Genomic DNA, 141,033 nt, shown 5'->3' on the forward strand with positions numbered 1-141,033 from the left:
TTTCGCGGGCTCTGGATGGGTTTACTGGCAGCACAAGTTTGCTGTGCTGGTTTAATGTTATATGTTGTTGCAAGTACAGATTGGATAGCTCAAGCTCATCGAGCTCAGGTTCTCACCTCTGTCGGGACCGTGATAAAGGACATAGAAGAAGGGAAAGTAGGGAAGGAAATTGAGAATGATGAGTCTGAGAAGAGAGAAGAGTGTTATGAGCCGTTGATCGCTGTCTCAACGACTCAGATTGAACAATAATTGTGGAGGAAAATATTGGTTTATAAGGATTCATATGATTTTTTTTTTTTTTTGAATTGCAGTATTAAGAAATTGAGCAAAGCATTTTGCCCTTCCAATTTTGGGTTATATCTTACTAGTCTTAATTTGTATGATTGATTCAGTAGATATAGAAGTATTGTAATTTAATTAGGAAAGATTTTTTTTAAAATATTGCTCCGTCCTTCTTTCACTTGTATACTGTATAGTTACATGCATGTTAGCGTTACATATCATTTTACTAACTTAGCTAAATTTAACAAAGTGATGAGATACACTGCATCTACAATAGTTATTTTCCTGTTCATGTCACAGTCCAAATTTTGGGGGGAAAACAACAAGCATATCATTATTATTCTTTGAGATTTGCATATGAAAGATATATTATATGTTGGTGGATGAGGGGCACAGAAAGGACTTGATCTAGACGGGGAAAAAAACAATGCACCCATGTCACAGTCTCACAGACAGAAAGTTAAAATCATAAGAAATATATTTTTCTTTCATTTCATTGAGAGATATTTTTTTTTGCCAACTTTTTCATTTTTTTCATTTTCTTGAGAAAATTGGATTTCAATGTGGTAAGTAGGACTGGCAAAAAAGCTCGTGGCTCATAGCTCGCTTGGTATTCGTCCGTGACTCGATCGGTAACAGCTCGTTTGTTAGTGGATCGAGTTAAAATTAGCTCGCTCGCTACATACTCGAGCCAGAATTAATGAGTTTGAGTTTGGCCTAGCTCGGTCGGTAACGAGCTATTTAATGTACATAGTTTAATAGTTTAATCAGATCCGTTCACTTCAGATTGAGGATATTATGGTCTATGAATGTTATAGCCAGTGTTATGACAATTGCACTTTGGACTGTGTTTAAGTTGATTAGTAATTTTATATGGAATATGTGTGAATTAATTATAAGCAATTAAGTTAATTTGTATGAATTTGTTTGATTTGGTATGCATGAATTTATTATGTGAATATATTTGTATGAATTTAGGATTTTGATATATTTGTATGTATGAATTTAGATGTAAACTTAATTTATAGTAGTTGATTTACTTAATTACAATTGAATTAAGAGCATTCCTCAGTAATTAGTCATATAAATATTATTTTGTTTTAGCCATAATTAAGAAGATGTGTTATGAAAATTTAAGACATAGCAGGAAATAAAATATATACATTTATAAATCTGCCAAGCTAATAACGAGCTAGCTCGGCTCGCTCGGACAAGTCACGAGTCGGTCTTGAGCAATAGTTTTAGCTCGGGACCTAAAATCTAAACTCGCTCGCTCAGCTTGATACACTAACAAGCCGAGTATGAGTGTGGCCTAGCTCGCTCTTTAACAGCTCGTTGCCACCCCTAGTGGCAAGCAGTGTTTTTAAATACAATTTTATTCATGTTTCTCTGTATACTGCAAATATTTTGCATTTGCAGTATGCAACCGTATATGCAGATTTTAATGCAAAAGTACATATACAGTTTTACAATGAGTTGTAAAAAGAATAATATATAATAAAACTAATTTATAACACAAGTGTGTTCTAATTTAGTAGTTAATTTGGATTATTTGCTACAATCTTATAGGTAATGATTCAATTTGCATTCAACGCAAGAAACTTCATGACATTGAATATGTGGCAGCTACTACAACAAAGTAGACACTTTTTGCGAGGGAAAAAACGCATTTATGACAGTCGTCCGTCGCAAAAAGAAAAAACTGAACAATGAGAGTAGTTCATCGCAAAAAGTCATTTTTTTATCCTCGCCAAAGGTGTCTCATTCTTGTTGTGAGCCGACTGCATATGCATATGCGCATTTAAAAACACGGGTGATAAGTGATGGTTCAACTTTTTTTTCAAAAAAAAAATCATAATTTTTTTACAAACTAATTAATTACTACATCTTTTTTTTCAGCGAACAAATAAATTGTAAGCAGTTGCTAAAGTTAAAACAAAATAACTTCTACCATACAAATAAAGTGTAAGCAATTGCTAAAGTTAAAAACAAAACAACTTCTACCATTGATTTTTGCTTTTAAAATTGAAGAAAATCAGTGCATGCACTGACAACATGACCATGGATATGGAGTCATGGAGATCATATTGTAGAGCATATATGGGGCATCAGTTTGGGTGCAATAGTAACCCTTCTCAATGAGGAAACGGAATTTTGATTCTTTATTTTTTTGTTTGTGGAGGAAATGGATTTATTGACGCAAGGCGAGGTAGGCCATGTTACAATTGAAACCAAAAGCATCCAAAATGAAAAACGATAGAGAGAGGGATAGTATATTGTGTCAGTGCCAACCCATATCCCACCCCAGCCCTCAGGAGCAACAGTGAACCGCTGGTACCGTTTTATTTTGTGCAGTACTCTCTTTCGGCCTATTCACCGTGGACCATTAACCATTTCCATAAACAGGGGCCGATCTCCTGTAGCACATGGGGGCAGCTGCTCCCTCTGGATTTCGAGTTTTAGTGGTGATTTATTGGTACCAATCGATTTTGTTTCTTCTTGAAATTTTTTTTGTCCCCCTCTGAATGTTTGACTTGTAATTCGGATTAAATTTAGTGTTAAAATCAAAAATAAATTTCTTAAATTATAATTGGTAATATTAATTATAAGTTATAGAAATTATAAGTCAGGGTATTGAAAAATATAAGTCAAAACATTGTTTTTTAATCAAGTACCTAATTAATTAGTTAATAAGTTTAAATCCGATAAGCTATTTAAATCCAATTCGATATTTTTTTGCCTCCCCTGACAAAAATCTTGGGTCCATCCATGTCCATAAAGGTCCAAATAGCCTTAATTTTTTAATCATTTTGTATATACACCCAATATTAGTACAGAATTATCAGAATAAGATTTGTTTTCTGCTACTTTTTTTATCAAACAAGAGTTTGTAAAACCCACAATTTCATTAGAAATCAGCACTGTTTTATGGTACTAATACAAAAGTGGATTACAAAGCGCAACATGAAAAATCAGAAATTGCATACCAGCAACAAAGTATCTATGTAACAGATCAAATAAAATAAACTAATTAACTAGTAAACCAGTTTCATTGACCAGACTCATGCGTTGGTAAATTCAATTTTCAGAAAAATAAAGGCGTACTTTGTGAAACGTGAAAATACCCATGATGTGAACATATGAAATGCATGCCATGGGATTTGCTTCACAATTTATGTACATTCTGAACTTAAAGAGTGTAATATCGAGAAAAAATAACATCGATTTTTTCTATTTAAGAAAGTAGTTCATAATTAATTTGTTAGTGAATATTGGTTATGAGCTTCGAATAAATTCTTTCCTGTTCCCATTAGAATAAACTTTTGAGCGTGAAAGTTATATGACAAATTTTATATAACAATAACAATGACAATTGATTAAACAATAATTAAAAGAGACAAATTAATCATATACATAGCCTCATTATCAAAAGAGAAAGTTATATATATGACAACAAATTTTGTATAACAATAACGATGATAATTGATTAAAGAATTATTACAAAGATAACATTAGATAATCTTATAGGATTTCAATAAACCACGTTCTATTTGACACACATTGAAAATCAATCGGATATCTATTGAGCGGTTTGAAAAATTATTGACTTGTGTTTATCAACACACTCATCAGTGACTAGGCACAACACACTCATCAGTGACTAGGCACATTTAAATTATATTAAAAAGTTAGCACAACATATCTATTCTATATGAAACTATAAACCACGCATGTTGCTTATTTTTATATTTATTGTCAGTATATCAGTTGTCGTTGACTCCGAATTATACCACACAATTTTAAATTGAAAACAGCGGTGGATTATTCAATTTTAAGAGAGTCAAAACAATAATTAATTCTTACCAAACATTGGGTAGTACTATTTATATCACAATTGAGGAATATTGACTCTTATTTCTTTTCTTAGATTAGCACAAAATTCTAGAGAGATGTGTTTTGCTGCAAGCAGAATTGGCAACATGAATTCAATCCTAATTCTTCTTTAGAGATCAATATGAGTATTGTGAGAAAGGTTTATTAACCAGTCTATATGGCTAGCTAGGTAAATGTGTGAAAAATATACGGGTAACGGTTGTTTTTAATTTGTAAATGGATCAAGATGCAGCGAGGGATTAATATGGGAGAGGAGAACATTGAAATAATGCAGCTACATTGATTGTATTAATTTAGATAAGAAGGTTCAGAACGAAAATTTGTTCAAACTATAAATACGATTGAGCATTATCTTATGATGAAAAGAAATGAAAGCTATAAATATACTGGTAATAAAGAAAGAGGCCTATTAATACATGTACAACTGGATCATATATGCCTGTTCCCTGATGTAGATTTAATGTAAGGGCTTAATGGGCCGAGCCTTTTTCTTGTACTTTTTTCCCTTTTTATATTAACATATATATAGTCCATAACTATAAACTAAGGCCATGAAACCATCCTGTATATGTCAAATTATTTCTCAAATCACATTTGTAGGTCCTCCTTTATCTACTTGCATGATATATAAAACATGCAAAAGAACCCTATTATTAGGTAAGTGCAAACAATATGCATTCAAACAAACTTCGCTAATTGGAACATATTGACATGACGTGAACCTCTTGATTATACTGATAATCAAGAGGGTCTTGTTGTAATATTAAACTCAATATTGAAGCTTATTATACTGATAACCTAACTGGTCTTCTTGTAATTAACCTAAACTCAGTGAAGCTTATTGTAGTGTACTGCAAAACCGAATTAGTCTTATTTTGTAGGCTCCTTTTTTAGACAAATTTATGTCTGGTACGTGAACCTCTTTGATTTGGACCACTAACAAACAACCTACTTTGCCTAGCTAACAATGCCATCAATTTCTTTTTATCCTATAGACTTACAAGTTGATTAATTAAATATCACTTTTTCATTTTGCACCAGTTAGTTAAATATTGGCCACGGGCATTTCAAACAAAAATAAAATAAAAAGTTCTTCAATTTTTAAAATTACAGTCTTCTATACTGCACAGCTATATATAACTCTGTGTATATATAGAATTTTTGTTAAAATCTTTCTTTCCTTATTTTTTTTTCTTTTTCTTTCTAGTTTCAATATTACTATTTTTTTCATTTTTTTGTTTTTTTTTTCTGAAAAAGGACTATTTTTTTGTCAAGGCTGGAGCATGCAAACGCAGCTATTTTTTTCTTTTTCTTTTGAGTAATTGGAGGGCAAAAGCAGCTACTATTGATATATAGCTAACTTGGTGTGTTTGGATGAAGGCTTGGGTTAGTGAGAATAGTGAGCTAACCCAAATTTGAGATAGCGAGCTAATTCAACTTTTAGTTGAGTTAATAGAATAGCATACTAACCCACTAAAGACAAACAAAGAATAGTTCCTTTTTGCTAACTCAAACACATCCAAACATAAAATTATAGTTCAGAATAGTAGCTAATCCGGATTAGCACTATTCTTTGCCTCATCCAAACGCAACTGTAAAAACATCCAAACCCTACATGAGCCAACTTGATGTTTTCATGCATGAATATTACCGATCTCTCGTGGTTCCCTCAAACTTAAACAGTACTTTTGAGTAAAAAGTCCATTGAAATCCGTGCTCAACTTGAACTAATCAATTAGAAACAGTTGCTAAGAAAAAAGCTGTGGCCTAGAACTAGCTAGCTAGAAGTATAGACTATAGACTAGCAGATACATATATATATATATATATATATATAGCTAATTAAGGTCATTATCTCTCTCAAATCGGCATGGACTGGATGCACATTTCTTCTCAGTTCTCACTAATTAAGAGCTTGTCTCTATAGAAACTGCCAATAACAAAAATGGAGAAAAATACACACACGCACTTGTGTTTACAGAGAGGAATGAATATGTTTATATGGTCATGCGCACAGGGAGAATACAAAACAAAATCCACTTATAATTGGGTCCCATATACACCCTGGCGAATGATAAAATTGATGTACCCTGAAACGCACAATTAATCTATATATATCAATATAGGTTTATAATAAGCTGCTTAGGTGCATATGGTTTCCATCCTTTGATGTTGGCTAAGATAAATTAATTAATTTGTTATTTGCATTTTGGAGGATAAATTATAAATATTAGGACACGTACTTTGTTCCCCGCAACCCATTATGATTCTCACATGCATGCTACCATGACTTGATCTGTCTTGTTACATATATTGTGACTGTCCAAAATCCTCATTTTAAAAAATCAATCTAGATCAAATTTTAAATTAAATCGAGTACCATATGAATCAATGAAGAGTTTGGCTAGTATTACGTCAGTGTCATTTCAGTTTATATAACACCAACTTCAAAATCTATCAAATCGATTTCAAACAATGAATCCAAACTGTTCAAACCGATCCACTTCATTAGTTGTGCGTTTACATGTAAAATTTATAACTTTTTGAATTTATTTGGTATCAAGTCAAGCGGTCAAATGTATGAGTTTTTAAGTTAATTTTAATACATTCATTTTTCAATATTTCTACTGCTTGATTTCATACTAAAATAACTCGAAAATATAAAAAATTTGCATGTAAACGCATCACTCGTAAAGTAAATTGGTTTGAACGGTTTGGATTAGTCATTTGTGTTGTTCGTACAATAATCATTTTCGTCTATTTGACTAATTTGCAAAAACATACAATTATTGAATTTTACGATTTCTTTTATTTTAAGATTATGAAGGTTCAAGAAGAGTTGGAATTGCAATGTAATATCCTTGGACAGAAGAAATCATGAAGACCTTTATCAAGAATATAAATTGTAAAATCAAAAGCTTGGTAAAGTAAGTTTGAGGCTGTTTTTACAGAGGAAAAACGTTGGTAACGTTTATAAAACGTTATAACGTTTTAAACCTGTCAAAAATCTGAAGAAAGATGTTGATCAAACTCAGAAATAACATAAAACGTTATAACGTTTTCATAAAACGTTGTAACGTTTCAGGAATGAAAAATATGCTAACATACAGGACTACTGAACGACCTAAAACGTTATAACGTTTTGTGAAAACGTTGTAACGATTTATGATTGTTTGTGCCAATGTAAAAGCCAAGTATAAAACGTTGTAACGTTTAATTAAATCTGAGCTTCAAACAATTTCTGTTTTTTATCAAGATTTTATAGAACAAAACGTTGTAACGTTTTTGAATGCTTTTGCTGAGCTGTCAGAAAATTAAAACCCTAAATCGCACTTTGAACTAAAACGTTGTAACGTTTTAGTCCAAACAGCTCATTTTTGAGCTGACACTATAAATAGATTAGTGAGGTTCCTCTCTCACTCATCTCAGCCGACCCTAATTAATTCAAAAACGATTTTCTGAGAGCTTAGCCTACTCCATTGTTGTGAGAGCTTAAAACTTCAAAATCCCTCAAGCAACCTCAAACCTACTTCACTAATCTTGATATAGATTAGGTTAGAGTGATCTATTGAGTGTTTCTCTTGTGTTTCTAGACAATCGAGACCTTGTTCTCATTTCTTTGAGTTGGCCATTTGACTTCCCGCTTGGTGTGTAAGGGCTCAACGGTTCACAAGTTGTAATCCTTTCGTATTGGGTAATAGAAAGGCGCACCTCACAAGGTTGCGAAGCCCCGGAGACGTAGGCCTTTGTTTTGCCGAACTCCGTTATCACCCCGCGTGTCAAATTTCTCTAAACTCATCTCTTTACTTTCAATTGCAATTTAATTTCAGTTTTTGAGCAATTAGAGGTGTACTTTTAATTTTCAAGAAATTATTGAATTCTTAAAATCTTCAATTGAAAATTTAACTATAATTTTAAATATTATGCAGTATATATATACAAAAACTTAGATTACTGAAAATGCATTACAAATAATTGCTCCTTATAGTGTGTACTTTTATTTTTATTTATCTAAGCCACTGTGCAAAAAAGTTTGTCAAAATTAACGGTGTACTATAAAATTCATTGGTGTTCAAATTAAAGAACTAATTGCACCAAATCACACTGAGAAAAATCTTGTGAAATTTAGTTTTTCTTTTTAGAGTCTTAAGAGTTTCCAATCAGAATTTTAACTACACAAAAAAAAAAAAAAAAAAAAACCAAACAAGTAGCAGCGTGCAGAGAAAAATTAGGAAGTAGACGGTACCTGCACCGGATTATCACTTTTTATCTTGAGTTAGGCTGGGGTGCTATGGATAGCATAGAGGCCTCTATGCTACGGCTCAATATTTGAGTTTTCAAAATCCAAACGGTCGATCCGAACCGTTCATCTTATTCTCCATATTAATATCTGCTTGGAGACCAAATTTTACATTTTTCTGAATTTTTTTACTATTTGTTAAGTATTTTACAAAATTGTTGATCCAACGGTGGCTGCACAAAACAGTAAAACCGTTGGATTAGCGATTTTCAAAGTGGCTTAATAAATAGTAAAAAAATTCAGAAAATTATAAAATTTGGTCTCCGAGCAGATATTAATATGGAGAATAAGATGAACGGTTCGGATCAACCGTTTGGATTTTGAAAACTTGAATATTGAGCCGTAGCACGGGAGGCCACTATGCTATCCATAGCACCCCAGCCTAACTCTTTTATCTTTGTATATCTTAATAGAATAGAGCCTAGAGGTGCATATAAACCTCAATTTTTTAATATATTTTCTTATTAAAAAACAGAAAGAAAAGATATACCAGCTATGGACTAGTACAGAGCTAGGTGGGCCAGTCCGAACCAGTGAGCCCAAAAGCCCAAAATGTGGTACAACTTTTAGTTGTCCAGAATTAAATTTGCCCATTAATATGTATTGCAAGTTGATATATACTTTCAGAAAAGTCTGTACAAAAGGGAAAACAAAATGATGGCCACAACATGTCTGTGAAACTGGCAAACTGCCATTGTATTGGCACGTTTCCATCTCTGGATTAATTATTTATACAAATTGGAGATGCTCAAATCAAGTTTCAACCAAGGAAAACTAAATTGGATTTTTCTTCGTCTTGTTAACATTATGACAGAAATCAACCCAATGTAAAGTGCATGTGTGCGATTTGCATTGCATGTGACTATCAACCGTGGATCTTACACAGTTCTGTTTGTTTGCTCTAATTAGGCATAGACATGTCTCCCCACCCGGCCACCCACATTCACATGGCCACCAATTAGTGGTGCCTTTGTGTACCGTTCGTGCCTAGCATTTATTTTACCCCCTTTTAGGTTAGCACATGGGCCATAGTTTAAATTGTCCTTCTTAGGTTGTAACTTGTAAGTGGGTGTAGGGCTGTAGGCGCAAGTGCACCTAGTTATTACATTTGACAAAAAAAAAAAAAAATGACAACATTGTTTATTATTCCTCTGTATATATATTAAGTAAAAGCGTCTGAAACTAAATCTCTGTAGCGAGTATATCTGCACATGTACATTTGCATAATTACAGTAGGGATAAACCAACTTTATGTGCACTTTGTGCTGTGCAAAAGGAATAATGCCGGACTTAATCACATGTCCAAATGATGAGAATATGATTCCTTGGAACTTGGAGTATGCGTGTTGTAATTAATTAATTAATTAGCTTAATAGGAATAATGAAAAGAATGTCTCCAATTGAGCAGCACAAATTACTGAAGGATAAATGGGCTACCCAGAAACAAAAGCCCATTATACAATATGATTTATGAAGTCGAATGAAAACAAATAGAGAAGCCCGGTCTATCATTCAAAGGCCTTTGAATAAGAAAATAATATACGGGCTAATTGTTTGAATTTAAAAAACTCAATAGAGAGACATAATTCCTCACACTATGTTATTCTAATGACAGCCGTTCAGATTTTTCATACGCGAATCTCAACGAAGTTGAACAGTTGCCATTGAAATAATACGGTCAAGTTATTTTAATGAAATACCAGCCGATTTGTTTGTCTAATAAGAGGATCATTTTATTGCTGATTAAGTAATACCAGATAGCATAAATGTTTACATTAGTTATCAGTTGAGCGCAAGAGTAGACAATTTAATTACATAATGCTACTGTTAAAGTATTTATTGTATACCTCAATTAGCAATTTGGAGAATCTGGTTGCAAAGTACCAATCAAATCCTTCATAAAGTAAACCATGTGACTCCCAAAATTACAAAATATACTCGAAAATATTAATAAAATAGTAACGACATAGCTAGTATATTTGAAGGCTCTACGTTGCCATTTGTGTCTCTATCCAAAAGAAATGACATTAAGTAAATCTAATTTAGGTTAAATTAAACTTCTATTTTACAATTAGTCATTACTCAACTTTTGAAATAATTACAAAATTTAAGATTGATTGAGACTCACAACTCATTAAAGCTCACACTAAATCAAGACTTTTTTTCTTTTTTAAAACTTGGTAGTAGCTAAATCAGAACTTAAATGTAGAATCAATATACACAACCTCAGCTAATTTGTTAACTTGGTATATGAAGCACAAATTAATCCCACTTAGTTCCACATCTTTGAAGGTTATTGATTTAAATTTCCATAACATTTGCAAAATGTAGAGGTTAAAAGGGACAAAACTCAGTTAATTTGAGTTTTAGTTGCTAACTCAACCTTAATGCAATTGAATTGAGATAATTTGAATTAATTTAAAATTATAAACTTGTACTTGTCAAAGTAAATATGTAAAAGTGTTTAATTGAAGCATAATAAGAAACTCTTTGTAATTTCTGATTTATTATGTATAACTATCAAAATAACTCTAAAGTGGTTGGAAATTGTATTTGTTGGATACATGCACAAGCAAAAATACATGAATTTTGAAAAATTTTGTGTCTCAAATTTAAAAATCTACTTGTAAAAACCGATCAATTAAGTCACAACAAAAAATAAGAAATAAATTTTAACTCTCCATCTAAAAAGGGTGTTTAAGAGTTATTTAATTATTTGTGAAAGTTACTGATAATGAGTTTCATAGCCTTGTGAAGTTGTGATACATAATTCATGATTTGTAGAGTTGTCAGATAGTGGGTTGAGTCAACCGAGTTTATTAGAGGACATTAATTATTATTTTTAAGAATTCTTGTGGCTATACGGATGTAAATTTCTTTTTCAGAATTAATATATTTTGTTTTACATTTGAGATTGTTCTATGTTATATGTGTTTGTAAACATTGTTATTGATTTTAATTCAAGAATATACTGTTAACATTTGATTTATTCTGATATCTAAAATAAAAAATATATAAATTATATTAAATGTATTTTGTTTAACATATAATATATCAGTAGTGGCTAACAATTTTAAATGAATAATGTGAATTATAAAATACAACTAAAAGATATAAATAGTATTTTATTTCACGCACAATTCATTTTTATTCATAACTTAGAAGTATGTATTGGTTTTAAAAGTCACATCAAAATTATGAGAAGAATTTAACACATTGAAGAATAGTACTGTAAAAAAGAATAACCACTTATGTCTAAAAGTCCAGTTTTTAATTGGTCAAATTTACATCTTTATTTCTTATCTTTTTGGTTCCTCATCGGTCATTAATTCATCTCATGAAATAGAAATGAACGAACAATTTAAATTAATGAGAAAATTTCGAGATGTGATAAATTAAATTAATAAGCAGATTAAGATTTAGGGAAAATTGTGAGATTGCCACTGCAAAACCTTCAAAATATGAAAATGCCACTACAAATTTCAAAATGGTGAGAATGCCACTGTAAAACTTCATTAATTATGAAAATACCATTTATACTCTATTAAGCCTTTTTTTTTTTTTAAAAATTAATACCTAAAACACCCTTAATTAAAATACACGAACCTCCTCCTTTTTTCCCTTGCTCCGTTCTTTCTTCCCCTGGCTCCCTTCCGCCTGGAGACAAACCCCTCCGCCTGGAAACGCTCCTCCGCATTTCTTCCCCGACTGTATGTAAGAGAGATTAAGAGAGCAAACTCCTCCGCCTGGAGACGCTCCCTTCCGCTCTCCCCGACTGAAGACAAAGCTTACTCCCTTCCGCTCCCTTCCTCCTTCGGTAATTTCTTCACCGACTGGAGAAATCAGTAGATTTTTAAGTTTTAAGAAATACTTTTGCTTAGAAAAGCTTACTTTTGTAAATTCTTACATTTTTGATGTCACAACAGAGAAAAAGGAAGATGAGGAGTGCAACGAGCTTCAATGCTCAATTGCTAGAAACAAGCAAGAAAATAGAGAACTTTGAACTAAAGAAGAATCAATTTGGGATAATAGCGAGGTTCTGACAAGAAACCATCGCGTCGAATGCTCAAAGCAATTCGCCTATTTTATTCATCAAAAACTGGATACAACTCCACAGGAGCATTTGCCTTATATAGGTGATGTATTGTGTAAAAGAAAGTAATAGAATTAAGTGTAAACTCAGCTAGATTATTCTACGGTTGCCATGTCAGCTACAAGCGCTGAGCTGGCCTAACTGATTCTAACAGCTTCTAACAGCTTCTGAACCCTGTCTCTTGAACGGTTCACTTCATCACGCCTCCTATCTCATCTCCAGTTCCCCTCTTGTTCTGCATCAGTGGGGCCCGAGTATCAGCTACATTTGTTTGGGTCCCCTTGTCAGTCACATCCTTATTATTAATGAACTGCCCCATTTCGCTGCCCTTGTTGCCCTTCATCACTTCTTCTTCATTTGAACTGGTTATGCCAATGGTCACCCCCAAATTCAATTGCTCTCGTTGCATTCCCCCCGTCTTAACAAAATTCGTGTCCTCACGAATGAATTCTGGGAATCTCTGAGCTATGATTTCATAGTCCTCCCAAGTAGCATCATCTGGGGTTTGATTTTTCCATTGAATCAAGAGTTGGGCTGCCGCCGTGTTACGCCGTTTCACTACCCTTCTATCCAGTACCAAATGTGGTAATGGGGAAAGATCAATGTTTGGTCCGAGTACCGGTAAGGTAGGAGAGGGTACCTGTGAATTGCCCAATTTTGCTTTGAGCTGTGAAACATGAAATACTGGGTGGATCAAAGAATCAGGCGGCAAGTTCAATCGGTAAGCTACTGTTCCCACCTTCTTAATTATCTCAAAAGGACCGTAGTATTTAGAACTTAGTTTCTGATTGCGCATGCCCCCTACTGAGATTTGCCGATACGGCTGTAATTTTAAGTATACCCAATCACCTCTTTCAAACTTCCTCTCACTCCTATGTTTATCCTCGTTTCTCTTCATCCTCTCTTGTGCTTTTCGCAAATTCTTCTTCAATTGAATCATGGCAGTCTGCCTATCCTTCAAAAAGGTGTTGACTGATTCTACTTGACTCCTGGGGGCACTGCCTAAACCTAGCTGGGGAGGGGGATACCCATACAATGCCTCAAACGGCGAAATTTTGGTAGCACTGTGCCAATTGGTGTTGTACCACCACTCTGCCAAGGGTAGGTACTGAGCCCATTTATTTTGCTTATCAAACACCATGCTCCTCAGGTATTGTTCCAAGCATTGGTTAACCTTTTCCGTTTGACCGTCAGACTGGAGATGGTATGCTGTCCCCATATTCAATTTGACCTCCAATTTCAGCATTAACTCTTGCCAAAAACGACTGGTAAACACTGGGTCTCTGTCAGACACAATTGAGAGGGGTAATCCATGTAACTTGTAAATCGATTCTACAAATGCTTGTGCTACAGTGGATGCTGTGAAAGGATGTGTTAGGCCAATGAAGTGTGCATACTTGGTCAGTCTGTCAACCACTACCAGTATCACCTCATAGCCCTTGGATTTAGGTAGTCCAGTAACAAAGTCCATACCTATGCTGTGCCAAGCTTCACCTGGAATTGGTAATGGCTGCAATAGACCTGGAGAGGCTACATGTTCAGCTTTGTTGATGTGACAGTTTACACAGCCTTGAATATGGGAGTGTACTGACTGCTTCAAATGAGGCCAATAGAACTGTTTCTTGACTCTTTGATAGGTGGCTGCTATACCAGAATGACCCCCTAAACTGGAATCATGTAGTTCCTTCAAGATTTTCTGTCTCCATTCTCCTTGAGCACCAATGCAGATTCTCTCCTTGTACTTAATTACCCCTTGATACTCAGTTAAATGATGTGGTAGGAGTTTAGTACTGCCATCCCTCAATTTGGCCTTCAATTCAGCTATCCATTTGTCATTCTCATAACTACTTTTCACCTCTTCTACCCATTTGGGTACTAATTCACTTACTGCATGAATCTCAGCTGGACCTTCGATTGCAATTCCTTCTGTCAGGTCATTCTCCTCATGGCCCTTACTTCCTAAACTGTCAGTTTTCTCCCTATGCTCTTCTCCAACACTGCCCTCTTGCTGCTGACTTTTATGAGCCCCATTTTGCCCTTCTAATATCCTTTCTTCTTGTCTTTCTTGCCTTGAAAGTGCATCAGCTGCTCTATTTTCTAAACCCCTTTTATATTCTATCTTGTAATTCAAGCCAAGCAATTTGCTCAAGCCTTTGTGCTGCATAGGGGTGTTGACTCGTTGCTCCAACAAATACTTCAGACTGATCTGGTCAGTTCTGATGATAAATTCTCCTCCTAGCAAATAATGTTTCTATTTAGTGACGGCTGTAAACAGTGCAAGTAGTTCCTTCTCGTAAGTGGAAAGAGATTGGTTTTTCACCCCTAGTTTCTTGCTCATGAATGCAATAGGTCTCCTGCCTTGCATCAGAACTGCACCCAATCCATCTTGACTAGCATCAGTCTCTATCACAAAGGGTTGCTGAAAATCTGGGAGTTTGAGCACTGGAGCTGTGGTCATGGCCTTCTTCAATGTCTCAAAAGCTTGTTGTGCTTGTGAACTCCATCTAAAACAATTCTTTTTCAAAAGGTCAGTCAAGGTCTTTGAAATGACCCCATACCCTTTAATAAACTTCCTATAGTACCCAGTCAAACCTAAAAACCCCCTTAAACCCTTTACTGTTTTTGGTGTTGGCCAATCTACCATTGCTTGTATTTTTTTTGGATCTGTGGATACTCCCTCCCTTGATATGATATGACCTAAATACTCAATCTTAGGAACACCAAACTCACACTTTGATCTTTTACAAAATAACTGATGTTCTTGCAATTTTTCCAACACCATTTCAAGATGCATGACATGGGACTCTAGATCCTTACTATAGACTAGAATGTCATCAAAAAACACCAATACAAACTTTCTCAAAAAAGGTTTAAAAGTGTTGTTCATGAGGGCTTGAAATGTGGCAGGTGCATTGGTCAACCCAAAGGGCATGACCTTGAATTCATAGAGACCCTCATGAGTTTGAAACGCTGTTTTAGATATGTCTTTTTCAGCCATTCGAATCTGATGATACCCAGCCCTTAAATCCAATTTTGAAAAGAAATGAACACCATTGAGCTCATCCAATAGGTCATCAATGAGAGGGATAGGGAATTTGTTTTTGATTGTTTCTTCATTCAATTTCCTGTAGTCTATGCACATTCTCCATGTGGCATCTTTTTTCTTGACTAACAGTACAGGTGCTGAGTAAGGACTGGTGCTAGGTTGGATGAAGGAGTGTTGTAAAAGCTCTTGAATGATTTTCTCAATTTCAGTTTTTTGAAAATAGGAGAACCTATAAGGTCTAATGTTGATGGGTTGAGAACCAGGCTTGAGAGTGATTTGGTGGTCAATAGGTCTGTGGGGAGGTAGGGTTGTTGGTTCTGAGAAAACAGAAGGAAACTGGTCAATGACTGCTGCTAGCTTTGGGTGCACTTCTACTTCTTTCTCTTTGCTTTTCTCTTCAATTTTGCACAACTGAGCCAAGTACACCTGATTCCCTTCCTTCAATTCTCTTAGTACATTTATGGTGCCCTCCAAAACTTGCATCTCAGCAGCAACCTTTTCAGCTACCAGATTTACTCTTTTACCCTTGTTCTCCACTACTACCAAACCCTTCTTCAATATGAGTTCAATTTTGTCCATTTCAGCTATCCAATCCACTCCCAACACTATGTCATATCCAAGCACTTCCATCACCCTCAAGTCAGCTTCAAATGGAAACCCTTGTATACTGAATTGGACATGTTTACACAAATTCCTAGACACCAATTTCTCCCCTCCTGCGCTCCTGACTTGGAGAGTAGTGGTTTGTGTTGGCATCAGCTGAAGGAACTGCACTAATTGAGGTTTTATGAAGGAATGAGATGCTCCTGTATCCATCAACAAACAAATCGGACTCCCTCCAATTTCTGCTTGGTACTGCAAAGTTTTGTGTCTCCCCTCTCTACTGGTATCACTCAGAGTACCAATTATGACTTCCTCTTCTTCCTTCTCTAAAATCTCCTCTTCTGCACCACTTTGAGCCAATACCTCCTGCACATATTGTGCATCCAAATCTATTTCCTCCTCACCCTCCATGGTGTGTAACCCTTTAGTGCACCTGTGCCCCTGACTCCACTTGTCGTTGCACCTGAAACAAAGTCCAAGTGCCCTTTTTTGGTCAATGGTTAGGTTGGAATTGGGCTTGGTGTGTAGGAGAGGTTTAGTAGTGTGTGGTGGTTCAATAGATCTCCTATACCCTCCTTCAGGTGGTTTATTGATGGGAGGCTTGTAGGTGAAAGGGGTTTGAATTTTGGGAGTGTATGTAGGCGAAGATCTCATGAAGTTGGGTTTCTTGTCATGAGATCCAAAGGCAGTTTCAATCTCTAAAGCTGTATTAAAGGCATCATTAAGAGTCTGAGGTTTAAAAAGGTGTATAGAATTTTGGATATCGTCTTTCAAACCACACACAAAACTCCACACGAAGAAATATTCGTGTTTAATACCAGTTTCAGCCAATAATCTGGCTTTGGCTCTCTGAAACTCCCTAACATACTCCTCAACACTGCCTTCTTGTCTCACCTTTTTAAATTGTATCACTGGATTCACATTATTCCGCAATTTGAATCTTTCAAATACTGCTTCTACCAAAACTGGCCACGTCGGGTTAGGATGTTCTTCCCTATAACATTCCCACCATTCAGCAGCATCACCAGTGAAGCTTAAGGTTGTTAAACGGGTTTTGTAATTTTCAGGAGTTTGGTTAACCTCAAAATAGAGCTTGCAATGCTCTAACCAAGTAGCTGCTTTGTTCCCGTCAAAAACAGGCAAATCCACTCTTGGCATGTACACCCGCTGATTATTCGGGTCATGGTGGTCAGTAGAGTCGCGCTGGTCCTTGAAGGAATGGCGATGGCCTTCACCCCCCCCTGACCGATGGAAGGAATGCGTAGATTAGCCAGTACTCATCTCACTTACTGCTTTGTCTGGCAACCGTGCCGAGATCTCCTGGAGCAACGTATGGATGCCATGGACAGAATCACGAAGCTCAGTAATACTGACTTCAGCTCCCTGAAAGCGATGTTCAAGAGCTATGATGTGTTCATCTCGTGTCTGGGAGTGCACATGGGAGTCACGAGCGAGCTGATCGATCCTTTCAGCGAGGGCCGACAGATCGAGAGCTCCATCATCAGGGTGTTCAGTAGTGCGTTTAGGCGGCATGGCGTGCTAATCGGAATGCCCAGATGTGAATCGCTGGCTCTGATACCAATTGCAACGAGCTTCAATGCTCAATTGCTAGAAACAAGCAAGAAAAGAGAGAACTTTGAACTAAAGAAGAATCAATTTGGGATAATAGCGAGGTTCTGACAAGAAACCATCGCGTCGAATGCTCAAAGCAATTCGCCTATTTTATTCATCAAAAACTGGATACAACTCCACAGGAGCATTTGCCTTATATAGGTGATGTATTGTGTAAAAGAAAGTAATAGAATTAAGTGTAAACTCAGCTAGATTATTCTATGGTTGCCATGTCAGCTACAAGCGCTGAGCTGGCCTAACTGATTCTAACAGCTTCTAACAGCTTCTGAACCCTGTCTCTTGAACGGTTCACTTCATCACGCCTCCTATCTCATCTCCAGTTCCCCTCTTGTTCTGCATCAGTGGGGCCCGAGTATCAGCTACATTTGTTTGGGTCCCCTTGTCAGTCACATCCTTATTATTAATGAACTGCCCCATTTCGCTGCCCTTGTTGCCCTTCATCACTTCTTCTTCATTTGAACTGGTTATGCCAATGGTCACCCCCAAATTCAATTGCTCTCGTTGCAAGGAGCTTCTTTAAGAGCTGGGAATGAATGAAGACAAGAAAACTGCTTATGAGTTTCAACAAAGGTACTTCAATTTGAATAATACATAATCCACTATACAAGTTTTGGTAATAATTTTTGGTTTTTCAATTCTGAACTTCAGTCCTTTGCCAGTAAAAGTTGGTACTGTACCAGTAGCTGGTACCAGTAGCTGTACCAGTAAAACAGTGCCAGTAATACTCTGGTACCAAGGCTTGTTACTATTTTTAGGCATTATTCTAAAATAATGCTAGTAATACCCAAAGCCTATTAATTTGAGGGTATTTGACATTGTACTCAATAATTAGTTAATTTAAATACAAAATTCATTGCCTTCTTGATTTTGCCATTCTTGCACATCCCATCTATAAGAGTGCTATAGGTCACAACATTAGGCTCATGCCCTTTAAAAACTTTCTGTGATTCGATATTCCTTTAGCAATCATCTTTTTAATCATTTTTCCCTTTGTCCTTCAAATTTCAAAATTGCGACAAGAAAGGAACTTCTGAAATGGACAAGTCATGGATTGAGAGAACTCAGATTGCCCTCTTTTGAATACATGCTGATGGGCTTTAGTTATATGTAAATTTATAAGTCAAAGTTATCACTGCTTTCATGAAATCAAATTTCACAATTTTTTGTTTATGTATTAATATTGTGTGTGTTTTTATTGGTACACGTGAATTAGGGTGTGCTTTCATGTATGCCAAAGTAACAAATTCATTTTGCTTGTTTCTTCTAATTTGTTCTTTGATTCAATTGTGTTATTTTTTGGTACACTTCCATTAGCATTGTGTGTTTTTGTTTCTATATATGACCGGTACCAAAACTAGTACCAAAACTTAGAACTTCTTTTAAGACCCATACCAATTATACTGGCAGTATTGCAAATATCTCAACTAATTAAAGAACAGGAATAAGAGCTATAATTGAAACACACTTGAACTGAAAATAGCTTTATCAAAGGGCAATGTTACAATAAAATAATAGTAACATACACAAGCACCACAAATTAATTGAAATTATAATTCCATGCATCAACAACTATTGAAACTTGTACATGAACAAAAATACAATGATATAAACAAAAATAATCTACTATCTTCCATCGCAGCCCTTCTTGTATTGCTTCGAGTTCCAGATCTCCCAGCAAGCAGATAACATGCAATACAAACAAAAGCAAATTAGTTTTTATTTGCAAGTTAGAACTAAGAACTTCTATTAGTTCCTTACTGACATTATTAGTCCCACATGAAAGACACATGGTTTGAGAGATCGAGTCAGCAATATAATTTCTATCAATGATTTTTTTTCTTGTAGAAGGTGGTACCAGTTGCCTACGGGCATGTTTGAAAAAAAAGAAAAGAAAAGGTGGTACCAGAAGTCAACTCTACTAGTTAAAATACAGTACTTCAGATCAGATATGTTCTGATTTCTTAAATGCTCAGTACAAAACCTAAGAACCAAAATGCCCAGTTCCAAACTTGTTCTGAATTCTGATTTTGAATTCATATTTGGGAAGCAAGTTTAGTGGTGCAGAATAGAAGTGTGGAGTGTGGGGAGTAAAAAATATTTAATTGTTCTTTGCTCCTTGTTCTAGAACTTGTATTAATTTAACAGTGATAATCTCTATCTTGATTGAAATAAATATATAACATGTCTTCTGGACGGTAATCCTCATCTCCTCTTTGACCTGTCACTGCCAGGTCATTTCCCAAAAGGAACATTTTTCCCCAAATTTGTATAGAGTGTGATTCTTATTCTATATATTAACTTGGCAAAATTGACACAGCCCCGAACAAAATTGACACAGTATAAGGACAAGAGAATAGATGACTGTTTAATTTTGGGGAAATTTTCATACACAAAATCACAAAAATATATTAATAGCAGATTGCTTGATACCTTTTATGGTGAGCTGCGAGACTAATTTTCAGGTTGCCTCGGATTCAAATCTCGGGAGGCGATTAGGGTTACTGCTGGGTAGGAGGAGGAGGACGAGGACAAGGCGGCAATTGGGAGGAGGCGGCGATTAGGAGGAGGCGATGGCGATTAGGGAGGAGGAATCGCCTGGAGAGGTTCGCGTGTTCTTAGGTTCGCCGTTCGCGTGAGGAGCATGAGGAATGGCATGAACTGGAGGGTACAGTGGCAAATAATGGCATTTTCATAATTGTATGGAGGGCAAAATTGGAAATACATAAATACATATACTAAAACAGTATTTTTTCAATTAATTCTTAATAAAAATAGTATTAGAATACAGCAATAATGGCATTTTCACAATTATGAAAGTTTGGAGTGGCATTTTTTCAATTTCAAAGTTTGGAGTGGCATTTTCACATTTCCACGGTTTTGGAGTGGCATTTTCACAATTTTCCCTAAGATTTATTACGCCTTATGAGTAGGACCCTTAATCACCGTGATTTATTGTCTTTGTATGTGGTCCTAAAAATTAATTTAGACTATAATAAAATAAATTCAATCGGAGTTATCATTCAAAATTTTAATATTTACATCATAATTATATTAGAAACTTGACTTGTAAATATGGATGGTCTATAATAAAATAAATTTAGACTTATGAGATCAAATCTAAACATTTCTTGAAAGAGTACTTTTATGACATTTAAATTATCACAAATAATATTGCAAATTTTTTTTTTTTTATCACACTACCATTTCAATCAGAAAAAAAATAATGTGAATTATTAACCTCGTTCTCTACGTTAAATATGTTGAATAATTAAAATTATTTGACTCGAATAATTTGTTTTGATTTGAAACCATCGGTGTGAGGAAATAAATCTGCTGCGATTTCAACCACAACCGTTCATATGTTTTGAGATTCGCACAAAAACTATCTCCTTTTGAGATTCCAGAATTTCAATAAATGAAGGATTGTGATTAAAATTGCAGAAAGCCTGCAAGCCTTTGAAATCACAGCAGATTTATTTCCATCGGCGTGGTCCTTTAGAGTGTGCTCCGCAATTGAGAGTGAAAATCTTCATTAATGGAAGGGGAAGGAAGACGCTCACCCCCGAACAGTAATCTTTACACCCCGATTTGAGGGTGAAGATTGTCGCTAAAAATCACTACGCGTTCACCTCCGCACAGTACGCGTTCACCTCCGCTTCCTCTCCGCTTCTTCAGTTTTGGAGCAGGTGAAACCTTCGGGCAGCTGCGATCTGAAGCACTGTTCACCTCCACACAATGTATTTTCCTTTCTCTCCCTCCGCGTAACCTCAATTGAAGCACACCCTTAGATGATCCGGTTTAATCATCTGCAGTGTCACCGAAAATCAAAACCGGACAAGGTCACCTCCTAAGAAAAAACCCATCCAGTATTGTTATGTTGTGTTCTCCCCATTTCAAGACAAGCGGTAAGATTAAGAACGAAGAGTCCGGATCTCTAAAGTAACTCAATCATTGAGTTTTCATCGTCACCGTCCGATTACAATCTGATTCAAAATAAAATACTTTAATATTTGTGCCAACTACAGATTGGACAGTCTGGATCCAAACTCAATGATTGATTTACTTTAGGGGATCCGAATTCAAAACTGAAGGGAGTCTGACGGCTATCTTTAGAGAAAGATTTGAATCGTTAATCCGATAATTTTGTTGAACTAGTATTATGTTTTACAAAATATTACGCCAGCTTGTAGATAATAATTCCAATAAAGATGTAAAATTTGAAATCGTACTAATAATAACTAAACAAAGTATCTTCTCCGTACATTACAACAGATACAATTATTTTGTTATAGAAAAAGACATAATAACTTTTTTTTTTTTTTATCTTTTTGACATATTTTCATTAAAAATTTCGTACAAAATGACATATTGAATGACAAATAATATTTTTTAAATGATATAAAAAATAAAAAGACACGAAAACATTACCAATCAATTCAAAATAAATTTCAATAACATTTAAAAAAAATAGAAAGAAATCAGAACCAATATGAAAGATGATACCATTTGCATGTGGTAAGTACGTATGGCGAATACATGTTTAAATATCTTTAGACTTCTACACGTAGAAGAACATAAAAAAAAATGCATATAATTAGAATATTTTATAGAAGGACTGATATTTGATATTTAATATGAAATTTTATCTTTTAATCAAAGTCGCTGGTTTATTTTTAATCAAAGTCGTTAATGAATCAGAACATTTACATGATTAATATAAGAAAACGGAGATTGTTATAGTCTTTCTAGTAAATTCAATTGTATAGTATTCCATCTATTTTCAAAGTAATATAAAAAAATTTCTAATATTTTAATAAAAAAAATCTAATTAAATAGAAAAAAAATACAAATACGAGAATTTCGGCTGCTGTTTCCAATGTAAAATTAAAGGAAAAACGGATTTTATGTGCTAACCGTTGAGAATTTTGGCGGTTTATTTTTTTTTTTTTGGACCGTTGATTATTCTGACAGTTCAGAAAAAAAGATGGACCGATGATAATTTCGGCAGTCTAGACTTTTAAATAATTTCCACAAAATCTTGGACAAATTTATTAATTTTTATTTAATATTGGATATTAATAAAAATCTCGGAACGACTCTCTAAGTTCGATGACAAATTTTAAGATGCTTCATTTCGTTTTTGACCACTTATAGGTTTTATATATTCGTTTCTACGATCGAGGTGTTTCTTATATTTAACTGTGAAGAACCATCGAGGTGTTTCTTATATTAAACTATAGATGCTTCACTTTACAGATACCAAGACATCTTTATTATAATATTTATATGTTTGTTGGTCAACTTTCTGAGATTTGTATGTGAATTAACGGTACGCTACTAGATTACAACTTTACAAGCAATGGGTATTATTTTACGTTATGATCCTGTAATATTTTAGATTTTTCAACTCCTTTGAATTTTAGATAATGATATATGATGAGAGTGCAAATGCTTTCATATTTTGTACTTTCGTTGCACCTTTATTTTTAAAATGCCAATAACTCCATATTTAAAATATAAATATTTAAATAAAACAGTTAAATGTGATTTATGTTATTTTTTCTACGTGTTCATAAAAAATATTAAATTTTGATTTTAGAGGAGGGATCTAATTACACCCTTTTTGGTGACACCGAATTACACTCTCCATTTTCAAAGTTTTCAAATTCCAAACAGTCGATCCAAACCGTTCAACATATATAATGGATATGTTAAAATGTGCTTGCAGATCAAATTTTACATTTTTTGAAATTTTTTTACTATTTATTAAGTATTTAACAAAATCGATATATTCAGACCGTTGAATTTTTGTACCCATCTTAATAAATAGTAAAAAAATTCAGAAAAGTGTAAAATTTGATTTGCAAGCACATTTTAACATATCTATCAAGTTGAACGGTTTGGATCGAGTGTTTGGACTTTGTAAACATAGGGTGTAATTGGATCTCTCTTGATTTTATTTATATGTGAATCAATAAGTTGAAAAATCAACGTCTATAACTAATGAGTATATTTTTTTACAAAAATCATAATGACAACTAAAATAAAATTGAAATGCCATATTTTTTTTTTTACAATTTCATAGATAAAATGATATAAATCATATTCAACAATTTTATTTTGATTTTTAACTTTTAAATTTGAAATTTAAAAAAAAAAAAAACAAATATGATAGAGATACAAAAAATAGAGGCATTTGAAACCTCCTCTAATTTATAATAATTAGCAACTCGTTACTCGTACAACTGTCCAAAATAACCTTCAGACGTTTCAGTTGTCCAATTGTCAAACATATCACTGTCAAGACAGAAAAAAATTAAGCATCTAGTAAGATATAACTATCATCAAGACCTTACGAGTCTGTCGGTAATCATAAAGCTACATACTTCAATTCACATCCATTTTAGATTCTGATCTACATGCACTTGGCAGAATTCTAACCATTAAATTTAAAATAAATCAATGATGACATTATATTGTTATTATTATTATACAATACTATAGGTCATATACCTTAGATAATACGAATTTGTTTTCAAAGAAAGAAAACCTGCTGCCAAATTTTCATTGATTTCCTTTTTCAAATATTGGTTACAATTGCTTTGCATAATAAATTTTAGGGCAATTTCATGTGCACCCCTCAAATTTTTTTGAAATTATCGTATTTTCTCTCTAAAATTTAAATATTATATTTACCTTTCTAAATTTAAAAACTCATAAATTTATCTAATTACTTGACTTTTCTATCCAAACTCATTTCAAATATATAAAGTACCCAATTAATCATGTATTAAAGAAATAATAAAAAAATATGTAGTCAATTTAAGACAATGTTAAGTTTTTGTATTGATGTGTGAAGGCAGCTGGTTCATTACTTTGTGATGTGCTTATGTATGTCTTATTGTCATAATATATGCATCACAAGTAAATAAATAAATTATTTTTCTTAAAAAACCGACTAATTAGAAGACTAGATATTTTTTACAGGAATTACATATTTATTTTAAGAAAGGTTAAACTGAGAACTCCATGAGACACCCCCTTATTAAGAGAATATTGAGAGGGCTAATATATTATTGATTTGTCATAACCGTTTCAAGGCTCTCTAGTATTATTTAATTTGGTTTTTTTGACTCATTCACTGTTAATTTTCGGGATATAGCGTTAGTCTAAGAATCATACTCAATTAAATACTTTACTTATTTTAACTGAATTTCAATTTTAAAAACAATAACAGTGATAACAACAATCATACTATTAATCTATGGGTTCCTATATGAAAAAAAAAACAGAGAGAGAACCGACGGCCGTAATCAATATTTCAATTGAGCAAGCAAATATAAAATGTACAAGTTTTTTCAACTCACAATTATAAATGGACCATGTTAATTGCTTGTTTCAACAAAAAAAAAAAAAATTGTGAAATGCATTTTAAAAGATATTCCAAAATTGAGGGTGATGCGGTAGGCCAGGAAGCAACGGGATTGATGCCGACTCCATTGACCCCAAAAGCAAGTCATCAGTCAATGCCACTCATTAAATGTGATTCACAATTAAAGTGGGTCAAACGAGGAGTCTTCCCAAAATTAAATGTCATTAATCTTCTTTCACATCTGTTATTTATCTATTTACAATTGAACACTTTTTTTCTTCCAAAATGATAGTAAAAATTATATAAACTATGTACAAGTATGTACAATTATATACAGACAGACCTTGTGATTGGAGGAAAAAAAATAAAAACCATAAAAAAGAAAACTGATTATAAGCAATTAAGCATCACTGATTAAGATATATGCACTACAAAACTGCCACTACTATCATCATTATCTTTGTCATCAAAATCATCCGAGAAATCTTTTCTCCTGCTGCTTTTCTTGGAAAGGATCAAAGGACCTTCCTCAGTTTGATCATAACTGAAACCATTACGAGTAGTGTTGACAGTCCGATCATACTGACTCAGGCGTTGAAGGACCATTCTCATTGTGGGTCTTGCGATCGGATCCTTTGAGGTGCAGCTCAAACCTAATTCAAAAACTGCAGCGATGTCAGGTAAATACTCATCATCATTTCGAATGCCCTCGTCGATCATGCCAACAAGCATGCCATGCTGTAGGTACAATCGCAATGCCCAGTCTGCCAAGGCTTCGTATTCATCTCCTTCGTTAGCTCTTTTCCCTGTTGTTAACTCTAAAAGAATGACTCCGAAGCTGTACACGTCTACCTTCTCATTGATCTTCCTCTTCTTTCCACATTCTTCAAAATGAGAAAAATGCAAATTCAAGATTAAACTTTTTTAAATTCATGCTTACACTTAACAATCGGAAAATCAAAGTAAGATTTTGAGTGTTTTACCATTTCATAGAAAATAATAATGTAACAAAATGAAATTAAATGAAATGAAATAAAAGAGAACCTGGTGCGATATATCCAAAAGATCCTTGAATAGAAGAAACAGTCTCAGGTTCACCAGATTTCTCCAATACTCGAGCAAGGCCAAAATCAGCAACTTTTGCCCTGAATTTCATGTCAAGCAAAATGTTACTTGATTTGATATCCCGGTGCATTATCGGTTGAGAGCAACTATGGTGCATGTAGCAAAGGCCTTTTGCAGAATCAATTGCAATGCCTAGCCTTGTTGGCCAATCCAATGATCGAGTTCCATCCATCCTCTCTTTACCATAAAGCCACCGATCCAAACTACTATTCTCCATGTATTCATAAACTAGTAGCTTTGAATCAATACTCGATATGCAACAAAGGAGCTTGACAATATTGGCATGACGAATTTGGCCAAGTATATCGACTTCTGCATTGAAATTCTTTTCCAAGTTACTATCCATTTTGGCGCGACCAACAAAAATTCTTTTAACAGCCACAATTTGATCTCCATCATTGTTTAGAATGATCTTGTAAACTTTACCAGAACCGCCACTACCAATGATATTCTCCTCTTTTAGCCCCTGAGTTATCTGGTACTCTGTAAAATCAAACTTGTGGAAGGAAGTTAGCTTCCATGCAGTCTCATCATAACCAGCCGTTTTTCGCTTGATTTGTGCTCTAAGTAGCAAAATCCCAACCACCCCAATACCAACAAGTACAGCAAACCCAAGGGTTGCAAATATAGCAATGAGTTCCCTTGAGAGTTTATTTGAGCTGCTCGTGGTAATAGGGCACCGAGGTAAATTCAAATTGGAGCTGAAATTAGAGTCTGAGCACAGACCGGGATTGGATAGAAAACTATGGTCGAATACTTGGTTCTCGAGTGAATGTGGTATGCTACCCGACAAATGGTTTGCTGATAGATTTAGAGAAATGAGTTTTAGGTTGCTTATATTCACTGGAATTGGACCTGAAAGTTCATTATTGGATAAATCGAGAGTTGTTAGAACTGAGAGTGACCCAATTGAATCGGGTATTGAGCCTGTTAACTTATTGTTACTAAGATTTAGAGTGGAAAGAGACTTCCAAACCTGGATGCTTTGGGGAATTGATCCATGAATTTGGTTTGAATCTAGTGATAGTTCTTGCAAACTTGATAGTCCGGTTAAATTACTGGGGAGCTCTCCATAAAAGGAGTTGTTTGATGCCTTAAAAACTTGAAGTTGGTCAGAAAAGGCTGGAATTTCACCTGTAAAATTATTGCTATATATTTCAAGTCTAGTGAGGTTCCAGGGTAGTTTTTTGGGGAGTCTACCAGTTAACTCATTGTCATGGATAATTATCTCAGTAAGATTAGGAATTGACCAAATTTTTGATGGTAACTCTCCAGAAAATCTATTTTTGTACAATTGGATACTCTTTAGTGTGTAGCAATCTGCCAGAGATGACGGTATCTCACCAGTAAAATTGTTATCAAATACGATAATTGACATAAGTTTATTCCCTGAGCAAAGATGAGGTGGTAATTGACCCGATAGTCTGTTATCATCTACTTCAAAATTCCAAAGACTCGAATAGTTCCCTAAACTTTCGGGTAATACCCCAGTAAGGTTGTTATTAAACAAGCGAATGTCAATTAGCTTTGGCAGAATCCCAATGCGTGTTGGTATTTCGCCGCTAAGAAAATTATAGTACAAGAAAAGTTTCGACAGGTTTTTGAAATCACCAAACTTATCGGGTATTGAACCTGTCAGTTTGTTTTCTGACAAATCTAGTTCAGATAAACCAAGGCAAAGAATAGGACCAGTGAAACTGATCTCACCCATGAGATTATTTGAGTACAGGTATAGTTTCTGCAGTTTCTCTAGGGACCAAATCCAACCGGGTAAAGTACCATTTATTTGGTTATATGCCAAATCCAAGTGCACAAGCTCATTAAGTTTCAACAGGGCAATCGGAATTTCACCAATTGTGTTTGTTTGTGTCATCCAAAGAAATTTGAGTCTAGCCATGTTGCCAAACTCAGGTGGTATCTGGGCCGGTTTAAGCAAACTATTCCAAGCAAGAGAGAAGTGCTCTAAATTTATCAAATTTGCAATCTCTCGAGGATAGGTGCCATTAAAAAGATTCCCTTCTAGGTGGAGTTCTTTTAATCCCACTAAACTACCAATGGAAGCCGGTATATCTCCCGAGAAATTATTTCCCGACAGATCAAGATAAGTAAGAGAAGAAGGCAATAACTTATCTATGTCTGTTGGAAGAGCACCGATAAAGTAGTTCTGGGATATATTCAAGAATTGTAGGGAAGAGCAATTGTAGAGGTACTCAGGGAAGGTGCCAGGGAGTTCGTTGTCAGAGAGGTCAAGGCGAGAGAGGTTCTTCAAGCGGCATATGGAATCAGGGATTGATTGGTTTAGGTTTTGGTTTACGATATTGATTTCTGAAACGAAGCCGTTGGTGCAGTAAATGCCATTCCAGCTGCAGTGGTCGCCTGAAGTCGAGTTCCAGGTGATGAGAGCTGGAGGGTTGCCCCAAGTAGCCTTGATTTTGAGTAGGATTTGGGCTTCTGATACTTCCTGGCAGTAGGAACAGAGGAGGAAAGAAGTGGATATGAGGAGGAAGAGGAGACTGATGAAGTGAGGTTTCATTGTAATAGAAGAAGGATTAGAGAGGATTAATGATTGCTTCAAGTTCGTTGGCTTTTTAATTTAACAACTCTCTAACTAGTTTGCATTTTATAGTCGTCGGCCTGTGTGAATCAATGTGTCATGAACTCTTCGGTCTTTCCAAGGAGCCGGATCCAATGTATCAACTTCAATATGACGAGAAGTGAAAAGGTTCACTTATTCTCCCTATTCTGTAATCTGTATTGTATAATGTAAATTTGTATTGCGCGCGAACATGTCCAAAAAGTTGCAAAATTTATCATACTCATAGGGAAAGATACGCAGAAAAGTCTTCAAATCTTGACCGGGAAAAATAAGAACTTCTAGATATGAAACTTAAGAATAACAACTTATCAATAGAAGTGGAGAGTAGTGCGTGCAGAATTATTTCAGTGCCCACTTGATTGTTTAGTTAAGCGTAGTGTATTAACAAAATCCGAGGCGGGCAGCCCGTGCCCGGTCCGCCCGTGTCCTATGCCCGGGGTACATGTGCCCGAGTCCGGATATAGGACGAGTAAACGGGTACAATAAGGGCATTAAACGGTCCGGACCCAGTTTTTCGGTAAAATAACCGGGCATACCCGGACCGTAGTACCCGTTTACCCATACCCGTGAGCCCGTGCCCGTGAACCCGTACACCCGTTTCCGTGCCCTTGTACCCTATATCCGTGTACCCGTTTATATTCAAAATTTCAAAAAATTTCAAATTCCCCCACCCGTTTATATTGTTTTAATATATATTTTTTTCATATTTTATTTAACCTATTAAAAAGAAATGAAAGTTTAAAAAATATATTATCAATTTAAAATGTAAACTAAAAATTTCGATATATAAATAAATTATAAACACGTGTAAAGAAATAAATAAATAGATTTGTAATTAGCCTAATAAATATACAAATTTTTCGCACGAATAATTTTTATATATAAGTTACAAATTTTATTTATTTATATACACTATTTGATATTGAACTATTCAGATTTTAAAAGTCGAATTATAAACACGTAATAATATTTGTACAACACCGTATAAAAAAAAGAGAGAAAAAAAAACCGGACCGCCCGGCCCCCCACGGGTACAACGGGCACGGGTATAAGACGGGCAGGGCAGGATTTTTGAAAAAAAAACCCGTGATGCCCGGCCCGTGGTACCCGTATACCCACTGTACCCGTGCCCGTCTCCGGATATGCCCGCCCCGCCCGTGCCCTGCCCGTGATCCAAACCCTAGTTAGGCGTTTGTGCATCTTTTTCTGCTAAAAATTAATATTAGTACAAATATTAGAGTGATAACTGAACTTCTTATTGACACTTCTTCGTGAACTTAAATGTGTTGTATTTTTCTCAAAAAAAAATTTTGGAAGCTATATCTTTATTTATTTAACAAAGTTTTAAACATAATTCAGTTGACCGAAGTTTAGTCATGTATTGACCACCTGAAGACCAAAGTCATTCACTTGATCCTTGACTGGTAGATACATTTTTTTTTCTTTTCTGTGGGGGTCTTTACTCCTAATTGAATGAATAAGCAAAAAGAAGAAAACAAAACTTAATACACAATTCATTTACAATTTACAAAAAAAAAAAAAAAAATTAAGTCGTGAGTGCCGTTCTAATTTTTATAAATTTATTAAAAGTATCTATAAATTGGATGCATGGTTCATAAATGAAATATACAGTTTACTTTCTAATGAAAGATGATTTGGCAAATGAAAACCTGGATATATAGGATTTGTTAATCTTCCACTGGAGATAAATATATATATATATATATATAGAGTTGGGCTACGGTGCTATGCATATATAGTGTCATGCTGTGCTATGCATTTTCTAATCGTCAGATGATCTTTAAGATCTGTGCAAATAATTCAGCGCTGATTTATATTGACAGAATCAAACGGAGACAGGAATCGATTTAACTGCTCTCCCGATGAATCTCACCATGCCCCCTCCCCCCAAGGGCTCTCTTTTGCGTTCCTCGCCCCCAGCCGCTCTCATGCATCTCCCCCTTCGCGGCTCTCTGCTGCCATTGCTCTCCTCCTTAATTCTCTTTCGGTAATACTTGTCCTTCCCTTACGACCATAAGTCACCACACGTCAAGTTCAGACAGCGAGTATTAATTATGAGGGCTAGACTCTTAAGGCAATGAGTAAAAACCTAAATAGGTGAATCTGTGCCAGTGATATAATAAAACTTGCATCTGCACTATTACAACATGAGGGACTAGAGTCTTAAGGCTAGAGGGGACTAGAGGGGCGGGGGAGACTGGCGGATTGAGGCGCAAGGTGGCTTGAGACTGGAGGCGCGAGGGACTAATCTCTCATCTTCCTTTTTCATTTGGGGAAAAATACGAAGAGAAAAGGACACGGGTAAGGGGAGGTGACGGAGAAGAAAAGTGAAATTAATTTGTTTTGTCGCTTAACACTAACGAAGGCTCTGTTCATTTTAATTTTTCCGTCCATTCCTTCAGGCAGCGAAATTTTCGTGCACGAATCTTAAACTCATCTAACGATTAGAAAGCGCATAGCACGGCATGACACTATATATGCATAGCACGGCTCATTTTACAAATAGGTCCTTGTATGCACAGAAGCATTTGCCTATATATATATATATATAGACATAGCCGCATAGGCTGGAAGCTAATTCCTTCTTTAGGCAGAAAAATCGACTGAGTGAAGTAAGTCTTACTCCACAAACAAGCAAGAACATATTCCTTCTACTGCCTAATTCATATAAATGAGATGCTACATCTTATAGGAGTTGGCACGTTTCAATGTTCCATCAATCTTTAATTTCTTTAATTTTGTATTTTTCCCTAGCTAGGTGGACCATCTCAATAATCATCTACCAAAGCTTGATAATATTAATATATAATAACATGCAAAATAACAAAACTAATATGAGGATGTGCTTCATCTGGGACATGACTAAAACTGAAAAATAGGTAAAAGATATCTTAATTAAATTAGGTTTAAAAAAGTTAAATAGGAGAATTAATCATTCATCTAGTAATTAAAAAAATATATTTGAGAGGTCACATGTTAAAAATGCAATTAGGAGTTTTGATTTTCATATTTATTTAAAAAAATAGCATTTAGTAAAAAAAAAATATAATTTAACCTACAAATTAAGTTGTAACTGTAATGTTAGATAATATATTAAATGGAACAAAGTATTTATTCTACTACCCGAGACTAAAATATAACATGTTTGAATTTTGGTTGATGTTATACAGTTGATTTCAAATGTTGTCTAATTCTCTGTTCAACAAAAATTGGAAGAGGGATGAATGTCACAATCTGATATTAATTTTTTTTTGAAGAAAATGTGAAGGTCTAGCCTCCAGATTTCATACAATCTGATATTAATATCAAGCAGATTCTTTGTTTCTTTTCAAATTTTACATATCTAGAGAATCAGATTCATTAATTATAAATTAATATATGCAGTTATAGCTTGAAAACTCAGCGGCTTTCCTTAATCACTAAAATCATATTCCTTAGCAAGCCGGTTGGAAGTAAGTAATTATCCAGTATATTATATACTTATATGCGCATCCATCTATGTGAGTTTTTTGTTGTTGTATATATCCATCAATAACAGAATATATGCAACGATTAAATTTAAAACGAGATATGTAGTACACTTCAAAGCAATTGCGCGCTGATCTTTTGCCACTGATATCATTTCGTTATGGCAACATCGCGGGACCAACCGGCTAGTGGAGATTACCAAATCATCTGCTTGACTCGGCCGGGATTTTTTTTTTTTTTTTTTAAAAAAAACATCACAAAAAAATAAAAATCGGGAACCAATTTAATTACAAAATTTTCTAGATAAACTATCATTACCAAAAATGAAGTTTGATAAGAAATTTTGAAAACTGATATTGAAGTTCAATGTAGATTTTGAAAATATCTGTAATGAAGTTAGTTTCGATTTTTTTTTTTTTTTAGTGATGGTTTAAAAAAAAATTCCTCGGCCCGGGACCCGGGTTGAATTGATTGCCCCTCCAATTGAAACCAAGTGCCAATTAATGATGATGACAGAGAAAATCAAGTTTATTGCAGAAGACGACCAGTCAAGTCAAATAAAGAATATTTTGAAAAAAAATGTTCGCCAATAAGAATTTTCAAGTATTTTCATTCTACTTTTTCCATCACATACTACACTCACATCCGGATGAAATAATGAAGGCTTGATGGATACTTAGGATGACTCTTTTGAGGTTCGAAAATTACCTTCTAGAACCACGAATCATAGATTTTTTATTTTTTCAGTACAATGATTAAAATTAATATTTTGCAAATCATATAAACTTCATTTTGCTCAATCAAAAATTAGGGGTTTTTAATATCTCATATTTTTCATACTTTATTATGCATCATATTTAATATTTTTATTTTTAAATGTCAAATTATCAAATCCGAACCACTCTAAAATTATGTTTGGTACCAAAAGAGCAAAATTAGGGTGTGATGTGTTCACTAAGAGGGGTTAGTGAACACATTTTCAAAAGATTATCGGATTGATTTCGAACTACGAATCCAAACCGTTGAAATTCAAGTACTTCGTGGATGATGCATGTATATATAAAAAATTTAAAGTTTCGAATTCATTCCGTACATGGTCAAGCGGTAAAAATAATAATGAAAAATTAATATATGAAACAATTAAAAAAATAACTTGTAAAATGTTCATTGTTTTGACCGCTTGACCATATGCTAAATAAATTCAAAATTTTAAAAATTTTACATGTACATACATCATTCATGAAATATATGAATTTCAACGGCTTAGATTTGTAGTTCAAAGTCATTATAATAGTATTTTAAATATGTGCTCACCAACCTCTTTTGATGAACATATCATACCCTAGTTTTGCTCTCATGCAGTGCAACTAATATAGAATCAGAATAGTACTGCATGGAGCTATTAAACTGATATGTTAAAATATGTACCTCAGATTTAGTTTTTTTTTTAATGCAAATTAAATAGACAGATAGATCTTAAAACTGGTCTTAATATTCATTGAAATTTATTTAATTTCGGTCTATATACACTGACTTCAAAATTTATTGAATCGACTTCAAACGGTGAATCTGAACTGTTCAAACTGATCTACTTCAAATGTGGAAATTTTTAAGTTAATTTTAATACATTTATTTTTCAACACTTTGGACCGCTTGATATAATACTAAATAACTCGAAAAAATAAAAAATTTATATGTAAACGCACCACTCATAAAGTAAATCAGTTTGAATGGTTTAGATTAGTCGTTTAAAGACGATCCAATATGTTTTGAAGTTAGTGTCATATGTAGGGGTGAAAACGGAGCGGATAATGCTGATACCATATCCGCATCCGTCAGATAATGAGCAGATACGAATAAGGATACGGATAGTAAACAGATATCAAAATTCAAAATCAAATCCGCCTTAAACGGATACATATACGGATACGGAATGGATAGTCCACGAATATGGATTCAAATACGGATATAAAACGAATAATGATCGGATAATTCATTCATATGAATAATCCACTCAAATGATCCACTTGTATAATATAATCCAAGTATTATAATCAAAACCGACTTTTTTGTAATGCAAAAACAGAAAAAAAAAAAAATGAAAAGAAAATAGGAACTAACGTTAGAAAAATCACAAAAATGAAATAAGAAAAAAAGAAGAGGGGTCCATTCATATGAGAATGGAGAAGAAGAGGAAATATTATTTTTTGTAATGGCATTGATATTTGACAGGTACATGCTGCAGAAGTTAAAACATAAAAGGAGTAACAAAATTCATGCGCTGCGTGGAAATCAAACCCCAGACCTTGTGTGTGTCAATCAATAGACCACTTGTTGAATTTTATAGTCTTCCGATACTTTCTGAATAATATTAACTGTAACAATTGGAGCAGTTTCACCACACCGATAGTATACTGGTATCTGTTTTCACCCCTAGTTATATGACACCGATAGTATACTAGCTGGATTTAGATTATAAGTGGATTTGGAGCGGATATTCGTCAGATAATCCGGTTCCGTTTTCACTCCTATTTATATAACACCGATAGTATATACTAGCCGGGCTCTTTTATAGTATTATCACATACTACCTTAAAATATTTAAAAATATTTTTGTTTGAGGCCTTGAAAGAGTTTAAATAGTAAAACCATAGCTAAAACATTTGCAAAATGCACATGATTCGTTAGAATAATTTTAGCATTCTACAAGTGTGCAAATAATCAATATTTTTTCCACAGAAAGTGCAATTGTTTCTTTGAACATATTCCAACTATTAAAATGATTACTTAATAACTGTGCGCTTCAGCTCAGGGGTGAAATCAGAATGTTATTATTAGAGTCCGACAAAAATTTATATAAGTATTCTTAACTACCAATTGAATTTAAGTTGTAGCTAGAAGTATAATAACATTTAGTTTTAAAAAAAAGTTTTAATGCTGATAATAATAATAAAGAATAGCCAAAATATAATATTGAATAACTTGTCATTAATTAAGGAGAATTGAGAACCATCTATATTTATGATATGAATGAGAAGGAATAGTAAAAAATAATAATATTACTGTTATTTGGCATGATCAATCCTGATTTTGATGGAAGTTGTCAAAATCTTCTTCCATACTTCACTCGGACAATAAGAAAGAACTATCTATTCTTGGAAAATGTATATACATTGGGAAAATAAGAAAGATTGCCTGATTTTATGCATCTACTAAATTACCCAATCAGGCCCTACAGACTGGAATAAATGTGGAAATGTTGAAATTGCGTGCAGTTTGGTTTGGAAGTTTCTTCGAATGATTCATATTGGTCTGGTAAAACCAACGGAAAGACTCAGAAAAAACCAAAAAAGTTCTATTCTTCCAATTAATTTCATCAACAACAATACAAATGACAGCTTCCTCGCTTATATTCTGCAAGTTAATCACTGGTCTAATAAAATATATAGAACAATTAACAAGTAATTAAAAGATGTTTGGAGAACTGCCTAACTACAGCCTCAGATGCCAGATTCAGTGCCGTTCTTCGCATCAATTGATTTGTTTTTCCCGTTCTTTCTTCACTCTGCTCTACTTGATATATCCATCACTGAAGATGAACTCTTGGAGGCTGTTCGGCAACAAGGGATTAAGTCTCCTACTTCCTTTAGTTTCTTTAACTGCTTAATCCTGTCGAACACCGATTCCTTAGTGCAGATTAAGAATACCTCCTTTAACCTCTTTTTGCCCGAATCTTAATCCTCTGCCCCAATTTTAAGGCATTTTTACCCCTTCCTTTTTAGCTTCCTTGACTTCTATCCATATATTAAGGCAACCGAACATTGATTTTTTAGCGCTTCTTAAACTCTAAACACCCCCTTGTGGTCCCCACTGTCAGTTGCGCCTAAGCAGGGGCAGAATCATAAATTTGATCAGGGCAGGCAAAAAATTAGGACTTATTAGTAACTTACCGAGGTTGCAGTCACTGAGTCCAAACCGATTTTCGTTCCACTGTCGTCCACATGAACCGATTTACTGCTTCGGCTGCCACGTTACTGACTGCTTGACTGATTAAGTCGCCGCGTCTCCTCATCATGTTTTTGTTATTTATTTTTCAAATCGTTGTTTGCTTCTCCTCCTGAATTTTCAATTGCTTTTTACTTTTTATTTCACTAATTGTTCAATTTTTCTTTTAGACCTTTTAGCCTTCAGCGAAAAAAAAAGTAGTCAAACTTGAGGTGTGTGAAAAAAAAAAAATTAGATCAGGTGGGGGAGAAATGAGTTGGCTTGAGAAGAAATGTTGCCCTACAAATTTGTTCACCACATAGACAATAGTCCAGAAAACAACGAACTAAATTTTTTTTTCAATTTTTTTGAGTAGACAATTACCTCTGAATCTATTTGGGTCCACATCCGAAACTAAGGAGTAAGAAATTCAAGCCCTTCTAAGGTCTTAGTCACAAGGGTTCTCCAGTCGGATGCGTTTCGATGAGTCAAAAAATAGTGTTAATTCGAGTTAGTGACTATTTCGAATTATTATTTTATATTTAGATGTGTTAGGTTAGCAACTAGAAACTATTCTTATTTGTTTTTGTAGATTAATATTCTATTCTATTAGCCCAACTAAAATTAAATTAGTGATTATTCTCAATTTTGAATTAGCTCACTATTTTTGTTAACTAAAACTTTCATCCAAACATCCAATAACACAAGCTTTAACAATCTCTGATTCTTACACAGAGTTATATATTGGCCTTATCCAACATCTCTCTCAAGTAAGGAACCAAATCTAATTTGAGAAGAGAGAAAGAAGAGTGAAGAGAGAGATAGAGAGAGGATGGGGATTACATGGTTCTGAAATTTTGAATGGATATTTCAGCGGATCTGAATTCCTCAAGGAATATGCCTATCGAGATGAGCTTGCTTATCAGCTTTCCAATACTTGCTCTGCGTAACCTGCAATTGGTTAAAAGTGGAACCAAGTGCAATAGTTCAGGGTACAGATTAATATAACAAATAAGTCTGCTCAGATAACTTTCAACCTAGGATCCATTGTTTTTGCAATAGTAATCTTCTAGAAAAGAAATAAGATGTAACTCGAACAAATAAGAAAGGCAAACTAGAACGCTGGTAAGCTAATAGCTATATAGAAATAGCTAAAACCTCCCTTGATGTGAAAACAAAATTCGATTGAGAATTATTAATGGAGGTATGTAAATGAGAAAGAAAAGGAGAGAGAAAGGATATATTTATCAATTTTAATTTTAAAATACCTTACTAAAATATTAAATAAATAAAAGAGGATAAAAGAAACAATGTTAAGTTTTTATGAAGATATCAACTATTATGATGTATTTACAAAGAAATTGATTTTTATGAAAGTTTGTATGGATACAGTAAAATTTTTCTCTATTTTTTAATTAATTCGAGTTAGATCAAAATAAATAACTCAAATTTTAATAGGGTAGCTCTTATACGAAATTCCTCCCTTCTGTTGCGTTTGGTTGTGGTTCTTAAGAGGTGAGTAGTTATGTTTTATTATGGTTTTTTTAGTAAAGATTGGACGTTAAGTCACTCAACTATTTAATATTTATAAATGATTTTTTTTTAGTTTCAAACTTGCGACTTTCTACACATACAATATTATTTTTGTCACTAGATCAAATACTAGTTCTCTATTTTATTATATATGTTTGTTAAATTACCACCTTTCTTTCAGAAAAGTTGTGTTACATATGAAAATTTTCCAAACTATAGATTTAATTTCATATTTTTAAGGTTATAATGAAAACGGTAAAAGAAATTATGATGAGTATCTTAAAAGAGTACTTTTTTTAATTAATAAAAAGATACGTAGCATGTTTTATTTACATATAATAGATAAACAGTTATGTCTTTACGTGGCAGGACATATTTAAGTAGATGAAATGAAGATTACTTGACCTTTATTTTTTAAAATTTATGTATAATTTTTTATATAATTTAGAATAAAATATTATGATACTGTAAAATTGATCTTATTTTTTGTAAGCAAATTTTATATGATTGACATTCAATATATATTTGATATCTATAGTTCGAAAATCTAGCTATGCTCATGTTATATATACATAATATAAAGTTGTTGGCGTTTGTTGAAGAGTCACCAAATTTGCTGAGTTGTGCTAACAAGGCTGCCATATTTACAGCCTCCTCAGGTTGAGATTTCTTTAGAGGTGTGTTTGCCATTTTTTTTTTAATCGAGGATGGATAGCTCCTTGGAGTGATATAATACAAAAAAATTGAAGTTAAAGACAAAGAAGGACAATAATTTCTTTAGCTATACCACCAGGCAATAATGTTCTAATACCATGTTAATTTTAATGAAATAAAACTAAAGAACATGTACAATACTCCCATGAAGCTCCCTTCCCTCCAATTTTGTTTAATGGAAAATATTATGTACATCATACAATTCCCAATTACTTAGTTTTATAGAATAGATGCAGCCTTTATCAATAGGTACATTATATGGCGGGAAAATATCTCTAGCCAGTGTTTTAAAATGTGATTTTGTTCATGCATGCAAAAGATCACTGCATACCGCATATGCGGCATGCCGCTGCATATGCGGATTTGTATGGGGAAGTACATATGCAGTTTTACTATGCTTTGTTAAAGAAATATAAATAAAATAAAACTAATTTATATCTAAAGACTTGTTTAATTAGTCTAGTAGTTTGTGCTCTTTACCATATTAAAAATGTTATAGATTCTAATTTTCTCCACCACAAAATATTTTTCGACTTTTTTCAAGTCCACATGGACTGTATATGTGCCCGTATATTCAAAATCGCATGAACTGGACTGCATGAGAATCTATATGCAGAAGACCACTACACAAGCATATGCGGTCCATGCGACCGCATTGTAAAACATTGTCTTCAGCCACACTTTCCTTCTAGACAAACAAAATAAACTTAACTTAAAAACAAGGATATGTATTAATTTTTTGCAAAAAACTTCTTCTTTCTAAGTTCAATGTTAACTGGATTATGTGTGACGCTATCGTGTGCACTTGTTTTCGTCAACAAATATCTCTTTAGATTTTGAACTTGCAACTTTCTACACAGAGATTATTATCTTTGCCACTAGATCAAATATTGGTTCTCTGTTTTATTACGGTTGTTGAATTTCCATCTTTTTTTCGCGATAGTTGTATTACATGTAGGGCTGCACAAAATATTCGTAGTTTGTGATTTGATTTGAGTTTGAATCAAAAAAATTCGTAATAAATTCAATTCAAAATAGTTCAAAATTAATTCAAACTAGACTTGGTTTATTCGAAATAGATTCGCGAACTATTCTAGTTCGAATCTTAAAGTAACGTGAACCGTTGATTTTCATTAATGACTTATATTCGCTGATAACTTAAAAGATAAAACATAAGACCGCTCAGCTATAAGTCATAACTAGTAAGTCGTAAACCTCGCTCTCAGTTCTAAAACTCTAGACGACTTTCACCTCTTGCTTTCGGCGACTATGATCACTCTTCCTTGTCGCAAAAAAGTTCGTAAAAGATTCAAAATTGAGTTTGTAAAAAATTCGATTCGAAATTAACTCAAATTAGAGTAAGTTCGATTCATTTGCAGCCCTAGTTACATATGAAAATTTTCCGAACTTAATTTTATAGATTTAATTTCATATTTTTAAGATTATAAATGAAAAATTAAAAAAAAAATTATGATGATAAATGGTTACGTTTTTTAATTATTAATAAAACGACATGTAGCATGTTTCATTTACATGTAATAGATAAACAGTTACATTTTTATGTGGCAGACAGTCTTAAGTAGATGAAATGAAGATCAATTCATCTTTATTTTTTTTGTATTTATGTATGTTTTTTATATAATTTAGAATAAAATATTATGATAATTAATGATTATGAAATTGATCTCATTTTCTGTAAAAAAAATTATATGATTGATTTTTAATATATATTATTTTTTTGAGAAATTAAACGGGGTCTAGCCCTCATTTTCATTAACCATAATCGGTTACATTGGTTGGGTTTCTGAGAAGAAACCCTGTGAAAACACAAGAAAAGAAATAATTGCGTGGAGGCAATGAAGACCCAAAAGGGCAAAAACGGAAAAGAAAGTAAAAAATGATGAAATTAAAAACAGTTTAGTTTTATGATTATCTAACTTCTCGCAGCATGTTTGTTCTGTCTTGGTGAGTATTTGTTGAAGCTTTCCATTGCTCTACTGCCTCTTGTACCAGCTGTTGCGTTTCTTTCGTCTCATTTCTGAAAATTCTGGTACAACGTTCTCTCCAAACCGTGAAGTTTGTTATAAGCAGCAACTCTCTATCCTTCCTTCTAACACTTGTTGCTGTTAACATAGCTATGTTATCTTGTCCTGGCGTGTAGCCACTTCCCTCTTGCAATACTCCTTCATAGATTGGCTTCGTTTGCCGGCACTCATTAAATAAATGCCTTGTTGTCTCATCGTTTTGCCAGCACATGTAACAGATCCCTGCTATGTTGTATCCTCTTACTTTCAAATTTTCAGTTGTCAGAATTTTATTGTGTATTAACAGCCAAGTGAAAACCTTGTATCTTGGTGGTGCCGTAAGCTTCCATATTGTCTGAACTTGTGATTTTATCCTCGGACCATCCTGCATTACAAAGTAAGCTGATTTGACTTTGAAAATGCCATTTTCTTTCATCTTCCATATCACACTATCTGCACCTTGATCTATGAATCGTTGCTCCCTTCTTTTTGTGCTGTATAGGTTGACTTCGGATAGCATCAGTTGGAGCTGTTGCACTGCTTCAATTGACAGTATCGGCCTAAACATTTGCACTGCACTGTTTGATTGCGTCGCTTGTTGCAAGGTCATAGCCGGTATCACAGTAAAGGTATATAGGATATCAAATTTATTTTTTAATACCCCTATTCCCCAATCTTGATCCCAAAAACGCACAGTATCTCCTCTTCCCTGTACTCTTAAGAAAAAGCACTGACAAAATTGTGTGATTTCTTTCAAATGTGCTCTGAACAGGTATGAGTTGTCCACTCCATTAGTGTTGTCTGTACAGTATAATGTTTGGAAGAGCCCCTTCCACAGCCTTTGTTCAGCCGATTGCCATTGCCAATGCCATTTGACTAGTAGTGCTTGATTGAAAGCCGATAATTCTATAATTCCTAAACCCCCTATCTTCTTTGGTTTACATATCATTTCCCAGTTTGCTAAGTGTATTTTCCTCTCAGTTTGTGTTGCCCCTTGCCACAAAAAATTCCTTCTTGTTTTTTCTAGTTCCTGTAATACCCATTTTGGCAAACTGAAAACCGACATGAAATAGATCGGTATGGCTGATAGCACAGAATTAATAAGTACTATTCTTCCGGCTATAGATAGTAGCTTGGAGGTCCAGCCGCTGAGCCTTGCATTGATCTTTTGTATAAGTGGAATGAAATCTTGTCTTTGCAGCCTTGAATCCGACAAAGGCAATCCGAGGTATTTGAATGGGAATGGGGTCTGTTTGCATCCCAAGTGTGCTGCTAGTTGTCTTGTCTCTTGCGGGTCTGTCCTTGTAGCAAGCAACTCTGATTTGTCCAGGTTTATTTTGAGGCCCGATACATCTCCAAATGCTATAAGTACAATTTTAAGAACTTGGAGTTGTTGTATGTCCGGCTTAATGAAGAACAGTGCATCGTCAGCGTAAAGGAGTGATGGTTGCATCCTTTCTATTGGCATCTGTATAGCTCCTATATTCATTAATTTTTGCATCCATCTCGGAATAAAATCCATCGCAATGATGAATAATAATGGAGATATCGGATCACCTTGGCGTACTCCTCTCTTTAATATGATTTTCCTTCCAATTAGGCCATTGATCATGATTTGTGACGAACCTTGGAGCACCAGGCGCATTATCCATGAGACCCATGCTTGTGGAAAGCCGAGATTGGTCATTACCTCTGATAAAAACCACCAACTAAGTGTGTCGAATGCCTTGTGCACGTCTGCTTTGAAGATGCCTAAGGGTATGTTATTTTCCTTTGCATAGTGTAGTATTTCTTGCGCGTAGATGAAACCTTCCGTAATTTGTCGACCTTTCATGAAACCGGTCTGTGATTGATGTAGTAGGTTATTCATGTGCCCTTGCACTCGATTGGCCAAGGTTTTAGATAGAATTCTTTGCATGGAATGTACTAAGCTTATCGGTCTAAAATCCCTTGGGTTCGTTGGGTTTTCTGTCTTTGGCAGCAAGGTCATGATTGAAGAGTTCAATGGGTATAAGGTGCAGTTTTGGTTCATAGCATATGTGAATGTTGCTGTGATATCTGGGATTAAGAGATCTATGAACCTTTTGTAGAATTCTCCACAGAACCCGTCGGGTCCAGGAGCTTTATTGTTGGGCCATGACATGATTGCTTCTCTTACTTCTTCTTCTGTTATTTTCCTTGCCAAGTTTGATAAATCTGTTTTCGTTGGATACAAATGTTCCCATTGTACCGTGCACTCTTGCTCATGGGTCGTGCCCATTAGTTGAATATAAAAATCTCTGAATACATCAGCCTTATCCCTTTGATCTGTGTATGTCTGTCCATCTATTTGTATTTTCCCAATGGTATTCCTTGTTTTTGAATTGGAGGCAAAAGCATGAAAATACCTTGTGTTTTGCATAGTGTAGTATTCATATCCAGCTATACTGCAGAGAATATTCAATTATTCACTCGTAGTTTAATTTGCCATCTTAAAAGATTATCATATATATTGCGAAAGATATTTCATTTGTTTTCCATGAAGCTATGAGAATAAAAAGTTTTCCATGAAAATTCCTTGTTCAAAAATCTAACTCTCCTTTGTTATGTGGAATAAAAAGTTGTCGGCGTTTCAAATTTTCAGTTATCTCATAGCTTCATGGAAAACAAATGAAATATCTTTCGCAATATATATGATAATCTTTTAAGATGGCAAATTAAACTACGAGTGAATAATTGAATATTCTCTGCAGTATAGCTGGATATGAATACTCGCAGTCAGATCAAATCAATTTAGTAGCCTACTTGTTTTGTAAATATAAATTTATAAGTAGCCAACTTGTTTCGTAAATATAAGTATGTATTTGTCGGACAGACTTGTCGTTAAGTTATAAATTGATATGCAGCTGATTAGTTGAAACTTTGTAGATACTTTTATATTTTTATTAAAAGTTATACTCATAATTTATTAAAAATAATTAATTGAACTTATCAAATAAAGTTACGTTGTTTTGACATAGTTTTCTTGTTAGTTAATAAAGTTTCATGAAATTGTCATTTTGAACGAATTCAGATAAAACAAGACAGTATAATGTATATAACGGATAAATATATTAAAAAAATAATAATAAAAATGACTGACTAATCGATCATATAAATGAAAAACGGACAATTAATCAGGTCGTTTTAACATAAAATGGGCGATATATTAATCGGCTAATCAATCGGTCTCATCGGCAAACAACATTCTGACAAGTCTATTGGTAATCATTGGTCCCTATCGTAGTCGCTTTCAAGCGACGTTTGTGGCCCCCCAAAGTCAGTAGTGATCTCCCAGGTAGTTAATGCCAAAGACACATCTGTGAGTTTCTCAGAAATAATTTACAACATAAATATTCACACTTTACTGAGTAAGTATGAATACTCGACATTTTAGAGAAGAATACTTGACAAGGTATGAATATTTTTACACTAAGGTATGAATACTTGAATGACGAAGAATCCGAAAGTACTTCATCATGGATCTCATTTGAAAGAGAAAATTATGTAGAAGATGTTTGTGGTTTTAAATTCGCAAAATTTCTCACAAATCGTTAGAAATATTGACAATATTAAACTGACAAAAAAATCCGCTTCTAAAAACATGTAAAAGATGGGTGTACAAAAGAAAATTGATGTCCAGTTTTTATTTTTAATACTTAATGTCTTAGGTATGAATACTTAATATATTATATGATAATACTTGCACATATAAGTATACATACATGCACATACCAGTTGTAAATTTTTCCAAATATAAGTGGTACCCTAAGTAATTAGTAGTCTCCTATATAGTTAGTGATCTCTATCGTGCTTTATATATCAGTTAGTTAGGAGGATATTTAGAAGAATGGAGTAGAGGGCTATTAGTTGATCCCTATTTTTTATAGTTCAAAAATCTAACTCTCCTTTGTTATGTGGAATAAAAAGTAGTCGGCGTTTCAAATTTTCAGTTATCTCATAGCTTCATGGAAAACAAATGAAATATCTTTCGCAATATATATGATAATCTTTTAAGATGGCAAATTAAACTACGAGTGAATAATTGAATATTCTCTGCAGTATAGCTGGATATGAATACTCGCAGTCAGATCAAATCAATTTAATTAGTAGCCTACTTGTTTTGTAAATATAAATTTATAAGTAGCCTACTTGTTTCGTAAATATAAGTATGTATTTGTCGGACAGACTTGTCGTTAAGTGATAAATTGGTATGCAGCTGATTAGTTGAAACTTTGTAGATACTTTTATATTTTTATTAAAAGTTATACTCATAATTTATTAAAAATAATTAATTGAACTTATCAAATAAAGTTGTTTTGACATAGTTTTCTTGTTAGTTAATAAAGTTCATGAAATTGTCATTTTGAACAAATTCAGATAAAACAAGACAGTATAATGTATATAACGGATAAATATATTAAAAAAATAATAATAAAAATGACTGACTAATCGATCATATAAATGAAAAACGGACAATTAATCAGGTCGTTTTAACAGAAAATGGGCGATATATTAATCGGCTAAATCGGCTAATCAATCGGTCTCATCGGCAAACAACATTCTGACAAGTCTATTGGTAATCATTGGTCACTGCCAACAATTAATCAGACTAAACTGCCGTATTTTATAACATTATTTGGAATATAAGGAATCTGCTTTGAGATTCGTGTCTGACTAAAACGGACTATTCAAATCTCGTCTTACACAGTCAGGTATTGCAAGACGTATCTTTTGAAATCCTAATTTGGTGGGGCAGCTGGATATATCGACAAAATCAAAATCATATCTGGGAAAACCCACTGAGAGAAAACAAGAAAAAAAAAAATAACCACAAGATACATTAGACCAAGAATGGATCATTTAGCATAAAATAGGAAAGGAAGAAATATCTTAGCGCATCAACTAGAGGTGGGCCCAACATGTAACCAGTACTTAAATTGACCAAACTCTAATAGTTCCATGTGTTTCAGTCATAATCGGTACGTTTGGATGAAACAAGGAATAGAGCAAGGATAGAACCAATCTCAAGTTTGAGAATATTAGTTAATTCAATTTTGATTAAATAATTAAGTAGAATAGGGAATTAATTCATATAAGACAAACATAATAGTGGGTTAGTACTATTCTTGCTTCATCCAAACATTGAATAGCTTCGAAAAATGATGTTATTCTCGAATTAGTGTTATTTTTGCTCCATCCAAACACAATGTTATTGTGGTCCTTATCTTTTAGTGCTCATCGTGTCAAGTGATAATTAGGCAACGACTCATGATAACTGATAAGTACATGTGGATTTGCTTTGGAAAAAAGAAGCTAGCTAGATCTAATGTTTAATAAGAATAGCAAAATAGCTACTACGTAAGTAATAATTGCAAAAGAACACTTTATTTATCCACTTTTGTTAATAATGTGTTGGAAGCTAGTTGGCACAGTCAATAATGATCGTGGAAGAGTAGGCAGAGGTATTAAGTTCGGGTTGGGTAACACTAGCTAGATCAAAATAAATATCAAGTCTCAGTTCATTCAGATCAGTTAATTTTTATATAATTTCGTTCACATTTATTTGAAGAAAATCGTTCAATACACGATTCATTTTTACTTTTTTTTTTTGCTCAAAAAGAACGAACTTTATACATTTAATAAGTGAATCATTTTTTTTATAATAAAGCGAAAAAAAGAATCTTATACTAGACAAAAAGAATAGGTGAAATTTTTTGAACGATAGTTAGCATCTATGAAAGATTACAGATAATTTTCTTTATTTTGATACTGACAAATCTCCGGACAATATTTTTTTTATAATGCAATCGTCTAAAGCCTTACAATTTTTTTTTAAAAAAAATCACTTTTTTTTTTTCTTTTATGGTTGAAAACAAAGTTTCTAAATACAAAGTTTGAAATACTACACTATCCTTCCTCTCTAACTATGCAATGAAGATAATGTAAAAATTCCACCGCTAGCCTAAACTAGGGAAAAAATAAAATGTGCACTCGGTCATTTCTCCACCAATTTTCAATTTCTAAGGTAGTGTCGTTGAAAAGAATATCACTTATACTAGCGGGATGTGTTTAACACTGATATTGACATCTAACTATTCTATAATTGTTGGGTAATTCGAATCATAAAACGGTGATAATGTTATATCTTGCAGTAAAAGTTTTTGACTCGAAACGTTTGCTTTCATATTTGTTGAATTTGCATGTCCACTAACTCGAGTGCACCTCTCCTAGATCGATCATTATTTAGAGATAGACTACGGTTTATTGAGCCCTTCATTCTATTCCATAATTATGTGGACATACAAGAATCCCTCTAATAATACAAAAAAAAAAAAAAAAAAAAATCTACACATATTCCCATAATTCCAACATTCTATAGAATAGGCAACACAGACATAATGATAGAAAACTATACACGCAGCAGTTAAGACCATATATAATCCCACCCATCCATGTGCGTGACGGGATCCAGAACATCACCCCTTTGCCTAGGGTATTAATACTGGGGCGGGTACGGGTACGTCTCGGGTACGGGTAGGTCGGGTAGGACGGGTATAAGGGTAAGGATATCTCAGGTATATTTTTCAAAAACCATACCCTACCCGTCCTATACCCGTACCCGTGTACCCTTGACGGGTAGGGCGGGTACGGGTTTTTTTTTTTTTTTTTTTTGCTGTTTTTTTTTTCTGGTTTTTTTCTGGTTTTTTGTTGGTTTTTTCTGTTTTTTTTGGGAGAGAAAAACAGAATTTTTGAATTTTGAATTCGGATGAACAGTACTTGGGTACTAGGGTACGGGTATAGTCGGGTACGGGTAAACTCGGGTAGGGTATGGTCGGGTATTGGTCCAAAAAGACGGGTCCGGTCCGGTTTATACTCGGGCGGCGGGCACGGGCGGGTATGGTCGGGTATACCCGACCCGGGTATTGTTAATCCACTACCTTTGCCCACATTCTTCAACTTGCTAGTAGTGTTTTGCTAATACCCGGACGGGTCAAATCCGGTCCGGTCCGTTCGTCACCCATACTTGTTCAATCTGGACCGTGCACGGGTAACCCGGATATGGGTTGAAAAGGACCAGATCCAATTTTTTGTCATTAAATCCGTGATAACCAGGTCCGTTTCAAACCTGGACTGTCCCAGTCCGGTCTGTGTACCCGTCGAACCCGTACCTACCTAATCTGTACCTTTACTCGTGTATCTGTACCCACCTACCCGTGCCTGGGTATCCGTACCTGCCTACCCAAAAAAAAAAAATTTAATTTCCCCCAAAAAAATTCAAATTCAAATTTTTTAATATAATATATGTATATGTATGTGTATATATATGTATATTTTTTCCCTTGAAATCTTGAATATTGTCAAATAATGTATGCTTTTACTAATCTTGATTACATTAGGTGTGTTAGTTTGTAATAATCTAGAAGTCAATAATACGATAAATTATCATAAAACTTTGTTCATGAATTGAATGTTTATTTATATAGCATTTTGTTGCCTTGAGTATTATTGAATTTATGGATCATTTCGAGTTCATGACTGAAATTGTGAAACTCCATAATATAGATGATATATACTCTTAAAAGGTCACTGACCAATGTAATTAGCAGGAACACTAATTACCGCGATAAGGTTAGTATGTGGATTAAAAGATGGTTAAGTTTTACAAACCACCTGACACGAGATGTCATTTTAATCACATAGATACATGTTTTAGAAACATGGTATTTGACAGACCTCGAATGAAACATTAAATAGAATTGTGTTCGTGTCATTTATGTTTTCATTCAGTGTCACGTTCTACAATATGAGGTATTTATCGTTCCCACTGAGAAATATGTATGTGTGATTGTTATCCACCGTTGTCCGTAAAAAGCAGTCATAACGGTAGCTTTTCCATATGTATAGCTTAGCTGAGGAAGTGATAGTTTACCAAGAATACTATTTGTCCCTCGTATCTCTATACGAGCTATAGCATCACTGGGCCCCTTGATAGAGTTAGATTATCTGCTAGCGGTATAATTACAAGAGTAATTATATTTGATAATCTGCTCAAGATCAAGAAAAGATTTCAGTTAGCAAGGATGACACACATCTACCTTGAAACTGATCTGATAGCTATGAGACAGAAGAACAGACACAAGTAAATTGTTTACTGGATCGTGATATTGTACAGTACAGCATCATCTGTGTAATTGGATGGTCATGATGTGTTGCCAGATGTCACCCATGATTATAGAAGTTAAAACAGTTTTAACTCTATTTACCAACATAACACAGATCCTATTGGGTCACACCATATAGGAGTTAATCGGAGAATCTTATTGTGATTGATTATAAATTGGTTATGATCAATAGTAAGATGGTTATAATTAATTATACGTGTTATAATTAAATTATAAATGTTATGTAAAAATAACAAGCAAAAACATTGGTTAATTTATAAACGTGTGTGACACGTTGTATAAAAGTTAACCGGTTAATTTATAAATGTGCAGGACACGTTGTATAAATTATCGAAACAACAAACCGCAAGAAAAATATATATATAATTGTTCAGAATAATTATACGAATATTATTTGTGTTCGGGCCGAGGGCATTCGGGTATTTTCAGATTCGTCTTATCCGCATGACATGTCATCGATCCTATCCAGATGACACGTCATCGATACCGAAACAAACAACCGCAGAAAAATATATATAATTGTTCAGAATAATTATACAAACATTATTTGTGTTCGGGCCGAGGGCATTCGGGTCTTTTCAGATTCGTGCTTATCCGCATGACATGTCATCGATCCTATCCAGATGACACGTCATCGATCTTATCCACATGACATGTCATCCTTATCCATTCAATGGCATATCTTGTAAATAAGCATAAGTTGAGGGGTATTTCGGTCTTTTGCGAACCTCCTCAAAAGCCTATAAATAGAGGGGTGCATGTAGAGAGAAATTCACTAATTCACTTGTATCGTTTCGTGCAGAATCGAATCGGTATTTTCTCTCTTTCTCGGTTTCTCTCCCAAATAGTATTTTGGTTGAGAAAAGAAAGTTATACGTACTTGACGTATAATCTTGCGGGTTGTTGTGGAGTATATTTAAGGGATCGATGAATAGTGTTTTACCGAATTTAGCGGTATGTCAGTTTTGCATATTGATGAAACTGAGCAACCGAAAATTCGTGTTTACGGGTTTTCGTCTTTTCCCTGTGAATAGTGTTTTTTGTAGAATTCCGCGATTTATGGTATTTCTGGCAGAAGAAATAAACCGCTCTCTGGTTAGTCCTGGTGGATAACCGATAGAGGTATCACACGTGTGATACTCCGAGTCGATTCCTTCCCTGGTGAGGCTCTACTCGCTCGGTCTGCATTCCAACTGTGATTTGGAAACAAGGTATAAATATGTTATATTAATCTATTTAATTGGTAAGTAGATTAAAGTTTTAGAAATCAATCATAGAGTAGATCTGTAAAAGGATTAAATTGGGTTTTGATGTCAAAGGAATACTGAAGGTGGACCGCCTTGGAAAGTTTCCTGACATACCCCGTTTAATCCTGAGCTTAAGTTGGCTGTAGAAATTTTTGTTCTACGGTCATTCCGCACCTTAAGCCTAAACGGGTTTCCGGTTAGCACCGCGCAAAACCCAACAAGGTGCTAATCCGGAACCGTGCTTTAACTTCAAATAATGTATAGGAGCATGAACTAATTAATGTCCGGTCTGGATAGCAAGGGAAATTAATCTTGAATATATTTTTTTCAAATACATTATTTGCATGAAACTAATATTTAATTAATGATTAGGTGCATATACCAGTGAAAATTATATTTTATTAATAAGATTAGGTGAATGAATCAGTTATTGCGATGAATATACTTTGTTCAATTTTTAAATATGATGAATTTAGTGAGATACACAGTACATAAGCACTAGTAGTGATTAATATACATTAATAGTTTGCTGAGAATTAAATTAAAGGATAAAATTTCTCAATAAATCATTAAAATTTACTATAAAACTTTTTTTAGTTACTAAACTATAAGTTAACCAATTTAGTCATTTAACTATAATCTTTATTTAAATTTACTCATTCCGTACGTATTAGCGATATTGTTCTCTCTTTCTTGTATAATATAAAGATGGTCTTAATTTAATACTAAGAAATTAATATTACAAAATTAAACAGTAAACATAGTTTCAAAAACTTAAGAAAACTAAAAGATGTATTGTCAAATCAAACGGCACCATATAAATTAGTTTTTAAGGTTAGCCTATCACATATATCAAAACAGAAAACAAACAAGTAATTAAAGCAATTTACACCTAGTGAATAACTTATTATAATATACAAATTGGTACAAATAAGTTAACATTAGATCGTAAAAATAAAATAAAAATATGGAGCAGCTTATTTTATTTTTATTGTTAATTATTAATTTAAACTGAGTACTCGCGAGTAACTTCAATTAATACTTCAAGAGTAAATGAGAGGGATGAGGAATAAAATATATGTGAAGTTACAACAAGTTACCACAACTATTTTCTACATTTTCAAAGTCCAAATCGTTGATCCAAATCATTCAACATGATCTCCACAATAAAATGTGCTTCCAGATCAAATTTTACATTTTTTTGGAATTTTTTTACTATTTATTAAGATGGGTACAAAATTCAATGGTCAGAATTTGACTAGTTTTAGTACCCATCTTAATAAATAATAAAAAAAAATTCAAAAAATGTAAAATTTGGTCTCCAAGCACATTTTATTGTAGAGATAACATCTAACGGTTTGGATCGACGATTTGGACTATGAAAATGTAGAAAATTATTGTGGTAACTTGTTATAACTCAAAATTTGTTGTAATTTGATCCCTCCTCATATAATATATGTATAATATATGTATATATATGTATATATAATATAGAAATGAGCTACGGTGAGTTGCGAAGTAAAGCGACTATTTTACTTTACACTCATATTTTATGACTATTTTACTTCACCAATCCAGTGGTCCATAAACTTTTACTGTTTTTTACTATTCACCAGGATTTTTAGATTTTCAAAGTGGCTTAATAAATAGTAAAAAAATTTCAAAAAAATGTAAAATTTAGTTTCCAACCATTGTTATTATGAAGAACATCTTGGAAGGTTCGAATCAGCTATTTGAACTTTGAAAATGAAGATATTGCATGAAGTAAAATAGTTGTTTTACTTCGCAACTCACCGTAGCCCATCTCTATAATATATGTATAATATATGTATATGTAATTATCTATATCAAATTTGACCTCTGCTGGTAAATCAGCAAGTTTGGACTGATATAGGAACCAAACTACAAAAGTAATTACACCAGCATGTAGTGCATTTAAAAATTACACAGAATTGACACATATTTCAATTTATTTTGATTTTTTTACAGTTAGTTATGAATTTTCAAAGTTCAGTTTTCGAAAAAACTTTAAACAGTCATAACTTTGGCTAGGAAAGTTGAATTTGCGCGTATGACCACTTTTTGAAAAAGGGAGAACGAGACAGATCCGAATATCGCGCAACAAAGTCACCTCCGGGCATTCGAAGTATCAGAATTTCAAAAAACGTCGTTTAGTACCTCAAAAATTCAGTTTAAGTTTTCATTCAACGGTAGGCATACAACGATCGGTATTTTGTTTAGTATAATTTAGGTTTTTGTAGTGTAATTATTAATTGTATAATTTTTCAGTTTGCATGTAAAGTAATTTAGCTTTTTATTGTTTTAAAGTAATTGATTTAAGCAACATTGTTTTAAAATAATTCGTAATTTTGATTTATATTTTATTATAACAAAAATTATTGAGTTCAAATATGCAATCATGTTAAATGAATTTTGATTTATAATTTTATATTTATTGGTTTAAAAAACAGCAAAAAAAAAAAAAACCGGTGCGGACTGGACCGGACCCGTGCTACCCGGGGGTTTGAAACGGGCCTAGTAGGGTTTTTGAAAAAAAAACCGTGCTACCCTACCTGTTTTGCCCCTGACCCGTATCGCCCGTGCCTGGCCATCCGTGCCCGGGTTTAACCCAGTCCTTTCGGCCCGGCCCATTTGCAAAACAGTACCCGCCAGGGCCCAAAACGGGAGTGGTTTAGGATCTGCTACAACCTAGAAGGACGTTGGCAGGTCATCTCCTGTTCTACATCCATAATTCTTAAAAAATCATATATTGTTTGTTTTGAATCCGATTTGACATATTCTCAAACCGTATCAATCTATTCACCGTGTAAAATATCAAAATACATTACATTACTCGAAAAAATCATTTCCACACATTTATTTTAATCTAACAACAATCTAGCACGTTAATTTTGTGTTGTTGTTAACTACTTGTTGTTATTATTATTATGAGTAAGGCTACAGAGCTATGGGTTGTATAGAGGGCTACGGTGCTACGGCTTAATATTTGAGTTTTCAAAATCTTAACGGTCGATCCGAACCATTTATCTTGTTCTCCAAATTAATATGTATTTGGAGACCAAATTTTATATTTTTTAGAAATTTTTTACTATTTTTTTAGATAGGAAGAAAATCAAATATCTAAATAGTGCATAATTTTTTAGATCAGGTGATTTTCTACCCATCTAAAAAAATAGTAAAAAATTTCCAAAAAATATAAAATTTGGTCTCCAAACACATTAATATGGAGAACAAAATGAACGGTTCAGATCGACAATTAGGATTTTGAAAACTTGAATATTGAGCCATAGCACCGTAGCCTTACTCTATTATTATTGCACATTAAAATTATTTTTCTTGCATATTTACCGCTGATCAGATGATTATCGAGTCGCTTTTGTACGAACGGTTCAGATTGATGTTGCACTCATGGTGTCTCGTGTTAATAGTTGCTTGTTACCGTAAATTGAGAAGCAACACTACTTAGGGTACATTTGGATGACAGTTAGAATAGTTGTAGTGAAATTTGAGAATAGTAAATAAGAATAGAGAGAAAATAGTGATTTTAGATTAGTGTAAAAATGGTACTATTCGGATTAATAAAAATGTTATTTGGATTGTAAATTTGGAATAGTGAGTAGTTGTAACTGATAAATTAATAGTGTTAACAAGGTGTTAATTAAGAAAAAATATAGGCAAGTGAGATCTTAAATGAATTGTCATAATGTGGAGATAACATAAAGTAGTGTCAATTTTGTTATTTTCAAATTGTGTTGATGAAAATCCAAGAAATCATCATTTTTTCTTCTCTCTTCACATTTCCGAATAATAGCTATTCTAACATTTATAAGGAATAGAGAATAACAACTATTCTAACTATTCCGAATAACCGCTATTCTAGAATAGCCTCTATTCTTGACACATCCAAACATACCTAAAATCAGATCCAGTGCAATACTTGATGGAGTAGAATGAGATATGAGTCGTACTACTACAAAAATAGAACAGTATCTGCGAGGGATACTGTTGGTATATTCGGATACTACCTTCGCTAATAGAAAAAACACTTTTATGTCGGTATACTCTCGCGGATAGACACTTTTTATCCTTGCAATGTCCAGGTGTTTGTTACAATTAATTAGTTTTGATCTATCACGAATTTTAAAATGAAATATATTCTTACATCTAAATAAACACCAAATTGCAATTGCTCGGCTAGAAGGCTCAATATTAAAACTGTACCTGGGAGTACATACCAGCTACGATGCGCGCGGACTAATGTGATTTCTGATCTCAAACTTTTGTGGCTGTTACATTATTTGGGACTTAATTATAAACACCAGGAGAGTTGATGTGCATACCAAATTTTATTCTTTTTAATTCAATTTTTTAAACAATATGCATACCATATTAAAACAATAAAAATATGAAATTCCATTAGTTGTATCAATCATAGTAATAAGATCCGTCAATAATTTATTGAATTTATGAATTATTCGTTTTCAGTACACTTTTGAAAAGAAATGACAAATTGAATTGATCTACAAATTAGGAGTTGGCTACGGTGCTATGCGTAGCATAGAGGACCTTTATAAAACGGCTCAATATTTGAGTTTTCAAAATTCTAACGGTCGATCATAACCGTTCAACATAATATCCATATGAATATGTACTTGCAAACCAAATTTTACATTTTTTTACTATTTTTTTTAGATAGGTAGAAAATCACTTGATATGAAATTTAAAAAATGTAAAATTTAGTTTGCAAGTACATATTCATATGGAGATCATGTTAAACGGTTCAGATCGACCATTAGGATTTTGAAAACTCAAATATTGAGCCGTTGCATGGAGACCCTCTATGCTACTCATAGCATATTAGCATTTTCCCTACAAATTAATCATGAATAATTTACAAATTTTATGAATGTCACGGATTATATACAGTTTATTCCGAATTATGATAAAAAAAATTGTATTTTCTTTCTTAAAACTTCAATTTTATGAATGTGACGGATTTGCATTTTTTTTTGAATTATTTTTACTATTTATTATGTATTTTACAAAATTGTTGTTTTTAGACCATTGAATTAATTTTTGTATTAATCTTAATAAATTGTAAAAAAATTCAAAAATAAAATAAAATTTGATCTTCAATCACATTTTAATATATTCATCATGTTCAACGGTTTGGATCAACTATTTAAACTTTAAAAATATAAGATGTAATCCGGTATTCTCTCCTCATATATGCAAATAAATTATTATTAAACTTTATACAGTATTATACTTAAATTATAAATTTTATTGAATTTTATAAAATTCTGACTACGGTACTTATGTGTTCTATATCTGCCTTAAAACCACACGACCATTTTCTCTGTATCTGCGAGACTGCGAGTCATCTCACTTATTCCGTTTAGACTGCGAGTCATTTTATAAAATTGTTGGTTCCCGGCGCATTCCCACTCAATTCCACTTATTCCGTTTAGACCCTACATATTCCGCAATTATTCGCCAACACAGAGGACCCTCGTTTTCTTCCTTGACCGAGAGTAAACGGTCGATCGTCAATGTTTTTTTGTCCTGCTCTTTCTTTTAATCTTCGTGTTTGTCTGGTCGTTGGAAATTCGAAAGTACACTGAATTTCTTATCAGTAGTGTTCTATACTTTAATATATGTTATGTCTTGATTTAAACTCGTTGAATGATATGTATAATAAAAGTGCTTTTTAAGCGTAACATAATATACTATGTAGAAAATAATAGAAGAAAAAACACTGTTTAGTCATGTTGTGTTAATAAGGTGACATGTAATATTGAACTTTTTTTATGAAATTTAATTGTTCATTCAAAAATATTAGGAAAACCGCTAGCTTTTAAAAAAAGAGAGTTTAAATATTGTTTAATGAAGATAAAAAAGATACTATCACGCATATTTTTTTTTTATGACCTGCTAATGATTTCATTGATAAAAAAAAAACAGATTTATAACGAGTCAAATGACCCTCCTTTCTAGATCTAAACTCATTTATTCTTATAAAATATCGTAAATTACTCTGATCAACTAATCCTACATATCTACTCTTAAACACTCTATTACATCTTCCTTCATCTATTTCCACGACTGAATTCGCTTTTGTTCGATAGATACCGCGCTTCAATGGCCGGATTTGCTTACCGATGTGCTCCGATCAAAATGGGGTAGTAAAGGTTCTACGCTTCGAGCTCCGACGATACTACGCTCGGCTCTGCTTGGCTCTCGAGATGGCGTACTAAGGTATGTTTAGTTGCAAAACAAGAATAGTTAGAATAGCTTTCTTGCAATTTGTCTTATTAAAATAGCCGAATTCAACTTTTTTGTAAGAATAAGTTATTTTAATAAGACAAAAAATTTGAATTCACTATTCTAACTATTCAATCACATCCAAACAAAGAACAAGTTATTCCGAATAACCTTGTTCTAAAAATAGCTTATTCTTACTCCCACCAAACATACCCTAAGAACATTTGCAAAATGCACATAATTCGATAGACTAATTTTAGCATTCTAAAAGTGTGCAAATAATCATTATTTTTTCCACAGAAAGTGCAATTGTTTCTTTGAACATATTCCAACGATTAAACTGATTACTAATTAATAACTGTGCGCTTCAGCTCAGGGGCGCAATCAGAATGTTATCATTAGAGTCCGACAAAAATTTATATCAAGTATTCTTAACTACTAATTGAATTTAAGTTGTAGCTAAAAGTATAAAAACATTTAGTACGTGATACTATATATATAAATAAAAGTTTTAATGCTGATAATAATAAAAAATAGCCAAATATAATATTGAATAACTTGTCATTATTTATGGTATGAATGAGAAGGAATAGTAAAAAATAATAATATTACTGTTATTTCCCATGATCAATCCTGATTTTATGCATCTACTAAAGAAAATGTGTTTCTAGAAGTGTCAAAATCTTCTTCCATACTTCACTTGCACAATAAGAAAGAACTATCTATTCTTCGAAAATATATATACATTGGGAAAATATATAGTTGCCTGATTTTATGCATCTACTAAATACCTAATCAGACCCCTATAGACTGGAATAAATGTGGAAATTTTGAAATTGCGTGTCAGTTTGGTTTGGAAGTTTCTTTGAGTGATTCATATTGGTTTGGTAAAACCAACGGAAAGACTCAGAAAAAAAAAATGTTCCATTCTTCCAATTTCATCAACAACAATACAAATGACAGCTTCCTCGCTTATATTCTACAAGTTAATCACTGGTCTAATAAAATATATAGAACAATTAACAAGTAATTAAAAGATGTTTGGAGAACTGCCTAACTACAGCCTCAAATGCCAGATTCAGTGTTGTTCACTACAAGAATGAGACACTTTTCGCCAGGATAAAAAAATAACTTTTTGCGACGGACTACCCTCATTGTTCAGCTTTTTACCGAGATTGCAGTCACCGAGTCCAAACCGATTCTCGTTCCACTGTCTTCCACATGAGCCAACTTACTGCTTTGGCTGCCACGTTACTGACTGCTTGACTGATTAAGCCGTCACGTCTCCTCATTATTTTTTTTTTGAAATAAGTGGTCATTGCCACCGATTTTCATTAGAAAATCCCAAGGGTGAAGATGGTACCAAGTTGGTACCAACCCACCTATGTTCTTACAGCAATCCTCATAGCTAGAAATAGAACAAAACACCACATAGAAATATAGCTTTGTAACAACAAAACAACAAAAACTAAAGGCAGTCATAATAAAAAACGCCGGTTCGAAGATCTTCAAATGAAGCCAGGTCCAATAGATCCTCATCATATAGTGTCATCTGCTCTAGGTTATGAATACCTAAAGAAATAAGCTCACCAGCCCCTAAAAAGCTAACATATCACCAATGAATCAACATATGCATAATAGTCCCTGTAAATAAAGAAATCTCAAAACAGTTCATCAAAGCCTCCATAAACCAGAAACCCGAACAGACAAGTATAGAACATCACAAAAGAGAACTGTAGCATAAAAGACCCTAAAATATTAGGTCACCGCTATTGTTAAGTTGTTTCCACTATATCCTGCACTAGTTGAGGAACCTTCTTCATCACTAGAAATGATCTCTACTCCATGCATAGGGGTTGAAACTTGTGTAGCCTCCATGGAAATGACCATTGTACACCCTATCAGGTCCTTCAAATCACAAGGTAAAATTAGATTCAAATGACATGTAAGATCTGTTTTTTGGTTTAAAGCCCAAAATCTAGCCATAGTTAATATTTTTGAACCTATTGCATGCACATGCTGTATATTACCTTCTTTAAAAATAATCCTATTTCTATCCAACCATATATTCCATAAAACAGACCCTCGAATTATTTCAATAATATTTGGTTCTTTTAATGGAATACAGTAATCCATTTCCCACAGGGTATCTATAGTCATATAAGCAAAAGAAAAGTTATTATACTTAGCTATCCAATTCCAAATCGATCGTGCAAAAGTGCAAGTCACAAACAAGTGGTCAACAGTTTCCTTTTGGGAACAATACACACATGTAGTATCACCTGTCCATCCTTGTTTACTTAATCGATCTTTAGTTAAGACACGCTTTTGTCTTACTAACCATAAGAAAATCTTGATTTTTAAAGGAATTTTAGCCTTCCAAATACTATTGTAAGTATTAACAGGGACTCCACCAAATTCTAAGAACTTATAAAGGGAATTAACATTAAAGGTACCATGTGGATTCCACCTCCAAGAGATTTGGTCAGCAGTAAGGTTTAAACTAACAGAAGAAATACGGTTGACTAAGGCTATCCATTCAGTAAGGAGAGTTTCTGTTAATTGTCTAGCAAATTGAATATTTAATCTATTGTTTTGAAAAGATGCAGCTACCCTAATATTTTGGTCATAAGCAATTTCAAAGAGACTAGGGAAATCAACACTTAGCAACGTATCTCCACACCATGTATCTAACCAAAATCTTATTGATTCCCCATTACCAACAGACCAACTACTACTTACCTGAATAATATGTCTTAATTTTAAGATATCATTCCATAAAGAAGATTTCACTCTTCTATCACCTGTATACGAATATTTTTCAATTATGAGCTCTTTCCATGTACCTGTTACCTTATTATCGTAAAACCTAAACAACCATTTAGCCAACAAGGAGATATTCATACGTTGGAGATCTAAGACCCCAAGACCTCCTTGGTTTTTACTTTTACAGACCTTATCCCAAGCAATTGGAGATGCTTTTTTCCTAACAGTGTTCCCTCCAAACCATAGAAATTTACGTCTTAATCTATCAATTTTATACCTGATCTTACTTGGCATTTTATAAAGAGATAGCCAGTATAACGGAATAGATGAAATAACTGAGTTGACCAAAGTAACTTTTCCCCCCATTGACATCAGCTTGCCTTTCCATGTTTGTAAACGTTTTTCTATTTTGTCAACTAAAGGCAACCATTCATTCTCGCTTAACTTTTTCCAATGCAAAGGTACACCTAGGTACATGATTGGTAGCTGCACTAATTTACATCCTAACAAGCTAGCTAGTTCTTGGCCCTCCACAGTGCTAATGTTTAAAGATACCATCTCACTCTTGTCAAAATTAATTTTCATACCCGAAAGATTTTCAAAACATAATAATAACCACCTAAGAACAGTGATCATTTTTCTATCAGCTTTCAAGAAAAGTAAAGTGTCATCTGCGAAATGTAAATTCAATATATTTCTAGAAGTAGAAAAATTTCCTAAACCTTGGATCAAACCTGATTGTTGAGCTCTCAATAATATTTTATTTAACGCATCAGCTACAAGGTTAAATAATAAAGGGGATAGAGGATCCCCTTGACGTAAACCCCTTTTACAATGAAAGTAAGCCCCTAATTCTCCATTTAAATTTATGCAAGATCTTCCGCTCTCTAAGAATAAGGTAATCCAAGAAATAAACCTATCACCAAATCCTCGCAAATGTAAAACCTCCAACAAGAAATCCCAATGGACTCGGTCATATGCCTTTTCAAAATCCAGTTTAAATAATACACCTTGTTCTTTATGTACCCTAACTTTATGTAAAACTTCATTGGCCACTATAATATTATCCATTATCAATCTACCTTTGATAAATGCAGTTTGGGATGCATCAATTAGATCATCAATGCACAAAGAAAGCCTATCCGTTAAACATTTTGTAATAATTTTCATACTACAATTTATTAAGCTGATTGGTCTAAAGTTTCTAACTTCATTGGCATTATCTTTCTTTGGGATTAAACAAATAGAAGCCATATTAATCCTCGCTAAATCCAATTGATTATTATAAAAAGCTACTACCAATTGCATAAAATCATGTTTGATATCCTCCCAAAAAGTTTGATAAAACAAGAAAGAGAACCCATCAGGGCCTGGTGCCTTTGATGGGTTACATGAAAAAACTGTTTTAGTAATCTCATCTAATGTAAAAGATGCTTCTAAAGCCTGCTGTTGTTCATAAGTTAGTTTTTCTGAATCAGCCCACAATGGCTGAATCGACACTTTTCTATTTGTAGTAGTCCCTAACAAGTTCTTATAAAAACCTGTGATGTGATTCCTAATTAAATGAACATCTTGTACTAGAATTCCATCAATCATAAGTGCGAAAATAGAATTTTTCTTTTTTCGAATAGATGCTTGAATATGAAAAAATTTAGTATTAGTGTCCCCTTCTAGAAACTACTTTGTCTTAGCCCTACTTTGCCAATAAATCTCTTCATCCCTAAATATTTGTTTTAAATCTAATTGAGAATCCTGCCACTGTTGTTGATCAACCATATCCAAAGAGTCTAATTCAGCTAAACGTTCATATCTATCTAGTTTATGTAATAGTTGAGTTTTAGTTTTCCGTTGAGTAGCCCTTAAATTATTATTCCATCCACGCAATTTCTGGCGCATAAACTGAAGTTTTAACCTCCAACTATTAGCTACATCATGTGTTAATGTATAAGAATTCCACCATTTAATAAGTAAGTCTGTAAAGCCCTCTTGATGTAACCAATCTTTTTCAAATCTAATATTTTTATTCCCAACAAACGAAACAGCCTGAGTACTAACTATGATGGGATTATGGTCAGACTGAATTCGAGGTAAAGAATAAGCTCCTGAATTATGAAAATGAGAATTCCAACTAATAGAACATAAAAACCTGTCTAATAGCGCTTTAGAATTAGAAAAAATAGATCTTGCCCATGTAAAACTTCTATCATTCAAACCTAATTCCATTAATCCAAGATCAGCAATGCAAGTATTAAACCTATTACTCAACACATAGTTATACGTCTTTCCTACTTTTTCACTCCGTCGCCTAATTAGATTAAAATCCCCACAAATCATAACAGCATCAGGTCCTATAGAACAAATTTCCTTTATTTCCATTAAAAAATTACCTCGTAGATGAGAAACAGTAGGACCATAAACAACAGAAAAAATCCACTCAAAAGAATCTATTTTATTTTTTAAAAGCACTGATACAGAAAAATCTTTTATCCAAATCGACTTTACTTCATATAAATCAGCATTAATACCTAATAAAATACCCCCGGAGCTACCCATCGACGGTTTATAATGCCAATTAGTAATAGTTGTACTTAAAGTACTGAAAAAACGAGAAGGATAAACTTCTAATTTAGTTTCTTGAATCCCAACAATATCTATTTTATTATGAAGGAGGATATCTTTTAAAATACGTTTAGCTACCGGATTACCTAATCCCCTAATATTCCAACTTAAAATTCTACTCATTAGGCAAACCAGATACACCCTCATAATTCTCTAGCATAACTCTAGAACTAATATTTACCACAGTTTCCCCTGCTGCTTTTTTGGCTGCTAGTAAGTCATCCATCACAAGGTCAAATCGTTCCTTATGAAGCCCTCGCAAATAGTTTATAACAATCAGTTTAGCATCATAACATTCTCCTAATTTAAACCCCGCAATCTCATATAACTGAATCAGCTCATCATCTGTAAAATCCACAAATGGGAAATCATCTAGAAAACTAACATTACCTGGACCAGCTGCTGGTTGTCGTCCACCCCTACCACGGCGACCACCTCGGCCTCGGCCCCTGCGGTTGACGACATGCTGTACCTGTCCACCCCTCAGGCGGGTACTATGGCGTGGCTCCTCCGGTATTGCTAGCGGGCCCTCTGTAACATTTGGTTGAGCAGGAACCACTTTCTGAATTTCTGAACCTGCTGGTAACTCATTCGCCACCCCTGAATTTACTAAAGCAAGATCCAATGAAGTTGCACCAAACTCTTTAGCCGACCCTTTCCCATCAGCATTCCCCTTATCCCCTTGTTGCTCAGTCTGAATCAGGTCCTCAAGCTGATCGCCTGAATTAGCAGCAGCACTCATCCCAATCATCTCCTTATCACCAATAGCCTCCTTCTCACAAGTGAGCTTATCTATCAGCTGTGTACTATGCCTTGACTCCGACTGAATTGGTGGTGGCACCACTGTAAATTGCATAGAGACCCCTTTGCTACTAACATCTTTCGATGATTCCCCAATCTGCTCACCTAACTTATCACCATAAAACCCCTCTTCTCTTAAAGATGAGAATGAATTACTATCTAAAAGATCCTCATCTTCATCCTCCTCAACCTCATTTCCCTCGTCACACCAAACACCTTTACCTTTCCCCATCACTTCCTCAACCTTCTGTCGCTGACCTTCCTCAACCTTCTGATCTACCTAGACTCATAGCACCTCCCTTCTGTAATCTATCAATCTCAATAGTCAGAAAATAAAACCGATGTAGCTGATCATTGCCAACAAATTGTAAAACCCGGGCCTTAGGAATGCTTGCTACATCTGGCACTCCTACTTTCAATCGAAGAACGGAAAAATCATAGTGCCCGCTAGAACGGGGATCGACATCAATCAAGAAACCCCCTAAATTATCAACTAACCTTCGAAACTCCATTCGAGACCATAGCTGTGGTGGAAAACCTCGGATATTGAGCCAGACTTGCACTGGTTCATATCCTCCATCATGTGAAAGAAAGTCGAACGGAGCCACCTCAAAAGCTACATCTCCCAACCAAAGCTGCCCTTTCGCCAGTACCTCAGATCTCCACTCGTCATTTGGTGGATCCAGCAGGTATAGGTTATCCCCTAAAAGGCGAGGTACCCACGCAAAGCCATTTGTCGGATGCTCCTTCACTAAATGTGATTGAATGAAATCCTTACCAAATGCCAAATCATCCTTGACCACAATCCCCCTCTTAATCACCTCATCAAAATCCCTAATCGCATTGTTAGGAAAGAATTTCATATTCGGAAATTTCATCGCTTCTCCAAGCACTTCCTGAGAAACAGATCGAGTCGCCGACTTTAGCATGGTTGCTTTGCAGTGATAAGAACGATGACCCAATCGATGACAGCGGAAACACACTACTGCGTTCCGACAGGAAATCGCCTGGTGGCCTTTATCGCCGCACTTGAAACAGTAAGGTTTAGAAGAAAAGGAAGAACGCCGGATCTGATCGATCTTGGTAGTCACTGTCTGGTTAATAAAATGTCGCCGATCTGTTTGTGGAGAGGTTGTTGTGTGCCTATCTATAGCGGAGTAAGGAGCGGACTCTGGAATGACCCGCTTAGGACCAGCAAGAACTGTAGTCGCATAGGATCGACTGGAGATGAGAGAATCTGGATTCGGCGGTGCACTCCCCAAATCGTGAGACACTCCTCCTGATCGAGCGGCTAACAAAGAATCCCCAATTTCTACTGTCGGTGATAGATGAATTGGCAGAGCTTGGCGAACTGGATCAGTTGTGGCCCCAGTGTGTCGTTCTTTGAGTACCCCTTCTGCCTCGCGTAACGTCTGTGTAAAATGTAATAGACGCTGCAGAGACGACTCGAAATCTGAAATCATAGACGAGATATCCATCTCCATTGTGGTCCGAATAAACAAAAGTAAAAGGCTTGAACTCAAGAATTGAAATCTTGAAAGTCCGGGAGCGGAGGAGGCCCAAAAGTAAAAGGCTAGTTTTAATTTTACAAAGCAACAAGTGTTCTTCAATCGGGATTGATAATCGTTCCAAGTTTTACTTATGAGTAATGATCTGAAGAAAAGCAATATTAAGACTTGAGAAAAACACTATTAAGATTTGGATCGAGTACTATTAAACCAAATTAATGTACGTCTCCTCATTATTATTATTATTATTTTTATTTATGTTGCAAATCGTTGTTTGCGTCTCCTCCAGAATTTTCTTTTGTTTTTTTATTTCACTAATTGTTCAGTTTTTCTTTTAGGCCTTAGCCTTCAGCGAAAACAAGTAGTCGAACTTGAGATGTGAAAAAAAAAAAAAAAAAAAAAAACAGATCAGGTGGGGGAGAAAATGAGTTGGCCTGAGAAGAAATGTCGCTCTACAAACTTGTTCACCACATATAGACAATAGTCTAGAAAACAATGAACTAAATTCTTTTTTCAAATTTTTTGAGTAGCCAACTACTTGCTCCTGAATCTATTTGAGTTCATATCTGAAACTAAGGAGTAAGAAATTCAAGCCCTTCTAAGGTCTTAGTCACAAGGGTTCTCCAGTCAAATGCGTTTGGATGCGTCAAATAATAGGACTAATTTGGATTAGTGACTATTATGAACTATTATTTTACATTTGGGGTGTGTTTAAGTTAGCAACTAGAAACTATTCTTATTTGTCTTTTGTAGATTAACATTCTAGTCTATTAGCCCAACCAAAATTAAATTAGTGATTATTCTCAATTTTGAATAACTCACTATTTTCACTCACTCAAACTTTAATCCAAACATCCAGCAACACAAATTTTAACAATCTCTGATTCTTACACAGAGTTATTGGCCTTATCCAACATCTCTCTCAAGGAAGGAACCAAATCTGATTTGAGGAGAGACAAGGAAGAGTGAAGAGAGAGATAGAGAGAGGATGGGGATTATACATAGTTCTGAAATTTTGGATGGATATTTCAGCGGATCTGAATTCGTCAAGGAATATGTCTATCGAGATGAGCTTGTTTATCAGCTTTCTAGTACTTGCTCTGCGTAACCTGCAATTGGTTAAAAGTGGAACCAAGTGCAATAGTTCAGGGTACAGATTAATATAACAAATAAGTCTGCTCAGATAACTTTCAACCTAGGATCCATTGTTTTTGCAATAGTAATCTTCTAGAAAAGAAATAAGATGTAACTCGAACAAATAAAAAAGGCAAACTAGGATTCTGGTAAGCTAATAACTACATAGAATCGCTAAAACTTCCCTTTATGTGAAAACAAAATTCGATTGAAAATTATTAATGGAGGTTTGTAAATGAGAAAGAAAAGGAGAGAGAGGAGGATATATTTATCAATTTTAATTTTAAAATAACTTAACAAAATATTAAATAAATAAATAAAAGAGGATAAAAGAAAAAATGTTAAGTTTTTACGAAGATATCGAATATTGATGTATTTGCAAAGAAATTGATTTTTATGAAAGTTTGCATGGATACACTAAAAGTTTTCTCTAATTTTTTAATTGATCCGAGTTAGATCAAAATAAGTAACTCCAATTTAAATAGGGTAGCTCTTATTTCAAAATTGATACATTGGATAGAAAAATTTATAAAATACTCCTCTTTATCAAATCATCAAATAAAATACCCTCTCTAAAATCTTTGGCAAAATGACTTTATAGACCCTACTTTCTCCTTCCTTCCCTCTCGCTCCTACTCTTCCCTGTTTACCTCTCATAGATTTTGGCACCTCTTTTCCTCGGAAATAAATCTGCTGCGATTTCAAAGGATAGTAGAGATCCTGCGATCTCAATCTCAACCATTCATTTATTGGAATGCAGAATCTCAAAAGAAGTTATTTTTTTGCACAAATTCCGAAACAAATCAATAGTTGAGATTAAGATTGCAGTATCCCTACGATCAGTTGGAATCGCAGCAGAATTATTTCCATCTTCCTCTCCCAGTTGCATCTTATTTATTTTTTCTGTCAAATTACAATAAAAATCATATAATAGCTGAACAAAATCTTATAAGCACTCTGTTTTTTTTTTTTTTTTTCAAATCCTCTTGTTGATTTGACTTAGTCTATCAAAACATTTTGAGCTTACATATTTTATAATTAGCATTATAATTAAAATATAATTAATGTACTTATAAAGAATTTTATAAGCTTATTTTTCATTTTAAAATCTACAAGTTTCAGCATAGGCGGCAAAGAAAAAGAAAATAGGGGGCTGTCAAGGATGTACTAACAAGAGATAACGGGTAGTAGGGGGCTACTGGTACGGGTCCAGAGGTCACTGGTATGCTTACTGGTACGCAGCAGGAAGCGCATCAAGCTTTTGGGTGAATTATGATGAATTATCACTGGTGCAGCAAAAGGAAGAACCAGGAGCCTTTTTCATAAAATTTACAGTCCCAAATTTTCTTTGTTTTATTTTTGGAAAATTGAAAAAAATCTTCTTATTACTTTACTGTCATTCTCGTTTTTATGTAATCGTTATTTTGACTCACCTGTTTGAGCCTCCTACCTTTTATTGTGTTTTTACTATTACAAAACTCTTTGTAATCTTTTTACCATTATTAATGAAGTAAATATGGACCTGATTCATATTTTTTTCTCAAAAAAAAAAAAAAATCTACAAGTTAAAAATATATACTCGAGTTGTTTTCTCAGATTATATAATCAAAACCGTATACGGCTCAAATGGAATAATCTTGGGAGACCATGAGTCGAACAACTATTTTAGAACAGTAGATGGGGTACGAAAGACCATAAAATTGATATAGGTTTAATTCATTGAAGCTTGAGGACTGTCGCATAAATTTAAATATTATCATCTGAAAGCTTGAGGACCAATTATGAAAATTATGAACATTGTACCTCTGCACTGGTTGAAACTTGAAAGAGTCAAGCTTGATCATGATATTATTAAAAAAAAAAAGGTAACAAATACTAGTAAAAATAAGAAGGTTACATACTACAAATAAACAGAGATATGGTATGCCCATTATCTCAGTATGTACAAAGCGTCAGAAATCTTGAACAGGGGCAACTGTTATAATTTACCCCTCGCCTATCAATTCTTTACCAGAATCACACCTATGCAAAATTGCATCCCTTTTGCGGTTCCAGCGATAAGCGACCACCAATTCGTCAACTTCCCTCATTGGACCTACTTACTTCCATCCTTGTGTGCAGCCTAAGTACACTATCTAGAGCATTGAAATAGTTCATCGACTCATGGTCTTGCAAGATATAATGATGAACTTAATTTCCAGTAAAACCAGAGAATACATAATTATGAAGAGAAGGGATCAAGTTAAAACAATTTTTGAGTTACAACAAGTTACAACAAGCATTTTCTACATTTTCAAAGTCCAAATCGTCGATCCAAACCGTTAGATGTGATCTCTACAATAAAATGTGCTTGGAGACCAAATTTTATATATTTTGAAATTTTTTATTATTTATTAAGATGGGTACAAAATTTAATGGTTTGAATTTGACTAGTTTTTGTACCCATCTTAACAAATAGTAAAAAAATTTCACAAAATGTAAAATTTGGTCTTCAAGTATATTTTATTGTAGAGATCACATCTAACGTTTGGATTGACGATTTGAACTTTAAAAATGTAGAAAATGCTTGTTGTAACTTGTTGTAACTCAAAAATTGTTGTAACTTGATCCCTCCCCAATTATGAATACATAATGATGAACTTAATTTGCAGTAAAAAAGTAAAATTTAATAATAAATAATTAATTATATTCTGTGTCCAAAATGACTAGCAGATACATAAAATAAGAAAAGTAGAAAGGAAATTTCTCACCAATCACAGAACGACTCAATCTTATTGTAACGGTAAAACTACAGCTACATGATAGTAAAAATTATGTAAACTATGTACAAGTATGTACAATTATATACAGACAGACCTTGTGATTGGAGGAAAAATAAAAACCATAAAAAAAAAACTGATTATAAGCAATTAAGCATCACTGATTAAGATACATGCACTACAAAACTGCCACTACTATCATCATTATCTTTGTCATCAAAATCATCCGAGAAATCTTTTCTCCTGCTGCTTTTCTTGGAAAGGATCAAAGGACCTTCCTCAGTTTGATCATAACTGAAGCCATTATGAGTAGTGTTGACAGTCCGATCATACTGACTCAAGCATTGAAGGACCATTCTCATTGTGGGTCTTCTGATCGGATCCTTCGAGGTGCAGCTCAAACCTAATTCAAAAACTGCAGCGATGTCAGGTAAATACTCATCATCATTTCGAATGCCCTCGTCTATCATGCCAGCAAGCATGCCATGCTGTAGGTACAATCGCAATGCCCAGTCTGCCAAGGCTTCGTATTCATCTCCTTCGTTAGCTCTTTTCCCTGTTGTTAACTCTAAAAGAATGACTCCGAAGCTGTACACGTCTACCTTCTCATTGATCTTCCTCTTCCTCCCACATTCTTCAAAATGAGAAAAATGCAAATTCAAGATTAAACTTTTTTAAATTCATGCTTACACTTAACAATTGGAAAAATCTAAGTAAGATTTTGAGTGTTTCACCATTTCACAGAAACTAATAATGTAACAAAATGAAATAACAGAAAACCTGGTGCAATATATCCAAAAGATCCTTGAATATTAGAAACAGTCTCAGGTTCACCGGATTTCTCCAATACTCGAGCAAGGCCAAAATCAGAAACTTTTGCTCTGAATTTCATGTCAAGCAAAATGTTACTTGATTTGATATCCCGGTGCATTATTGGTTGAGAGTAACTATGGTGCATGTAGCAAAGGCCTTTTGCAGAATCAATTGCAATGCCTAGCCTTGTTGGCCAATCCAATGATCGAGTTCCATCCATCCTCTCTTTACCGTAAAGCCACCGATCCAAACTACTATTCTCCATGTATTCATAAACTAGTAGCTTTGAATCAATACTCGATATGCAACAAAGGAGCTTGACAATATTGGCATGACGAATTTGGCCAAGTATACTGACTTCTGCGTTGAAATTCTTTTCCAAGTTACTATCCATTTTGGCGTGACCAACAAAAATTCTTTTAACAGCCACAATTTGATCTTCATCATTGTTTAGAATGATCTTGTAAACTTTACCAGAACCGCCACTACCAATGATATTCTCCTCTTTTAGCCCCTGAGTTATCTGGTACTCTGTAAAATCAAACTTGTGGAAGGAAGTTAGCTTCCAATCAGTCTCATCATAACCAGGATTTTTTCGCTTGATTTGTGCTCTAAGTAGCAAAATCCCAACCACCCCAATACCAACAAGTACAGCAAACCCAAGGGTTGCAACTATAGCAATGAGTTCCCTTGAGAGTTTATTTGAGCTGCTCGTGGTAATAGAGCACCCAGGTAAATTCAAATTGGAGCTGAAATTAGAGTCTGAGCACAGACCGGGATTGGATAGAAAACTATGGTCGAATACTTGGTTCTCTAGTGAATGTGGTACGCTACCTGACAAATTGTTTGCTGATAGATTTAGAAAAATTAGTTTTAGGTTGCTTATATTCACTGGAATTGGACCTGAAATTTCATTATTGGATAAATCAAGAGTTGTTAGAACTGAGAGTGACCCAATTGAATCGGGTATTGAGCCTGTTAACTTATTGTTACTAAGATTTAGCTTGGTAAGATACTTCCAAACCTGGATGCTTTGGGGAATTGATCCATGAATTTGGTTTGAATCCAGTGATAGTTCTTGCAAACGGGATAGTCCGGTTAAATTACTGGGGAGCTCTCCATAAAAGGAGTTGTTTGATGCCTTAAAAACTTGAAGTTGGTCAGCAAAGGCTGGAATTTCACCTGTAAAATTATTGCTATATATTTCAAGTCTAGAGAGGTTCCAGGGTAGTTTTTTAGGGAGTCTACCTGTTAACTCGTTGTCATGGATAATTATCTCAGTAAGATTAGCAATTGACCAAATTTTTAATGGTAACTCTCCAGAAAATCTATTTTTGTGCAATTGGATACTCTTTAGCGTGTAGCAATCTGCAAGAGATGACGGTATCTCACCAGTAAAATTGTTATCAAATACGATAATTGACATAAGTTTATTCCCTGAGCAAAGATGAGGTGGTAATTGACCCGATAGTCTGTTATCATCTACTTCGAAATTCCAAAGGCTCGAATAGTTCCCTAAACTTTTGGGTAATACCCCAGTAAGGTTGTTATTAAACAAGCGAATGTCAATTAGCTTTGGCAGAAATCCAATGCTTGTTGGTATTTCGCCGCTAAGAAAATTATAGTACAAGAAAAGTTTCGACAGATTTTTGAAAACACCAAACCTATCGGATATTGAACCTGTCAGTTTGTTTTCTGACAAATCTAGTTCAGATAAACCAAGGCAACGAATACGACCAGTGAAACTGATCTCACCCGTGAGATTATTTGAGTACAGGTATAGTATCTGCAGTTTCTCTAGGGACCAAATCCAACCGGGTAAAGTACCATTTATTTGGTTATATGCCAAATCCAAGTGCACAAGCTCAGTAAGTTTTGACAGGGCAATCGGAATTTCACCGATTGTGTTTGTTTGTGTCATCCAAAGAAATTTGAGTCTAGCCATGTTGCCAAACTCAGGTGGTATCTGGGCCGGTTTAAGCAAACCATTCCAAGCAAGAGAGAAGTGCTCTAAATTTATCAAATTTGCAATCTCTCGCGGATAGGTGCCATTAAAAAGATTCCCTTCTAGGTGGAGTTCCTTTAATCCCACTAAACTACCAATGGAAGCCGGTATATCCCCCGAGAAATTATTTCCCGACAGATCAAGATAAGTAAGAGAAGAAGGCAATAACTTATCTCTGTCTGTTGGAAGAGCGCCGATAAAGTAGTTCTGGGATATATTCAAGAATTGTAGGGAAGAGCAGTTGAGGAACTCGGGGAAGGTGCTGATGATTTCGTTGTCGGAGAGGTCAAGGCGAGAGAGGTTCTTCAAGCGGCATATGGAATCAGGGATTGATTGGGTTAGGTTTTGGTTTACGAGATTGATTTCTGTAACGAAACCGTTGGAGCAGGAAATGCCATTCCAGCTGCAGTGGTCACCTGAAGTCGAGTTCCAGGAGTTGAGAGCTGGAGGGTTGCCCCAAGTAGCCTTTATTCCGAGTAGGATTTTCGCTTCTGATACTTCCTGGCAGTAGGAACAGAGGAGGAAAGAAGTGGATATGAGGAGGAAGAGGAGACTGATGAAGTGAGGTTTCATTGTAATAGAAGAAGGATTAGAGAGCATTAATGATTGCTTCAAGTTCGTTGGCTTTGTAGTTTAACAACTCTAACGAGTGTGCATTTTATAGTCGTCGATCAATGTGTCATTAAGGCTTCGGTCTTTCCAAGGAGTCGGATCCAATGTATAAACTTCAGTATGACGATAAGTGAAATTCTCCCTATTCTGTATTGTGCTGCGCGAACATGTCTAAAAAAGTTGCAATAGACTCATCATCTCATGGTGGAAGATATGCAGAACGGTCCTCAAATCTTGAAATAAGGAGAAAAATAAGAACTGCTAGATATGAAACTTAAGAAGAGTAACTTATCAATTGAAGGGGAGAGTAGTGCGTGCAGAATTATTTCAGTGCCCACTTGATTGTTCAGTTAAGCGTCTGTGCATCATTTTTAGCTAAATAATAATTAACAATAGTATAAATATTCATGAACTTTAATGTGTTTGTATTCTCCTCAAAAAATATTTATACCTTACGTTATTAGGATCAAATATAATATATGAGCTACGATGAGTTGCGAAGTAAAATACGTACGTTTCTACTTCACACTATATTTTCATTTTGAAAGTCCAAACGACCGATGCAAACCGTTAGATGTGATCTCTATATTGAAATATGGTTGGAGACCAAATTTTATATTTTTTTGAATTTTTTTTTACTATTTCTTAAGCAATTTTGAAAACTGATGTTTTGCTGTGAACAGTAAAAAACATAGTAAAAATTTCTAAATCACCAGATCAGCGATTTTCAAAACTGTTTAATAAATAGCAAAAAAATTCCAAAAAATGTAAAATTTGGTCTCCAAGCACATTTCAATATGGAGATCATGTTGAGCGGTTCGAATCGGTCGTTAGGATTTTCAAATCGCAAAATATGAACGTAAAGTAAAATAATCGTTTTACTTCGCAACTCACCGTAGCCCATCTCATATATATATATAGAGAGAGAGAGAGAGGGATCGGATGACACCCTTTTTTGGTGACATCGGATAACATTGTGCATTTTCAAAGTTTTTAAAGTCCAAACGGTTGATCCAAACCGTTCAACTTGATGGATATGTTAAAATGTGCTTGCATATCAAATTTTATATTTTTTTGTAATTTTTTATTATTTATTAAGTATTTAACAAAATCGCTATATTCAGACCGTTGAATTTTTGTACCCATCTGAATAAATAGTAAAAAAAATTCAGAAAAATGTAAAATTTGATCTGCAAGCACATTTTAACATATCCATCAAGTTGAATGGTTTGGATCGACCGTTTGGACTTTGAAAATGCACGGTGTTATCCGATGTCATCAAAAAAGGGTGTCATCCGATCCCTTTATATCGGATCGACTTCAAACAATGAATATAAACTGCTCAAACTAATCTACTTCAAATGTGGAAATTTGGTAAGTTAATTTTAGTGCATTTGTTTTTCAACATTTTGGACCACTTGATATGATACTAAAATAACTCAAAAAAATAATTTTTTTATATGTAAACGCATCACTCATAAAGTAAATCGGTTTGAATGATTGGATTAGTCATTTAAAGTCTATCCAATATGTTTGAAGTTAGTGTTATATGACACCAATACTATACTAGCCGAACTCTTTTATAGTATTCTCACATGCTACCTTACAATATTTTAAAATATTTTTGTTTGAGGCCTTGAAAGAGTTTAAATAGTAAAACCATAGCTAAAACATTTGCAAAATGCACACAATTCGGTAGAATAATTTTAGCATTCTAGAAGTGTGCAAATAATCAATATTTTTTCCACAGAAAGTGCAATTGTTTCTTTGAACTTATTCCAATTATTAAAATGATTACTTGATATCTGTGCGCTTCAGCTCAGGGGCGAAATCAGAATGTTATCATTAGAGTCCGACAAAAAGTCTCTAAACTACCAATGGAAGCCGGTATATCCCCCGAGAAATTATTTCCTGACAGATCAAGATAAGTAAGAGAAGAAGGCAATAACTTATCTCTGTCTGTTGGAAGAGCGCCGATAAAGTAGTTCTGGGATATATTCAAGAATTGTAGGGAAGAGCAGTTGATTAATTAAGGAGAAGTGATATTTTTATGATATGAATGAGAAGGAATAGTAAAAAATAATAATATTACTGTTATTTGCCATGATCAATCCTGATTTTATGCATCTACTAAAGAAAATGCGTTTCTTTTGATGGAAGTTGTCAAAATCTTCTTCCATACTTCACTTGTACAATAAGAAAGAACTATCTATTCTTCAAAAATATATAATTGCCTGATTTTATGCATCTACTAAATTACCCGATCAGGCCCCTATAGACTGGAATAAATGTGGAAATTTTGCAAATTGCGTGTCAGTTTGGTTTGGAAGTTTCTTCGAGTGATTCAAATTGGTCTGGTAAAACCAATGGAAAGACAGAGAAAAAAAGTTCTATTCTCCAATTTCATCAACAACACTACAAATGACAGCTTCCTCGCTTATATTCTGCAAGTTAATCACTGGTCTAATAAAATATATAGAACAATTAACAAGTAATTAAAAGATGTTTGGAGAACTGCCTAACTACAGCCTCAGATGCCAGATTCAGTGCTGTTCTTCGCATCAATTGATTTTTTTTTTCCCGTTCTTTCTTCACTCTGCTCTACTGGATATATCCATCACTGAAGATGAACTCTTGTGGTCTCCACTGTCAGTTACGACTAAGCAGGGGCAGAAAACAATGAACAATGCGGGGAGAAAATGAGTTGGCCTGAGAAGAAATGTCACTCTACAAACTTGGTAACCACATATAGACAATAGTCCAGAAAACAATGAACTAAATTCTTTTTTCATTTTTTTTGAGTAGACAACTACTTACTTCTGAACCTATTTGACTCCACATTCGAAACTAAGGAGTAAGAAATTCAAGCCCTTCTAAGGTCTTAGTCACAAGAGTTCTCCAGTTGGATGCGTTTTGATGAGTCAAAGAATAGTGGTAACTCGAGTTAGTAACTATTCTGAACTATTGATTTATATTTGAGTGTGTTTAGATTAGCAACTAGAAACTATTCTTATTTGTCTTTTGTAGATTAACATTCTATTCTATTAGCCCAACCAAAATTAAATTAGTGATTATTCTCAATTTTAAATTAGCTCACTATTTTTACTAGCTAAAACTTTCATCCAAACATCCAATAACACAAGCTTTAACAATTTCTGATTCTTACAGTAGTCTGTGTAAGGACTTGCTCTGCGTAACAAGGCTCACAATAGATTTTAAACCTGCCCCTCCCTGGTGTGTGAACGCGCTCAAATGGCGCAAGCCTTGGGAACGCCTGCTCAATCGGCGCGGGCTGCCTCGGAGTAAAACTCTCCTTGGGTCTCCTCCCCGGGAGGCGGGTCGTCGAGCCTCAGCGGCTACTACATCCAATAACTCTTGTAAGGACTCTGCGTAACATCCAATAACTATATAAGAAGGATTCTGTGTGAGGACTGCGTAACATCCAATAACTAATAGTGAGCTTGCTTATCCAAACATCCCATGAGCTTGCTTATCCGCTTTCCAGTACTTGCTCTGCGTATAACCTGCAATTAGTTAAAGTGGAACCAAGTGCAATAGTTCAAGGTACAGACTAATATAACAAATAAGTCTGCTCAGATAACTTTCAACCCAGCAGGATCCATTTTTTTTGCAATTTTTGGTCCAATAAAACAGTAATCTTCTAGAAAAGAAATAAGATGTAACTGGAACAAATAAGAAAGGCAAACTAGGATTCTTGTAAGCTAATAGCTATATATAGAAATAGCTAAAACCTCCCTTGATGTGAAAACAAAATTCGATTGAAAATTATTAATGGAGGTTTGTAAATGAGAAAGAAAAGGAGGGAGAGAATGATATATTTATCAATTTTAATTTTAAAATAACTTAATAAAATATTAAATAAATAAAAGAGGATAAAAGAAAGAATGTTAAATATTTATGAAGATATCGAATATTATGATGTATTTAGAAAGAAATTGATTTTTATGAATGTTTGTATGGACACACTAAAAAATTTTCCTAATTTTTTAATTGATCCGAGTTAGATCAAAATAAGTAACTCAAATTTTAATAGAGTAGCTCTTATTTCAAAATTGATGCACTGGATACGAACTTCCTCTCCCTCTTGTTTGGTTGTGATTCTTAACAGGTGAGTCATTATGTTTTATTATATATGGTTGTTTTTTGAGTAAAGGTTGGAGGTCAAGTCATTCAACTATTTAATATTTATAAATGATTATTATTTTTGGGTTTTGAACTTGTAATTTTTTATACACAGAGTATTGCTTTTGTCACTATATCAAATACTGATTCTTTGTTTTATTACGTTTGTTGAATTGTTACCTTTCTTTCGGAATAGTTGTGTTACATATGAAAATTTTCCAAATCTAATTTTATAGATTTAATTTCATATTTTTAAGATTATAATGAAAAAGGTCAAAATAAATTATGACAAGTTTCTTAGAAGAGTACTTTTTTATTAATAAAAATACATGTAGCATCTTTCATTTACATAATAGATAAACATTTGTTAGTATGTAATAATTTAGAAGTCAATAATATGATAATTTTATTATATATATTTTGTTCATGAATTGAATGATTAATAAAATGTCATTTTGTTGTCTTGAGTATTATTTCATTTATAAATTATTTCGAGTTCATGACTGAAATTGTGAAACTTCATAATATAGATGATATATACTCTTAAAAGTCTTTAACCGAGGTAATTAGCAAGAACACTAATAACCGCTACAAGGTTAGTATGTGGATTAAAAGATGGTCAAATTTTAGTGTTTTACATATCATAGACAAAATATGTCATTTTAATCACATAGATACATGTTCCAAGAACATGGTATTTGACAGATCCCGAATGAAAAATTAAATGGAATTGTGTCCATGTCATTACTGTTTTCATTCAGTGTTAACTTCTAAAGTATGAGGTATTCACCTTTTCTACATAAGAGATGTGTATGTGTGAGTGTTGTCTAACGTTGTCCGTAAAAAGCAGCTATAACGATAGCACTTCGGTATACATAACTTATGCTGAGGAAGAGATGGTTTACCAAAAGTATTATTGTCACTCGTATTTCTATACAAGTTATAGTATTACTGGGCCCCTTAATAGAGTAAGGTTATCTGCTAGCGGTATGATTACAAGAGTAATCATATTTGATAATCTGCTCAAGATCAAGAAAAGATTAAGTTTGCAAGGATGACACAAACCTACCTTGAAACTAATCTAATAGATATGAAACAAAAAGAATTAACACGAGTAAATAGTTTACTGGATCGTGATATTGTACGATACAGCAACATCTGTGTAATTGGATGGTCATAATGCATTCTGTCAGGTGCCTCTTATGATTTGTAGAAGTTAAAACAGTTTTAATTATATTTACCAACATAACACAGATCCTATCGGGTCACACCGTATAGGATGTAATTGGAGAATCTTATTGATTAATTATAAATTGATTATGATTAATAATAAGATGGGTATAATTAATTATACGTGATATAATTAAATTATAAATGTCATATAAGATGACAAGCAAAAACAAAGGTTAATTTATAAGCGTGCACGATGCGTTGTATAAAAGTTACTGAAACAACAACCGCAAGTAATATGATTGTTCAGAACAATTATATGGATATGAAATGGATTTTAAATGTTAATTATGGATTAATATTTTGGACCTAAAGCCCATTAGAATTAAAGCCTTAATTAAATTTAAAAGCTCAAACCCCAAATCAATTCAATTCATTTTGGGTCTTTTCACTTCATCCTTATCCATACATATCATCATCCTTATCCTCATGAGGGTATTTTGGTCATTTGGAAACCGCCATACATGGCTATAAATAGGGGTGGAGGGTAGAGAGAAAATCACTAATTTCTTGATATCGTATCATATCGATTCGGTAACCTATTTTCTCTCTTTCTCGGTTTCTCTCCCAAATAGTGTTTCGGTTAGAAAAAATAAAGTTATACATAATTCACTTATAATTTTGCGGATTATTGAATAGTATTTGCGGGATCGGTGAATAGTATTTTTGCGAAAGTCGCGGTATTTCTATTTTTGCACATTGTTGTGAATCAGTTTTTTTGCGGGTCGTGAATAGTGTTATTACGCCTCCTGTGAATAGTGTTTTTGCATAATTCCGTGATTTACGATATTTCTGGCAAAAAAAATAAACCTCTCTCTGGTTAGTCCTAGTGGATAATCTATAGAGGCATTAGTCGTCTGGTGCTCCGAGTCGGTCTTCATTCCAATTGTAATTTGGAAACAAGGTATAAATGTTATATTAATCTATTTAATTGGTAAGTAGATTAAAGTTTTAGAAATCAATCAAGGAGTAGTAGATCTTTAAAGGATTAAAAATGCTTTGTCAAGGAAATGCTGGAAAAGGAACTTTCGATGGTCTTTCCGACATGTCTCTTTTAATCCACGGCTTGAGTTAGAAGTAAATTTTTTGTTTTACGGTCTTTCTGCAGCTTAAGCCTAATGGCAAAGGGTTACACCAAAACCCAACAACAGTTATGTCTTTACGAACATATTTAAATAGATGAAATGAATATCAATTGACCTCTGTTTTTTTATATTTATGTATATTTTTTTATATAATTTAGAATAAATTATTATGATATTGTAAAATTGATCTTATTCTTTGTAAGTAAATTTTATATTGTTGACTTTCAATATATATTTGATAGTTTGATTTCTATAGTTCGAAAATCTAGCTATGCTCATGTTATACGGAATAAAAAGTTGTTAGCGTTTGTTGAAGGGTCACCAAATTTGGTGAGTTGTGCTAACAAGGTTACCATATTTACAGTCTTGTCAGGTTGAGGTTTCTCTAGAGTTGTGTTTGCCAAAAAAAAAAAATTTTTGAATCGAGGATGCATATCTCCTTAGAGCGATATAGTACAAAAAATTGAAGTTAAAGACAAAGAATGACAACACTTTCTTTTGCTATACTACCAGGCAACAATGTTCTGATACCATGTTAATTTTAATGAAATAAAACTAAAGAACACAACACTTCCATGAAGCTCCCTTCCCTCCAATTATATTTAATGGAAAATATTATTGTACATCATGCAATTCCCAATTGAGTAAAGCTACCATACATTACAATGCATAGGCATTTTTTTACATTGAACTATAAATCATCAAATTCAAAGTCCAAATAACCGATCCAAACTGTTCATCTTGTTCTCCATATTAATGTGTTTCAAGACCAAATTTTATATTTTTTAGAAAATTTTTACTATTGTTTTTAGATTTATTGAAAATCATTATTTTTTTATGGTCCAAATTTGTCTGAAAAATAGCGATTTTCAATAAATCTAAAAAAAATAGTAAAAAATTTCCAAAAAAAATATAAATTTTGGTCTCCAAACACATTAATATGGAGAACAAGAAAAACAATTTGAATCGGTTATTTAGACTTTGAATTCGGCAATTTATAGTCCAATGTACAAAAATGCATATGCATTGCAATGTATGGTAGCTTTACTCTTCCCAATTACTTGGTTTTATAGAATAGATAACAGTCTTTATCAATATGTACATTATGTGGAGGAAAAATATTTCCAGCTAATGTTTTAAAATACGGTTTTGCTCATGCATGCGGAAGGCCACTGCATACCACATATGCGGCATGCGGCCTCATATGCAAATTTGTATGCGGAATTACATATGCGGTTTTACTATGCTTTATTAAAGAAATATAGATAAAATAAAACTAATTTATTTCTAAAGACTTGTTTAATTAGTCTAGTAGCTAGTTTATGCTCTTTACCATATTATAAAGGTTATAGATTCTAATTTCCTCCACCGCAAAATATTTTTTAGGATTTTTTCAAGTCTGTATGGACAATATATATGCACGTATATTCAAAACTACGTGAACTTAACTACATGAGATTCTATATGCAGAAGACTATTGTATAAGCATATGCAACCGCAAATATGATCATGCAGTCGCGTTTTAAAATACTGTCTCCAGCCACACTTTCCTTCTAGACAAACTTTCTTTTTGGACAAAGACAGAAACATAAACAACATAAACTAAACTTAAAAATATCCTTAGGATATGTATTAATTTCTTGCACAAGATCTTCTTCTTTCCAAGTTCAATGTTGACTGAATTATATGTGACACTATCATGTGAACTTGTTTTCGTCAACAAATTGTTCCTTTTGGCTTTTGAATTTGCAACCTTTCACACGGAGATTATTATCTTGGAACATGCTAGCATGCTATGCATACCATAGAACCCCTCCGTGCAACGGCTCGGATTTTGAGTTTTCAAAATCCTAACGGTCGATCCGAACCGTTCATCTTGTTCTCCATATTAATATGTGTTTGGAGACCAAATTTTACATTTTTTGGAATTGTTTTACTATTTCTTTAGATTTATTGAAAATCGCTGTTTTTTTATGGTCCAGATTTGTTGAAAACAGCGATTTTCAATAAATCTAAAGAAATAGTAAAAAAAATTCCAAAAAATGTAAAATTTGGTCTCCAAACACATATTAATATGGAGAACAAGATAAACGGTTCGGATCGACCGTTAGGGTTTTGAAAACTTGAAATCTGAGCCGTTGCACGGAGGGGCTCTATGTTATGCATAGCATGCTAGCATATTCCTATTATCTTTGCCACTAGATCAATATTATTCTGTCTTATTACGGTTGTTGAATTGCCATCTCTTTTTTGCGATAGTTGTGTTACATATGAAAATTTTCCGAACTTAATTTTATAGATTTAATTTCATATTTTAAGATTATAAATGAAAAAGTAAAAGAAAAAATTATGATGATAAATGGTAACGTTTTTTATTAATAGAAAGACATGTAACATGTTATATTTAGAGTAGAACTAGGGTGCTCTTAAGCTCACCAAAGTTTTGGTGAGCTTAACTCTAAAACTTATCAAATAGATTTCAAATGACGAATTCGAACCGTTGAAACCCGCCTACCTTACGTGTGATGCATCTACATGTGAAATTTTTACACATTCGAATTAATTTAGTATAAAGTCAAGCGGTCAAAAACGTTCAAAAAATGAATGCACTAAAATTAATTTATTAACCTTCTAATTTTGACCGCTTTACTTTATACTAAATTAATTCGAATGTTTAAAAATTTCACATGTAGATGCATCACACGTAAGGTATGTGAATTTCAACGGTTCGGATTCGTCATTTGAAATCGATTTGATGAGTTTTAAAGTTAAGCTCACCAAAACTTTGGTGAGCTTAAGAGCACCCTAGTTCTACTCTTATATTTACATATAATAGATAAACAGATATATTTTTTATGTGGCAGGACAAACTTAAGTAGATGAAATAAAGATCAATTAACTTATAGTTTTTTGTATTTTTGTATGTTTTCGATGTAATTTAGAATAAAATATTATGATAATGAAATTGATTTTATTTTATGTAAGAAAATTTTATATGATTGATTTTTAATATATATTTGATTTTCGTAGTTAAAAAATCTAACTCTCCTTTGTTATATATATATATATATATAGGGTCCGGCTAATTTGCTGCCGGCAACATTTCTGCCTAAGGTGATGCCGCCCCTTTTTTATTTTGTGATGTCCAAACAACAAATCCAAACCGTTAGATGTTTAATAAATAGTAAAAAAATTTCAAAAAATGTAAAATTTGGTCTCCAAGTAGATTATAATATAAATTAAACATCTAACGGTTTGAATTTGTTGTTTGGATATCACAAAATAAAAATAAAGGGCGGCAGCACCTTGGACAAAAATGTTGCCGACAGCAAATTAATTGGACCCTATATATATATATATATATATATATAGGAATATGCTAGCATGCTATGCATAGCATAGAGCCCCTCCATGCAACGCCTTGGATTTTGACTTTTCAAAACCCTAACGGTCGATCCGAACCGTTCATCTTGTTCTCCATATTAATATGTGTTTGGGGACCAAATTTTACATTTTTTGAAATTTTTTTACTATTTCTTTAGATTTATTGAAAATCGCTGTTTTTAGCAAATCTGGACCATAAAAAAACAGCAATTTTCAATAAATCTAAAGAAATAGTAAAAAAATTCCAAAAAAATGTAAAATTTGGTCCCCAAATACATATTAATATGGAGAACAAGATGAACGGTTCGGATCGACCGTTAGGGTTTTGAAAAGTCGAAATCCAAGACGTTGCATGAAAGGGCTCTATGCTATGCATAGCATGCTAGCATATTCCTATATATATATATATATATTGTAAAAGAGGTATATATGTCCATTCGCATTAGCAAAAGGATAGTCATAATTACACATCCATCATCATCAAAAAGCATTCCAACTATCAAAAATGTAGACTAGATGAACAACCTCAGCATAATGCATCATTTAGTCAGATAGCCTCTATAACTCTACCCTAAATCCTCTAAACAAAAGCATAACAAGGTTCATAAGAGAAGCATACTCTCCTCTATTATATGGAATAAAAAGTTGTTGGCGTTTCAAATTTTCAGTTATCTCATAGCTGCATGGAAAACAAATGAAAAATCTTTCGCAATATGAGTGAATATTCTCTGCAGTATAGGAGGGGATGAATACTCGCATGCAGTCAGATCAAATCAATTTAGTAGCCTTCTTGTTTTGTAAATATATGTATTTGTCGGATGGACGGAATATATATCGTTAAGTGATAAATCGGTATGCAGCTAATTAGTTGAAACTTTGCAGATAATTTTATATTTTTATTTAAAGTTATATACATATACTCACAATTTATTAAAAATAATTAATTGAACTTGTCAAATAAAATTGTTTTGACTTAGTTTCCTTGTTAATTAATAAAGTTTTATAAAATTGTTATTTTTAACAAATTCAGATAAAATAAGACAAAGTATAATGCATATAACGAATAAATATATTAAAAAAATAATAATGAAAATGACTGGCTAATCAGTCATATAAACGAAAAGGGACAATTTATCATGTTGTTTTAAGGAAAATGGACTATTAATCAGCTAAATCGGCTGATTAATCAGTTTCATCGGCAAACAACATTCTGACAAGTCTAGTGGTGACCACTGGTCACTGCGAACAATTAATTAGACTAAACTGCCGTCTTTTATAACATTATTTGAAATATAAGGAATCTGCTTTGAGATTCGTGTCAAACGTCAGGTATTGCGCTAAGACGTAATAAAACCAAGACATATCTTTTTCGACTCTGTCAATAGTAACACCAAGACGTATCTTTTGAAATCCTAATTGGTGGGGCAGGATATATCAACAAAATCATAGGAAACAAGAAAAAAGAAATAACCACAAGATACATTAGACTAAGAATTAACGGAAATAGCCACAGGATATATCAACAAAATCATATTTTTTGAAATCCTAATTAATTTATTCTCCATTATCGATATTTATTTAATTAATCTTCTATTAATAAAAATTTCGGTAATATTGATGGGGCAGGATATATCGACAAAATCATATCGGAAACAATAAAAAATGGAGACATTAGACTAAGAAATATCTTAGTACATCAACTAGAGGTGGGCCCAACATGCTACCAGTACTTAAATTGTCCAAACTCTAATAATTACATGTGTTTCAGTGATTAACAATGTTATTGTGGTCCTTATCTTTTAGTGCTCATCGCGTCAAGTGATTAAGCGAAGACTCATGATAACTGATAAGTAAATGGGGATGTAATCTAATGATGATGTATTGATGTACTATATCTCAATTGGATTTGCTTTGGAAAAAAGAACCTAGATATATTGTTTAATAAAAATAGCAAAATAGCTACTACGCAAGTAATAATTGCAAAAGAACACTTTATATTTATCCACTTTTTTTAATAATGTGTTGGAATATAAAGTTGGCAGCCAAAGACCGGGGAAGAGTAGGCAGAGGTATTAAGTTTAGGTTGGGTAACACTAAATCCAAATAAATATCAAGTCTCAGTTAATACAGATCAGTTAATTTTTATATAATTTCGTTCAAATTCGAATAAAATCGTCCAATACACGATTCTTTTTTTTTTTTTTTTTTTGCTCAAAAAAGAACGAACTTTATACATTTAATAAGTGAATCATTTTTTATAATAAAGCGAAAAAAAGAATCTTATACTAGACAATTAGGTGAATTTTTTTGAACGATAGTTAGCATCTATGTAGGGGTGTCAATGGGTACGATACAGGTAGGGTGGAATCATTTTTATACCCATATATACTAAGAATTGATCTTGCCCATACCCTACTCATACCCGTTAAGAATTTTCCTTACTCTACCCTATCCGTACCCGTTAAAATTAGTGGGTAACGAAACGGTAGTGGGCGAATAATGAATAATACAAATATAATAGTTTTATTATTTTTACAAATAGATCATCAAAACTTATCATGTGATACATATGCAATCACAATTACTAATATAAAATTAAAATATAAATATGCAATTAATTCTAAGTAATAGTTTTTTATCAAGTAAAAAAATAAAATCACAAATATTTATTTTAATAAATTCAATTCCTTAAATAAATAATAAATTAACATTCAAATAAAAAAAATAAAATGTTTAGCATAACATTCTTCTTATGATATAATTTACTTTATATAATTACCCGTTACTCAACGAGTACGAAATAACATTTACCCGTACCCATACCCGTCTATCTAACGAAAAAAATCCTTAACCATACCCATACCCAATAAGTTAACGAAAAAAAATATTACCCATATTGGTCTTATTGAATACAATACGGGTAGGGTAAACTGGTGTCATTGACACCCCTACATCTATGAAAGATCTCCAGATAATTTTTTTACTTTGATACTGACAAATCTTCGAACATTTTTTTTATATATAATGCAATCGTGTACGGACTTACAATTAAAAAAAAAACAAACAAACAAAGAAGATCACTTATACTAGCGGGGTGCATTTAACACTTATATTGACATCTAACTATTCTACAATTGTTGAGTAATTCATCAAATCATAAAACGAAGATAATGTTATATCTTGCAGTAGAAGTTTTTGAATCGAAACGTTTGCTTTCATATTTGTTGAATCTGCATGTCCACTAACTCGAAGCGTATCTCTCCTAGATCGATCATTGTCTAGAGATCAGTGTTCTAAATAGCGCGCTATAGCATTTTTGGACCCTAAATGCTAAGCTAGGGCATCAAAACACGCTATTTGAGTTACAGACGCTATAGCGGTAATAGCGGTCCGCTATAGCGCATAGCGTGTAGTGCAAATAGCGCGCGCTATGCAACATGAGCTTTTTTTTCTTTTCAATTTATATGGCTTTAAATAAAGGCTCAGATTGAATTTTAACCGTGATTTTTTTTTTTGCAATTGACATACTAAGCTTTATATTAAACTATTAATTATTAAATGAGAGATCCATCAAACGAAATCAAATAAGGAAGCTACAGCGCGCTATACAACATGAGCTGTTTTTATTTTTTTTTCTTTTCAATTTATATGAGATTTAAATAAAGGCTCATATTGGATTTTAACCGTAATTTTTTTTGCAATTGACATACTAAGCTTTAAATTAAACTATTAATTTTTAAATGAGAGATTCATCAAACGAAATTAAATAAGGAAACTACAGCGCGCTATGCAACATGAGCAGTTTTTTTTTTCTTTTCAATTTATATGGGCTTTAAATAAAGCCTCAGATTAAATATATTAAAATATTTCTTGAAGTAACAAAATGATACTTACTATATGGTAGTTTGAATATTTTGATTAGATTAAGATAGTTAATTATGCCATGATGTCTATGTTATTTTGAAATTTAAATAGAAAAAAGATAGATTATGTTATGATGCTGATTATATTTTGAATAAAAAAATATCGATAGTTTATGATATTAGTATTACTATGGATATTTTGAGTCGCAATTTGGACTTTGTATTGGTTTAATATGAATATTATAATTTTTTAATCAATTTGATGTTATTTATTGTTCTATGAGACTTAGATAATGTTGATACTTATAGTACAAATATATGATATAATTTTTATAAAAATAAAAAACTCTATGTAGCACAGCTTTTTTTGTAGGTTTTCCGCTATGACGCGATAAACGTTATTTAGAATCTTGCTAGAAATAGACTACGGTTTATTGAGCTCTTCACTCTATTCCATAATTTAGATGTCAAACGCTTTAAGTTTCTCAATTATGTGGACTTACTTTTTTGGAGTGAAAAAAAAGTTAAGCTTTAATAGGTACAAATTATAATATTAAATTTATAACATACAATAATCTCTCTAATGATACAAAAAATGAAATTTATATATTCACATAATTCCAACATTCTATAGTATAAGGCAATACAGACATAATGATAGAAAACTATACATGAAGCACTTAAGAGTTAAGATCATATATAATCTCATCCATCTAAGTGCGTGACGGGATCCAGAACGTGACCACTTTGCTCGCATTCTTCAATCCACCGAGGCCCGTTTTATCTCAGAGGATATGCACTCGCCCAAAACGTGGGTGGTTTGGGATCTGCTACAACTTAGAAGGACGTTGGCAGGTCATCTCCTGTTCTGCCCAACAAATTAAAAGTTCGGGTTTGGTTCGGCGAGTTCAAAAATTCATGATTTGGGTATAATTCGGAAATGATTCGGTACAATGAGTAAACCAAAAAAAAAAATTGGCGTTTTTTTTTTTGCATTTTTCTCACGAATAATACGTGGTTCGCATTTTAAACAGAGTTTGGTTCGAAAACATCAAAAAAACGAATTAAACACAAATATAACGCGAATAATTTACGAGTCTTGTTACTATATTTCTGCCTCCGCAATTCTTAAAAAAATCATATATTGTTTGTTTTGAATCCGATATCACATATTCTCAAGCCATAGCAATCTATTCACCGTGTAAAATATCAAAATACATTACATTACTCGAAAAAATCATTTCCACACATTTATTTTAATCCAACAACAATCTAGCACGTTAGTTTTGTGTTGTTGTTATTATTATTACACATTAAAAATATTTTTCTTGCATATTTTATATTTACCGCTGATCAGATGACTATCGAGTCGCTTCTGTACGAACGGTTCAGATCGATGATGCACACAAGGAGACTTGTCTCGTGTTAATAGTTGATTGTTACTGTAAATTGAGAAGCAGCACTCTTTCGGTACAAGAATTCAGATCCAGTGCAATACCTGACGGAGTAGTAATAAGATCCGCCAATAATTCCATTAGTTGTATCAATCATATTAATAAGATCCGTCAATAATTTATAAATTTGTGAATTGTTCGTTTTCAGTTTACTTTTGAAAAGAAATGACAAATTGAACTGATCTACAGTTAATCATGAATAATTTACAAATTTTATGAATGTCGCGGATTACACAGAGTTTATTCCGAATTATGATTAAAAAAATATGTATTTTCTTTCTTAAAACTTCAATCTAGAGTTAGGTTATGGTACTTTGCAAAGTAAAACGAATGTTTTACTTCACATCTATATTTTCAATTTCGAAGTTCAAAACGTCGATTCGAACCGTTCAAATTGACCTCCATATTAAATTGTGCTTGGAGACCAAATTTTACAATTTTTGGAAATTTTTACTACTTTTAGAATTTTTGAAAATCACTGTTTTTCAGAAAAATTTTAACCATAAAAAACAACGATTTTCAAAAATTCTAAAAAAAAAGTAAAAAAGTGTCCAAAAAATATAAAATTTGGTCTCCAAGCACAATTTAATATAGATATCAACTTGAATAGTTCGGATCAATATTTTGTACTTTAAAATCACAAAATATGAGTGTGAAGTAAAATACTTGTTTTACTTTGCGAAGCAACGTAGATCAACTCTCTCTCACTCTCTCTATATATATATATAGAGAGAGAGAGAGAGAGAGATGGACTACGGTGAGTTGCGAAGTAAAGCGACTATTTTACTTCACGCTCATATTTTGCGATTTTAAAGTTCAAAACGTCGATCCGAACCGTTCATCTTGTTCTCCATATTGAAATGTGCTTGGAGACCAAATTTTACATTTTTTGAAATTTTTTTACTATTTATTAAGCAATTTTGAAAGTCGCTGATCTGATGGTCCAGAAAATTTTACTGTTCACAGCAAAACAACAATTTTAAAAAATGCTTAATAAATAGTAAACAAATTCCAAAAAATGTAAAATTTGGTCTCCAAGCACATTTCAATATGGATTAAACATCTAACGGTTCAGATCGGTTGTTTGGACTTTCAAAATAAAAATACAGCGTGAAGTAGAATCGCATTTTACTTCGCAACTGACCGTAGCCCATCTATATATATATATATAGAGAGAGAGAGAGAGAGAGATGGACTTGGGTGAGACGCGGAGTATACGCGTTTGGTGCTCTATGATACATTTTAGCTATTTTGAAAATCCAAACAACCGATCTGAACCGCTCAACACGATCTCCATATTGAAATGTGCTTGGAGACCAAATTTTACATTTTTTGAAATTTTTTTACTATTTATTAAGCCACTTTGAAAATCTCTGATCCGGTGGTCCAGAAATTTTACTGTTTTTACTGTTCACCCGGATTTTCAGATTTTCAAAATGGCTTAATAAATAGTAAAAAAGTTCCAAAAAATATAAAATTTGGTATCCAAGCACATTTCAATATGGAGATCACATCTAACGGTTCGGATCGATTGTTTGGACTTTCAAAATAAAAATATGGCGTGAAGTATAAACGCGTGGTGCTCTTTGTCTCACCCAAGTTCATCTCTCTCTCTATATATATATACTAGTAATCATGCCTGTGCACAACAACGGGAGCAAATTATGTAGTAGAAAACATTAAGCTCCTTAATAAGAATGAGGGATAATTTAAATTAAATTTGGAGAGAAAAATAGTTAAATACTATATTTATCTACAAGATAACACATATGAACTCTAGTGTAGTGGTAAGAATTTTGGCACCAATAGAACTCAACTGGGTTCGAATCCCGCATTCAGCAGAAAAAAAAGGGTGCGTGGTGCACAGGCTCGGTTCGCAGATGCTGTGCGTGGTTCAGAGGCGCGGTCCACGAGTGTGGCACGCGGTCTACGGGCACTGGGATCATATGCGGCACGACCAATGCATACTTAAGTGTTGAAGCTCATAATTTGAAAAATTCATCTATGTGCGATCTAGAAATTCAACGGCTGAGCATCATTCTGAAAAAATGCTACGTCCAAGACGTAGCGAAGCAACAGAGATCATATATATATATATATATATATATATATATATATATATATATATATAGAAAGAGGAGGGATCCACTTACACCATTTTTTTGTAACACCAGATTACATCCTACACTTTCAAAATTCAAACAATCAATCCAAACCGTTCAACATAACGGATATATTAAAATGTACTTGCAGATCAAATTTTACATTTTTCTGATTTTTTTTACTATTTATTAAGATGGGTAAAAAAATTTAATAATCTGAAAATAACAATTTTATAAAATACTTAATAAATAGTAAAAAAAAAATCTAAAATTTGATCTGCAAGCACATTTTCATATTTTAATCATATTGAACAGTTTGAATTGACTATTTGAACTTTGACAAAGAAAATTATAAATTGTAAACTTTATTGGACTTTATACAGTATTATTAAATTATAAATTTTATTGAATTTTATAAAATTCCGATTACTGTACGTGCGGCCATTTTTATTAATATCCCTGAAAAAAAAGAAAATTTTAAAAATAACCCTGTTCCTCATTTTTTTTTAAATATGCCCTGACCGCCTGGACCAGGGGCGGCCCAAAACAGCTAGTGAGGCGCCCCAGGGCCCGGCGGCCCATACCTTAAGTGAGGCGCCACCCCCTGGGGCGCCCCACTAGTCCTGTGATTTAAACGCATTTTCTGCCTCTGTCACTTCCCGATCTCAGACCTTCTCTGGAGGCGATAACTGGGGAAAATAGGTATGTTTTTTTAATTATAATAATTAGTAATTATAATTATAATAATTAGTAATTACTGTTCCAAATTTACTGTTGCACTTACTGTAGCGTACTGTACATTACTGTTGACATTTACTGTAGCGTACTGTACATTTACTGTTGACCTGTACTGTATCGTACTGTACATTATTGTTGGTATTTACTGCAGCGTACTGTACAATTACTGTAGCAATTGCTGTACACCTACTGTAGAAAAATTGTAATTTTTTTTAATTTTGTTTATTTATTTTTCAATTAGTCATTTATTAATGTACCCATTATTATGTCATGTAATACTTGTAAATTTTTTTTTTTAAAATGTAGTTTGTTAAAGAAGAGATGTTAGTTGCACTGTATGTCGGCGGCAAGCTAGAAAGGGATGAAGATGGCGTGCATTACACGAAAGAAGTCGCATTTGGCTTCGAGATTAATGAAAATACCACATTTGAGGAACTGAAGCAGCTAATATACGAAAAGACATCTGTAAACCCCAACAGGTATGAAATAGAGTTGGCTACACGGATTGACAACTCACGTGGGGGGGGGGGTAGACCTTACTTTGTTAAGTTTCCAATAACAGATGCCAATTTGTGGAGAGTTGTGTATACTCAATTTGTAGCTTGTGGGGTCCCGGTAATGGACATATATTCGAAGAGGGTTCCCCGCACGAGGGCTGGACCTTCAAGTTCGGCTGGGGCTGGACCTTCAGGTTATGACAACCAGGGGTACCATCAGCACTCCCCTTATGACCACCAGGAGTACCACCAGCGTAGACGAGCTTGTAAAGAAAATATATGAGACTCATGTTCACGGCAACTGGGAATGTATAATACACAAAAGGGACCGAACAAGGTTAGTTGTGCTTTGTTCAACTCACCCGCACTGCGAGTTCCGCCTTTTTGCAACCCCTGCGGGTTCAGGGGAAGCATGGATGATTAAGAAGTGCGAACTACCTCATACATGCAAGTCTGCGTCCACAAGGACAGACCATTCAAATCTGACAGCATCACTAATTGCCGATGCAATTGAGGAGGACATTAAGTTGGATCCATCGATGAGCATCAAGGCGGTGGCTATGACCGTCAGACACAAATACAAATATGTAATCCCAAAATACAACAGGCTGTGGAGAGGTCGTGAACTTGCGATTTGCAGGATATTTGGTAGTTAGAAGGACTCATATGGCTATCTGGCACCATTGCTCCAGGCCATGGCAAGTACAAATGTCGGCACCGTATATGAGCGATGGCATGGCCCTTTTTTTGATAAAGACGGTGTACTAATAGAGGGAGCTAAACAATTCAAGGGCATAGCATGGGCTTTTGGTCCTTGTATCCAGGCTGTGCCATACATCAGACCTGTTATCAGCATTGATGCATGCTTCATGTCTGGCCGTTACGAGGGGAGACTACTCATAGCATGCGCATATGATGCTGAGAACCAGCTGTTGCCTTTGGCGTTTGCAATTGTTCGTAAAGAGGACGGCGAGAACTGGGGATTCTTTATGCAGTTTTTAAGAAGACGGGTGATTGGGGAAGGGAAGTTTTTCTGTGTGATATCAGACCAGCACAAAGGAATAAAATATGTTTTTGATCGTGAAGATTACGGTTGGTCAACACGTACTGGCCAGTGTGTGCACAGGTTGTGTATGCAACACGTTGCGGAGAACCTTTCCAAGGCAACCGGAGGCGACACGTGGGTTACTGATACATTTAGATGGAATTGCAGAAAGAAAAAGCCGAGAAGGGTGGTAGAGATGACTAGCAGTTTTGCAATGGTACATGCATTTCAATTGTTTACATATATTATTGTACTTTAAGAAAACAATTTTTTTTTACTACAATTGTTTACTTACATTATTCTATTTCCTTATTTTCTATGTAGTACATGCCAAAGGCAAATCTCTACTTAATGAAGGTGGGGAAAAATAATCCCCGAGATGTCAACGAAGATCCAGCATACGAGAAAATATATCAATCCCGGGATGGAGGTTGGCGTTGGGGAATTATGACCACCAACGGATCCGAGTCGCTGAATGCAGTATTCAAGCAGAGCCGGATGTTGCCTGTGGCTGCAGTTGTAGAGGACACATTCTACAAGTTAAATGCCTGGTTTCAGGAACGGCGTGCTAAGGCCGCAGAATTAATAAGGATGAACCAGTCATTTTCAACAAGGGTGGAGGAGAAACTAAGACGACACAGAGACAAAGGTGCAACCATGACCGTGATCCCGATGGGTAACGATGAAACAGAATTCGAAGTGCAAAATCCAAATGAGTACGTTCCTACCACCCGTAAACCAGACGGCACTATGGCGTTTGTCAAGAGGGCTTGCAAGTACGTGGTTAAATTCGGAGATGCCAGGGCGGTAACCTGTACATGCCAAGGACCCCAGCTAAGTCACATACCCTGCAGTCACGTGATGGCGGTATGCCGAGTGAGGAACTACTGTGAGGATCACTATGTTGCTGACATGTACCGTACCGATTACCTTGCTTCCACTTGGGGTGGATCTTTCCATTCTTATCCTGATCAGCATGAGTGGCCTGCATATGTCGGAGATAGAATATTACCTTCAGAAGGATGGATAAGAAAGGGAAGGAGGAGACACAAGCGTATTGTAATGACCATGGACGAGATGGGTGGTAGGCGACCGTCGGGAAATCGGGCTCGCCGTTCTGTTTCCGACAGGCGCAGGGCAGGTACGTAGAATTGTACAAAATTTATTTATGCTTTAATTATATTACTAACTGAATTGCATTGTTACATTTAGATGCAATAAACGAACACAACGAAAGAGAAAATGCCAGAGTTGTTGCTGAAGCAACCGGTAGAACACAACCCCCTCCTCCTGTAAGCCAATCATCTAGTAGCCAAGCCTCTACAAGTAATGCCGCACCTGCCACTGGTACCAGAAGAACTAGTCGTTTGTTAGGTTTATTCAGACGTGGTGGCAGATAAACTTGCTATTTTGCTTATGCGAATTGATTTATTTGGTATATGTGTATGTGTATGTGTATGTGTATGTGTATGTGTATGTGTATGTGTGTATGTGTATGTGTGTATGTGTATGTGTATGTGTATGTGTATGTGTATGTGTATGTGTATGTGTATGTGAGTTTTTTTGTATGTGTATGTGTATATATGTATGTGTATATGTGTATGTGTATGTGTATGTGCATGTGTGTATGTGTATGTGTGTATATTATACATATAGTTCATCAAAGAAATAAAAATAAAAATTAAAGTTATAAAAATTTACGACATCACTTCGTAAATATATCAAATATTATATTTTTTGGCATACACATACACATATACATAATATTTTATTTTTTGACATACACATATACATAAACCCAACACTTTTTTCAACAAAATTATTCAAATCAAAATACTAAGATTTCTCAAAAAAAAAAAAAAAAAAAACCAAATTACTAATGGGGCGCCCCAGGGGGTGGCGCCTCACTTGGGGTATGGGCCGCCGGGCCCTGGGGCGCCTCACTTGGTGTTTTGGGCCACCCCTGGTCCAGGCGGTCAGGGCATATTTAAAAAAAAATGAGGAACAAGGTTATTTTTAAAATTTTCTTTTTTTTCAGGGATATTAATAAAAATGGCCGCTGTACGTGTGTATTCGATCTATATATGCCTTAAACCCCACGGCCATTCTCTCTGTATCTGCCAGACTGCGACGAAGAAAATTGTTGGTTCCCGGTTCCACCCACTCGATTCCATTCCACTTATTCCGTTTAGACCCTACATATTCTGCAATTATTCGCCAACATACCATCTTTTTCTTCGTTGACCGAGAGTAAACGGTCAATCGTCAATGTTTTTTTGTCCTGCTCTTTCTTTTCATCTTCGTGTTTGTCTGGTGGTTGAAACTTCAAGTGTACTGAATTTCTTATCAGTACTGTTATATATGTGACCATCTGGTCTTTTCGCAGAATGTCATGTGATGTGATGTGTTGTGATGTGTAAAGGTTGATTCGTGTAACATATCTTGTTATTTTTTAACAAAAAGAAGAATATTATGGGACGTGCGAGTCATCTCAAGTAATAGGTATGGGTTTTGTAACTATGCTTCTGACGTGTCATGTCATTTCGTGATAAAATTTGACACAATGTGCTACTTTTTTTTCACTATTTCGTAATTGATCTCGTAAAACTAAAGATGCTATCAAATCTGATAGGATCCGATACTATATGCAAATTTATATACTCTGAATGTATTCGGTTCTGAATTTTGATCGATATACATTTTAGTATCAAACCGAATCGAATCTTGATCTAGATAGTACATCTAATAACAGGCCTTTTGAGATCTAAAATTTTGGATCCGAATAGATAGATATTCATAACTTATATGTAAATAGTGGGATCCAAAGCTGAGTGCAACTCGTAAGAATTTGATAAACCGTATTTTCATAAACATTATAATAATTGGTCTCCTTATGTTATAATATATCTAAATTTAAAATATTATTTCACTGATGCAATATTTAAAATACATTTTAGTTCTGTGGCCGTACTATATTTTTTAATTTTGTTTTTAAGCCATATGCTATCCAATTTAATTGAGTCTGAATGGATTCTAGTTGAGATCCGCGTGGAGGCATTTAAATACCATTTAGTTTAACTATAGGTCTTACCACTGTTTGGAAAGTTGGGATAAAAAATAACTGTTTGGAAAGCATTGTGTTTAGTTGTTCACCGAATTTCAAGACATTGATCACCGCTTAAATATTCTTCTACGAATAATATCGAATCAGATCTTTGAAAGATATCTGTTCAGACTAAGACGGTCAGCCCGTTTCCAAGTTAGGTAGGTTAAAATTTTGAATAATCATTTTAGTACCCACAACTCCGTCCCCGCACTGTACCCACATATTTTCCAACTTAGTCAACCTTTTAATTTGACCATCTTAACTAACGACTTTCTAAAATAGACTCTCTCTCTCTCTTTCCCCACCTCCATTAGCAATACTTGATTGGATATATGTTTACATTACTTATAATAGATATTAATACTTTCCATTTGTAATATATAAAATGTTGAACTGATAAATAATTTTCATTTTATTGTTCAATATCATAATGGATATTGATCTAAATGTGTATTTTTAGATGATTTATGCATACAAGATAAATAATTTTCATTTTATGATAACTGTATAGTTATAAATACTTTTTGAGATTGCTGTAAGCACAGCGTAGTATAGATATAAATATTTTCAATACTTAGATATTAATATTTTCAGTCCCCACATGCAATTATGGTTCCCCCATACCATTTGAGTGGTTCCTAATGCGGGTACGACGTCAGAAATTTTAAAAAAAAAGTGCGGCTACAATTATTTTCAGTCCTCACAAGTAATTTATGGCAGTTTAGGTGTGGGTACGACGTCAGAAATTTCAAAAAAATGTGCGAGTACGATTATTTAAAAATAATTAATTTATCGTTTACATTGTTTACTATATAGATATAAATACTTGTGTTCTTTGGACTACATATTTCAAGATTTGCCTATTAATATTAAAAAAAAAGTTACAGATCTAAAACGGTTGCGGTCCCCACAAGCAGTTATGACAGTTTAGGTGCGGGTACGCAAGTGCGGGTACTCATATCAGCTTCCAAAAAGCTCTGATCGAGAAGATGTTCGACAATAAAATTTAAGAAAATGAACCCTTAAAAGTCATGTAGAATGAGAGTTTAAAAAGATAAACAAAATGAAGTTTAAGAATTTTAAACTTTGTAAAGGAGTATGTGTTTGACAAAATGAAGACTTCTTAGTCCTCTAAGAAGCCTTAACGAGAAATTGAGAATGCGCCGAATGAGTACGAACTTCGGAATTGTTTGGCAATCCTCCTTGAGGGGGTGAGGCCTAAGAAAGATTTATTTCCCCAAAAGTTACTCTAAAGAGGCCTTAAGGAGATCAGATCTAAAGACAAGGGAATAACAGACTTAAGCCGAATCACTAAGGAGCCCCTTTAATTTAAATAAACAGTTTTGGATCAAGATTCAACTAAACATGCACAAAATGTTCAATACAAATGTCAAATGAATGAGACGAGTCGAGCCTTCTGCCTTTCTTTCTCCCGGCTCAGTCCAGCTTACAAGGCCTAAATCAGAAAACAAATAGTTTTTTAGGCTGTAAGAAAGCAATTTCCTGTGAGAAAACTAATTTTTGCCTCGACTGGTCCGCTCTCATTTATTGGGCTTTTCCCAGCCTGACCAACTTTCCCGATTTTGGTAGTTCCTTACCTTGGATTTTTAAAATCAGATCAGTATATTCCATGCGTGCAGTTAAAATCACCTCTCCCAAGAAAAATTAATAGACAGACAACAGCGGTTGCTGAGAAATAAATAAGTTGCAAAAAGTAACTAAATTACAATTCCACTCTACTCCATTTTGTTATTGGAAAATGGAAAGAGCAAGCAATGAGATATTAGTTGGAACAGAGGCTATTTAAACACGGAAAAGATAAAAAACAAATAGACCCCAGATGAATACATTCCATATGGTAATAATTGCAAACTAGTAGAGGCAAGAATGTTTAGATCCAATTTACATCTTACATGAACTGATAGGTTGATTAACAACAGAAATTACAAGCTTAACTAATTTTTATAACCATTTATCAATAAATGCTGGGGCTTACGATCTTCCACGCTTGAATTTATGAACTCTGATCTGAGTTTTCAGATTTTTTAACTCAAAAGTGGGGCCCGCTTCTCTTTTATATCTCATAATAAGTTGTCAAAAGGAGTATAGCTCTTGAGTGACTTCACAATACCTTGGACAGAAGCACATACAGAGGAAACAGAAATAATAAAACAAACAGCACTTAAGCTCTGCATCCAGATCCATTTAGCACTAAAAACCCGTATCCGTCTACACTTGATGTACATCTCAATCGGGAAATAAATGGTCATAGGCCAGAATCCAATGGCTCCCAAGAAACCAACTATGTCATTGAAAAATGGCATCGCAATTGCAAGGACAGTTGTCGTCGCAACAAAAAAGGTTCTCCAGGTGATCATAAAAATGTTTATGTTGACTTTGAATTTTCTGCCGAGTTGTAGGGTTTTTGATGAGTTGATGAGATATGGATACCGTTTGGCCAGACATGACTCGACCATTGAGAATATAGGTTGAGAAAATACCTGGTACAGAACGATTTATTAATTAGTTTTATTGCATGGTTCTGATGATATTCTGAGCTCAGATATTCTGGTACAGTACTGGACCCACCACACAGTCATGAAAAACTAAACTTTAGTATCATGAGCTCAAAATTTAAGAGGGAACAGAAATATACCAGTACCATAAAATGGTACTGGACTATTTGTAACATACATTAACAAGTTTTGCTATTGCCCTGTATTAATCATATTTTTGGTGATTGAGCTTGAGCATGTACCGAGTTAACCAAGTTCTCAGATAACTGGCCCACTATATTTTATTCTTTCCTGGGGGAAAGAAATATAAAGATAAAATGTGTTACTAGCTGGAGTCTACTAAAAACCACCAATTTCAGACCACCCTTTTACTAGTAGGACTCTTATTTTTACTCAAAAAAACCACCAATTTGGTAGGTATTTATCAGTAACAATGTATACTGGATGGTATCATACCTGTACCAGTGGGTCCTTTTTATTTTTTATTGAAGCTGTTGGTCATATCCTGGCATTTCACTATCACCTTACTGAACATCCCCAATAAAAAAAAAAGCAAAGCAACAACAGAATAACAAAGAAATATTTAATCATAAATGGTCAGTACATGACATCTAGATGCAAAGATTTTAGCAGGACAGGGACAAAAATTAAAAGGAACATTGATGGTACATCAACTGTACAATCATGACTCCATTTGTATTTTCCTATTAGCAGCTTCATGTTTAATGAGCAGTTACCTGATATGCACCAACCAGGTGAACGATTATGCAGACATGGGCAATATTCACAAGCCAAAGGGGCTCGTAGAGCCCAAACCCAGTAAGGATGTTGCCGGGTGCAGAATTGCCAAAGGCGGCATAACCCAAGCACCCACAAAGAAGGTAGAAGGCAGTTGTTATGGATAAGCTAATAGAGACCGCCTTCTTCATTGATTTGTTCTCTGGTGGTGTTGATTTCAGTGTATCCTATAATATTGAACTTTTTTTCAGTATAACAAATTTGTAAGTGCTGCTGCCAAAAAGTTGACATTTAAACTTCTATTAGAAGATGAAAGCTATGCTGAATTCATGTGTTTGCATTATAATTGTAGACCAGTGACGAAGAGCGTGACATGTAGCACCAATATATAGGGAGTAAGACAGTGGTAATATATCGCTATTTAAATTTTTCACAAGGTAACAAAAAATAGCCCCATATTTCATATCATAAGTATATCAAAATGGAAAAGAAGAGTAATTTGGACACCCTCGGAGGAAAAAATAAGAGGAGCAAGGCATTCTTGTACAGCTACTTGATATTCAAATATTTATGAGTACATATTACATAACATGGCGTATCCCATTTTCTCAGAATTTAATATGATTTAAGTTTCTACATTTGCCTTTTTTAATTTAATATATTATCTCAGTTTAGCACAACCAAGACCACTTACAAATGTTTGCTTTACTCTTTAACAAGAATAATTAAAACTAAGAGTATATAATAAACAAGAAATTTACCTGAATTTCCACAAGAATCAAAGAAAAAGAGTATGCAAATGCAATGTTTCCAAGTGCTTGAAGCACGATCCAAATCTTCTGAGATGCATCCAAGTCAACTCCGACTTCAGTTCCAGTTAGTGTAGTTTTATGGGTTCCACCTAGATACACAGAGAAAAGTACAAATCAGATTACAACAACTTAAGAATCAGGTTCATTGCTGTGAATCCTGCACCAAATTCTATAAGAAAATATTATGCAAGACCTAATTTCTATGAGAACAGAGGTTCCATTTTCAGAGGAAATAAGTTGAAAATTTCTAATTCTTTTTTCCACCAAGCGCTTGGAGTTTTGTGTAACTACTCTAGGATTTTGGGTTTTCTTGATGTGCTTGTACTTGTATTTTTTTTTTCCTGGTCCTTTCTTAGTGTAATGAACTCTTTTCTGTGTTAATGAAATTCCAGGCAGGCAAAATCCCTACTCTTCAAAAAATATGGAAGGGAAATGATCAAACTTTGTAGTAATATATAAAGCAGCACTAGTGGCATAATATCTTAGAAAGAAAAAATGCACAATAGGACTTCTATTGTTTTTCCTTTTACTAGTGATCACTATACCTGTAGGCCCAGAGGAATTGTTTAATTAGACTTACAAGTGCTTCATTATCAGAATTAAGTTTATGTTCCAGATTCAAAACATTATTAAGCTGTGGAAATCGTTCATATGCCCTTTAATAGGATCTTTTTGGGTTTTAGTTTATGCTTTACAGAGCACTTACAAATGCAGTAAATCTGAAGCTTAGATAGTTTCAATAAAATTTCTAGTAAACAGAACTACAATTGTTGGGTTAATCCTTCAAGTACCTGATATCACACGTGCTAAGGAGAAGCCAACGACAATGGAAGAGTAAGAGAAGGACATGACAGCAGCCAAAATGGAGACAAACCACAAGTCATGGAATTTTGGGAGCTGGGACATGAAAATTTGCAAAATTCCAAAACCAATCATGTAGGGGCTATCAGAGATCTTACAATCGGCTGCTTCGCTCCTTTTCCGCAAACAATACGACTTGTGCATAGCCCTATCAGTGGGATTGTTATTTATTAATTTACACATCTTTTATGAACGGACAGGTAATTTCATCCATGCCCAAAAGAATCTAACAAGCATCCTATAGAAGTTGCTAAACATAGGAAATAGTACTGTTGCCCCAGTTTTTTTAATAGCTGCATCAGTAATTCCCTTTGTTATTGCCTCCTTTGACATGAAGGAGCAAGGAACAATTTCTTGCATTACAAACAGAAATTGTGGGGGGAAAAGCAGTAAGTAATATTTCTGAAATTCTAAAGGCATGCAACAGTTATTTCTCCATTTTCAGAGGCGCATATGAGATATTCTAAAAACAAATTAAATAAATAATAGAATAAAATGATACTTTGAATAGTTGGTTGACCTTACCCTGCACTAATGGCTGCTGTTATTGTGTACCCTATTGAGGTCCCATATAAATTTGTGTACTGACAAATAAGGCATAGCCAGACCTGTGTTTTACCTGCATATACAATTTATAGAATTTAGAAAGGAAAATATTACCAAGATGAACTGCATATGAAGAATCAAATTACCTAAGCTGGATTTAACAGCCTCCACATATGAATAATTACGCTTCCCCACAATGGGATCTCCTGTGCGGTAACAATCAGCCAGCAGGTTAGACGTGTAGAAGGTGATAGCTGAGAAAATGACAAGAGACCCAGGGCCCGCAAGCCATCCGAGCTGTGCCGTGGCCCACGCCAGAGAAAGCACACCGGAGCCAATCACTGCAGTTATTATATGGGCACTTGCGGTGCCAAACGTCCCTACAATTTATTTATTATCACTGTGTCAAGATTATTCAACAAATTAAAAAAAAAAAATTGCTACAGATGTTTTGGAGGGAAGAAATTTCTGAATAGGATGTAAATTGATGCAATTTTCATGTTCTCAGGTGACACATATGAGAAAGTATAAGGTTTGTAATTAAATTTTAAAGAAACAGCTGATTCAATAAAGAATATCTTGGCAAAGAAGAAGAACAGTGACATCTGACATGTAATGAATATAAGCAGTAGCATGATAGCAAGCATATAATGTTTATCTATCTATTAACTTAAAGTTCTACATTTTCTCCTCGTTGAAATGCATTGTGCTTTAACAGATAGAATACAGTTACTACATAAATGTAATTACATAAGATTACAAAAGTTGAATTTATCAAGATTATGACAAATTGGATTATAATTTGACAGATAAAACGGGGATAAATGGAGCTACAATTTTTCTGTCCATAAGATTACTGAAATTTTTCTTAAATAAGCTACATTTTTTTTTCTTTTAATAAAGAGTAAAATGTGTATTTTATAAATTTAAAATGACTTTTAATATAAAAGATAATAAAACGAATAAATTTGTGAGTTTTGAAAGTTTAGAGGCGGAAATATGTAATTTTGAAGTTTAGAAGAGAAAACATCTAATTTTGAAGTTTTTGAGGGATACAAGTAAAATGCCCCCTAAATTAAATTGTTCGACAAGTGATTTGTATGTCACGCAGGAAACTAACTACGACCCCTATCATGACTGTCATAGAAAATCTGACGCAGAGAAGCTCAAACTATTTATGTCCTGTTAGAGCGTCGAGACCTGCGTTTCTCTAGGACAATGCCTCATTATAATCTGCCATTCTGACATTTAATTAACGCACCACTGACACTTGTACTCATTACAACAAAATCAAAATCAAAATCATTACTGTTGCCTTCGGGTGTCCAGGACTCCAGGCGGGTATCGTAATAAAAAAAGAAGAAAAAACACTACTAAAGCCGAGTGCGTATCTTCTGAGATATCTCATATTTTGCGTGACTGACGTGTCCGGCGCGATATCGCAGGCAGTATTATTCATGCTTTGAGACTCGTGCAGAACATATTTGAACGGTTGCGACTTTCCATAAAAACACGCAAAATATGAGATATCTCAGAGTAGTAGCCTCCCTGCATTTAAACAACTTTTTAGCCTCATCCTATCTAGCCATCGGTGTAGCTGTACCCAACAAAGACAAGTGACCCGCTACAATATCCTACGGCATGAAAAGCCGCACGATATTCATGCTCGAATTCCTCCGAAAAGGGAAGCAATTCTACTTTTTTTTTTTTTGAGAGAAAATTCTACTAAATTGACGCTTGAGGACCTTTTCTCGTAAACTTGGAATTGAACAGTAAAATTGATTTTAATAATAAGAAATTCTTCTATGTATCGCAACAAACAGTAGAGAATACGAAGAGGGTGGACAATAGTACCAGTTCTCTTGGGCCTTCCATCGTCGTCAAGCTCAGTGACAACAGGTTGCATTTCGTTGTGTTCGGACGAACCGCCATTTTCTACCATCTGTAGCTCGCTTGTCATCTTTATCTCTCTCTCAAATCGAAGAACACCTCACACCGAATCTAATCTTTCTTTTCAAAATATATGTGAAATCCAACTCTCTCATCAATAACAAAAGACAGTCATATCTCCCCTCCCCTATATAGCTCGCTTGCTCTCCACACAAGACTAGTTTTTACCTTTTATCTCTGCTTGAAATCAGAAGTATTAGTCACTATCCCTCTCTCCTTAAAATAAAATCTCCAAACCTCTCTCAAATCAAAATCTATTACCTGCTTTTGGTCTCTTTATCTCTCTCTCTGACTCTCTCTCTCTCTCTCTCTCACAACTGTCTCCTGTTCTATGCTCACTCCCTCTCAGACTCCAATTTTCTCTTTTCCCTCTTTCTCGCTCAATCTCTCTCTCTAAAATAATATTTCTCTCTTCGCCTCTCGGCTTTCGCACAAAATTGAACGATAATGATCAGCAGTTATGCGGCGCTAATAAAGCAATAGTAGCAGAGGAGCGTCAGAGTGAGCCGTACAGCATTTATGCAGTACATGCACGGTTATTTGGTTATCTGTTTTTATATGGAAAATACTAAAAGTCTCTAAACTGTACCCAGAAAACTAGGGGTGTCAATGATACCCTTTAAACTATTTATCCTAACTATTTATCCTATCCGTACCACATTTGATAAGTATGGATAATTTTTTCTTTTCATTAGCTTATCGGATACGTGTATGAAAAAAAAAAAAAAAAATTGTTAGCTAAACGGAAAAGGATACGGATAAAAACTATTTTGCATCCGTTGCTCTATGAAGTAATTATATAAAATAAAATTATACGATGAAATTTATTTGTGTGATATTTTTATATAATAATATTTGAGCAATAATTCATGATGTACTTTTAATTTTTACTGTATGGTTTTTGTTATAAAAAAATATTAAACATATTACTTTCACTATGTCTAATATTTAGTCAAATAATTGAATTTGTCCGAATAGATATTTATATTTTTTAATTATTATACTTTATAAAAAATAATTGGAATTGATTGCACATAATTTTTATTAATAAAGTGATTATGTGAAATGAATGAATTTTGATGTTTTATTTGTAAAAATATAATAAAAATAATTATTATGTTATTAATATTTGTTATTTATCCGTTTTCGTTTTGTTATCTGATAATTTTAACGGGTAAAGATTAAGTAGAATACGATGCATTCTTAATAGGTAAGAGTAAAATATAGATAGGATTTTTTTTAGTAGATATAAGTGTGAAAATACTTTCACTCTATTAGTATTGTATCCATTGACACTTCTACATGAAACGTTATATATTCTTGGTTTTTGGGGTGTACACAGAGAAGAAGTAATAGAATTATAGAATTATGACAACAAAGGTCAAAGTTTAATGGAGTCGTTCAGTGCCTGTCTAATATCAGAAAATTATGCCTATTCTACCTGTTAAGTGTAATTTAATTTTTTTTCTATGAAGTTTTGGCAGCCAAGTGGCATCCTATTTTTCAAAATGAAAAATAATAACAATATTATTATATATTAATATTTAATATATCATTGTTCCTAAATCCTAACAGCAATTAAAGGACAATTCCATCCATGAATACAACGCCTGGAGATCCAATAAACTTTTGATTATATTTTTCACACTTGAATCCTGCAAGCTTACGTAAAACAGTGCTGCTTTTTATATACTTGTTAAATTTTTTGAGATAAACTTCAGAAAGTATTGCCTATAAGATAAAATTATATAGCTATCTCTAGGAGAATGGATAGGAGATGAAATGATAGGACCAAATATGATTTATCCAAATAAAAAAACTTAATTGCTTGTTCTTATCATATCCGAAAGATGGATAGAAACTTTTTTATTAGCTTTATCGAATAAAAGTATGAGTAAGATTTTTGTTTTTGTTAGCTTATTAGATAATATAAATAACAGAGTAGAATTAGGGTGTTTTTAAGTTCACTATTTTATTTTGTGAACTTAATTCTAAAATCTATCAGATTGATTTTAAATGACGAATTTGAACTGTTAAAATACATCTATCTTACGAGTGTTGCATCTACATGCAAAATAAAAGTTAATTTCGAATTAATTTTATATAGAGTTAAGTGGCAAAAAAAAAAATCAAAAAAATGAATGCATTAAAATTAATTTAGAGATCTTCCAATTTTGACCGTTTGACTTTATACTAAATTAATTCAAAATTTTAAAAATTTTGCTTGTAGATGCATCACTTGTAAGGTAGACGAGTTTCAATGATTCGGATTCGTCATTTGAGGTCAATCTGATAGGTTTTAGAATTGAGTTCACAAAGAGAATTGGTGAATTTAGGAACACCCTAGTTCTACACCAAATAACAATTATCAAGTTTTCGTTAACTATCTAATATTATTATTATGGTGGGATTAATTTAATTATACAACATTGTGTATATTATTATTTAATTAATAATATATATGGTTTTAGAAAATGGATCAATAATTATATTTTTAATTTTATAATAATATGTACATGAAGTGTTAAAAATAATATATTTATTTATTTATTATATTTTTTTTTTGTTAGATTACATAAATTAGTAATATTTTTGACAATTATTTGTTATTTGTTCATTATTATTAATCTTAACGGGCAACGACAAGATAGAGATACGAGTACAATTAATGTTAATTCTAGACAAATAAGAACACAAAAATGTCTCCCCCTGAATTGTATCATACTCATTGACACCCCCAAACACTCTATTAATATGTTGGCCCGTTAGTGGAAAAAAAAAACGTGCATAAAATATATATGTACAAAGGTTGATTAATTAAGATGTTGTTTAAAGTATTGATTAGTCGAATATTTTATTGTAAATATTTATTTCAAAATTCGAACATTTGATCTGAATTATTAAATCTGATTTACATATTATTATTTTGTATGAAATCAAATTTTATGTCTTTTATCCTTTAATTATTTTTTCATATTGGGAAATAAATCTATTTGTATAAAACAAGCTCGAAATTAAAATAAAATTTGAAATGTAAGCACATTACTATTAAAATGAATTTACATCAACTATTTAAATTTGTTACTTGAAGAAGTAAGTTAAATACACGATTTCTTTGAACTTAACCATATACTAGCTTTACTGGTCAAATTTGATAATTCAGTGATTACTCCAGCTAAAATTATCAAGTGATATATATACAATAATAATTTTGTATGTTACAACATCTACTTCAGAAATGGAAGATATAGAAATTAACCAAAACAATACTGCTCATCAGCTGTCTGCTACCCTGTTCTTTTGTTGAATACATCACATATATCTTTATTTTATTTTTTGATGTGAACATATATCTTTATATAAATGGACCCAAAATAAGGAACTTTTTATTATAAATCATAATTAAAAAAAAATTATGAAACCAACATGATTATTTTATTTTATTTTTACAAAAAATATAAGAACTGAAATGCCATTACGGTCTGAACTATTTTTTTAGGACTGAAATGGCAATTCAGTCAGAGGTATTTTCACAAGTTTTATGACATTTTTTTTTTCTGAAATCTGTGAAAATGACTCAGACCGAAATAGCAATTCGGTCCCAAAAAAAATACTTTGGACCGAAATGGCATCTCGGTTCTTATGGTTTTGTAAAAACTAACGCATGGTTTGGTAAAATCTATTTTTTTTATTTATGGTTTCTAAAATAAATTCCAAAATTTGCAGCCATGTAGGTCGGTAGCATTGTGCCTCCTAATCGGGCAATATTCAGCCTAGTTCGCAAACAAACAAAATATATACTTTAGAAACACAACTGAAGAGAAAATAGCTAGGTTGGCAGGTATGTCTTTTTTTTCTTTTTTTTTGAAACTATTTGATAGCGGCTATCAAATTATATTTACAAGTAAACCAATTATCCTTAACAAAGATTAAACCACATCCGCTCCTCCTGAATTATCCTTCTCGCTAGTATCTCCGCAGGTACCATACTCCCTCTGAAAATCATTTCGTTCCGCTGCTTCCAGATATTCCAAACGGTACACAACATCTTGCAAACCCAATCCTTTAAGGTCCCACGTCCTTCCTGCCTATAGTTGGCAGGTATGTCGTCTGTGGAATTGTGAACTATATACTAATTGAAGTATTTGAATTGGTTCCCAACATAACTGAAATTTCTATTCCAAAATACATTCTTTCGAATTTGACCATTAAATTTATTAAAAGCTACGCGTGATACAAATAGTACGCTGAATTAAATGACGGATCGATACTAATAGAAACAAAGATGGTATGTATTTAAATGTAATAAAATGATATTTGTTCTAGTGGTAAAGATATATGATATCTAATTTGAGAGGTTATAAATTTGAAATTTGAATGAGAAAAATAATTTATTTGTTGCAATAAAGGAGATATTAAAATGGAAGTCATCATATTTCTTATCCACTGACCTAATTAAATTAAATTGTAATATTATTTTTTTAATACTATTTTGCTAACTACGTACATATAGCTACTCAAAAATGAAAAGTATTCAGCTAACGAAATAAATATGTTGTTATCCATCCGTTCAAATTATTTCATGTGCGAATCTCAACGAGGTAAGTTTTTTCATACACGAATCTCAATGAAAACTAACGGTTGCGTTATTCCCAAAGAATAACATCAGATTTATTTCCTTCAGCTAAACCTAGAGGTGGCTAAGGCAAATTCCAATAGAAATTGAAATTCATTTTCAGATGACTTACAATTGATTTGACAGTAAGCTCTAATGCAAACAAAATATGTCCAGATTTGAGAAAAGAGAATCCATATTGCGTACACGTCTTTGAAGAAACAAACCAAGTTTATTTTTCCCAGCTGTTACAAGTCGATTCTGTTATTTTTCTAAAACCATATATACTGCCCATATACGGTTATGCGTCAATTTTTGTCATTGTTTTTCCAAAATCACCTCTCCTGACTGTTATATGTCAATTTGGGTATCTACTGTTTACATAAATCTGAGCTTACACAGATGTTTACTGTTCAGCGTGTAATTACCAGTTCAGGTAACCAACAAAAAGGTACCAGAAGTGTATTATTCAATTTGCTTTTTAGCGGAGATATCCAAATAAAGGTAATTATTATTCAGGGAAGCTATATTTAAGCATAAAAATATAAAATGCTAAGCCTCCCTTAAATTCAACTTTATAAAGAAGTAATCCTCACTTTGGCAGTAATTACTCGATTTACTTGCGTAAATAAGCTGATCTTTATTCCCCTTATTTATCTCTTGTCACATAAAATTAACAAATAGGAAGGAAGAAAAGAAGACCGCTACAAATAATATGATTCCTGGAAGCAAGTACAACTGCACAATGAAGGCCCATAACTGAAGCTTGAAATACTCGGCCCAACTAAAATGCAGAAAATACACTAGTACAGGTATTGAAAAAAAAAAAAAATTAATCAAGCTGTTACCGGTTCTGTCACGGCACGGGTATTGCTAAATCATTTTTTTCTAACATTATTTTTTATTATTATTTATTTTGCAATAATTTATTGTTATATTAGAATCATCCATTATTATTTTCTATGAACTAGGAACCTGTAAAAATTAATTAAATATTATAAGTCACGTCTCATGACGTGATAATTTGCGTGGCGTAATTGTCCTTCACCATTTTAGTCACGTTACGTGAAAATATATTTTAGTATCATGTCGTGGTCAAGCCATACATGACGTATTTGTTACGTCACGTCATAATTTTTCTTTACCAAGTACAAGTACATTTATTTTATGAGTGCATCTACGATAATATGCATATTATGAACCGACCTATGTTATAGAGATCAAATTTGTTCAAAGTTCAAATAGTCCATACAAGCATTTAAACATGATCCTCCATATAAAAATATACTTTTATATTTTCTTTAAACTTTTTTACTATTTTTGAGATAGATAAAAAAATCACTGTTTTCGGATCGATGGCCCAGAATTTTTTAGATCAAACGTTGCAACTTTTCCCCAGTATTGCATCTATCATGAGAACAACTATCATAAATGATTCATGTTACCTTTGGTACAAACAGAGACAGCTCCAAGTGTTGCATCTTTCCCCAGTGCATGTCCCTAGACCATAAGAAAGTTGTTCAACATTATTATTAAGGTTGGAGAACGAAGTAAATATCGCTCAAAATTTATTATAGACCTTTCCTTTTTTCTGCTATTTGCAGGAAAGTGAGGGAACATTAACTGCAAATGTTGTTTGTGCAATCTATGCAATAAATACCTTAGGCTGCACTTTTTTTCAACATTATCTGGTAGTTCAAATTTTGGAATATTTTCTATGCCCGTGTTAAGAGAGGAAAAAAAGTCCATGTTAAATCACATCATAGAGTATATTCTTCTTCATAGATCACATCCAGAAATACTTACTTTTTACTCCACTTGGGATGAATGACAATTGTAATTACTAGTGCTTAATACCACATTGCATCACTAAATCTGTGATTTTAACTTGACATCTTACCCCGCTGTTTTTACAAATCATATGCTTAATCACCAAGTTTTGTTGGCAACTTGGTATCAAGTAACGGAAGGCCGCAATCAATTTTTGGTTAAATATTGACAAAATTAAGCTGAACCTTGTGGTTCTCTTTGATTTCATGAAGTAAATCTAGTAGTTGACAAAACACGCGAGGTAAGAAAACACAAGAACTAGCATATAAATACATAGTAGCAAACAATTAACCACAACGAAAGAGCTAAAATATGGTTATGCTATGTAAATTTACTTTAGCTTAGCATATAAATACATGAGATTTGAGAACCGAAGTCCTAGCATTTAACACACCAACGTGAAAATACTGAGCACTGAAAGACCAAAAAAAATGAACGATATCCAGTTAAGTACAAATCTCAACCAAAAAGAAAGCAAATAAGAGACTACAAGATATATAAAAAGATAAAAGGATTTGTTCTTCTGACTTCAGCATTCTGTTGCTGCTCTTTTTCGGCTAGCGGTGTTTATCTGGAGAAATAAGAAATATGGACGATCAAATCAATACATTGAACATCAAAAGAAATATAAAGTTTCATGACCTCGTAGGGATTTTTTTTGTTCTGTTTTGAAATAAAGACCGGGGTAAAACATTTCAGTTTTAAATATTCACAAGAAATTCATGAGCCAAATTTTGAACTTACAATCCCTCAATCCGAGAACATTTACTTAACAAATTTTTGAGCATTAAATACCTCATCTTGATAAGCTAACAGATAAATCATAAAATAGATAAAATTTCAAAATAATAATGTTATGTAGATTATTTAGCATAAAGGTGGAGAAGGCTTACATATGACACAGAAAGGTCAGAAGTCTTCAATACACGCAGTCTCTTTGCCGTGGAAATGAACATCCTTCATTTAATGATATAAAAAAGATGAGCAAAATATAAACTATGCATTATTATTTTAAGAATTGCATAGACAAGCAATGCACCTACATGACCGGTGAGGGGAACAATAGCAAGCTGTCTGGTATGAATTTGGGAATTATATGATTATATGACTTGAAGCTTGCAACTATTGTTCCACATAATAAATTATGAAATATAAAAGGATAGCTAATTAGCTAAAATGAGAAACATACCTCCAAGGGACATCACCAACTAAAACACGGTCGCCTTCTTCATCCTCATAAACCAGTGTGTATTTGCCACTCCCATCAAGCAATACTTTTATGTCTTGTTTCTCTTCTCCAACACTTTTCTCAATCTCACTAACAAGTGAATCTCTTTGTGCTAACATTGCAACAGCAATAAGAATATTAGTCAGAAAAAAATAGAAAAATTAGTGACAGTTAATAAAATACCAAGTATAATTCTTAATCTCATTGGACACATAAGAACATGGCTAACAATTCAGTGCAAAATTTTAGTGGCACGCCGGTACCAACATGTTAAAAGGTATATTTTCACTAGGTGAAATAATACACCTTTTCCTATTAAATATTAAATCTAAACGGTGGTAGACTATTCCACTACCATTAACCTATAGGCTCGGTGGCATACATACATATAAAAATAGTTCCTGGAACAGGCATTTGTTATATTCAATACCAGCAAGGACGCCTCTAAAGAGCTGATCCACAGCAGAAGCAAGCTCATCATAACCACCATATGCCTTCAAATTAATCTTTCTACCGATTGGAATGCCATCCATGTTGATTTTTACAAATAAGCCCTTCTTGTTGATATCTGCTCTGTTGCTGTTTACGAGGCTTGCATCTTGCGTATCAAGGGGCGACTTAGAGATGGAAGAGCTACCAAGGTTCTTTCTGAATGAGCGAATTGGTGGCCATCCCACAACAGGTGCATTGCTATTTCTGCTCAACAATATTAATAAACAAAAATGTTAAGTGTTTTTGTTCTCAATACACAAGAGAAACCTCACAAGCATGAGAAAGATACTACAAGCAGCAAATAAGATGCCAGTGATTACAAGTTAGAGCCTAATTCGATGTTCCTTTTGCTTTCGTGATGCATTTTTTAATTTTGCAATAAAGCGCTTGAGATTAAAAAATACCGCCCAATGATTTTCAGGTTACTATTCAATTTGATTTCAACAAATGCGCACAAGTGTTCAAAAAGACAGACTGTTAGCAAAGAAGTACAGTCAAATTTGTAGAACTGATGTTGTGCAAGTTTCTTCTAACGATAAATATTAGTAACATGGGTGTAGAATCTCGAATATAAATTTACAGGCTAATTGGGGAATAAAGAGCTAATGGAAAAAAATAATGAAGTACATGGTATCAAAAGGTCCAAGGAATAAGATCTATCTACTAAAAGTATGATACTCCCTACCAAGCCTTGCATTTATTGATATATAAAAAAGGGTCGCATGCAAAATGATTCCATCCTATTTAATACTATATAAGCATTCTTTTGTTATACAAACATAAACAGTACAGTATCCTTCACTCTCTGTTCCCCCCACCCCATCCAGGCCCTACCCAAACAAAATAAATATTAGAACCTGACCAACACAAAGGACAGCTAAATAAAATTTTACTATGTAATAGCAGGGTTAAATCTATAATATTAAATCCAAACATGTTACCACGCAGGCATGCAAACAATTGCTCATCAGCATAGCATACCCAATAAATAAGTAAAAACTATATCATAAGGAGGATTCCATATGTACTGTTTATAAGTCACTTATTAAATAATAGGGACCCATATATCAGATTCCAGATTACTGAAACAATTGTCTGGATATTAGTCATTAATGAATACATTTAAGTATACAATGGTGCGAGCACCCAAAATGCACTTGATTGAAGAAACATGAGGGCTCAAACAGTAAATTAGTGCTCAGTTTCTAAATGAGATAACAGAAAAGTGGAAATATGGAAATAGCTAAAAGATGTGTGGGGTTTGTTAAATGATTAAACCTTGTCTGAGAGCTATTGTTGGCTATAGACGAATTTGCATTTCTAGTCCCATGTGCTACCAGATGGACCCCACTGGCCTCCCTCTCTGTACCTTTTCCTGCGCAAATTGAATAAATTAGATTGAAAATAAATAAGTTATACAACCTTTGTATATATACCAACCGGAGATATATCTGCTGTGATTAGAATCACAGGGACCTGCAATTCTAACACCCATCCATTTCTCTTCATGCCCGAATCTCAAAACAGATGAATGGGTGGATATGAAATTGCAGGGTCTCTGTTATTCTTTAGAATCACAGCAGATTTAACCTAGTGTTAATTTTTGAATGCTGCATGAACATCTCTGAGAAACCATCTGGAGTACATAGACATATTATACAAATTTGTGACCAATTTTGAAGAACTGTATGCGACAAGTAAGTTATACGTTGCAGGATTTGAAAAAAAAAATATGTATTTTCTTCTGAAGAAGCGAAATAAGAAAGAAAAGAACATACGATCATCCTTATAGTCGTTTATTTTTTTTAACTTGAAATTGGTAGATGATAATAACATAAATAAAAAAACATCCATTTCTTTTCTTTTTAGAAGAAGAATGGTCTGAACTAATAATCAAAGTATATATATAAATATACATGAACTGATGGGAAGTTCATTTTGAGCAAAAAGCACAGAAAAAAAAACATGAATATACTGCTCAGGACTCTATATCAAACGAAAAACGGAAATATATTTTTGGAGATTAAAACAGAAAATAAATCTTAGGGACCATTCTTTTAAAAGAAAGTTGATTAAAACGATGAAAACTAGAAAGAATGAAGCATGCAAAAAAAAATAAACAACCAGATGATGCACCAAAATCACCTTCTTTGGCTTCGGCTGTACCAAGAAAGGCCTTTTTCGCGACATTTTCTGGAAAACTCAGCGAAAAAACAGATTTTGCACTCTGTTTCTCTTCCTTTTCAGTTTCTTCTCCAGGCAAACCTAGCCTCAGCTCAAGCTTCTCTTCAAATCTATTTTTCCCTTTGCAAACCTCCTTATCAACCCAATCTCTCTCTTTGGAAATTAAATCAAGCAGTCTCGGACCCTCTCCTTCCATTCTTTTCTCCTTAAGAATAGACAAATTAAACAGAGCTATGAGAGAGTATAGAGAAAAAACCTTGAAATGAAGCAAGAAAAGAGAAAAGTGGCCTCTCTTTTTTGTTGCTTTTACAAGCCTTTCTCTTAACCCAATAACCAAAAATTAAAAACGGGCATGGGAAATCGCCATTAAATATAAGGTTCTGATTTCTGAAGGTTGAGAGGAATACATGTATAAACAGAGAAATAAAGTTACACTGCTTTTTAAACAACCTTTTTATTTCACTCTCTCTCCTTGCCTCTTTTGCTCTGTTTGGCTGGTAGATGGCAGATTCTACAACTGAAAATTGTACTGAAATGGGAATTAGACAGTACTTCACGCTAGTATCGACCAGAGGAGCAGAGGTGTCTCCTCTCTTCCCTCTCGCTCTCGTACTTTTCCTCTATCCGAAGGAAAAGTTTTTTTCTATTTGGTTGGTAGTGTACTACTGGAAAGAAAAGCAGGGGAAATTTAATAAATACTTTTTTTCTATGTACCAGTACAACTTTGATTAGTTTCTCGATGCAGGACCCACAGGAGAAAAAAATATTTGGTCCGATTAATTAAAAACAACTTAGTGAATGATTAAATAATTAATTAAATTATTCTTACATGCTTTTTTTATATTTATTTTAGAAATATTTCAGCTTAAAATGTGTATTGTTTATGTACAATTTACTTAATTTCCGAATCATTTCAAGTTATGTATTTTATCCGTCCTGAATTAATTATAGTTGTCAGGATATATTATCTGTTGATATTATGGTAGTTGAATAATTTAATTGAAGTTATATTGTTTAAACCACATCTTAATTTATTTTGGAATTACTGAATTAGTCAAATTTTAATTGTCCGACTCATATCAAGCAGCAACTTCAACTTGCGATCATTTTTAAGGCAGTTGATGTGAAGTCATTTTCTTGAAGTAATTTGATGGAATATCGAATGTTAAAAATGGAAAAACACGCCAAACGTTTTCATATATTCTTTTATAATATTTTGCACACCACATCTGCTTTGACAAAAACCAAATCGTTACAAGTAACATTTGTAATCATTATTGATATAGTAAGACTGGACAATAATTATCTGAACTCTTGAATACTTTGTGCAGAATATTAATCATCTCGTACATAGTTTGCTTCTCATTTTTAAGGCTATTTAGGGTTATTTATTCTCTTAATTGTACCAAACTAGAGCTTTTCCATAGAATAAATTTTTCATCCGGAAATTTAATCCATCATACTCCTTGTCCCCGATCTTAATTCTTCATTTTTGTACAACTAAGACTGAGGCTATATTTAAAGGGCTCTTAAGGCCTTCCATTGTTTAAGTAAACTTCCTAGCTAAAGTTTATTTCTTAATCTTTAATCTCCTTAAATTGTATTGCCAAATAAATACACCATATTAAGAATTTTGATCAACCTACATATATAAATAATAATACTATTAAAAAATGCAAGTTTAGTGCATTGGTACGATTTATGTTACTCTAGAGAGAGACACAAGTTTAATTTTCGCGACAAAGATAAAAAAAAATGCTGAGGTGCACAGAGCCCTTTGATATACTAGTATTTTTTTTCAAATGAAATTAACTTAATCAGGTTTGTAATCCATTTAAACAGTTCACAATACAAATGATCGTGCACAACAAAACACAAAATATTACCTTAAACATGCATCAAATTTGGACAGTTTTCTCTGTTTATATTTTGGAAAATTTTCTACTTCAAGAAAGTTTTATATAAAAATGACAACTTTAACTCCGTTCACGCAAGTAACTTCATTTTCAAACTAAAAGTTGAAAATTATTGTTTTAGAAAAAGATGGAGTAATTAGAAGAAAATATCTCAAATGGTCAAGCAATTTATGATGAAGGCATGAAGCTACTTAGATTGTGAAAAGTTACCATCAGCCTCTGTGAACTTTAATGATGACGATCCCAGCATCAAAACAGTAATTTGCTTTTTAATAATAGTAAAGAAGATTCGGAGGATTCTGTGGCCGGTGTTGCCAAGCGTGCTTCTTCTCTTACATTGTCGGCTTATATCTTTTCTCAAGCTCTAAAATTACTTGAGGTGTCCAGGTTTTGAAAATCAGATAATAAATGAATAAAAGTTGAGGTTTTATAAACATACTGATAACTGATACCCTGGAAGAAAATCATTCTTTTTTAATTTTTAAAGTAATCAAAGTCTTAAATTTTGGTGATATAAATTAACTTCATTTCTTGTTGAGCAGGAAACAAACTGAGTCGTTAGTTTTCAATCACCTTTATCTACTACTGAACTTTAATGTATCTCAGTAAATCATGAAACCTAAGTTCCATATTTCAGTGCACTTGCAAAAAAAAAAGTAGCTAGCCACTATTATAAATTTGCTTCTGTATAACATTAAATATGTTAATTGTAAAAAAAAAACTTTAATATAAATGTAAGATATAGTTCATTTTATAAAAAAACGTTAATATAATTTTTATTACAACCAAAAAATAAGGAAAACATTATTAAGATTGTCAAAATAAATGACTCATGTGAATCATATTCGATAGATCCTCAAATAAACCTTATCAGGGGCTGTTCGGCAACAAAGGATTAAGCCTCCTTAAAGCTTAATCCCCTTTCTTTAGGTTCCTTAGCTACTTAATCCCACCGAACACCGGTTCCTTAGCGCGGATTAAGAGCACCTCATTTAGCTTCCTTTTGCCCGGATCTTAATTCTCTGCCCGGATTTTAAGACACTCATACCCCTTCCTTTAGCTTCTTTAGTCTTTACTTACAGATTAAGACAACCGAACATCGATTTCTTAGCGCTCCTTAAGCTCTTAATTTCTCACTCTTAATCTTTTGTTGCCGAACGTTACCAAGATACCAGGAGGGCAGGAGGCATGAGCCAAGGCATCATATTCATAAGGGTGAAGCCGTCAAGGACATCTCCATTTAAAATCCGAACAGAGACGTTTAAACAGTGTGCTTCTCTCTCTTGCTGTGCTGAGCTTCGGTTACCGAGAAGTTTTATCGGGGAGCGAGTTAGGCACAGAAGAGATTAAATAGGGACAAAGTGATTTCGTGTAAATATTTCTTTTCTTGCAACGGTGGGCTCAAGAAATGTTCCTCCCTTGCAACAAAATGGCAATTTAGCTGAGTACCTAAGCGGCTAAGCTCAAAAGAAAGCAAAAACATATCATCAAAGTACAGAAGCACACAATGCAAGATCAGATGAATGTGGATAGCCGAGGCATCTATAAAAAATTTCTTTAAAACGAAAAGATTAATAAACAGTAAGGTGCTTTTCTCGAAATCATCATAAAGGACATTTTGGAAGAAAAAAAGATATCATATACGCTGTAAAATAATTTCCAAAAGTATGATATTTTTTATACTAGCACGGACACTACATACTGAACCCACAGGATTCCTGTCTGTATCAGTATAATCGCGGCAGGAGAATTGTATATGTATACATAACTTGTACAAATATCTATAAAGTTATTATTCTAGTGCACTTCGTATAAAATCTTCCTGTGAAACAACCATGACAATCTCCACCGTCACTGAGTTATTATTAGTGTTACAAAATAAGAACAGAGAAAAAAGACAAGAAGACAGGAGGCTGAAGGTCAGAAGCCATGATTTCGTAGGGTCAAATCGGTCTTTTCATAGGCAAAACCCATCCAGCAATCCATCGAATTTAATGTGCTCCCTTGCCACCAGCCCATCCTGCATGCGGTCGGCTTGCTTAGTATATTCGGACCGGGATTTGGTACAACCAGGGTTATACCACCTATTAGTACACCCTAACCGTTTGTAGGGTGTAAACTGTAAAGCTTTAAATGGCATTTATTGGGGGGGGGGGGGGAATGGTGAATCCGTATCACCCCAGGTACCTGAGGAGCAAGTGGTGAATCTGAATCATTCATTCACTTGGCACGAATCTTAAAGCAGACCCCCTGCAGCCTCAGATTGAGTTTGGGCTAAATAAAATTAATCTGGACCGTCCATTTATTTCAATTGTACCTCAGGTACTTGGGGGGACACAGACTCGTCAATAGTACCTTTTTAACCGTTTATCAAATCCGTATCATATTCGATAAGGCGGATATGGATAAGAATTTTTTTTCGCTAGCTTATTGGATACGGGTACGGATATGATTAAGAATTTTTTTTTCGTTAACCAAATAAGTAAGGCTTTGGATAATGACTATTTCATACCCGTTACCCTATAGGATAATTATAAAATCTAAATATATATTTAATTCAATTTTCAACCCACCTAAATATATATTGGTGTTTTAAAATTTTCTTCCTTTATAAAATACAATTTAGTTGTAATTTATTGCACATTTATTTTTATTTTTTGTTAAAAATGCGATTACATATGTGTGAAATAAATAAGTTTTTGATGTTTAATTTGTAAAATATAATAAAATTAATTATTATAATAGTATTATCCATTATTCATCCGTTACCGTTTCGTTACCCGATAATATTAACGAATAATGGTAGGGTAAAGTAAAGTTAATATTTAGATCCTGTTTGGCTGCTTAATTTCCTGTGGAATTGAGTCGGAATTGGGCTAATCCCAATTTAATTCCCAGAACTCCGTTTGAATGTCCATAGAAGCCTTTTGCTCTTAAATTTACCCCATTTTTTCCCATTTTTTTTCCTACAGCATTCCCCACACAGTACAAATTTGTTCAAACTAAAACCCGAAGTCAGAGTCCATTTTTGTTCCTATTCTCTCTCTCCTCCAATAGATTAGAAGCATTGCAGCGGTATTATATAATCACCAGGGCCGGTCCTAAAGATTTTGGAGCCCGGAGCGGAAGAAAATTTGGAACCCTTTATATATACAAAAATTTTATGAGACCGGCCAATACATTTCGATAAGTACTTCAACACTATATGCTTTAAGTCATTTTTGTATTTTTAAAATTCAAATAGTCGATCCGAACCGTTCAATATGATATCCATATAAAACGTGCTTGGAGACCAAATTTTACATTTTTTTTTATCTTTTTTACTTTTTTAAGATAGGTAGAAAATCCATTAATTTAGAAGATTCTGAACCATTAAAAAAAATTCTACTTACCTTAAAAAATAATAAAAAAAATTTTAAAAAAAATGTAAAATTAGGTCTCCAAGCACATTTTAATATGGATATTAGGTTAAATGGTTTGGATCAACTATTTGAACTTTTAAAACACAAAAACTACTTATAAACATATGGTGTTGAAGTACTTATGGAAGCAATTAGGGGTGTTCATCGGTTCGGTTCGGTTTCAATTGAACCAAACTAGGCAAACCAAAGTTATAATTTGGTTTTAAAAATAGAACCGAACTGAACCGAACCGAACCGAACCGAACTAAAGTTTTATTTCGGTTTCTTCAGTTTCTTCGGTTCAAATCGAAAAATATTAATTTTTTTATTTAAAGCAATTGATTTATAATAAACCGAAGTATATTAAGAAATAAACCAGGGTATTAAGAAATAAACCAAATTATTCAAAGCAATTGATTAAGAAATAAACTGGGGGTAGTCCGGACCAAATTCATAATATATAAAAATTCGACCGGTTCGGTTTTTTCGATTTTAAAAATTTCCAAACCGAACCGAACCGAAGTTATAATTCGATTTTAAAAAGCAAACTGAACCAAACCATTAAACCGAATAAATCAAACTGTTTAGTCCAAACTAATTTGATTTGGTTCAAAACCGACTAAACCGGACCCAATAAACACCCCTCGAAGCAATTAGCCGATCAGATTTTTTATTGATATGCCAATAAATCATATTTATTTATAGAAAAATTTGAACCATTTATATATACAAAATTTGAGCTCTAATAGTTTATTTATTTTTAATATATACAATTTTTTATATATATACAAACTAATTTTTCTTTTTTGAGGCCCCTAGAATTTTGAGGCCCGGGGCGGTCGCCCTGGCTGCACAGCCCCAGGGCCGGGCCTGATAATCACCTATTGTCCTGGATTACTAGTTATGAGACTAAAGAATAGATTCGAACAAATTTTTTCCACAAATTACATAGAAATTTAAATGTTTATTTTTATAGAAATTTATAAATATTTATATTTTCTTATTTTTTATTTGTTTATAAATATTTTCTTATTATATTTGTATAAAAATAAAAAATAATTGTATTTAATTTGTTTTATTTAATTCCATAATTAAATCTCACGATATTTAATGAATACAGTAACAAAAAATATTTATATTTTATAAAATAATAATTAATAATTCATATTATGTTATTTTATAAAAATAATTATATAATATCAAATATTTTAGAAAGAAAAATAGAATTTTCCACAAATAATCTCACGGTACAACCGAACACTCATTTCAGACAGTCCCATAATTAATCATGTGCTTACCCATATCTATGGGTTCCCACTTTTTCAAAAGTGGATTCTCATTCCTGTCAAATCTCATCCCTTATAATCCCGTGACAAATGAACATGCCTTAATGGATATGGGTAAAATCAATTTTAATGAGTATTTATATGAAAATGTCTCCACCTGACCCGTACCGTACCCATTGACACCCCTAGTCGACACTCGAGAACTACAGGATGCCATCAATTGCTGAGTGCGTATCCTATGAGATATCTCATATTTTGAGTGACCAGCGTTTCCGGCGTCTATTCGGAGATAGCGCAAGGGACCAGTATTATTTGATCTTTGAGATTCGTGCAGAACGTATAACGGTTGAGATTTTCCAACAAGTCACGCAAAATATGAGATATCTCAGAGGATGCGAATTCTCATTGCTGGCCTCGCCGTACGAACCGAACCAGCGCAACGGTTCTCACTGCGCGCAGATTCTCCGTTGCGTTTCTGTGCAGCAGGTTCTGCTTGAGTTACTGTAGACTGTAGATGATTATACTGTAACTGGCCACGGTTGGGTCATTAAAATTTTGTTTGGAGAGAGTAAAGAAAGAAAAAAAATCATGATTGAAGGATAAATTAATAAAGAGTATTATTTTAACCTTCTTAAACCTTTTATAGTTTATATTTTATTAATCCACATATTAGGTGTAAAGAAGGTAAATAATAACTAAATAAGATAATAGAAAACACAGTAATCTCCCTTGGTTTTCTTTTCGCTCGCCGCTATCATGTGAATCAGTGGCCGATTGAAGGACTAATGGCGCGCGTCAGTTAATTCTTTTTTTTTTTTTTCAATTTTTTCTTTTAAATCTCTATATAATTTAGAGTAAAAAATTATGGTACGGTAAAAATTGACCCTCATTCTTCGTAGAAAAAATTTATATGATTAATCCTCATATACATTTAATTTCTATAATTCAAAAATCTGACTCTGCCTCTAATCTGACTAGTAGAACTCTATAAGACTATTATAAAATAAATATATATTCAGATAATCGTCCTCTAACCTCACCAACTCTTTTTACTAATTAAATTATTTTTCGGAGTTAAAACTTTTGAGAAATTCAGCATGCAAAATTAGAGGCGAGTATATCCATAAAAAAAATATAGTTTACAATTTTCCGTCAAATTAATTAAAAATCTTATTTTTCCCAATAAAATTTTCAAACTATCTACAATAATAGGATATGGTTTAAATAAGTATCATTCGAGTATTAAAAAATATCTACAGTGCATATATATATTTGATACGAACATAATTCTCTGTATATAAACTATTGTTGGGGGTTAGACATGGGTAATTTTAAATATCGAAACATGCTAGAGAAAGGAGAAAAATAAATAATATAATTAGGTACACTATTTCCTGCCCAAAATCAACAACCTATCAAGCAACTTGCCATGAGGCGCTGAGATGGTCTCAACTCTCAAGCCCTGAACATTTGACAGAGGAAAGGCCACGTAGTCCGACAAATACTATCCAAACAAAATTCAAATAAAAATGTTTATTTTATTATATATATGGTGTCCCCGTCTATGGCTCTATGCAGCCGTATCAATATGATTTTATGAAATTGGCATGCTCTAGTAGATAAATTTGTTGTCATGTATAAATATAGGCATGGGCATCAGAGGACCTTTGCGGCGTTTTTGACTTGAGCTATAGAAATTAGAAAGTGACCAATTAACACCCCTACGAGACTTGGTGCACTTTTCCGGCCATAAAAACATAACCTTTGAATAATGGATCCGAATCCGCTGAAATCTGAGGTTTGTACTGTTTAACCTGAAATCCCTGCAATTCGAATCCAGCCATCGAACTATTCCAAGATACGTGCAAAAAAAATCAGCTGTTTTGAGATGTGTTCTCGAAAAAATTCGATAACTGAATTTCAAATTACAGGAATTTCAGGATGAACAATACCCGATCTCGAAATTTCAGCTGATTTATTTCCTTGAATAATACCCATATGGTCATTTCAGCGTCTTGTCAAACAAATGAACAAATCTAACATGTGTTTGCAAATAATTTGCCCAACATGTCCATATTGTTCACAAATTTACCAACTTTTAGAATAAATGTATGCATCATTCACAATTTATACTGGAAATTTTCATAACATTTACGAAAATTTCTGTTTGCTTTCTGATAATATTAGCATATTTAGATATATCTATTGCGTCATAAAATAAAAAAAAGTTTCATACCATGTCCGAATTATATTTAACTTATGTAATTGACCGGCACAAATTTTGGAGTGCTCGTTGTAAAAGTTCCTTTTGCGTATTTTATTTCTTATTCCTACTTTTATACAAACATTAGTATTCTAAACAAATGCGGTCCCGAAATTTACACTATGAGTAATGATACTTTAAAATGATTAGTCAAGATGGATGGCTTACTACACATTAATCTTTCCAACTAACGCTAATGATCAACAACATTATCTGATGTCTTCTAGCACATTTTTTTTCAAAAGAAAAAAAAAATCAATTTGTCATATTAATTGTTTAAAAAATAATTGAATTGATTTTGTCCCTCTACCTGAACGAATCAAGTTTGATCCACCCTTATTTACACCCAGATTTACACAACAAGTGACATAAATTCTGCCCCCTCCCCTCGATCCCCCATATGGTCGAATTCGTATCCTCTGCATTAACTCAAAAAAGAATATTTTGAGTTAATGCATCTAGACCGTCTGATCTGCTTTGAGATCCGTGCAGATTAGATCCACACTAATATTAAAGGGTCTCTAAATTATAGACTATGACTAGATTGACTCTGTTTAAAATTAGACAGTCGAGATGCGTTAACTCAAAAGATGCTCTTTTGAGTTAATGCAGACGATGCGGACACCATATCGTCTGCAGTAACACAAATTTTGAGTATCTGCATAAAGAGTCTAGACCATCCAATCTCTATCGGCATTGGATATTAAAGAGCCCCCGTACATTACATGTATGGGCTGGATTAATCCGAATTCATATCATATCAGACGGGCTACATTCTAAACTCAAGATCTGTAGTGCTACTTGATGCTCATATTTTGAAGAGTTAAGATTTATTCCCCGCCGTTTGGTCCCCTAATCGTCCCCCTGATGGTTTAACTTCCCTAAAAGGAAAGACTAGCACCACTGGCAACCCTTGATTCAGAAAAGGAAAGAGTGAACCTTCTAGAAAGAAACTTAAAAATTGATCGTCATAGAAAACACAACAAGAGATGATTCATTCCCTCTCCTCTTCATTCTAGCAACGCATAGCACTTCTCCAGTCAATGGAGCCTTACCTCCCCATCTCTGCCTTCCTCCACTCTGAGCAGCCTCCGATCAACACTCTGAGTAGCCTCCGATCAGCCTCCGATCAACACTCTGAGCGGACTCCGATTAGCCTCCGACCCACTTTGCCCTGAGCTTCACCACCCCATCTCTGCCTTCCTCAACTTTGAGCAGCCTCTGATCCACTTTCCTAGCGTACTCCCACTCCGCCATCTGGCATTTCTGAAGTGTGATTGGCTGCTCAAGCATCGCACGCGAGTCCCAGCAGTGGTTGCGGTGTTGTTTCATGGAGATCAGATTTTAGGTGATCATGTGCAGCGGCTTCATTTTTCAACTTGAAGTCAGTTTAATTTTGTTTCATTTTTCAATTTAATTTTAGTTTAGTTGACTGATTGAACGTTGAGTGCTTCTCTGAAACTTAGATGCTTTAGGTCATGGCATATTGTTCTAATGTGATCTTGGTTGAATTAGATCTGTGGTTCATGGAAGGAGTACGCGATTAGTTGTTGTTCTAGAGCATACACAAGCAACTGGTGAGTTCAACTCCCTTATCAAGTTTTGTAGCTTAGGTGTTTGCTGAAATGCCTCTGTCGGAATATGCATCACAGTAACACTAAAATTTGATCAAGTAGATATGAATACTTCATGTCATAAAAATTGGTAAAACATATGCATCACAATAACAACAAAATTTGACAAAGTAAATATGAATACTTGTTGTTTTAACTATTGTTACTTACCATTTCATATATTAATTGTTTGAATATTGTCAATTTAAAAAAATATTAAATTAAAATACTTTACAATGTAACAATTCATACTTCAGTGACTAGTATGAATATTTTTCTCGGTACCTATCAATATGTTCAAGCACCAAGCAAATTAATTGATTTAAATTACTTTACAACATAACAATTCACACTTCAATGTGTAAGTATGAATATTTTATATGTTATATATTTTTTTTAGAAATACAAATGTCATATGTAAATAATTCATACTTCACTTATAAGTATGAATACTTTATTCAGTACCTATCAATACATTCAATTACCAAATAGATTAACTGATTAACTGATTTAAGTTACTTTACACCATAGCAGTTAACACTTCAGTGCGTAAGTGTGAATACTTGAAATTTTAGATATTAATATTTTTACAAAAACTATTGGTAATGATCCCCCAAGTAGTTAATGCCAAAAACACTTATGTGGATTTCTCAGAAATACTTTACAACATAAATATTCACACTTTACTGAGTAAGTATGAATACTCACATTTTAGAGAAGAATATTTCACAATGTATGAATACTTGCACACCGAGTTATGAATACTTGAACGACAAAGGACCCGAAAGTACTTTATCATGGATCTCATTTGAAAGAGAAAATTACGTAGAAGATGTTCATGGTTTTAGATTCGTAAAATTCCTCACATATTGTTAGAAATATTAACGAGATTAAATAGACAAAAAAAACTCACTTCTAAAAATGTGTAAAAGATGAATATGTAAAAGAAAGTTGATGTCCAGTTTTTTTTTAATACTTAATGTCTTAGCTATCAATACTTAATATATTATATGGTAATACTTGTGTGTATGAGTATCCATACATGCGCGCGTCAGTTGTTAATTTTTTCAAATATAAGTGGTCTCCAAAGTAGTTAGTAGCTTCCCATGTAGTTAGTGATTTCTATTGTACTTTATTCATTAGTTAGTTAGGGGGACATTTAGGGGACTGGAGTAGGGGGACTATTAGTCGATCCCTATTTTGAAATGCTAAGTGAATCAAATAAATGGTCTGGTAACCTCCTTTTGTGTCGTCAGTTGTGTGAAGGTGTAACAAAGAGTGAATCGAATTATTGATTCGGTTATTCTTATCCAAACAGAATCAATAATTCAATACTTTATATTTTTGAAGAAAAAAGTCCATCAATCTGTTTCATGAAAATTAGATTAATTTTTTTTTAAAAATTGACTTGACCGGTTGACCCTCGTTCTCTAAAAGATATTGCTCCTTGCACTCATGCACTGATGCACCTCTCTCGGGAAATAAATCTGCTGCGATTTCAAAGGATTGCAGGATCCTTACGATTCTAATCTCAACCGTTCATATATTCTGAGATTCGTACACAAAAATTGTTCATATATTTTGAGATTCGTACACAAAAATTAATTACTTTTGAGATTCATACATTCCAATAAATGAATGGTTGGAATTGGAATCGCATAATCTTACGATCCTTAGGAATCGCAGCAGATTTGCTTCCCCTCTCTCGTCATCCTTCTCCGGGTTAGATTTCTCTCAAGAAATACAAAAATTCTTAGATGATAAGATTGGGCTGCCTATTTCAGAACAAACGATTAGTCTTGAGTTTGATTTTTTATCGTTAAAATTAAATAGTATGCATAGTCAGAAATAATTATACAATTGGATTCGATATGAACCTCTGTATCGAAAATGGACAGTTCAAATGTGATAAAAATTTATCAATTAAATCTATACAATTGGAGAGGGGATTATTTCCAAATTTTTTTTTTTTGGAAGGATTAGGCAGATTTAGTTGAAATAAAAAAATGTAGGGTCATTAAAAGAAGGTAAGAAAAAATAAGAACCTAAATGGGGCATTGTGGGAATTAGCTTTAAGTGACAACATGTGAAATAACAAACCATTCACCATATGAAATAACAATTTGACATTGATTTGTTATTACGATAGGAAAGGGCACCAAATCAGCTTCAAGTGACAACATGTGATTTCTATTAACCCTGTGCTGTTTGCTAAGAAGATCAAGAGTGGAAGCCAAGAGAACACCAATTTCCGAAAATCTCCTTCCAAAAAGGCTGTCAAGTCTCCTTAGAAGGGTTGAGATTGAAATATGTCGCTACTTTCAAAACCCACAAAAACAACCTAGTTCATCGGCGACATATTTCAACATGAAGCCTTCTAAAGAGACTTGGCAGCTTTCTTGGAAGGAGATTTTTGGGAACTGTGTTCTCTTGGCTTTCACTCTTGATCATCTTGGCAAACAACACATGATTAATGTTTGGTAGAACACCATCAAAAATCATCACACCTTGAAGCAATTTTCCAAGCTCGTCGTCTTTTCTTATCCCTAGCATAATATGGCGTGGTATAATACGGTTCCTCTTGTGATATTTGGCAACATGCACAGCCATTTTCAGCACCTATTGAAAAAATAAAAACATTTATAGTAACCACTACTTGAATAGGAAAATTAAAAATGAAAAGTTAAACAAATATATGGTAAAAGAACGTGCTCCGTATAATTACCTCAGCGACAAGGTACTTGAGAACAGCGGCCAGGTAGACCAGAGCACTAGTACCCACACGGTGCACATACCGGCCATTCTTCAAGTAGCGCCTAATACGACCAACAGGGAACTGGAGGTCAGCTCTTACGGAGCGAAAACAACATTTTTCCGAGGCCCACCTTCCCCCTAGCGGGCTCTCTTCTTTCCCTTGCCTTCAGCAGCAACATCCATTTCAAGCTTTGGGGTTGTAGTAGGCTTGAGATTTTCAAGGAGATATGAAGGTTTGGAGATATTTCAAGGAGATATTACAACTCTCAACCTTCATATCTCCTTGAAAATCTCAAACCTACTACAACCTTCAAAGCTTGAAATGAGCGCTGCTGCTGAAGGTAAGGGCAAGAAGGGAACCGCTGGGGGAAAGATGGGCTCTAAAAAAAAGCTGTTTCCCGCTCCGTAAGAGCTGGCCTCCAGTTTCCTTGGAATAGAAAGACCTTGGAAAAGCTTCTCCATGTTGAAGGCAAGGTTGAAATGGACGCTGGAGCTGACCTTCAGTTCCCAAAGCTTGAAGGCAATTTTGGAAAAAAATTTTATAAACCATAATTAATTAAATTAAATTTAGCAAAGCAGTATGATTAGTTTTTTTTTTCAAAAACCACAAAGACCGAACTGGCCATTCAATCTCCACATTTGCTTTTTTCCCGTACCGAAATGGTCTTTTGATCTCCACCATTTTTTTTACTTATTCACAATTTTTTTGTGTGGCCAACTGTGTAGGAAGAGGGTAAAGGGGTTTCCATTTCGGCTTGGGGATACACAATTTTTCGTATGAGCGTTTACAGAAAATGTAATCATTACAAGTGAAAAGGGGTAAAAAGGGGTTATGGAGAGGGTGAGGGGCAGATCCGAACCCTTTATCAAATATGGTTAATTCAAGTTTCCATTTAATTCAATAGTAGAGGTTGTGATGATTTCAAGAATCGTGTTGGATCGAATCAAATGGTTCAAACAAATTTTGAATTTCAATTTGGTTTTCAATAACTTATTATTCGTTACGGCTGTAAGGTTTCGATTCAAATCTTCGTAAAATTTCTCGTTTAATTCGCACGAATAATTCGCAATTTTATTCTTCAATCTTTTAACTTAATTAATTAATTAATTTATTAATACATGTCAATTTATAATAACTATATTTCTAACGGGATTTGTGTTTAATTCTTAGATTATGAATCTCTCGAATAAATATAATTCATTTATAAATCTTATAGTTTAGTGTTAAATCTTATATAATATATAGTAATTTATAATTCGATTATTTTCGTTATCAATAAACCAAATTTTATTAATTAATCATGTTCTAATAGTTCATGAGTAATGATTACATTTTCAATTATTAAATTCTCGAATTTTCTCGAATAGTCCGAATTTATTTTTATAAGTTCTATAATTTTATTTCTAAATCTTGAGTTAGAATCTTTAATCCTATAATCATTTATTTCCGAAATTTTAGTTTCGTTAAATTTTTATAAATCGAATATCGTTCGATGAACCATTAAATTAAATAAAAAATTATTTTAGGCGTGATTTTAATTTAGCTAATTAATCTTTTTTTTTTAATTTTGGACTATAACAGATTTTTTATTAAATTACAAATACAATCTCATCCATCGCTTACATGTCAAAGTACTGAATTTTTTTTTCAGATTTACTTTAATAAAAAAAAGGAGAAATTCTTCCAAAGTTAAATACTTTCCCGTTATTACAGAATTAATTTATACAGTTAAAAGTACAAATAAGCTAGTAACTCGGTGAGATACCAGATTGTACATATAAAGGTCACACGTTCATGTCTCTATAGATAGTGTTTGGTAAATGTCTCCGGGGACCCAATCCGGACCGGTCCGCCCGTGCCCGTGCCCGGACCGGACCGTGCCCGTGCCACGGGTATGCACGGGTACACGGGCACAGGTATTAAACGGGCCGGACCCGGTTTTTTGAAAAAATGCCCGTGAGAACCCGAACCCCCGTACCCGTAACCCGTACCCGTGACGCCCGTGCCCGTGAACCCGTGTGCCCGTGGCAGAATTTTTTTTTTTTTTTTTTTTTTTTTTTTTTTTTTTACTTTTGGTCTAAAATTCAAAATTTAAACTCAAATTCTCCCCCCCATTCCCCCCATGCCCCACATCCCCACTTTCTACCCGGACCCCTACCCATTTTTTTTTTCAGATTTTTTTTTTTTTTTAATTCAAATTTTAATTCCTCCAAACAAAATTCTATAAATATACATCCATTCCTTACAAATTTTCACATCTCTCTCAATATTTTCATCTCTCATTCTCTCAATCTCAATCTCAATATTTTTATTATTCTCCAATTTTAATTTTATTGTCAAAAAAAATAGTTGTTAATTTAACAAATACGCAAACGCAAACACGCAAACGGAAATGGAATTACGAAGGTATTCTCGAAGATTTTCTCGCGAAATTAAAAAGGTAACATTAATTTTTGTTAGATTACATTTTGTTAGATTAAATTTTGCTAGATTAAATTTTGCTAGATTAAATTTTGCTAGATTGAAATATTGAATGTTAGATTTATTTTTGTAGAAACAATTTAGAATTTAAATTGAATGTTAGATTTAGTTTATGTTAGATTTATTCAATGTTAAGTAATTAGATTTGTTATATTTATTGAATGTTAGATTTATTAAATTTGTTAAGTAATTAGATTTATAAGATTTATTTTATGTTAGATTTGTTAGATTTATTTAGTTTATATTAGATTTGTTAGATGTGTAGTAATTAGATTTGTTTTGAATATGTTAGATTTTATTTTTGAAATTCGGATTTATTTTTAATAGGTTAATGAAAGATGTTAGATTTATTTTTTTGAATATGTGAAGTAATTTGATTTGTTTTGAATAGATTAGATTTTATTTTTGAAATTCGGATTTATTTTTAATAGGTTAATGAAAGATGTTAGATTTATTTTTTTGAATATGTGAAGTAATTAGATTTGTTTTGAATATGTTAGATTTTATTTTTGAAATTCGGATTTATTTTTAATAGGTTAATCAAAGATGTTAAATTTTTTTTTTTGAATATGTGAAGGAATTTGATTTGTTTTGAATAGTTTAGATTTTATTTTTGAAATTCGGATTTATTTTTAATAGGTTAATGAAAGATGTTAGATTTATTTTTTTGAATATGTGAAGTAATTTGATTTGTTTTGAATAGATTAGATTTTATTTTTGAAATTCGGATTTATTTTTAATAGGTTAATCAAAGATGTTAGATTTATTTTTTTGAATATGTGAAGTAATTAGATTTGTTTTGAATAGGTTAGATTTTATTTTTGAAATTCGGATTTATTTTTAATAGGTTAATGAAAGATGTTAGATTTATTTTTTTGAATATGTGAAGTAATTAGATTTGTTTTTAATATGTTAGATTTTATTTTTGAAATTCGGATTTATTTTTAATAGGTTAATCAAAGATGTTAAATTTATTTTTTTGAATATGTGAAGGAATTTGATTTGTTTTGAATAGTTTAGATTTTATTTTTGAAATTCGGATTTATTTTTAATAGGTTAATGAAAGATGTTAGATTTATTTTTTTGAATATGTGAAGTAATTTGATTTGTTTTGAATAGATTAGATTTTATTTTTGAAATTCGGATTTATTTTTAATAGGTTAATCAAAGATGTTAGATTTATTTTTTTGAATATGTGAAGTAATTAGATTTGTTTTGAATAGGTTAGATTTTATTTTTGAAATTCGGATTTATTTTTAATAGGTTAATCAAAGATGTTAGATTTATTTTTTTGAATATGTGAAGTAATTAGATTTGTTTTGAATAGGTTAGATTTTATTTTTGAAATTCGGATTTATTTTTAATAGGTTAATCAAAGATGTTAGATTTATTTTTTTGAATATGTGAAGTAATTTGATTTGTTTTGAATAGTTTAGATTTTATTTTTGAAATTCGGATTTATTTTTAATAGGTTAATCAAAGATGTTAGATTTATTTTTTTGAATATGTGAAGTAATTTGATTTGTTTTGAATAGATTAGATTTTATTTTTGAAATTCGGATTTATTTTTAATAGGTTAATCAAAGATGTTTTTTTTCTGTTATTTTTACTAGCAGTGGTGGATTGTTAGCAGATTTCCAGTCGGAGAGCCAACCGCACACATCCACAAACGAGATATTGAGCTATACGGCGATGCTCAATGAACCTGAAGATGTTGACATCGGGGTGGTGGAGGAGGCATGCAAGGATCTATCCAATCCTGGCGATGATGGCCCGTGATGTATTTGCCGTGCCGGTGTCAACCGTCCCTTCTGAAAGTTGTTTTAGTTCGGCGAACAGGATCCTCTCTGATAAACGCAGTAAGTTGGGTGCACATGTCTTTGAGAGACTTGTGTGCTTGAAAGACTGGATTGATGCTGAAGAGCGCACGCAACATCTGCCTCAACAACAATCATCACCCGAAGCCAATACTGAAGAAAGCGGTACCGAGGTGCGGCACGAGGGCGAGGCTAATTCGGATTCAGACGGTGCAGAAGAGAGCGAACAATGGTATAGGAATGCGAACTTCTAGATATGTAGTGTCGGTATATATTTCTAACATCTTTAATTTTTATGGTTATTTTTTAAATAATAAATTTCTAAACATTTCAATTAGTTTTTAAATTATTTATTTTAACGAAAAATTACTAACAAAAAAAAAGTTAGAACTCTGCCTATGTTATTTTACATAGCCGGTCCCAAGCCCGAAATAAAAGAGGAGGGTAACTTTTATTTTTTAATCTATTGTTTTAAAATAAGAGATTAATTATTTTTAAAATAATTGATTTAAGAAATTTTTTATTTATATTTTATTATAACAAAAATTATTGAGTTCAAATATACAACCATGTCAAATGAGTTTAAATTGGTATGAATTTGAATTTATAATTTATTGGTTTTCAAAAAAAAAAAACAGAAAAAAAACAGCAAAAAAAAACAGCAAAATAAACAGCAAAATAAAACAGAAAAAAAAAGCAAAAAAAAAACAGCAAAAAAAACAGAACAAAAAAAAAAGAACAAAAAAAAAACAGAACAAAAAAACAGAACAAAAAAACAGAACAAAAAAACGAAAAAAAAAAAGAACAAAAAAAAAAGAACCGAAAAACCGAACAGAAAAACCGAAAAAAACCAGAAACAAATAACAGAAAAAAAAAACAGAAAAAAAAACAGAACAAAAAAAAACAGAACAAAAAAAATAGAACAAAAAAACAGAACAAAAAAACCGAAAAAAAAACCAGAAGAAAAAAAACAGAACAGAAAAACAGAAACAAAAAACAGAAAAAAAAAAAAAAAAACCGGTCCGGACCGGACCGCCCGGCCCCCGGTACCCGGACCGTCCTACCCCCGAACCCGTGACGGGCACGGGTATTAAACGGGCAGGGCAGGATTTTTGAAAAAAAAATCCGTGACGCCCGGCCCGTTGTACCCGTGTGCCCGTGGCGCCCGTGACCGTGGCTATCCGTGCCCGTGCCCGGATTTTGCCCGGACCGCCCGGCCCGGCCCGTTTACCCATCACTATCTATAGATAGTCCAAGTTGCGACTTGAGAGACTTCCAAAGTTGAAATTACTTTTTCAGTTTTTTATCAAGACCGAATGACCATTTCGTTTGGGGGTAAAAAGAGGTTATTTGGATCTTCTGTGGCCGTGTCCACGAAAAAGTGAAAAAAATCTGGAGACCGAATGGTCATTTCTGTTGGGAGAAAAAGCAAATGCGGAGACCGAATGGTCATTTCAATCTTTGTGTTTTTGAAAAAAATAACTAATTATACTGCTTTGCTAAATTTAATTTAATTAATTATAGTTTATTAAAAAAATTTCAATTTTGGGGCGCCGTGGGAATTAATCTATTTCACACCATGAGGTGATGAGGAGGTGATAAATTAAAATTTACCTATTAGTTGTATTGTGGTCCCTTGGAATAGAAGAATTTGTTCTCGGTGGCACTTTGTATGGGAAGCTAAGCAGCTGTCATAAACTAGTAACATGAATAGAGTATATGGTATTGTATATTCTTAGCATCAAGGAATGGGCACTAATACATATTTATTTTGAAGTCGGAATGAGTGTTTCGAACCGTCTGAGTATGATCCAGGCATTAAAAAATATAGCAAAAAAATACATAAAACAAGATTGAATCACAAAAACACCACAGATAATTTATTTATTGAGCTTCAACCAATATAGTCAAAGCTCATTCCTTTACTTTGTATGCGAGGGAGACATTATTTGACTATTTGTTTAAACATTTTTCCCTTTAAGAAGTCGTTCTTCAATATCATATATAGCAAGGTATCAAATTGAAAATATCATTTTGGCCAAATAGTATGTTTTGCACATTTTGTTTTTAATACACTTATACACATGGTAGACCCTTTGAGATGGAGAAACGCTATCCTCTGCGGAGCTGTGTGGCGCTTTTAATCTGGTCCGTTCATTTCGGATTGGACGGACTAGATTAAGGGTTCACCAAATTTTGAGTTTTTTTAAAATTCGGGCAAGATCTGATCTGGTCCGTCCGATTCGAAACAAACGGACCAGATTAAAAGCACTGCACAGCTCCGCATGAAAAAACTACGCAGAGGATACTTTCCCTTGAGATGGATATAACGGTATAAGATGGGCAATTGCTAATTATCAGAAAACTTATGGGCAAGTACTACAATTTATTAGGGGACCGGAATGCTTGGCCATACCCATATTTGTTAGGCAACATATACTGTATGTTGCTTCTTTTAGATATCGATTGTGTTCTTGCTCTAATTTTTGAGGAATAGAAACCGGGACAAAGAACTCTTTCCACAACAGAGTAAGATTATCTCATTGGGGAAACAAAAACAAGAAAATGTATCAAAATCAATATATTGATGCAATGTAGTTGTTCATTTATTGGTGTTTTTTGGGGGGTATGGGAATACTTATAACTTCAAGTTAAGATTTCACAATAATTAGTTGTTTCTGGGTCTTCGCCTCGGATAAAGAAATATTTATTAAAGAAATAAAATTAAAATTTTAAAAGGAGACTTTTTATATAATAAATTTGTATTTTGCAAATTTTGGGGTGATTTTTTTTTCCCAAAATGCTCAAGTCTTGTATAATGATAACTAAATACGATTAACCACATAATAATTAATATAGAGGAGCATGCAGTAATTAGTTGTTTAAAGAGTTATATTATAAGATAAATTTCTTCAGAGATCACTAAACTTTACACTTTGTCACGAATTAATCACTTAACTTTGATTTGTCTCAATCAAGTCATTCAACTTTTCATTTGTCTCAAATTTGTTATTCTATAACTTTTTCATTCAAAATACTAATGAAATATTCTTATTCCGTTAATATTTTGGATGAAATATGTTCATTCCACTAGTATTTTGCACGGAATGACCATATTCTGTTAGTGTTTTGGACGGAAAAGTTATAGAGTGGCCAATTTGAGATAAATGAAAAATTGAGTGACTTGATTGAGACAAATCAAAGTTGAGTGATCAATTCGTGACATAATACAAAGCTTAGTAATCTCGGGCGAAATTTATCCTATATTATAATTCAGATATAACTATATAAGCATTACAATAATATGCAAGAACGCCAAAAAATGAGATCAAGCATACCGGATCCCTGGAAATTTTTGCTTCAGGCTGGACCGAGTAGCCCTATCAAATTTAGTTAAATTGAATCTATATCAAATTCGATGTTCATTTGTACCCGTATCACGTAAACTCTAAAGACCATGTCTGGTGTCCGTTGTTTGCTTCCAAGATTGGTACCGGATGCAAAATTTTGTATCATCTGATCTGATCAGGCTTTTTCGTGAGTTAGAATAAAATTCAAATTTACCAGAGACTTTATAGAATGCTAAAGTAACAACCTACTATTTATTTTAATTTTGGCTCCTCGTCTCTGGTCTCAACTTGTCAGATGCTAATGGACTAATGGAATGATTTTCTTATTTTACTCGTGTAATTTGAGTAGAACTATGGTGTTTTTAAGCTCATCAAGCTCTTTGTGAGCTCAATTTCAAAGCATATCAGATTGATTTCAAACTGTTGAAAACAATCTACATCACAAATGATGCGCTTAAATGTCAAATTTATAAATTTGTGAATTAATTCAGTATGAGGTCAAACAGTAAAAAAATGATGAAAGATGAGCACATTAAAACGAATTGATAAAGCTTCATTTTCTAACTGATTGACCTAACTCGAAATTTGACATATAAACACATCACTCACTCATGAGTATAATGATTTCAATGGTTTGAATTTATTGTTGAGTTAGGCTAATATGACACTAGTGTTATATCAAACTAAATAACACCACATCTTAAACCCTTAGATCTGCTTTAAGATTCGTACTATCCGCTTTTACTGTTCAAGAACTTCATTTTGTACGAATCTTAAAGCAGATCTAAGGGTTTAAGATGTGGTGTTATTTAGTTTGATATAACACTAGTGTCATATTAGCCTAACTCTTTATTGTTTGATGTTTTGAAATCAAGCTCACAAAAGGTTTGGTGAGATTAAGAACAGCTCTGCACGTATAATTTATTATCTATATAATAATAAAAGGACCGGGCCTCAAATCAAATCCTTAGAGAAAAAGAGCCCACAAATTGCTGGGCCTCAATTCGAATTTACTAACTCATGAACATACCACTAGTAAAATGTATGAAAAAAATCAGAAAAAAGGAAATGTCTATTGAATTTAATGCAAGGTTAATGGCAGATGAAAATGAAGTCTATACATTTTTTTTTGGAAAACATGACAGAAGCTGCCATGGGATTTATATTAAGGTAGATTCATATTGCATCATTACATCTATGTATGAAATACGATAGAATAGAGTTATGCCAGTACTCTACTTAGCCTATCAATTTACAACATGTATTTAGAATCAGATTTATTCATTCTTACCGCCAATTCCAAAACATTAACACAGTTTAATCCAATTCATGAAGTCTATTCTTATGATACAAAAAGGAAAAAACAAAACAAAATCGAGATGCCAATCAATCTATTGTTTAAATTATCATCAAAATCCACAAGTGCCCAAAATCCAAATATATAGCTTGATTACATGTATTTAGGACCTAGGTCAGGAGATTTTGATTTCGACGTGATTCACAATCACAGAATTTGATAAAGAATCAATTATTATGAGGCTGATATTTGAGATGTCGTAAAAATAGAAAAGACTTGGACAATTGACTGTCATTTTCCACATTAAAAGCAAATTTTTATCTCTTGAAAAGCCTGAGATTATCTGAACCATAAAACTAACTTGGTGAGGCTGAATTGCGTTGCTTGGTTCTCATCTCTCAGCGTTCAGGAAGACTTTGACCATTGACTGACTTGTTCTCTTGATTGTTATTTGGTTCTCATCACTTATCTAAAAGATATCAGTGATTCGGGCAGGGAACAAATGAAGGTAAATGTGTTCTTTCATAAAAATTGCTACATTAGATGCAATAATTTTGTTTTGATACAGCATCTGGGGCAGCATTTTATTTTGACTCTATATAAAGAAAAATATTGTGGTGTTTCAGAATACTGTTTATTCCCGCTGGGCATGGATTAATAATATTATTTTGGAAACCAAGAATGTACCAAAAACAAGTACCTTTCAGTTTGCAATGGCCCTTAGAACAAATGCCTAACAAAATTCTACTATGATTTATACGGAAAGGGAATGCCCTTAGGAAATACATTCCTCTACAAAAGAATTAAACACCAGTACAGTAGAAAACAAATGTTGCACAGGAATAGTTAGCTCCTGGTTGCTGTCTACCACTGACCAATTTTCCAAAGGAAATACATTACACTACTTGGGAGTCCAATCATGTATGTTTGGCCGGTATTGTGAAATCTTGAAAAATTGGGTAATTGATACAGAGGAGTAGATAGGATTGTATCTGAAGACCTTAATGACACTTATGCTTATGGCTATAACTTCTTCTTTCTTTTTCTTCTTTAATAAAAAATACACGACTATAAAATGCACACTCATTAGAGAGTTGTTAAACTATAAAGCCAACGAACATGAAGCAATCATTAATCCTCTCTAATCCTTCTTCTATTACAATGAAACCTCACTTCATCAGTCTCCTCTTCCTCCTCATATCCACTTCTTTCCTCCTCTGTTCCTACTGCCAGGAAGTATCAGAAGCCCAAATCCTACTCAAAATCAAGGCTACTTGGGGCAACCCTCCAGCTCTCATCACCTGGAACTCGACTTCAGGCGACCACTGCAGCTGGAATGGCATTTACTGCACCAAAGGCTTCGTTACAGAAATCAACCTTGTAAACCAAAACCTAAACAAACCAATCCCTGATTCCATATGCCGCTTGAAGAACCTCTCTCGCCTTGACCTCTCCGACAACGAATTCATCAGCACCTTCCCCGACTTCCACAACTGCTCTTCCCTACAATTCTTGAATATATCCCAGAACTACTTTATCGGCGCTCTTCCGACAGACATAGATAAGTTATTGCCTTCTTCTCTTGCTTATCTTGATCTGTCGGGAAATAATTTCTCGGGGGATATACCGGCTTCCATTGATAGTTTAGTGGGATTAAAAGAACTCCACCTAGAAGGGAATCTTTTTAATGGCACCTATCCGCGAGAGATTGCAAATTTGAAAAATTTAGAGCACTTCTCTCTTGCTTGGAATGGTTTGCTTAAACCGGCCCAGATACCGCCTGAGTTTGGCAACATGGCTAGACTCAAATTTCTTTGGATGACACAAACAAACACAATTGGTGAAATTCCGATTGCCCTGTCGAAACTTAATGAGCTTGTGCACTTGGATTTGGCATATAACCAAATAAATGGTACTTTACCCAGTTGGATTTGGTCCCTAGAGAAACTGCAGAAACTATACCTGTACTCAAATAATCTCATGGGTGAGATCAGTTTCACTGGTCCTATTCGTTGCCTTGGTTTATCTGAACTAGATTTGTCAGAAAACAAACTGACAGGTTCAATATCCGATACGTTTGGTGTTTTAAAAAATCTGTCAAAACTTTTCTTGTACTATAATTTTTTTAGTGGCGAAATACCAACAAGCATTGGGTTTCTGCCAAAGTTAATTGACATTCGCTTGTTTAATAACAACCTTACTGGGGTATTACCCGAAAATTTAGGGAACTATTCGAGTCTTTGGAATTTTGAAGTAGATGATAACAGACTATCGGGTCAATTACCACCTCATCTTTGCTCAGGGAATAAACTTATGTCAATTATCGTATTTGATAACAATTTTACTGGTGAGATACCGTCATCTCTCGCAGATTGCTACACGCTAAAGAGTATCCAATTGTACAAAAATAGGTTTTCTGGAGAGTTACCATCAAAATTTTGGTCAATTGCAAATCTTGCTGAGATAATTATCCATGACAATGAGTTCACTGGTATACTCCCTAAAAAATTACCCTGGAACCTCACTCGACTTGAAATATATAACAATAATTTTACTGGTGAAATTCCAGCCTTTGCTGGCCAACTTCAAGTTTTTAAGGCATCAAATAACTTGTTATATGGAAAACTCCCAACAACATTTACCAACTTCGCACAATTACAAGAGTTGTCCCTTGACAACAACCAGATTACAGGTTTCATACCATATAATATGTTGGATTTACGCTCCCTGGTAACACTCAATCTTAGCCACAACCAACTCTTCAGTACAATCCCTCCATCAATAGGGCTTCTCCAGATGCTAACTATCCTTGACCTTTCAGGAAACAACCTCTCCGGATCAATCCCAGTAGAGCTCACCCATCTGATGCTTCTGTTCCTGAACCTATCAGTGAATCAACTAACAGGCATGGTTCCCAGTGCTTTCAATGTAGAACCATATGCTCAGAGCTTTCTGTCAAATCCTGGTCTCTGCACATCAACTAAAAATGTGCTTGGTCTCCCCTCGTGTGACAAATCAGGCAATGCACCTAATTCCCCTGATGAACCCAACAATTCCCATGATATGGACATCCTAAAGAGATCTAAGAGACTCTCGAAGGTGGCTATTGCATTCGTGGTTGTTGGATGTGCTGCTTTCATAGGAACAGCTTTCAGTGGCCTTTTCATAGCAAGAAAATATCGTAAAATGATAAAGGATTACCTTGATCATGAATCATGGAAACTAACTCCCTTCTCGACTTTGGATTTCACGGAGCTCGACATCCTCAATGGGCTTGCAGAGGAGAACCTGATTGGGCGTGGTGGTTCGGGGACAGTTTATAAGATCAGCCTCAGAAACTCCACCCATGGAACTTTAGCTGTTAAAAAGATATGGAGTGGTCAAAGACCAGAAGCAAAGCTAGAGAAGCAATTTCAAGCGGAGGTCCAAATCCTTGGAACTATGAGGCATGTCAACATTGTGAAATTATTGTGTTGCATTGCAAGCACACAAACTAAGTTAGTGGTGTATGAGTACATGGAAAACAGCAGCTTAGATCGGTGGCTTCACGGGAGGGGGAGGATGAGTAAATGGATGCCGTTGGATTGGCAGACGAGGCTACAAATTGCTGTTGGTGCAGCAAGAGGATTGTGCCACATGCACCATGATTGTTCTCCTCCTGTCGTGCACAGAGATGTCAAGTCCAGTAATATCTTGCTTGATCCACAGTTCAAAGCTAAAATTGCTGATTTTGGGCTGGCTCGTGTGTTACTTAAGGCTGGTGAGCCTGAGACTGTTTCAGCAATAGCAGGTTCTTACGGATATATGGCCCCGGGTAAGATCTCTCTCTTTCACAATTTTAACATGCCAACCTTAATTCTCCCAAGTTCTAATGTAATATGAATCTCTCTTTTTTTTTTTTCTTTTTTTTTGTAGAATGTGAATACCTAAGAAAAATAAATCAGAAGGTAGATGTGTACAGCTTTGGTGTGGTCCTTCTGGAGCTGACGACCGGTAGAAGAGCCAGTGGAGGAGATGAAGAGCACCCCTTCTTGGCAGATTGGGCTTGGCACCGTTTTCAAGAGAGAGATAGATTGATTGATGCCATAGATAAGCATATACGTGATCCAATTTATATGGATCAAGTAGCTCAGGTGTTCAGATTAGGTTTGGTTTGCACAGCGAAGTTGCCGCCATCAAGACCGTCGATGAAAGAGGTGCTGAGGTGCTTGATTCACTGTGAAGGAAAGAACCCACAGGAATATCCTCTACGCGGTGAATATGAGGTGGCGCGTCTTTTCCGGGAGGAAAAGAAAAGTGGAGAAAGAGAATTGGAAACTGTTACAATGGCTGGAGAAGACGGGGAGACTGTTGATTTTTCTGTGCATATAGTTCCAGTTTCAAAACGGTAAATAAGCAACTAAGCTTTATTTTGTATATTTTTTACATGGGCTTGACTGTACTATTAAATATCTAATTCATGAATTGTATTTGTACCTTGTACCAGTTTTGATAGTTAAGAAACAGTTGCAGCTTTTAAGCCCCAAAGGGGCTGCTGTATTGGGCTATTTCAGGTTATATTGTTTTAGTTAAGAAATATGTATTGAAGAAAAATATTAAAGTTTTAACAATTTCCTAAAATAAATTTTCTATTTTGCAAATTTGAGGGAATTGATAATTTATTTTTTTCAAAATGCTTAATTAGTATAGAAGAGCATGAAAAAAATATTAGTTTTAAGAATTAAATTATCTAACGTAACATACCTACTATTTTAATTTCTCTTCTTCTTGGTCGCACCTTGTCAGGTGCTAAGTGGTATGGACCGTATGGTTTCCCTATTTAACTGTGCAATTTATTAGCTATTGAATAATAAGATAACAGCCCGTTCCTTGTAAAAGAACCGGGCCTCAAATCAAATCCCTGGGAGAAAAAAGAGCCCAAAAGTTGCTGGGCTTGCAATTAACAATGAAAAACGAATCAGGCTTCATTCCTGTTGCATTTGCTAATGCACTATGAACGCAAGCAACGGTAGCTTGTCAAACGTGATACACGAGTCCGGATCCTCCGAACTCAAACTTTGAGTTTAGATCCGGATTGTTGATCAGAACCTAAACCAAAATATATATGGTCAGTGATCCAAGATTACATACATGCTTTGAACATTTTTTGTTAAGTACATTCTTGAAAAGAATTTGTAATGCGACACAATATTAGTTGTAAATAAATTAAAAATAAATTTGGATTTTGATAAATTGAGATATAATAATAAATATTGATACCTATTCTTATTGGTTAACGTACTTAATTATCAAAATTCACGGTAAATTTAGAGCGCATCTAAGTTTTTTTTTTTTGTACATGTTTTCGTAACATACATCATATGGCGGAAATTTTAACTTCAAAAAGTTTTAGAGCGCATCTCTTACAGATGCTTTTAATACGAGCTGGCTAGCTGCTAACTGTAAACTTTGTGTAAAAAAGAATAAGATTCATGAAACAATAATCAGAACAAATTCACTTAACTTATGAGCATACCACTAGTAAATATATGAAAAACAAAAGAAAGGAAACACAAGGAAACAAAAGGAAGAAAGGTCTATTGAATTAAATGCAAGGACAATGGCAGCCGAAAATGAATATGCTATACTTAATGATACAAAAGTGAAATTAAAACAAAATTGAGGTTGCCAATTAATCTATTGTGCCAAATTCCAAATATAGAGCTTGATGACTTGTATTTAGGACCTAGGTAAGGAGATTTTCGTCTTCTGCATGATTCACAATCACAGAATTTATAAATAATCAATTATTGGGAGACTGATTTCGAGGAGCAAAGACTTTGACTATTGAATGTCATTTTCCACATTAAGAATTAGTATTTGATCTCTTGTAAAGTCTAAGAATCACATGCAAGAACGCTACCTGAACCATAAAACTAAATTTGGTGAGGCTGAGTTACGTTGTTGAGTGGTCTTCTCTTAGCTTTGATCATTGACTGACTTTTTCTGTTGATTGTTCTTTGGTTCTCATTACTGATCTGAAAGATACAAGTGATTCAGTCCATGCACGCTGTGCAGGAAACAATTGAAGGCAGATGTGTTCTTTCATGAATAAGCTAGATTAGATGCTATAATTTTGTATTGATACAGAATCTGGGTCAGCATTTTATTTTGCCTCAATAAAAGTACTATGTGGTATTTTCAGAATAAAGTATATCTCTCTATGCTTATTTCCGTTGGGCATAGATTGATAATATTATTGGAAACCAGGGATATACCAAAAAAGTACCTTTTAGTTTGCAAATTGCAATGACTTTAAACAAATGCCTAATAGAATTCTATTATGATTTATACGGAAAGGGAGTGACAGTAAAGTATAAGTACTATGGTTTACTGGTCTGGTCTTCTCTATTTCTTTTTTTAGAATAAAGTAATGATGAAAGCGGGTATGCAAAAGGATTAAACACCAGCCGCTGTTGACATCCAGTAGAAAAAAAATGTTGCATAGGAATAGCTTGCTCCTAGTTGCCGTCTACCACTGACTAATTTTCCAAGAAATTACTTGAGTCCAAATGTCCAATCATGTATGGTTGTCCAGCACCGTGAAAGCTTGAAACATTGACTAGTTGATACAGAGTATTAGATGCATAGGTTTGAATCCGAAGGCCATAATGACACTTATACTTGCGGCTATAACTTGTTTATTTTTTACTTTAAATAAACTTACACGACTATATAATGCAAACTAGTTGCCAGTATTTAAAACTAACTTCAAACAATCTCATTAATCTCTCATAATCCTACTGTTACCATGAAACCTCACTACCTCAGCCTCCTCTCCCTCCTCATATCCACTTCCTCCCTCCTCTATTCCAATTGCCAGGAAGAATCAGAAATTAAAATCCTACTCAAAGTCAAGGCTACTTGGGGCAACCCTCCAGCTCTCATCTCCTGGAACTCGACTTCAGGCGACCACTGCAGCTGGAATGGTATTTCCTGCACCAAAGGCTTCGTTA

At 33.6% G+C, this 141,033-nt stretch overlaps 6 protein-coding genes, 2 long non-coding RNA genes and 1 pseudogene across 8 annotated transcripts in view; 3 read left to right on the forward strand and 6 right to left on the reverse strand.

The window, feature by feature from the left end:
• The window catches only part of LOC144572027 (protein DETOXIFICATION 51-like), a 2,012-nt gene extending 1,546 nt beyond the window's left edge, over nt 1-466 (forward strand). Inside the window, exon 1 of the mRNA XM_078321418.1 lies at nt 1-466. This exon is cut by the window's left edge and continues 1,546 nt beyond it. Within this exon, the coding sequence (XP_078177544.1) occupies nt 1-249 (249 nt within the window). The 3' untranslated portion in view covers nt 250-466.
• A 9,872-nt stretch (nt 467-10,338) lies between these two features.
• Nucleotides 10,339-99,783, forward strand: LOC144571644 (uncharacterized). Its single transcript, XR_013517546.1, has 3 exons — nt 10,339-10,348; nt 99,405-99,593; nt 99,664-99,783. It is a non-coding gene; the product is annotated as an uncharacterized LOC144571644 (long non-coding RNA).
• On the reverse strand, nt 19,316-20,686 carry LOC144571836 (uncharacterized). The gene is made up of 2 exons (XR_013517589.1): nt 20,281-20,686; nt 19,316-19,518 (listed from the first exon to the last, which is right to left on the reverse strand). It is a non-coding gene; the product is annotated as an uncharacterized LOC144571836 (long non-coding RNA).
• LOC144571554 (uncharacterized) lies at nt 25,509-28,949 on the reverse strand. Its single transcript, XM_078320885.1, has 2 exons — nt 26,267-28,949; nt 25,509-26,106 (listed from the first exon to the last, which is right to left on the reverse strand). The coding sequence occupies exons 1-2, from the start codon at nt 28,878-28,880 to the stop codon at nt 25,637-25,639; spliced, it is 3,084 nt and encodes a 1,027-aa protein (XP_078177011.1). The 5' UTR covers nt 28,881-28,949; the 3' UTR covers nt 25,509-25,636.
• On the reverse strand, nt 68,026-71,450 carry LOC144571569 (uncharacterized). Its single transcript, XM_078320908.1, has 2 exons — nt 68,791-71,450; nt 68,026-68,644 (listed from the first exon to the last, which is right to left on the reverse strand). Exons 1-2 carry the CDS (start codon nt 71,426-71,428, stop codon nt 68,175-68,177), a joined length of 3,108 nt encoding a protein of 1,035 aa, XP_078177034.1. The 5' UTR covers nt 71,429-71,450; the 3' UTR covers nt 68,026-68,174.
• LOC144571643 (amino acid permease 8-like) lies at nt 95,833-102,017 on the reverse strand. The gene is made up of 7 exons (XM_078320994.1): nt 101,415-102,017; nt 99,707-99,940; nt 99,540-99,633; nt 98,945-99,162; nt 98,103-98,242; nt 97,341-97,568; nt 95,833-96,588 (listed from the first exon to the last, which is right to left on the reverse strand). Exons 1-7 carry the CDS (start codon nt 101,518-101,520, stop codon nt 96,169-96,171), a joined length of 1,440 nt encoding a protein of 479 aa, XP_078177120.1. The 5' UTR covers nt 101,521-102,017; the 3' UTR covers nt 95,833-96,168.
• Nucleotides 102,018-108,258: 6,241 nt separating this feature from the next.
• LOC144571731 (auxin-responsive protein IAA16-like) lies at nt 108,259-112,298 on the reverse strand. The gene is made up of 7 exons (XM_078321103.1): nt 112,174-112,298; nt 111,821-112,064; nt 110,954-111,050; nt 109,614-109,879; nt 109,145-109,295; nt 108,849-108,912; nt 108,259-108,526 (listed from the first exon to the last, which is right to left on the reverse strand). Exons 2-7 carry the CDS (start codon nt 112,053-112,055, stop codon nt 108,485-108,487), a joined length of 855 nt encoding a protein of 284 aa, XP_078177229.1. The 5' UTR covers nt 112,056-112,064; nt 112,174-112,298; the 3' UTR covers nt 108,259-108,484.
• Nucleotides 112,299-124,715: 12,417 nt separating this feature from the next.
• On the reverse strand, nt 124,716-125,275 carry LOC144571930 (putative histone H2A.5 pseudogene; annotated as a pseudogene).
• A 9,890-nt stretch (nt 125,276-135,165) lies between these two features.
• On the forward strand, nt 135,166-138,521 carry LOC144571709 (uncharacterized). The gene is made up of 2 exons (XM_078321070.1): nt 135,166-137,852; nt 137,954-138,521. Exons 1-2 carry the CDS (start codon nt 135,200-135,202, stop codon nt 138,427-138,429), a joined length of 3,129 nt encoding a protein of 1,042 aa, XP_078177196.1. The 5' UTR covers nt 135,166-135,199; the 3' UTR covers nt 138,430-138,521.
• Nucleotides 138,522-141,033: the final 2,512 nt, after the last annotated feature.

This window comes from Carex rostrata, chromosome 19, assembly GCF_964058835.1.
Source record: "Carex rostrata chromosome 19, lpCarRost1.2, whole genome shotgun sequence".
Classification (NCBI taxonomy): Eukaryota; Viridiplantae; Streptophyta; class Magnoliopsida; order Poales; family Cyperaceae; genus Carex; species Carex rostrata.

Bases quoted from the DNA above. Each gene is read 5' to 3' on its own strand.
- LOC144571731 (XM_078321103.1), bottom strand. From the start codon at position 112,055: ATGGAAGGAGAGGGTCCGAGACTGCTTGATTTAATTTCCAAAGAGAGA. The intron at 109,880-110,953 runs GTTTAATCATTT...ATTGTTGAGCAG, and splicing joins AACAATAGCTCTCAGACAAG to AAATAGCAATGCACCTGTTG. The intron at 109,296-109,613 runs GTATTGAATATA...TTGCAATGTTAG, and splicing joins CTTTAGAGGCGTCCTTGCTG to CACAAAGAGATTCACTTGTT.
- LOC144571554 (XM_078320885.1), bottom strand. From the start codon at position 28,880: ATGAAACCTCACTTCATCAGTCTCCTCTTCCTCCTCATATCCACTTCT. The intron at 26,107-26,266 runs GTTCTCTTTTAT...CTCATTTTGAAG, and splicing joins TTTTGGATATATCGCACCAG to AATGTGGAAAGAAGAGGAAG.
- LOC144571709 (XM_078321070.1), top strand. From the start codon at position 135,200: ATGAAACCTCACTTCATCAGTCTCCTCTTCCTCCTCATATCCACTTCT. The intron at 137,853-137,953 runs GTAAGATCTCTC...TTTTTTTTGTAG, and splicing joins TTACGGATATATGGCCCCGG to AATGTGAATACCTAAGAAAA.
- LOC144571643 (XM_078320994.1), bottom strand. From the start codon at position 101,520: ATGACAAGCGAGCTACAGATGGTAGAAAATGGCGGTTCGTCCGAACAC. The intron at 99,163-99,539 runs GTAAGGTCAACC...TCCCACTGATAG, and splicing joins ACAGCAGCCATTAGTGCAGG to GGCTATGCACAAGTCGTATT. The intron at 96,589-97,340 runs GTAACTGCTCAT...GTTCTGTACCAG, and splicing joins ACCTGGTTGGTGCATATCAG to GTATTTTCTCAACCTATATT.
- LOC144571569 (XM_078320908.1), bottom strand. From the start codon at position 71,428: ATGCTCTCTAATCCTTCTTCTATTACAATGAAACCTCACTTCATCAGT. The intron at 68,645-68,790 runs GTTTTCTGTTAT...CTCATTTTGAAG, and splicing joins TTTTGGATATATTGCACCAG to AATGTGGGAGGAAGAGGAAG.